Below are 144,179 nucleotides of genomic sequence, written 5' to 3' on the forward strand. Positions count from 1 at the left end.
AAAAATCATAGCCTTGACCAGACGGACCTTTGTTGGCAAAGTAATGTCTCTGCTTTTCAATATGCTATCTAGGTTGGTCATAACGTTCCTTCCAAGTAATGAGTGTCATTTAATTTCATGGCTGCTAGTCACCATCCGCAGTGATTTTGGAGTCCAAAAAATTAAAGTCTGACACTGTTTCCATTGTCTCCCCATCTATTTGCCATGAAGTGATGGGACCAGATGCCATGATCTTAGTTTTCTGAATGTTAAGCTTTAAGCCAACTTTTTCACTCTCCTCTTTCACTTTCATCAAGAGGCTTTTTAGTTCCTCTTCACTTTCTGCCCTAAGGGTGGTGTCATCTGCATATCTGAGGTTATTGATATTTCTCCCCGCAATCTTGATTCCAGCTTGTGCTTCTTCCAGCCCAGTGTTTCTCATGATGTACTCTGCATTTAAGTTAAATAAGCAGGGTGACAATATACAGCCTTGACATACTCCTTTTCCTATTTGGAACCAGTCTGTTGTTCCATGTCCAGTTCTAACTGTTGTTTCCTGACCTGCATACAGGTTTCTCAAGAGGCAGGTCAGGTGGTCTGGTATTCCCATCTCTTTCAGAATTTTCCACAGTTTATTGTGATCCACACAGTTGAAGGCTTTGGCATAGTCAATAAAGCAGAAATAGATGTAGAAGGGAGGAAAAAGAACATAGAGTTTTTTGGTTTTTTTTTTTACTTTCATGTATTACTTGAATTGTTTCAATAGCCCATACTTTTATAATTTTAAAGTTTTACAGGGACACACAAACAAAAAAGTATCCTAATGAAATAATCAGAAAGGCATCTTGAAATTTATATACAAGGAGACACTGTCACACAGTGATTATGGGCTTGGGTTTGAAGTCAGACAGATGCAAGAGTGGCTCCACCTGTGTCACTGACCAGCTGCATGATCCTAAATAGGTCATTTGACTTTTCTGTCTCAGTTTCTTTCTTAATAGAATGGAAATCATAATAATATTCATCCTGAAAGGTGACTGTGAGGATTAAATAATCCGATGTGTGTAAAGCATTTAGCCTAGTGTCTGACATATAGTAAAGGCTTAACAAATGGAACCATAAAAACAATAAGGACATTGTAGGGAAAAACCAAACTCGCCAAGACGGCGTGGTCAGGCTCTCTTGCCCCACAGCCTCTTGCTCTTGCCCAATATTATGTAAATAATGATTATGTAACAGCTGAGATCACTTATAGCAGTGCTCATGTGTGTCACGAGGTAATCACTTAGCCAAGGGCTACTTTTGTTCTGTAAGTATATATAAGCTCCACCTGGAAAGACTACATTACAGATACATTAATGTACAGGCTACATTCATGTAGCCTACATGACGGCAACATTACAGTTATATTATGGCTGCTGTGTCAGCCAGGAGAGAATAAATGTGTCTGCAGTTCCTACGGCTCCTCGCATCTTCTTCCAGCCTCTTAGCTCATGCCTTGCCTACCCTGGGTTCAGCAAACAGTACACACAGTGAGATACAGCAAGACAATTGGTATAGTTGGTGTCATCAGCAAGACAGATGTTTATCCTAGCATTGCTTAAAATTGAGACAATTTAAATGTTCAGCAACTGCCATATAAATAATAGACATTCTTATGATGGAGTATTATGAAGTCATTAAGATCACTTTCAAAGAATTTTTAATGAAATGAGAAAACATAATTTTGTGGTAAGCACAAACTTATATGTTTATTCCAATTTTGATAATACATGTATCTCTGGAAGGAAATGTCTACTGAAACTTTTGTAACTTCCCCTTATCTGTTTTCCAAGTGATGAGCAGTAAAAGCTCTTAAAGGCAAAAGGAGCTATGTGTTCCCCTCTAAGCCCAGAAGATGGGGAATAACAGGTTGTCAATTTCTGTTCTCCTTCATTTGATTGAAAAGGAGACTCTCAAGTGATCACAGGGACTATTATGGTACTGTCAAACTGGGAAGGAAGGTTGACTGAATCTCAGAAGATAAAGACCAGCCTAGCCCAGAAGTGTATGGGTTAAGAGTGACCTCAGAGGACTACAGGAGAAAGTGAAAATTATTATTTAGGAATTTTATAGCTGGAATGGAATCTGGAAATCATCTGTTTCTTGCTTTTCGAAGTGTTGTCTGTGGACTACTCAGGCTCTGGTGAAATGCAAAGTCTCCAGCCTTATTGCAGACCTACTAAATCAAAATCTGCATTTTAACAAGATTCCCAGGTATACATTGTACATTGAGCTTGAGAAACAAATGATATTCCATGATTTTTAAAAAGAAGAACCTGATGTTTTTAAGAGGTGAAATGTTATGTTCAAGGTTACATGGGGATTTTAGTGGCAGAGGCAGAACCAGAAATTGGCCTTTTGACCTCTGTTCGATCATTTCCTCATATCTTGCTGCTCTTCACTATGTTATCCCTGTATTTACTCCAATTTGTATACGTTATCCAATTCCCTGTCTCCCAAGTCTTTTCTAGTAATTTTAAAGGTATGGTGTTTTATTTATTAGGTCTATATTGGACTGAGACAAATTATTATTCTTCTATGGCAGTAGGTGAGTTCAGGGTCAGCTTCAATTGCCAGCATTTTGAGTGTTTAACTCCTTGGAATATTCTTAAATACCCGTGGAGACTGGTCTTTCATCCCTTATAAATTAGCTGTCACCAGACCCAAGTGAAATCATGGGCTGAAGGATGACTGAGAGGCTCAGAATTTTTGACCAGAGACTCAGACAAAACATCTTCCCTACCCTTCCCTTCCCTTTGTCTTCTGTGTCCTACTTTGGCTCTGCTCCCATTCTCTTTAGCTCTCATCAAAGGCTTAATTATGCTCCTAGATTCTGATCACAGATTTATTAAATGTTTAAGTTTATGCCCCTTGAATGATGGTTTCCCAGTAAATAAGTGCATTCAGAAGGAGAGTAGCAGGTCAAGCATGGGTATGATTTGGAAGAGCTTGACACCAGCCATTTCATCTCTGACAGGGTTAATCACTACTCTAGTTTTTCAAGCTCTGGACTTGCTGGACTGTGCCTGCCAAGGTCAGCTGGGGTGCCCCAAATTAATTTTAAAGACATATGACTGCTTGGAGTTCACTAAGTTATCAGTTCATAATATTAAAAAAATTATTCATTTTATTTCCCCTCAAATTACAAACCCAAATATAAATTATCTTGAAATAGCTAGAAAATAGTATGCTATTGTGTTAGAAGAATAACATCCCTAAAGATTGCTGCATTTGCAAGCCAAGGCAAATTCTTAGAGAGAATCAACCCTTTTGAAGAAAATATAAGACATACGGGAAGAATTGCTGAGTATTGAGTTAATCCTATTCAAAAAAGATTCAATAGACACCTCTTCTGCATAAGCCACAGTTTTAGATGTTGTAGGGATTGGAGGGAGTGTCCAAAATTGACTCCTGCATGGAGCTGTAAGGAAAAGGCAAGAGAAGTGATCCAAGCTTTCATTCTAGGGAGAACATCAGAATCGTAGGAGAGGTTATACTATGGGAGTTTGTGGAGGGAGCCCATCCCTGCGTGGGGATCAGGGAAGACAAGAAATGATAGCATTGGAGATAGGCTTTAAAACATAAAATTTAGAAATCTTTCTGCTTTATCTATAGAGTTAAAAATTACAAAAATACGTGGATTTTCTAAGTTAAGTCATTCAGAGGAATATAAAGAAAGCACTGTCTACCCTTTCCCAAAGTGATTTTTGGGCTCCAAAATCACTGCAGATGGTGATTGCAGCCATGAAATTAAAAGATGCTTACTCCTTGGAAGGAAAGCTATGACCAACCTAGACAGCATATTGAAAAGCAGAGACATTACTTTGTCAACAAATGTCCATCTAGTCAAGGCTATGATTTTTCCAGTGGTCATGTATGGATGTGAGAGTTGGACTGTGAAGAAAGCTGAGCACTGAAGAATGGATGCTTTTGAACTGTGGTGTTGGAGAAAACTCTTGAGAGTCCCTTGGACTGCAGGAGATCCAACCAGGCCATCCTAAAGGAGATCAGTCCTGGGTGTTCACTGGAAGGACTGATGTTGAAGCTGAAACTCCAGTACTTTGGCCACCTGATGCGAAGAGCTGACTCATTGGAAAAGACCCTGATGTTGGGAAAGATTGAAGGCGAGAGGAGAAGGGGACAACAGATGATGAGATGGTTAGATGGCATCACCGACTAGATGGACATGAGTTTGGGTCAACTCCGGGAGTTGGTGATGGACAGGGAGGCCTGGCGTGCTGTGGTTCATGGGGTTGCAAAGAGTTGGACACGACTGAGTGACTGAGCTGAACTGAACTAAGCCTTTTTGCCTCCTGAATCCCAAATCCTTTCCTCTTAAAGTGATCAATGTTAATAGTTCAGCATATCCTTCCTTACCCACACATATAGCTGTCTAAAACTTTGCTTTGTTATTATCTTTTACAAAATAAAATAATATATAATTTGTAACTTTTTAATTTATTAAAGTCCTGAATATTTTCTCAGCTAATACATAGTGATCTAATTCATTCCTTTTTAATAGATGAAGATTGGTCTATAGGATGACTGTTGCAGAATTTCACCCACCATTTCCACAGTGATACACATTTAGGTTGTTTACAGGATTTTGTTATTTACATAATGTTGAATTTTGATAGAAAGAGATGGAATCAGAGTCAAAGAGGCAGGAATCAAAAAGTCAGAGGCAAGAAATACAACTTTGGGCCCAATAATTTCTGTCCATAGTCTTTTCATTGTAAGCAGCTTCATTATTAGCACCACTAATTCTCCTCTTGGTCCCCCCTGGTTTCTGGTCTCTTCAGTTATCACTGATGGTATTCACTTGCTGTATTTCATGCTACACAAGAGATCCAATCCTTTTCCTTTTCACTGATGCCTTCCCAGTTCCCACATCCTGTTCATCAGCTGCCCATACGTCTTCCCCAGAAAGCAGAGATCAATGAAGTAAGTCACCTGTCTCAATGGTCACCACTGACTGAATTGTAATGAACATGTGATTCAAGCTTGGCCAATCAGATTCTGTTATCTGGGGATTTAGAACTGGGACCTGGAGAAGTGATGAGATACTCAAACTGAGAAGTGATGTACAGCTGAGTTAGGGGGTCATCTGTGAGCCACGTACTTGCCAAGGCAGAAATGATCACACGCATGGAGGGGGAAAAGATGAAGCAGATATGTCAATAGAGTGAGGGGGAGAGAGAGGGAGAAGCAGAGAGTCCTTCTTTACTTCCCACTGACTTCAGCTCCTGGCGCCCATCCTGTAGGAGGAGGATTGCACTTCTTGCCCTTGGGTTTCATAAGACACCTCTGCCTTCTTCTAATAAGTTCCTTCTGTCTGAGCAAGTTTGAGTGAGGGTGACTTTTTAACTTGCAAACAAGTGATGCCTGAGAATTTGGCCAGGAAGTGTTAAGGGGAAATATTCCTCCACACCAAATTTAAGCTAAAAAAAAAAAAAAATGCTGGTATAGCTATCTTACTGGAAGATGTGATATAACCTGCTTCCTTCCAGTATAGAAAGAGATATAGATTGTGCTATTTATTAATACAGAATGTCATGTAAAGATGAGTGATTATCTGTTTTCAATAAATGACGTACTTGAAAGGTAAAAAAATCTCATTTAGTGAACCTATTTGAAGCAGCATCTCTGGTGGGATTTAGGGTCAGAAGAACCAGGGCTCCAAGCCTGTTTTCATGAAAAGGTATGGACTTACACTCGGGGATGCCTGGCTTGGGCTCTGCCACATCCTAGTTTTGTGATCTTGGAACTGAATCATGCTTTTCCCTTCTGTAAACTGAAGACAATTTATTAAGGTTAATTAAGGAGATTAAATGAAGCAGGGTACGTAATGTCTGACATCATACCTGGCACATGGTAAGCCCTCAACAGTATTAGTTCCATTTGTCTGTCTTTCCTCCCCACGGCCCTAGCTCTTCCCTCCACTACCATTTAGGAATTGGCTTCCTTTGATCCCCATCTTCTCTAGGCTAAAGCTGCCCCACCCTCTTCCTCCTTGCTCCACCATGGAACAAGGTACAAAGAGAAACCCACAAGAGACCACGGCCCCCCAGCCAGAGAGAAAGATACTAGGTGAAAGAGATGGAGCTCTGGACAGGAGGGGCAGGCAGGAAGCGGGGTGGGGGGGGGGGAATGTATAACAAATATCCTTGTGCATATTGCTGAAATTAACAGACAAAACAATATTAGAACAAATCACTGAGCTCTTTTGCTTCTGCAAAGACCAAACCCACCAAATAATTTCAATACAAAGTGTTTGGAGATAAGACAGTCATAGATATTAGTCAGTCATATTAATGTCAGTCATGACATTATCAGTCATAGGTAATGTCATGTGGTTGGTCATTAGCTAACAGCTGTTCCCTAAGCAGTTTTCTAAGCTGACAGCTACAGCCACTTACAATTTAGTGTTGATTTAAAATGGCCATATGGCAGAATTATATAAAAATATTATAAAGACCAGACCAGTCCTTTCTCTAAGCACTTCCGAACTAGAATGAGTATATTAAAAACACACATATAGACACCTGGAGGATAATAAAGGAAAGCAATTTTAAAAATTAGACCTTGAAAAAATTTGCTGATTCATATTAAACAGTCAGGAAGTTCTTGGCACCAATGGTCTCTCAGTAGTACAGGTGATGTACTTTTAAAATTTAATTTTAAGAAATTCTATCCAAAAAAGAACAAAAAGCCTTCGGAAAAGGCAGATACAGGCTAGGCTTGTCTAGGCAGGAGGTAGGAATACATGAGACCTTTACCACACTCACATATCCTGCTGGGTCACTGTTGTTCAGTCGACTGCTCAGTCATGTCCAACTGTTTGCGACCCCTCTGAGACGCCCTATGCTGCAGCACACCAGGCTTACCTGTTCTTCTCATGGAGTTTGTTCTGACTCATGTCCATTGAGTCGGTGATGCCATCCAGCCATCTCATCCTCTGTCGTCCTCTTCTTCTCCTGCCTTCAATCTTTCCCAGCATCATGATCTTTTCCAATAAGTCAGTTCTTCACATCAGGTGGCCAAAGTATTGGAGCTTCAGATTCATCATCAGCCCTTCCAATGAATATTCAGGATTGATTTCTTTTAGGATTGACTGGTTTGATCTCCTTGCAGTCCAAGGGACTCCCAAGAGTCTTCTCCAGCACCATAGTTTGAAGGCATCAGTTCTTCGGCATTCAGCCTTTTTTATTGTCCAGCTCTCACATTCACACAGGACAACTGGAAAAACCATAGCTTTGACTATATGGACCTTTGTTGGCAAAGTAATGTCTCTGCTTTTGAATATGCTGTTTAGGTTTGTCATAGATTTTCTTCCAAGGAGTAAGCATCTTTTAATTTCATGGCTGCAGTCACTGTCCACAGTGATTTTGGAGACCAAGAAAATAAAGTCTGTCACTGCTTCCGTTGCTTCCCATCTATTTGCCATGAAGTAATTGAACCAGATTCCATGATCTTTGTTTTTCGAAAGTTGAGTTTTAAGCCAGCTTTTTCACTCTCCTCTTTCACCTTCATCGAGAGGGTCTTTGATTCCTCTTTACGCTCTGCCTCTAGGGTGATGTCATCTGCATATCTGAGGTTATTGATACTTCTCCTGTGAATCTTGATTCCAGCTTGTGCTTTATCTAGCCTGGCATTTTGCATGATGTACTCTGCATAGAAGTTAAATAAGCAGGGTGACAATATACAGTCTTAATATACTCCTTTCCTAATTTTGAACCAGTCCATTGTTTAACGTCTGGTTCTAACTGTTGCTTCATGACCTGCATGCAAGTTTCTTAGGAGACAGGTAAGGTGATCTGGTATTCCCAGCTCTTCTAAGAATTTTCCAGTTTGTTGTGATCCACATAGTCAAAGGTTTTAGCATAGTCAATGAAGCAGAGGTAGATGTTTTTCTGGAATTCTCTTGCTTTTTCTATGATCCAATGGATGTTGGCAATTTGATCTATGGTTCCTCTGCCTTTTCTAAATCCAGCTTGAATGTCTGGAAGTTCTTGGTTCACATACTGTGGAAGCCTAGATTAAATAATTTTGCTGGGTTGAGCCATCCTTAATAATACAGTTTGATTGATTGACACTGATTCCTTTATTAATGCATATAACAGCTTTGTATACTTACTATATACCAGGCACAGGAAATACAAAGAATAAGATGTCATAAGGCTGCTTGCCTGTAGGAACACTCAGGCTAGTGAGGAAGAAAAAAATAAAGAGACATAAATTGCACTGACATTTTCAGTTATGATAGAAACACAACTGTGCTCTGAAGGAACCTTAAGGTGGAGATATTCAGTCTGCTTGGGTAATTAGAAGACTTCATAAAAATGGCATGAGAGTGAACCATATCATTTTACACGCCTGGAATAACATATGTGGGTATGTCTAAAGGTTTATGCATATGTATACATATACACATAAACATACACTCACAAAATATATTACAATGATGCCATTTTCCCTGTCTCTAGTGCATATACTAATACTTATGAAAAGCAGTATTTAATTTCTTTGGGGAAGAAATGAAAATAAGAATCTCAAGTATATCTACAACTGGGGTTTAGACACAGACTGGAAAACCATGCACAGGCCTGGGTGGATTTTCCCTGAAGCTAGATTTTAGAGCAATAATAGGAGAGAGAGGAGTCACCAGGAGGAAAGGAGCCAGGCACAACCAGCCAGACTGCGTGATACCCTGAGGGTCAAAGGTTCTGAGAGGTGGTTTCTGGAGGCTGCCTGGAAAGGTGTCCCAGCCTGGTGATTTTGGAGACATGTGGGCACACAGATAAAATAGATGTGTGTGGACAGAACAAGCTGCCCTACTAAATTCTCAACACATCAAGACTCAAGTAACCATGCTTTGGAAACCACTTCATTTTTTGTAACAGAGGGAGAAAACTTTCTACTTCTCACTTCACATAACACACACACACACACACACACACACACACACACAACTGAACTGTCATGGAACCATAAGGTGAGAGCATTGATGTCCAGGAGAGGTCAACAAAACCTTTCACTGTAGGGCTTCTTTAAAATACAAGAGTCCCAACTGCATCCAAGTAAAGCTTCATGTATTGAGCGATCTGATAAATATGCCACAAGCCCTGCTATGTGTCGGTGACACTCCGTTTTCAGAAGCACATCTGCCGGCCACTCACTCCTTCCCTTCTGGTTCTAAGCAGAGGGCCTTTCTGAAATGATGGACATAAAGAGGCTAAAGTAGCCCAGTTGGGTTTCGTCCTCATTAAGTGAGATGGGAGCAGGCTTGGAATGAAGGAAACGATTTCTGTGGAGGAAGATGTGAAATTACTGTTAAGGGAGCACAGAATGAGAACCATTCCTTCTCATGCCCTGGGGAAATAAAACAGGCGGGTCAGGCGGGAACAGGGGCCCCTGAGGGCTGAAAGTGCAGTAGTTGAAGCAATGCTGCTGGTGTCAGACAACCAGGCTGTGAATTCCAGCCCTATTACTTACCTGGGGCTGATTACTTGCTTTGCTATTGTTCAGTTGCTAAGCTGTGTCTGACCCTTTGCAACCCCATGGATTGCAGTACACCAGACTTTCCTGTCCATCACCATCTCCCGCCTCCCGGAGTTTGCTCAAACTCATGATTGAGTCAGTGATGTTCTTGGGGCAGCCGAAACGCTGCCCCAATCTCCTCATCTCTAGAATGAAGATGTAAATTGCTTTACTTAAAGTGCTTTATAAGGATCATGTGAGTGTAGACTAATAGTTATCAAATGTTTTCAGGGCCAGGAAACCCCTTTTGGGGGGTTTACCAAAGTGACTCAGTGGTAAAGGACCTGCCTGCCAAGTAGGAGATGCAGGTTCGATCCCTGGGTTAGGAAGATCCTGGAGAAGGAAATGGCAACCCATTGATAGCCCATTCCTACTGACAAGAAAGCACCTTTAAAACAGTGAGGTCTTACTCAAGAATCCCAAAGTGACTTTTGTTTAGAGTTGGACCCTCTGTTCCTAGGAATCCAGCAGAGAAGAGGAGATCTGCAAGGACAACTTCTGCTTCTTAAATTGTAATCTTCCTCCCCACCCACCCCCCCCAGGAAATATATCAATGTCCCACAATCTGAAAATGAGTGTTTCACTATTGTGCTCCAGGGATCAAGAAAGTTTGCTTTCATCTGAAATAGAAAGCATTTATTATCATCAAATTATGAATACCAACCAAAACAGAAGAAAAATTTCAATTAAAAGCTTCTAAATCAGGACAATTCTTCTGAATTTGAAAAAGTCAAATATGTCAACTATTGAATTTTACCTTTGTTTTACTATTGATTTTTTCTTTCTTTTGCCAAGGGAAGTATTTGTGTTTGGATACATTAAAAAAAAAAAAAGAGTTCAATATTGATTTTTAGAAACAATCTTTTTTTCATCAAGATACAAAAGGGAATATATTGTAGCACTGAGGAGAATGCTATTCCTTTCCTGGTAGTTGGGTCTTGGTAAATATGAGAAATTATACTCTATTCTCTTGTGACGAGAAACAGGGCCCCAGGACTTTCATTACTGGTTCACGTAGAGGCATCGAGGTATATGAATAAACTCTTATTAGAGACAATCAAGCTATGCTACTATTATTGAGAAAGAGAAAGACAGGAGAGGAAAGACTATAGAAGTGGCTCCTTTTGAAACATTCAAAGCCTTTGCAGTGGCATTCTAGAAAGTGCCCAGAGTTGTCTGGGGGAAGAGCTCATCACAGTTTTAAAGGCTGCTTGAAATACATGGGGTCGTCTTATCTGGAAGAACAGCAGGACTAGACCCCAGTTGAGACTGCACTTGATGAGAAAGTAGCAGTCACCCTCGTTGGCCAGGATGGGGGGATGCTTGGTCATTTCTGTCACTGGACAAAGTTCACATTTTGTCTGTGTTCAGACATGGTTAGGGAGCAGTGTTTTTTTTGTCTTGATCCATCCTGGTCATGGAATGGCCTTGTCTGATGCTGATATTCTGTGAAATTATTTATGTTCATCGGGAGAACACCAAGGCCCACTTGTGAGTGTCAGGTGTGTCTGGATGTTAGGGGTTTTGTTCCCAGGTCAGACCCATTGTGGCAGGCAGGACCCACTGGTTCATGTCTTGTTCAGCCCATTCGATGGGGAAGGAGGTGAATGCCAGTAACTGTTTCGTACTTCCTCCCTTTCTGCCTCTTTATGCATAGACCAAATAGAATCATTCCTCATCTTTCAAGTGTAAATGTCCTCAGTTCAAGTGAGAGCCAGAAATTAACTGAAGTCCCTGAGCCCTAACTCTAAACTCTCTGGAGAGAGAAAATGCTTCACCTGTTTACATTTTTAAAACATTTATTCATTCATTATTCATTCTTAGTTGTGGCTTCTCTGTAGCTGTGTCCTGCAGCACATGGGAACTTAGTTTCCCAACTAGGGTTTGAATCCATGTCTCCTGCATTGGAAGCTGTATTCCTAATCACTGAATCACTAAGGAAGTTCCAATTCAGCTGTTTTTAGATGAGGTGGCTGCTCTTTTCTAATAACTTCTAGAAGGGAAGGAGTGTGCAAGAGAAATTGTTGTTGCACAGGCCCACTCTGTGAAGGACAGTCCTTAGAGAAGGAAGCCATGTGCTCAAGTGCTGGGCATTGCCTGGCACTGGGACAACTGACTTTCAACAATACGGTAGAATAACAACAAAGCTAGAACCTTGCATGGATTGAGTGCTTTACAGAAGCGAAGCATTTCCATCATCCTTTTTAACCCTTTGAACCATCCTGTGAAATGGGTATTATTTATTTCAACTTAAAAGGGAGGAAGCTGAAGGTTGGCAGAATTTAGAGATTTTCCTAAGCCTATACAGCCTGTTAATATAGAACCCAGACTTCGTGATTCTTAGGACAGCTCTCCCTCCATTATGAGAGTGAAACTGTTTTTTTCCAGACCCTGAAAGCACACTCGGGAGGGATCAGCAGGAATTTGCTCAAGGAGAGACAGCATGTAGAAGGTAGAGCCAGGGTTTAACCTCTGCTGTCTGATTCTGAGCCCAGGGTCAGAGTAGTGCAATATTAGCAGACTGAGAGGCTTGTCGAAGTCATGTAGCAATGGAATTATTTTTGTCTCCAGAAGGGGAGAGAGAAGGTAGAAAAGGAAAGGAGACAAGACTTTACACAGCTTTCCTGTTATGTGGAGGGTTTTGATAAAGCACGTGAACTGTCAAAGAGGACAGAGAAACTCACTAGGAAACCTGGGGACCTGAGGATAGGGATGGTGGGGAAGAGGGGACAGGGCGGCTTTGTATGTGGACGGTGCAACCTCTTCTCCTACTACTTGTCTTTTATACAGAGATTAAGGTGACAGTCTTACTTAGGGGGGTTAGAGAGAATACTGACAGGATGACTGAAATTCTCTCCAGCCCTCTAGCTCTATGATCTATGGTTTTAATAAGCTCCACAATGTCAGGAAACCCTATAAAATTGTCCCTGGAGCAGCAGTCTCTCCCGTTCCCAGTGGTGGCAGCAATTTTGTGTTGAGCTATTTTGCACTTTATAGATTTTGTTCTTCTTACTTAATTAGGCTATTCTTGGGAAAAACACCCTAATAACTCAGCATGTCAGGCAGAGCCTGGCACTGTAGCCACTGGCATATGGATGCCAGGGTGACTCACCATGCCATTGACAAGCCCCTAACCAGATGTGGGCTTTTACTTGGGCATGTGGAGGATTTTTAAACCCTCTAGGTCATCTCCCAGCAGGTGTTCAAACGGATGACAAGCCAGTTAGGCGACCCCTAGTTTTAAAGCAGGTGGAATTCCAAAGGATATAAAGCATTTGAGGACGTTGATATTAGAAGGCAAGGGCCCCCAGTAAGATGAAGGATACATATAGTGTGCTCAGGGGATTTATTGTTTTCTCTTCATGCTTCCATTAAAAATTTAAAAAAAGAAGCAATCTGTTATTTTTTGGTTTCTTACTCTAAGAGCTGGAGCTGATTTTAAAGGATTAGTAAATTAATCAGTTCAGTTCTGGCCTTTGTTGCAGGGCACAGATGTTCCCTCCATGCCGGGGACAGCCTCTGGCTCAGTAGGTGTGAGTATTCCAGTCCTCAGACAGAGCCCCACAGCCCCATCTGTTGCTGGAAAGTGTTGAGGGAGGGTTACTGACCCTAGGGTATCTCAGGGGGCAGGGACAGTCCACGATGGGACAACTCCACCAAATGACCCCCTTCCCACCCATGGTGTTCTCCTGCAAAATATTGAAGCCTGCAAAACCTGTCTCTAGTGCCCCGCCATCTCCTCAGCATCCCCTGGTGGCCCAGCAGCCACTATGCAATCCCCCAAGCCCAGCCCTCCCTGCTCACGTCCACAGCCAGGCATCGTTGCCCTGCCCATGGATTCCTCCCTGTTCCAGGCGTTCTTTGTGAGCCACTCAAACACCGCAGTGGGCTTAGGAAGGCAGGCAGGGAAGCCCTGTCCTGGCTGCTCAGCTTCATTTCAATCTTGCTCCTCTGACCTGGTGTCAGACCCCAGAGTGCTTCATCCATCAAGGCCCACACTGATTTCCCTTTCCTACTGTGACTCCCTGGCTCCAGGCCATTCAGTTGTTCCTCTTTCCTATCACATAATCCCTGGGCTTAGTCCGTCTGTCAGAGGTCAAAGGCCAAGTTTCCATGGTGTGAGCCCACCCTCATACTACTGTGTAAACTTGATTCCCAGGATCTAGTTCACTGCCATCCCAGGCAGCGAGATGAACTTGAATCCTACCAAGATCCCATCTGGACATCAGTCCAACTTCTTCCTGCCCTGTATCCAAGCTAACAAACCTGACAACTTTGCTGCAGATCTTCTGACCTATCCCTCTCCCTGGTTCCTTGTGCCTGATCTGGAACTTAGGGACAAGCCCTGGGGAGGGGCTGGACCTCAGGTGAGCACCTTCGCTCACATCCATTCACTGTGAGGTCGTCATTATTTCTGGAATCCCTTCCCACAGCCCTCAAAAGAGCTGCTTCCTAAATAGAACTGCAATTTTCCTCTCAAAGGAATTTAAAATTAGATGTCTTTGTTCTCCCATCTCATTTCTTGCCTCATGATTGCAGTGAGATAGGGGGAGCTTGTCACTTTCTCCATCCCAAGGTGGCTATAGAAACAATATTTGCCTCATTAATTTTTCTTTTAGTACATGGAATAAAACAAATCTGTTTCCAGCAACATTTCAGGTTTGGGGTTTCTACAGATTTAGTGAGCAGATGTGCTGCAGCCTATGAAAAGAACAGGCTTTTATATATATACACACACACATTAATGTGCATGTGTGTGTCCTATTCCCCTGCCACTGCCATGAAACTTATTCTGAAATCATGAAAAAGAAAGGCTAGGGCTTTCAGGGTACAAATGACCTGTCTGGTTCTGGCTGGTGGCCCTGAAGGTAAATCATACTGGGTGTATCTAGTTGAACTGACCAAAGGAGTTGAAGGGCAAAGACTACAGTGTGGAGACTCCTCTGAAACCATCAAAGGAGAACGCTCAGTGTGGAGGCTCTGGTCACTGCCACTGCCTCCATCATGGACAAGAATTTTAGACGTGAATTTTAGGATCACATCCTGGTGTTCTTTTCCATACCCTCAATTCTTCAAAGATGGTCAGGTATGCCACATACCAGCTGAATGCCAAATTTATAAGTGAGTAGAAGGCAGGAGTTATTTTAATTGTCAGGCTAAGGAAATCTGAAGGTGCAATCTACTCTCAGGTCAGTTTTGGGGGTAACTCTTCCTCACTTCACTCATCTTGTTGGTATTATGCTTTTCTAATTTAAATCTACCTAATGATTTTTTTAATTTGCCACCTGAGATTAAACCTTTTTTGAGGAATATCCTGCCTTTTTTTATATTCTAGGTAACTACACCCTTCTCTTTAGCTAGAGTTCATATTAAGCACTTGTTTGAAAGGATGAAAACCTTGAAATACAAAGCCTGGAGTCTATGTGGGCAAAGATGGTTCATAGGCAGTCCTGGCGAAGAAAAAGTGAGCCTAAATGTCACACATTTCATCGGTTCTGTGGCCCTGGGGCTGAGCTCAGAGCACTTGTACCTCAAAAAACCCACCGTAAATATTTAGTGAGCTGATAATGAGGAAGGGCTGACGGAGAACAGAGGCAGTAAATTCTACTCTAAGGCACAGGAGAAATATTTTTCTTGGTTGAAAGAATTTATGAGTACTGAGTGGGTGGAGAAATGTAGGAGTAGAGGGGATGAAGAGTGAAGGATTGAGCTCATAATTTGTTCTGATACTTATTTTCAGGACTTGAATTGACTCCAAAGTGTTTTCTGCCCACAGAAGCATTTAAATATATATATATATATACATACACACACACACACACACACACACACACACACACACACAATAAAATCATCAGCCCTGCTCTCTTATTGTGAAAACAAAACATGGCTTCACAAACTCCTCAGCCCTGGTTATATTCCAAGGTTTGATTAATTTCTTATTTTTCATTGTTCTCTTTCTGAGTAATTGCTACAAGGATTATCCACGTCAACATTTTCCTTCTGAGGGCAAGATGCAATTTTGCAAAAAAAAAATCTGGGAAGGTGAGTTGGTAGACAAAGGGAAAGCTGAGCGCTGGCCACATCCAGTAGATAGGCTGAGTCCCTTGTGCTAATGTCAAACTGCTAAACCCTGGAGTCGTGCTTACAGACGCTGACTTGAGGTTTAATTTAGTTTAGTTTAATATGGTGTGATTCAGTAGTTAGCCAAGAAACAAGACAAAGTCAGGGCTATCCATCCTTTAGGATTCCCTGAAAAATATCTTTAGGATGTCTGGTAAACATCAACATGGTCAGAACCTGTCTGAGTAGCCCAACGCTTCCTAAGTGTGTTCAAGAGACTCCATGCCCTACAGGTGTCTTGAAACAAATGGTTTATGTTACCATGAGGGTGAGAAATGCTGTACCTGATAACCCTCCTGGGAGATGTCCCCTATGGGAGGACATACCAAAGACTCTGACATGCCCTGCTGCAAAAAGCAGGTCCCATTTTATTTAAACCAAAATTTTCCAAAGCAATTTGGCCACTGACTCTTACTAACCATTTCCTGTAGTTCTGCAGCAAGCCAATGTGTTCCAGCCTCCCCTGACTCTGGACAGTCTCATAAAGAAATTCTCACCTCTCAAACTTCATGCCATTGCTTATGTGGCTTCCCTGCTGGGGCAGGACACCCTCCTCCCTCTCACTCCCCTTGCTAACTCCCACTGTTCCTGTAGGATTCAGTGTGAGGGTTGCCTTCTCTGGGAAGTCTTCCTGTCCCTGATCTGACTGAAATCCTCTCTTTGGGGGCTCCCAGGGCATATCCTGTATTTCTCTCCCAGGCCATGAGGCACTCAATTATAATTATATGCCTGTAACTGTATGCCTTCCACTGAAGTTTCTTGAGGGCAGGGGACATTTCTTATTCCTCTTATTCCTCAGAGTCTAGCATAGCGTTGGGGTGAAAGTATACAGTCATGGAGTGCATACATGAGAATTAGTGAGATAATATGTGTGAAGCTATGGATCACGCCTTTCCAGGGACTCTTCCCTTTGGAAAGGCAAGGATTACACCACTCACCTGGGGTCCACCACCTTTCCTCACAGCTCCCCTAATAGTTCTTCCCTACCTGGGCTGCGGGAGCATTTATGCTCAGCCTATATGAGAGACTCATGTCACCTCTTGTCAACTAAAGCTCCTGGCATCAGAAGCTCTCTTATTCAACCACATCAGAACTCATATTTTTAAATAAATGAGATCTTAAGATGACTTGCTTGTAATTAAAGACTGATAAATACAGCTCTCAGGCAGAGCAGGGCTGGCTGGCAAAGTCATTATGAGATAGGGCCCACCTACAAAGACTTTAAAAGAAGGACCATGCTGGTTGTTAAATCTATATCTCAGAAAGTAGGTTAAGTGAATTGCAAGGTAGTAAAAATCATTTACATGCATCATTCTTATTCTCTCAGGCATTTCTTTAGGTGCTCTTACATGTATCAACTAAGTTAATTCTCCTATCACCTACTCAAATATGAACAATGGAACATGTAGGGAAATAACTACATTCTGAGCCTGACCCATTTTTTAATGTTTTAATTTGAAATAATTATAGATTCACAGAAAGTTGCAAAAGTAGTACCAAGAGGTCCCATGTATGCTCCAGCCAGCTTCTCCCAGTGGTAGCATTTTACATAAATTTAGCGCAATATCAAAACCAAGAAATTGACATTGGTACAATCTATAGATGTTGTTCAGATATCACCAGTTTTTACATGTGTGGGTTAGCCCTATGCAAGTGTTCACATGTGAAGTTTCCAGTAAACACCACACACACATATAAAACTGTTCACCATCACAAAGGAACTCCCTGTGAGATTGTCCCGTTTTAGGGAAGGGTGGCTGGCAGCTGCAGCAGAGCCTCACATCAGCTACTGATAGTTACTGTGTTGTCTAAACATGATCTGCGGTATTGAGCAGCAATCAGCTGGCTCCAGGATACAGCTAGCGCCAAAAGTTAGCACTACCTCCCAAAGTGTGTCTACCAAGCATCATAGTGTGAACAGAAGGGACAAATATCGAAAAGGGTAGCACTTCTTTCTTTTCTTTTGACAGGCTGATGGAACTTTATGTAGCTGTTGTTTACTCACCAAGTCATGCCTGACTCTTTGAGACTCATGAACCCACCAGGCTCCTCTGTCTGTGGGATTCTTCAGGCAAGAATACTGGAGTGGATTGCCATTTCCTTCTCCAGGTAGCACTGCTGATGGTGCTGCAAGTAGCCAGACTTCCTCCCTCTGACCCTTTTACCTGGGTACCCTCATACTTCTGATATCCTTTGATTCCAAGAAAAACATCCCATCTTGATCAATAGTTTTTTTTTTTTAATGTGAATGATATGTGAGATGAATCCACTGTATACAGGAAGTAATCCAACCCTGGAGTCAAAGGAGTCCCTTGTTTCCTCCACTTGTTGCTCAGATAACTGACGTCCTCACTTGTTCAAATCACCAATGAAGAATGAAGATGACAGGCCAGTACTCAAAGCCCTAAACACTTGAGGGAGGTGTGCCTGGCACATGGTAATCATGGTAATAGCTTCGGCTAATTCCTGCCTTTCTATATGTGAGATGTTGGGCCAAGCATCTCATTTTTTATCTCATTTAGTCCTCAGACCCAGGTTGTCTCAATCTAAGTGTCCTTTCAACTCTCTTTTCTCCTACCACACAAGCCACCCACTGATTGGGAATGCTTGCTCATCACAACCATCAAGTATATTGTGTCTGAAATTGATCTTCCCCTTTCAAGCTCACCTTCTGGGCATATCCTATCATCCTCCACAATCATTATCATTTCTGAACCTTGGAGCTTTTGTCCAAGGAACTTTTCTCATGCGGGGCTGTGCAGTCCCTTATACTTGCTCACTTTCTGTTCATAGAGCATTTCCACATAGGTCACTGGATCCTTACAAAAGCCGAGTGAGGTGTGAGCGACAAGAGCCCTACTATCCCAGGAAGTTTGCTGTCAGTCAGAACGTCTTCTGGTTCCAAAGCTCATTTTCTGTTTACTCCATCATGCTGACAAGTGACCAATTGCCAGACTCTCTTGAAAGAGGACGAGGAATAATTATAGCACTGCTACTTAATAATATGAGATATAAACTCTGCAGCCTTGAACTTGAAAATAATTATTTTTAGTTATGTGAACCACAAATTTTGTCTACTGTTCACATTAGCTAGTTACAATTTCTGATACTTGTCATATAAACTGTCTTAAGATAGCATTGGAATATCTCACCTGCTTAGAAACCTTAGGAGAGGAGAGTCAATGAGTAGAGAGGTTGTACAAATAATTTATCATCTAGACTGAGATACTTTTGAGGATGAATGGGGGCCCTGTTGATCATTACCTCAGGGCAGAGGCACAACTCTGGGCTCTTGCTCGGCAACTGGGACACATGAACACCTGCCCATGTGGAAATTAAGACTCAGAGAGTTTAGGTAATGTGTCCTAAGTCACACAGCTGTTAAATGGTGGTGGGTGGATTTAGACTCCAGAACAAGAACTTGGCCTGCTATGTGGGCTTTATGGCCTTTCTGTTATACTTCAGATTTGGAAATCTCCAGCCTCTTCAGTTCAGTTCAGTTCAATTCAGTCGCTCAGTCATGTCCGACTCTTTGCGACCCCATGAATCGCAGCATGCCAGGCCTCCCTGTCCATCACCAACTCCCGGAGTTTACTCAAACCCATGTCCATCGAGTCGGTGATGCCATCCAACCATCTCATCCTCTGTTGTCCCCTTCTCCTCCTGCCCCCAATCCATCCCAGCATCAGGGTCTTTTCCAATGAGTCAGCTCTTTGCATGAAGTGGCTGAAGTACTGGAGTTTCAGCTTCAACATCAGTCCTTCCAATGAACACCCAGGACTGATCTCTTTTAGGATGGACTGGTTGGATCTTCTTGCAGTCCAAGGGACTCTCAAGGGTCTTCTCCAACACCACAGTTCAAAAGCATCAATTCTTCAGTGCTCAGCTTTCTTCATAGTCCGTTCTCACATCCATATATGTCCACTGGAAAAACCATAGCCTTTACCAGACGGACCTTTGTTGGCAAAGTAATGTCTCTGCTTTTTAACCCCTTAGCCACTAGCTATCAATAGATTTGCAGGCCTTTCATGAAAGAAGCCGGATTTCATGGAAAGTGAGCCCCAGTCTGTTGGTTTTGGAGGCACTGAAGTCAGAGCACCCTCTGGCTCATACACTCTCCTCAACTCTCCTTCTACATAGCACTTTTAGTTAGGAAGTGGTTCCTGATTGAATCACGTTGGGTTCCATGGGTGATACTATGTGTAAAGGTTTTTTAAGAACTCCTTTTGTAAACTTCAATAATTTCCCCCATCTTTTAAGTGAAGCAATCTATATAGAAGCACTTTGAGAATGGTTAAATATCATGCAGATTATCCATTCATTCACTGTTCACTCATTCATCCTTCATAGCCATGGGTTCCCTTGACAGTGTAGGGAATCTGTTTCTTGGAAAACACCTACATTTTCTGCCCCATTTTCCTTTAATATCACTTCTCTACCCGTCTGGGACTCCAGCCTTACTGGCATTGCTATAGATTGTATTCTGCCCAGAGTATCTCCTTTCTACAGCTTTCCAATTTGCCTGGAAAACTATTAATATTTATGTTTTGACTCAAATGTCATGTCCTCCCAAAAGCCTTCCCTGACCTCTCTAGACAGAATTTAGCATGCTTTTTTCTCTGTGTGTCCATAGCATCTCACTTACACTTCTAATACAGCCCTAACTAAGTTGTGATCTTTAATTCATTAAATCATTAAGTGTGCTTTATCCACTAGACCATGGGACTTGGAAGGCGGGGATGGAGCTCTGACCACCTTGGCATCCCCACAGGTATCACACAAAGGATGTTTGAAGAGTATGAGTTGAATGAATAACATCATGCCCAGTGGCATTACCTGGACTTGTCATCATGTTCTTTAAATTGCTCAAGACAGTAGGTACCACAGCCCCATCTGAACTCATGCATGAGTCACTCAGTCATGTCCGACTCTTTGTGACTCCTTGGACTGTAGCCTGCCAGGGTCCTCTGTCCATGGGATTCTCCAGGCAATAATACTGGAGTGGATTGTCGTTTCCTTTTCCAGGGGATCTTCCTGGCCCAGGGATCGAACCTGAGTCTCCTGCATTGCAGGAAGATTCTTTACTGTCTGAGCCACTGGAAAAGCCATTCTGAACTCATGGGAGACAAAATTATTTAAACCTGGCCTTCATATCTAAAGGAGGAAGAACCTTTTTTTTTTGAGTGCTGGATGTGCATGTCCCTGACAAGAGCTCAGTAAATGCTCATGTCATGAATGAATAACCTGCACACCAGTTTTGGGAGGTAGAGGGTCATAATACCATTTATGGATGACAGAGGTTCAGAAAAGTTTAGTAACCTCATACAGGCAAAATGGTAATAAGTTGTGGAGCTAGATTTGAACTCAGATCTGCCTGGTTCCAAAATCTGCATGCTTTTTCTAAGCCTGAAGAAAAAGAAGGTAGCAACTATGACAGCCCTTGGGGCTGAGGTGGAAGGCTCTGGCCATCCCTGTCACCAGCCTCTCACTACAGCTTTTTTCTGCAGGAGCCTCTTAGTGGCTCCGGGTACTCCTGAGGACAGGCAGGGTTTCCCGGTGGAAGCTCTCGTCTCTTTCTCCTGCACCCTCGGGCCACGCTGACTTGCTTTTCCTCTGCCTGCTCTCCTGGGTCCTCCTCAAAGCCATCTTATCTCTGACCTAGTTCTTCAAACTCCCCATTCTGAGAAGTAATCTGTGGAGCTAACAAGCCAACAGGCTGGCCTCTGTTGACTGAATAATAGGTGTCCCTGCTTTTCTCAAGATGAAACACTTATATTTAATAAGACTTTCTTCCCTGGAGACTAGGAAGTCATGCAGCACAGACATAACAGTGGGAATTTCAGGCCCTGTGATAGGTTGTGATGGAGGAAGATAAGATAGAGTCTAGGACAGGGAAGTTTAAAAACTCACACAACTGAGTCCCTATCGTAGAAGGGACTCCTCACCTCTTTGTCTCTCCTCTCTCTCCCTCTCAGTCATCTTGGAGCCAGCAACACTTTTCAAGGTCCTTGTTCTGTCACTGGCAACCCAGGGACCAAGGACACAGAGGGATAATAAATGAGGATAAATTAAAAAAAAATAGGAGACAGTTCTGGGAATACCCAAGTCTCCACAGAAATAACTTGGAAATGAACGGGATAATATGTAATCAGGGACAAGTGTGTTTGAAGGAAAGGCAAGATCTGTGAGTGGTAACCTTATAATAGCTATGATCCAGCACTTAGCAAGTACCTACTGTGTGCTGGGAACTTCTCAGCTCACTTAATATTCACAGTGACCCTGAGATGGGTACTTTTTGTGCATCCATGCTCAATGAGAATACCGAGGCCCAGAGAAGTTAAGTAGATTTTCCCAACAAATAAGCGGTTTATGACCTAGGACACATCGCCATCTAAAATTGTCCCTGGCCACCCGCCACCATCCCAATCACAACACATCATTTTTATTTATAACTGCTTCATTTAAAATGATGGTGTTTATCATTTGCTTTATCATTCCTTCCTCACCCTTCCATACTGGCAACTCCCTAGATCGATGCTAGGCACACAGTCAGCCCTCAGGAAAGATTTCAATGAAAGAAATGGTGGCGTTGAGATTTGAGAGTAAGCCTGGTTTGCTTTAATATCCTTCTCTACTGTTTGCTACTCTGCAAGATTGAGATAATGACCCCCGCCTTTCATGGCAGTGATGGTGCCTGTAAATGCCCTAATGCCTTGCTTGCCTGGCACATTGTCATTGCCCACTAAGTGATCGTCATGGTTATTGTCCCCTTGATTTTGGACATATGCTCCAGCTGACAACGCAACCTTATGTAGAGCAAGACTGGTAATGACTGTATCTGTCTTAAGTAGGTCATTGTTAAAGGAATTTTCATTAAGAATGGAAGTGTGGGGTTGCTATCAAGCTCTGGGAATACCCAGAAGTCTACAAATGTATTAGAGTATGGGGTGTGGTCCTGGGCTTTGGAATTAGGGACCTGCCTGTTCTCAGCACACCATGTGCAAGTGGGGCCCTGGGGTAGCTGCAGCCAGGATGCCTCTCTCACTACTCCCAGCTTGTCCGTGATCAGATGGAGTGGCTTTACCTGGAGCCCCCACCCCACCCCCCCAGTCTGCTCCTCCTCAGCCTACAGACACACTTGTCCCCAGTAGTCAGACTCTGTATGCCAGACTCCAAAGTTATCTGGATTCAGAGTCCTATTTGTATCCCTAAGTCACCCACTCAACCCATTTTTTATAGAAGCATTCTTTTGCCAACATTCTTTGCACTTCACTCAGCTGAATGTAACAGAATTTTCTGATTTAGGGGAGAATTATCTTTGCTAACTGTGGCTTTGGAAGAGCTAGTTCTCTGGAAATTGGACCCCCACCCCCCTCAAAGAGGTGTTTTAACTCTTTGAGGCCACGAGAGATCTCTAAGTGTTCAGGAGCTCTATTGCCCATCCAGACAGTGCCAGACCACCCAGGCTGTAGTCAGAGCTCTACTCCCAGGACAGCTCAGAGTCTCTAGAAAGGTAGAGGGGAAGAAGCTCTCATGGTAAGGGAGATGGGAGTGTGCACACACTGTCCGCTTGTGAGTTTAGAGACTTAAGATGTGAAACACTGTCTGAGGATGTAGCTTCTATCCTCAAAGCACACCAGTCTAGCTGATGGATCATTGTGAGAACATCCAAACCAACAAACAAGACAATGTCAGTGTGGGACCCAGGAATCCATAAATATGAGAGAGAGGTCAGAGTTCAGAGGAATGACGGAGAAAGGCTTTGTGGAGGGGTTGGTTCTTCGAAGAATCACTGGAGGCTGAACAGATAAATAAAGAGGAGTGAAGACAATTGACAGGAAGTTTGGCACAAGCAAAGGCTCTAAGATTGAAGGGTAGGAGTGTGTAATTGGGGAAGGCAGGGAGACTTGGCCAAACACAAAGTTTCTTGTGGAATAGTGGTGAGCAATATGGCTGAAGAAGGATACAGCTGTTTGGCATATGACTCAGTAACAGTTACTTAGCTTAGTTTTTAGCTCCTTGAAGGCGAGAGGGAATGTTCTCCTTCCTGAAATCTTATTCAGGTAACAAGAGAGGAATTTTGAAACTATACTTAGTTTCAAATAAGGAAGAACATTCTCCTTTGGTGGACTTTCTTGCACCTGCCCCTTCAATATTGGTTTCTCCCAAGAGTCAATCCTTCCATGTCTTTATCTCTCTCTGAACATCTCAGAGCAATTGCAAACATACTTTCATGCCTTCATCCATCATCCATATGCTGCACCATCTGAGTCTACATCTTTTCCCTTGGTCTTTCTCTTGGGCTCCAGACTGTAAACCCATGTCTGCTAAGCAGCTCAATATCTCTTAAACTGAACTTCAACTTCCTGCGAAGACCTCCCTTTCTTTTGCATTCCTTATCTCTCTTACAGGTTCTTCCCTCCTTCCTTCCTTCCCTTCTGCCTTATTTTCTTCCTGCCTCTGTTCATTCCTTCCTAAAACATTAACTGAACACTTGTGAGTCACTCAGTACCATGTGAAATGTTCTTTTGCCTTTGAGGATCTCATAGTATATTGGAACAGGTAGATGAAGCCAATAATTCATTTTCATTTATTAAAAAACTATACACTGGGCAAAATAGGGTGACGTATAGTTCTTAAGGAACCCATAAAACTTTTACCCAGGATGCTAGGCCCAAGAAAGACATTCTTAATGATGAAATTTGAGCTAAATCTTAAATCTTGAAGAATTAACTAGACAAAGAAGGGAATACAGGAGAAACACTATGATAGGACACAAAGGAGAGACAGTGGGCAAGAAATTTTGAAAAAAAAAAAGGTTTCCACAATAAGAAAATTTATTTAACTCTCACTGCTATAGTTACTCTGCTAAATGTCTTACATGTTAGTCTATTGCTTGTTTTTGATCCTCATAATAATCTCAGAAACAGGTCATCACAGTTAACCCATTTTGCAGTTGATGAAATTGAGCTCTAGATGAATAGAAGTTACCCTTGCACTTTTGTGAACAAACAGTTGAGCTGGGAACCTAAGTTTCTCTGACTCTAGAGCCTGGAAAATGTAGAGGTTCAGGAAGGATGGTTAACAGAAAGAGATCCTAAAAAAGACCTTACATGCCTCAGGAAATGGTTTGGGTTTTATCTCAAAAGAAATGAGAATCCATTCCAGGCTTCTAAGCCAAAAAGTTACCTGAGGCAGAGCTCCATTTGGCAAGGTCATTTCTGGAGAGGAGTTGAGGGTGAATTCCAGAGCAGAGGCAAGACTGTGAGAGAGTTAAAGCTTAGGCAGGCAGTCTAGGGCCTTTTAAGGAGGAGGTGACTTTCTCCTTCATGCTTTCCTTAAGCCTTGTGCAACAACGTATCTTACCCGAGAACTGGCCTTTGTTTAGGTCTGGAACTAATGATGAAACAGCACAATGTCTTACTCATGGAAATGCTTTTGTTAGACTCTATGTTAATATTATAATTGTTAACAAATCTTGCCTGGGAACCAATGTCTCAAGGCTTGTACCCCTGATTACACGGCAACAGTATATCTCACCCAGAGTCATTGCCTGGAACCTGTTCTCCCTGACTAATCTTGTGCCAAAGTTATCTCAGGATATATGACTTGGGAGAGGGTCTGGTAAAACTTTTACAGCCTTTTACAGCCTTGAAGTGTTCTTTTTATCTATTCTTAGCAGCCAGTTGAGAAGTATATAAGGCCTGCTTAAACTAATGAAGTAGGCACTCTCCTTCCCCCTTCTGATGTATATGTCAGAAGCTTTTTCTGTCATTTTCAATATAAATAAAAGTCTACACAAAGCTCTGAGTGACTGAGACTATGTCTTTGGTCCCGGAGTTAAATCTTCTCCTTCAGAGACCACGAATACCAGCTCTGTTCGATGTAAGCTATCAACTGGAAACAGTTGGGTTTGTCAGGGGCTGTTGTCACCATCAAGATGAGCTTTATGACATCCTGGAGAAAGAACTGACAGACCTTGTTACAGTGTGGGGTGTGGGGCGAGAGTGTGGGTGAAGAACAGTGCTCAGGTTTTGAGGAATAATTTGCTTTTAAAATAATAACTATTCATTTGATGATCTAGTCAACAAATGTTGAGTATCTGCCTTGTCCCATGGACCATTCCAGGTCCTGGGGATAAACTGTTAGGCAAGATACAGCCTCCGGCCTCAAGGAGCCTAAACTCTAAAGATGGAGATAAAGAAAACAATCAATATTGTAAAGTAATTAGCCCCCAACTAATAAAAATAAATGAAAAAAAAAATAAAAAAATAAAAAGTATTATTTAAAAGAAAAAAATAAATAAAACACTCTGACTTACCTATTTAACTTGAAAAAAAAAAAAAAATCACAGGTAATCACTGTGAGAGGTGTGCACAGGCATTTCACCCTGAGCTTGGGGAAGGTGAACCACAGGTGGGCTTCTCAGAGGAGGAGATGCCCTGGTGTTTTTCTTGATCTGCAGACTCCTCTTTCCATCTATCAACTAGTCACCTATGTGGGCTGTCCTTCAGACGTTTCTAGCCCACTCTTCAAAATTAAAGCGGAACTCACGCTCTAACCTCCCACATGCATTCTTCATCTGTGTACCATGTTTCATGTCCTGAACAGCCTATTCACTCAATAAATACATTCTTTGAGTACCCATAAAGTACCAGATAGTGTATAGGGCATAAAGTTTAGGGAATTCCCAGAATAAGTTAATATTTCACTTTGGTTTAAGCGAGAAACAGAAACCATGGGCATATGAATGATGTGTTCAGAGACAACAGTACAAGACTTAGTCCAGGGACAGTAAGAGCACCGGCTTTTTTTTTTTTTTAATCACATCTGTGAAAACTGTCATCCTCCTGGTGACCAAATGGATGAACAGGACTCTGTGGGGCAGGTTTTTGCTAGTGGAGAAGCAGAAATACCATGCCCCTGCTGCCTTGGCAAAGGCCTCTGAGAGGACAGAGTGACATTTCTCATGGCCCTCTGAGTCTAATACCAATGGGCAGGGGGTGTCAGACAAGCCCCTGGACAAGCTGCCACCTTTCCCTCTGGTTGGGAGGCACCTGGGGAGAACAGCTTGGAATGCTCTCTTGATAAAGACTGAAAGATTTAATGGAAAGATTTCACTGAGCACAGCCTGGAACATTTCACACAGTCTCACTATCCTCTGGGGTGCTCAATCTTTGTGGAAAGGCTCTATTCTCAGAGGAGTTTTGAGATTAACCAAAGAGAAGAAAATGCAGTGGTAAAGCAGGTTCTAGGGGTGATAGAGAGCCCCAGAGAGAGGTATCTCCTACAGAACCAACCACTGAGCCTTGTATCAAACATGCTTTCCATAAAAGAATAAATGAGCACGTGAATAGGTGGGAGCTGCAGCATCCATCAGCTTTTAATAAAGTGGTTTCAATGACACACCTCTTTATTTGGCTCCTGGGTGTTTTAAAGCCTGAAGATCTTAGGGAATGAAAAAGAACAAAGGCTGACAAATCTGTATTGGCCCCAATAGATTCTGAGTTCAACATTTCGGGGGACTTCTGCCAAATCTGCACTTCACGTGGCACCAAGAGAGGGCTGAGCAGCTGCAGATTTCCACAGAGAATTCTCATCGTGGATCTAAACTTCAGAGCCAGTGCTGTGGTCGAGGAAAGAAGCAACAGACAGACCATTTCCAAACAGAAGATCCCATACAGATGTTTCCAGACAGCTCCCCACAAACCCCAACCCAGCTGCCCACAATGTATAATCAGCCCTGAAAAGACAGGACTAGTGTTCTGAAAGCTCTGGCCCAGTTTAAAAAAAAAAAAAAAAGCGCATTTCCACATCTACTGAGTTATGCGATCTTGATCGGACTCATCTAACCATTGAATTAAGCCCAACTGGAAATGCTTACTGAGCTTCCAACCTTGAAACATTTTAATTTTTTTAAATTTTTCTTTGTTCCCTGGTCAAGTTTGTAGCCAAAAGTCAGAGCACAAGCTTGCCCTTGGAAAGTGAACCCTTGATTCTGAAGCTCATTCTGAAAGAGAAAGAAGTTTTCTCTCCTGAGCGGTCTTGTTCTCACAAGTTAGATAATTTAGATAAATCTCTGGGGTTTGGAAAAGTTTGGAGAACACTGTGCCGTCCAAGGCCATTGAACAAACTGAACTGCTTAACCTTGTCAAGTTTGCACAGTTCTCACCACAAGCCCAGTTGGAAAGTGGGAGTTTAATTTGCAGATGAAAAGGTTCCCAGTCATCGTGGGCCCAGAGCCGGGCCAGACTCGTTGGGGGATTTGGCAGTGGGGTGTGGGTGAGAAGGGGCTCAGGGGAGTGAACAGGCCCAGCAGACATTTCAGCTGGGAAGATTTGAGTGCTGACAGGAAGGTCACCACGAAAGGTCACAACAGAAGCAGACAGGAGGGAACGTCAACACCTAAATCTCATGAACGTGTCTGAGACCACCAGTCATTTCACTGCTTCAGGGGGCCCTGTGTCTAGGGACGGTCTCGGTAGGAGGTCTGGTTGGAATGGGGTGGCCTGTGTGGTGGTTGGGATGAGGGAGACAGCTGGCCGTTTCCTCTTGGCCCGCCTCACTGGACCTCTGCCAAACCAATGCCAACTTTCTCCAAGAGGCTTTCTTTCCCATGCTGTTCAACAGCAGCGCTGGGCAGAGGGCATGAGGGTCCGGCCATCCCCCAGCGTGGCTGGGCCTTAGGAAGGATCCAGGCTCACACACAGGTTCAATTCAGCAGGACCTTTTCCTCCTTGTGTCTCTTGATAAGAGATTTTGGTTCTTCTCTCTTAAACTGGGTTGCTGTTACTCAATTTTTACTACATTTACTCTTATTAAAGTTTGATAGGGCTTTTCATTCCTAAGATAGTGTTTTAGAATACAGAATATAGTCATCATATATTCATAAGGCTGTTGATGTAATTCTTATGAATATATTATTTCCACCTCATTAAAGTCAACAGAATTAGATAGTATCAGCATTGTATTTTGATTGAAAACGAGGTCCACTATTACTTAAACCATCATTAAAGTTTGACCACATGAGACTTCCAAAACAGGGAAGACTATTCCCATATGTTATGAGTTGTTATTAGAAAACTGTCCGAGTAATGTAACATTTACTTCAATAAAGTTTGATTGGTTTTTAAAACAACACACAGACACAGCTCTAAACAGCAGTAACAGTATTCCAAGCTAAACTCGGCAAAATTTTGTTTCAGGGGAGTGACATGTTATAACCATTTTTTTGTTTCATAATCTCCTTTTATCATTTGTTATTTTGTTTAGGACATTCTTTATCATTTAAATGTCTCTAAATTTTATGTGGTTAAGTAGAAATTTTCCCTTTATGAAAAAAAATTGTTAGTTTTCACTCAATGTTTCTAGTTGTTTTGAATTGTGGGTTTTGGGAGAATGCAAAGTGCAACATTTTACCAGAAATAGAAGCTTGCTATTAGATTTTTAAAATTTGTCCATTTAATAGTTTATTAAATTAAAATTAAATCTATAGAAATACTTAAAGGAAGCAGATGAGAGGGCTAACAGAGAGAGAGAGAGCAGGGCAGTCATGAAAGCGTGAACAGCCAAGCACATCACAGGTGGTAACTACAGAGCCCCGGGCACTGTTAGGGCGTGAAGTGTGAGCAGGTGGGAAGGTGAGCACCGCACGCCTCATTGTGGGTCACGCCGATTGAATTTGGGTCTCTGGGTGATTGGGTCTATTTAAGGGGCTGAAGAAGATGTGTGTTTCAGGAAGAGCATTCTGTCTGGAGGAGGGAGACTAACTGGGAAGGGGAAGGCCTGGAGGAAAGGAGAGGCATTCGGAGATGAGAACCCAGATGAGACCCAGATGAGAGAAAACTGTCCTGAGGTCAGTGTGGGGGGAGGGCTGGAATCCAGAAGCATTTCACAGGTTAGAAGAAAGGGCAGAAACATTTAATAGATAAAATCAATGGACTTAGCACAGAGTCAAATGTTCCCTGGCTTCTCCTGCCAGTAATTGGAAGCCTGAGATCTCACAGCAAGGGAGCTCCTGAGCGTGAATGAGCAGCAAGTTTTGAGAGGAGGAGGGATGGGTTATGTTTAGAACATGTTTGAGGTAACATAACTTTGGATACTTTACCTTTACCTTTCAGACCTCAAAAGACTGACTATGGCTCCTGCTGGGACTTGGGGCCTGGCCTCTGAACTCTGAACATTGTCTTATTACAGGGAATTCATTGGTGGCTGCAGTCTCTGGGTATGTCTTGCCCGGATTGGCAATTGGTTGCAAAGATGCCTTCCTTTCTTTGTAGTTCTCTTTGGGCCCCCGTGGAAATACCACCTGCAGAGACTGGGCACACCACTGTCAGGGGGGGTTGCCCAGGTAGTTCTGAGTAGTTACCCAGCACTCTTGAGAGGACATACTTGCCTTTGAAAAGAATTTGAGAAAGAAGAGAATGTCTCTCCTTGGTTGTTCCTGTGGAAACCACGCATTGTCTTTTCCATAAACATGGACTGAGTGCCTGCTCAGCACTAGGAAATGGGAATTCAGCCCTGCTTTCCCGTGGCCTCACAGGTTTGTGAGAAGAGAGACAAACAAGTTTACATAAAGGAATTAACCCTCCTCCCCTTTCCCTGCTCCTTTGGGATTTGCCCAGATAGGGCAGATAAATCCTGTATCAGAAGCCTTCCTCGTGTATGGGATCAATGAGAACTGTGCTGTGCCTTAGAATTTGATCTGACCCAAGATAAACACGAAAAAGCAGAACTTTAGTTTTAAATTTTCTGTTTCTTCTCAGTGTTTCAAGGACTAAAGATGGTTGACTGGGGTGGGGACTCGTTGCTAGGTGGACTTTGGAAGGGCTGGGAAGCCTTGTGGGCGGGTGGTTTATGAAAGCGAGCAGAGCCCTGATACCGCTTCTCAGGCGGCTCTCTCCAGGTGAACTGGGATGAGGGAGGGGTATCTTCCCAGGGATGTCGTGTTTCTCCTTCCTAGAGGTTAGTATGTCTGACTTCCCCAGTGGCTCAGACAGTAAAAAATCTGCCTGCAATGCAGGAGACCTGGGTTTGGAACCCAGGAAGATGCCCTGGAGAAGGGAATGGCAACCCACTCCAGTAGTCTTGCCTGGAGAATCCCATGGACAGAGGAGCCTGGTGGGTTACAATCCATGGGGTCACAAAGAACTGGTTAGTATTCTCAGTACACTCAGATTACTGAGTATGTCAATGTGAATGTATGTGGCTCATGTCAGCCTGTACACACTCTCTAAAGATACCCAAAAAACCCAGAATACTGCAGGGAGAGTGGGCGAGAGTCTCTTCCCTTTGAGGGCAAGATCTCCAAGGGGTCTCTACTGAGGACTTTCCTTTTGGAGATCACATTCCCCAATTCCACATTCCTCACCCCAGTTCTGCAGGTTTTACCAGAAGAATAACCCAGACTGTAAGACACACATTGCTCATGATTATGTTATTCTGCAGATGACCCCGGGAGCAAAGGAAGGGAAAGATTCTCCTTTGCAAGCTGAGCTGAACACTTTCAGGAAAAAGCAGTCATGTCACAGCAAGCTTCTTCCACTCATCTGGCAGCATCCCCTGAGAGCCAGAAATAAAATGGTATCAAAGACAAAATAGAGCCCACTGTCCCTCCCCCTGGAACACAGGGCAAGCCACTTGCTGTTCCTGGGAAAGTCTCCTTTGTGACAATTTTCTGCTTCAAAGTATCCTCTAAGCCCAGAAATAGTCACCAACAAAAATGCATTTTTAGGGGATGTAAAGGAGGAGTAATGAAGGGGAAATTGGTCATAACCAAAGAAGGAGATGGGAGGAGATTACTCAACCAGGAGGACGTGGACTTGAGAGACAGCGTTGACCTAACAGAGATTCCTGGTGGGAAACACTCATCTTGAAATCTGCTGCCTCCCTTGCAAAGCTGGGTGGGGCAGTGCTGAGTTCATGGACCGCCAGGATCTCTGAGACACAGCACTCATTGTAGAAGGTAGCAGGCCAGCTGACTGATCTTGGGCAAGCTATTTAACCTCACTGTTCCTCAATTTCTCATTGGTAAAATGGGAATAATAAAATTACCTACCTCTAAGAGTCCTTAAGAGGACAGATGCAATGAGCTAAGGTTGTTAAGTGCTTATAACAAACAGCACCCAGAGTCTGAAAGAGTGTTCAGTTAAAAGAGGGTAGAAAGTCACTCCCAAGAAAAGCCACCTACTACCGTAGAGAGCAGCTAAGTTGGACGCTTGAAACCCCCAGACCTGACCAAGGCCAGGACTACTTCATGCAATGAGTCATCAAACAGTGTGTGATGATGAGGAAGTGAGTGTCAGATGAAATATTTGTGTGCTCTTGCTACAGAGTGTGGGCTTCCCAGGCGACACTAATGGTGAAGAACTCACCTCCTAATGCAGGAGACTTAAGAGATGCAGGTTCAATCACTGGGTTGAGAAGATGCCCTGGAGGAAAGCATGGCAACCCACTCCAGTGTTCTTTCCTGGAGAATCCCTAGGACAGAGGAGCCTGGTGGGCTATAGTCCATGGGGTCCCATAGAGTTGGATGCAACTGAAGCAACTTAGCTCGCACGCATGCATAGATACAGAGTGTGATGTAGGTAAAGGGTTAGAAAGCCACCCACCTTATTCTCAGTTTGTAGGGCTGGAGAACTGAAAAGATGTGAAAGCCCCAGCCAGATATACCCAGTTTACTTCCTGGTCCTCTTGGAGCAAGTGCCTTCTCTTGGAGGTACTCTTGGAGCAAGCTTGAGCCGCAATTTTTCCCTCCAGAGGAGAGAAGTTCTATTCTGTTTCAGTCCCATAAACATTCCTCTGGTTCTGCAGCCACTTTCTTTGCCACCCAGATGGATGCCAATCAGTACTTGCCAAATAGCTGGTTCCTGCTATAAGAATCCTTGCTTGTTATCTGTTATATCTCTTTGATATAGAAGCTGTTGTTGCAGGGGAAATAATTTTGAGAACCATCTTAGTTCCCCTTTCCACCTATTCTGCAGAGATCCTCATCTCCTGTCTGCAACTTTCTCCCAGTCTCTACTCTGCTAACAGGGATGGCCAACCCAAGGCGTTCTTTGGCAGCTGCCTCCCACTACTGCTCCTGCGTGATCTCAGAGTTGCTTCTGCATTTCTTTACTGGGCTTATGAAGTAGCTTCAGTAATTTTATCCAGCATAGCCGATTATATTCCCGATGTTGTTTTCCTTGAATATTTTTGCCTCCTTCTTCAGCATCACATCCTTTGTGTGTGTGTGTGCTCACTCAATCGTATCCAATGCTTTGAAACCTTATGGGCTGTAGCCCGCTAGGCTCCTCTGTCCATGGGATTCTCCGGGCAAGAATACTGGAGTGGGTAGCCATTCCTTTCTCCAGGGAATCTTCATGATTCAGGGATCAAACCTGAGCCTTGTGTCTCCTGCATTGTCAAGTGGATTCTTTACTGCTGAACCGTGGGGAAAGCCAATCACATGCTATATTTGTACCTACTTATAATCCGTCTGTTTACAATTTAGCAGTGACCATCACTGATATCCACTGAAACCTTGAAATGCTAGTCTCACAGCAATTGCATTTTAACAAAATTAACTTTCATTCCCAGGCTGGGCATGTGGAAAAGAGTTGGCCAAATGACTGATGGGATCATAACCACTCATTTTCAAACACTTATTGAAGAGTGGGATTATTTTGGTACCCAGACTCCATCTGTTCCAGCAGTTAAAAATAAAATGAGAATTCAATTAAAAGTATGCACCCAAGCCACCCAGAGTTGTGCCAGATCTCACGATAATACCCTACATTCCAGCCTATCAGATACTGAAGCATGTGTATGCCAATAAAGAAAACACCTTAGAATGTCAAATTGCTTTAATTAAGTAACAGATACATCAGTGTATATGCAAAATAGCAAAAATTTTAAAATGAGCATATCTTGCCTTTCAGCTGCCTGGCCTTAATTTTTCTGCAGAGAGAAGAACTACAATGAATACAAGGAACTTAATCACTGGATATCTTCTGCTCTGATTTTCTCCTTTGAGGATGGTCAAGGTCAGTGAGTGGGAACTCAGCAGTCCTGTTGCTATCTATCTGTAGTACACACCCTAGAGTTCAGTAAACCAAGGCCCATCATAGAGCTAATTCACTGATTTATTTTTGTCTTGTGTATGTTAAAGCTCAATGTTCCCTTTCTAACCCCAATTTTGCTGAAGATTTAGAGGGAACCTTTTTATTGCTTAGAAAGATTTTATATGCCTCCACTAAATGATTTTTAACATATATTTAGTTTTGTTCAAAACCTGTGACTAAAGAAGTCCATCAAATTAGCTGGTTCATTAATCCTGATACTGTGCCACTTCTCATTTTAGAGACCCAGATGCTAAGAAATGATGATATTAACAAGATGATGATAGCTTCCAATGGTAGGGATCATCTCTTTTTAGTTAACATGCCTCAGACAGAGGAATTGAAAAAAAGCCCATCCCTGCAAGTGGCCTAAGAGTTAGGTAACCCATTGAGAATGCTGGGGGACATGGTTGAGGGACAATTTTGGAGAAGAATTCCAAGTTTCTCCAGAGAAGTTATCACATGACCTCTGAATTGCTTCCAATCCCAAGGTTCTAAGTAATTCTCTATGCTATTCTTTCAAATACTAAATACATCCAATGACTGAGCATCCACTCTATGCCAGAGAGGAAACTAGGCATTTTTGGTATTGAGTAGACTATGACACAATTCTACTCCTAGACTAATGGAAGAATCATATGTGCAGTAATAATGTTCAAAGGTGAATTCACCACCTGGCCCTCCAAATCTTTCTGCCTTCATAGTGTCTTTCTCAATCATCATACTCAATTGCCCATCAAAAAATATGGAAAGCATTAGTGATGCTTTTTCTTCATCCTCCATAGCCAACGGACCCCTAAGTCCTACCGTTTCTTTCTTATTAATGTCCCTCCTTTCTTCTTCACCCCCACTTCCATCACTGTGGTTTAGGCCTTTGTTATTTCCTGCCTGAATTTCTGCAACAGTCCCCCAGTTGGTCTACTGGCTTCTACACCCTCTGCTAATAACACTTCCTGTGTACAGGAGTGATTTCCAACATTCAAATTGGTTCCATCTCTGCTTAAAATCCTTCAGTGAGTTTTCTTAGTCTTCAGCATAAGGCCAAACCCCTAGCTTGGCACAGGGGTCCTTTGGAATCCAGCCACTAAGGACTTCTCATTTCATTCCTCTCCATGACTGCTTCACACCCTTGTATCCTAGCCACATGGACTTTCCTGCAGAGGTTGAGGACACGAGTTCTGCTGCAACCCACTCCAGTATTCTTGCCTGGAGAATTCATGGACAGAAGAGGCTGGTATGTACAGTCCATAGGGTTGTACAGAGTCAGACATGACTGAAGGTTTGAGAATGCACGCATAACATGTTTCACCTCAAACATTATCTCTGCTGGAAGGTTTTCACTGAATTCATCCCTCTCCAGACTAGACTGACTTTGCTCTTTCTTTATGCCCTATCCTCTGCATAGCTCCCCTAGGACATTTAGGACTTTGAAATTATTCTGGAGTTTTTACCTTGAAAATTTGCAAGTGTATAGAAAAATTGAAAGGAGTATGAGGAGCACCACCTAGATTTAATGAGTGGCTAACATTTTGCCAATTTGTTCTTTCTCTCTATACATGTACACATATTTATTTACATCTTTTAATTGAACCACTTGATGGCAAGTTGCAGACATCATGATATCTCACCTCATCTCTATAAAAATAATAAAGACTCCTCAAACATGAAGGTTTTTTGTTGTTTCCATTTTTTTGTAGTAGTAAGTTTAATTATACTTATTCATAGTCAAAAATGAAATAATCAAGAACATATTTCATATTAACCTCTCAGTAAGAACAAGTGTACAGCAACTTTTCAAGTACAAAGAGGTATTTCTCATGTTCAGTCATGACAACATAGCCCTCATTCTTCTTTATCTAAACAGGCACACACAAAGATAAAGTCAAAATGAATTAAAGACTTGAATAAAATACCTGAAACCATAAAATTCCTAGAAAAAAAAATAGGGGTAAGCTCCTTGACATCAGTCTTGGAAATTATTTTTTAGATTTGACACCAAAAGCACAAGACAATCAAAGCAAAAATAAGCAAATGTGACCACATCAAGCTAAAAAGTTTTCTCATAACAAAGATCATGTACAAAATGAAAAAGCAACCTAAAAAGTGGGATAAATATTTACAAATTATATATCTGATAAGGGGTTGATATCTAAAATATATAAACTCATATATCTCAATAGCAAAACCAACCCTATTAAAAATGGACAGGGAAAATGAATTGACATTTTTCCAAAGAATATGTACAAATGGTCAACAGTTACATGCAAAGGTGCTCAGCATCACTAGTTATCAGGAAAATGCAAATCAAAACCACAATGTGATATCATGCATACCTGTCAGCACGATATGATATCATGCATACCTGTCAGAATGGTTACCATAAAAAAAAAAAAAAAGAAATAACAAGTATTGTTGAGGATATGGAGAAAAGGGAATCCTAGTGCACTGTTGGTGTGAATGTAAATTAGTATAGCCATCATGAAAAACGATTCTGAGTTTCCTTAAAAACTTAAAATAGAACTACTACTTATATGATCCACCAACTCCCCTTTCAGGTATCTGTCCAAAGGAAAAATACCACTGATTTGAAGAAACACCTACAGTTCCATGTTCATTTTAGCAGTAAATATTTATGATAGTCAAGATATGGAACTAACCTACATGTCCATCTATGGAGGAATGGATAAAAATTATGTTTTACACTCAGAGACACGTGGGTGTGCACACACACACAGTGAAATTTTGCAGATCTAAGAATGAAGGAAATCTTCCCATCTGTGAAAAATGGATGGACCTTGACAGCATTCTGCTGAATGAAATAAATCACTTCAGTTCAGTTCAATTCAGTCACTCAGTTGTTTACGACTCTTTGTGACCCCATGGACTGCAGCATGCCAGGCTTCCCTGCTCATCATTAACTCCCGGAGCTTACACAAATTCATGTCCATCGAGTCGGTGATGCCATCCAACCATCTCATTCTCTGTTGTCCCCTTCTCCTCCTGCCTTCAATCCCTCCCAGCATCAAGGTCTTTTCCATTGAGTCAGTTCTTCACATCAGGTGGCCAAAGTATTGGAGTTTCAGCTTCAATATCAGTCCTTCCAATGAATATTCAGGACTGGTTTCCTTTAGGATTGACTGGCTTGATCTCCCTGCTGTCCAAGGGACTCTCAAGAGTCTTCTCCGACATCACAGTTCAAAAGCATCAATTCTTCAGTGTTCAGACTATATCTCCCAGTCTTCTTCATAGTGAAGAGTGATGTCAGAGTTAGTTCAGTCAATGGGATGTGAAAGAAAACCATTCCTGCAATTTCTAAGCTGTGCCCTTAAATAGAAGCTTCTAGTTAGCTATGATAGGTATTATTATCTCTACTTCTGGCACTGTGAAGAAAAACTGTTAGCTCTTCCTGACCCCCAAGCTGAGTGCATATTTACATAGTATCATATCACTTGTTTCACTCTGTTCTAAGAACCTTCTTTGTCTTCCAGGCTCACTGAGTTCTTCATCATATCTGCCTTCCCAGAACTGGTAGCAGTCTTTGTTCCTGCCACATTAGAGGCTTCCCATAAATGCTGCTAAATAAATGAAGGAAGTGAGGAATACCCTGTACTACATTAGGTTTCTCACGTCAATTAGGGTGAACTTACAAGATGTTGCAAAGGTCACAGAAGGCATCTCATTTGTTTTTGTTAGGACCTTAAAATGTGCCTGCCTGCTAAGTCACTTCAGTCATGTCCAACTCTTTGTGACCCTATGGACTGTAGACCACCAGACTCCTCTGTCCAGGGGTTCTCCAGGCAAGAACATTGGAGCGGGTTGCCATGCTCTCCTCCAGGGCATCTTCCCGACCCAGGGATTGAACCTGCGTCCCTCATATCTCCTGCATCGGCAGGTGGGTGCTTTACCACTAGGACTACCTGGGAAGCCCAGCAACTTAAAATATTTGATAGTAATTGGTTGTATTTCAATACTTAAGCCCTCCTCTCATCCCACCCGCCCTATGAACCTTGAGAACTCATCTATACCTTCAGGTTTCCATCATCCAGAAAATGTTCAAACTAGCCAACAATGACAAATTTTGTTTTCCTTACATACACTTTAGTGCATTACTACATTATTTGGTCAATGTTAAACATCAATTTCTGAGAATTTGGTATTTTCTAGGATATTCAGATTTTTTAAAAGGCTGATCAAATGTGTTCCTTTAAGCAAAGTTGGTTGGCTTGTGACTGGAGGAGGAACCTCACCTTGCGGAATTGTCATGACACTAAAGTAACATTTTTGAGGGGAAAAAAAAACCACAATAGTTCTGTGGTAAAAATTCACTTGGATGCTCTGAAGGCAAAAGAGATTTCTTGCCTCTCTTCTCTTTTTCCTTCCAATTGGTATATTATTTTCTTAAAAAAAAAAAAAAGAACCCTGTATCTTCCAAATGGAGTACATCTGCTGTTATAAAATGGGCTCCAACATCTGAGGTAAATTAAGTGACTGGCATCCATCTTTCACACCTTAATAAAAAACAGACAAATTCAGTTCACATCTGAGAAAAAAACAGAGCTTCTACTCTCTCTTATTCCATAACACTGAGGTGTACATTCTTTAGAAATAGAACTTTTAATCAATCCTCACATAGAAGCACATTTTATGCTGACAGATGTTAGGCAACTTGAAATGTAGACATGAAACTGGCCATCATTATTCATCAAAAAACAAATCAGACCACTCAACAGTCAGCATAGAATCTTCAAGATAGAAGGTGGTAAATCTGCCTGAGTCAATGAATAGTATTCTGTAAGAGCAATTATTTTAGGACTCTAAGGAAGCATTGTAACTGTCTAGCATATGGAGACAGTGCAGCATAAAAAGATCACAGACCAGCAACCAGAGAGGAGTGTCAGAACTTGAACACAGGCTTCTGAGCCCAGGTTGTTCATACTACCTGATGCTCCTCAGCAGATTCTGGTGACAAGTCCTTGAACCCAGCAGCATCAGAAATAATAGTAAGCACACTAAATGCCTCAGGAAATGGAAATGGTCATGCAAGTCAGTCATCTGACCAGTTTCATTTACAGATATCTTACCCAGGGAGGAGTGAGCATGGCCATCTGGAGGAACACACGTTTTGCATTTACTAGGAATGAATAGTGCGGGCCAACCAGAGGTTTCTGTTTAGGTCAGTTAGGGTTCCTTTGCTTTTTAATAGAATGCCATAAATTCTGGATGTTTGTATATGAGTGAAACACATATAGTGTCTCAAGAAATTTCACTTTCACAATGAAGTCAAATAGCCTAGGGAAAAAGTAGTCATATGGATTGAAAGCTGCCAGAAGAGATGGTGAATTGAGTGTAGGCTGATGCTTCCCAGGATCTGACTCTCAAGATACACATGAAGAGGGAGGAGGCAGTGTGGTCCAGAGCCACATGTGTGGTTCCACCCTGAGAGTCGACATGAACTGGCCCAGGGACAGAGGAAGAGGTGCGTCTGAGGACAGACAGATGCACCTAAAGGCATTAGAAATAGCATTAAAAAAAAATCCTTCTTGCAAAATAGTTTACTTATAAATACCGAAAGAAGGATTTAATAATGCTAATATTAACTATGAAAAGTGTTGGTCGCTCAGTCGTATTGGACTCTTTGGGACACCATGGAGTGTAGCCCACCAGGCTCCTCTGTCCATGGGATTTCCCAGGCAAGAATATTGGCGTGGGTTGCCTTCCCTTCTCCAGCGGATCTTCCTGAAATAGAGATTAAACCTGTTCTCCTGCATTGCAGACAGATTCTTTACCATCTGAGCTACCAGGGACTATAAGTAACACCTTTAATACAGTGTATGGATGCCTACCCATCTCTCTATAATTGGTTCCTATGCTCTTCTCTCAACCTCTCTTTGCTCCAGCCAACTTTCTTTTAATTCTTTGCCCATGTCCTGACTCTGGGCATTAGTCCAGGTTCCCTCCTCTGCAGGGGATGTGGTATCCCATCTCCCTCCCCTTTCACCTGACAACTGCTTATGACTCAGGCGTCAGAGGAAACAACTTTTCTTCTTGGAAACATTCCCTGATTCCCTGAGAATAATTATGATCCCTCTGTTTTATGTTCTCATGGCAACTTACAGGGTTTTTTTTTTTTTTCAAATAACAATTTGGTAATGATTTTTAAAATTATTGGAGGATAATTGCTTGAGACTCTCAGTTCCAAGGCAGGACTTGCCTGTAGCTCAGATAGTAAAGAATCTTCCTGCAATGCAGGAGATCCAGGTTCAACCCCTGGGTTGGGAAGATTCCTGAGAAGGGAACGGCAACCCACTACAGTATTCTTGCCTGGAGAATTCCATGAGCAGAGGAGCCTGGTGGGTTAAGTCCATGGAGTCACAAAGAGCCGGACATGACTAAGCGACTAACACTGACGAAAATCTACATTCCTTTGGCTGATACACAATTTCTCAAGAAAATGTTTCTCTCTCCCAGCTCGCATAGACCATAGCTGCATAGGGACGGGAAGAGTTGTCTGTATTAACCTAATCTGCAGTGTTGGCTTTAGTCATGTCTATGTTTCTACCAATTCGTGCAAATAGGCATCTCTTTGCTTGTGTGCCCTCCATCTGCTGATAAAGATGAACCATGTCTGATGTCTAAGGATGGCTTGGAAACTTTGTGGAGTTTTACCTTTATATGAGATTATCACTTAGCCCATATTATTAAATCTCACAAGGGTTAGTAGGTGAGGTGTAGGGAAAAGTCAGGCAAGGGGAAGGCTGAATAGAGGGGCTTTTGAAGCTTTCTGAGCAAGTTAATGGACACCTTTAGTGTATGAGGAAGACCACTTCCTAGTTGAACAAAATCCATACCCCTCCACTTTCAAACTGAGAGCTCTGTGGGGCTCACACTGTGGAGCTTTACTCCTGTGTCCAGTGTAATGTGCTCCATGAACTTTTTGTCTACAAGCTGCTCTAAAAGAATGCCAAATGAATCACTCTTTGGCATGGACTTTTAATCTTTCTTATGTTTCATGCTTTTGGAAAAACAAAACAAAGCAAGCCACTGGAATATGCATATCTTTTAACAGTGAACTGAAATGTCACTTCTGCATTAATCCAGAAGTAATTTCCTATTCTAGGAAATTGACTAAATAGCACCAAAGCCATCAATGTCACTAATACAGCAAGAAGAATAAGTTCCTATCTTTTTGGGAAAGTGAGAAAGCGAAAGTGTCAGTCACTCGGTCACGTTCGTCTCTTTGAGAACCTATAGACTGTAGCCCACCAGGCTCCTCTGTCCATGGAATTTTCCAGGCAAGAATACTGGAGTGGCTAGCCGTTCCCTTCTCCAGGGGATCTTCCCCACCCAAGGATCAAACCCAGGTCTCCTGCATTGCAAGCAGATTCTTACCATCTGAACCACCAAGGAAGCTAGGCACTTAGTTAAGATTATGTGTAGAAGGAATACAAGTGAGATGGTTTCCACAGTTTGGGTGCTCTGATAGACCCACTGCATCCAGACGTCTATTCTCTGTGTCTACATCTCTGTTCTTGCATGCAAATAGGTTTATCAGTACCATATTTTCCTAGATTACATAGATATGTATTATTACACAATAGTTGTTATTCTCTTTCTGACTTACTTCACTCTGTATAACAGGCTCTAGGTTTATCCACCTCACTAGAACTGACTCAAATTTATTTCTTTTTATGGTGAGTAATATTCTATTGTTTATATGTATCACAAATTCTTTATCTGTTCATCTGTCGATGGACATCTAGTAATAAGTTGCTTCCATATCCTAGCTATTGTAAATAGTGCTACAATGAACATTGAGGTACATGTGTTTTTTTCAACTATGGTTTCCCCAGGGTATATGCCCAGTTGTGGGATTTCTTGGCCATACGGTAGTTTTATTCCTAGTTTCTTAAAGAAATCTCCGTGGTCTTCTCCATAGTGGTTGTAATCAGTTTACATTCCCACCAGCTGCGCAAGAGGGTTCTTTTCTTCACATCTTCTCTAGCATTTTTTGTTTGTAGATTTTATAAATGATGGCCATTTGGACTGGTGTGAGGTGCTCTGTAACAACCTAGAGGGGTGGGATGGGGTGAAGGGTGTGAGGGAGGTTCAAGAAGGAGGGAACACATGTATACTTATGGCTGACTCATGTTGTTGTGTGGCAGAAACCAACCCAACACTGTAAAGCAATTATCCTCCAGTTAAAAATTTTAAAAACAATGAAAGAACATTCAAATGTGCACAAACTTGGACGATACATTAATGATCACCGGAGGATGGTTTATGAAGCCGAGCAGCACACCTGATCTGATGGTCCTGGTTACAGCCTGAAGGTGGAGAGGAAGAGAAGAGTGAGGGCTCAGTGGAAGTCTTCCCCTTATTAGAAACCCACCCCTTTCACACGCATCCTGGAAGGAGCCCGAGATTCAGAAGGCATGTGTTCTGACTCGAGCCTTGTCTTTTATGGAGTTAGTGAACCTGTGCATATCCCTGAAATTCTCTTAGCCTCTCTCCTCATGTTTAATTTTGTTTAGTGTTAGTTGCTCAGTTGCGTCCAACTCTTTGCAACCTCATGGACTTACTATAGCCTGCCAGGCTCCTCTGTCCTTGGGATTTTCCAGGCAAGAATGTTGGAGTGGGTAGCCAATCTTCCCAACTCAAGAATGGAACCCAGATCTCCCAAATTGCAGACAGATTCTTTACCATCTGATCCACCAGGGAAGTCCCCTATTTCCTCATACCAGGATAATAATACCTCCTTCCCAGTGTTTGTATAAGGACTAAATAAAACAGCTGTGGGAAATCAACTAGAACTGCCTGGCACCAGGACTGTAGGAATGAATGTAGGTTATACATCTTACATATCTGAGGATTAGAGAGTTGGCCTGGACATGAAGAGATACTTTTACTGAATGAATTTTGAGGGACGGGGAAGCCATTACCTTTACAAGAGATTTTTTTAGTATAACATAATCAAATTAATCTATTTTTTGAAGATTAACAATTATCATAAATTAATCAACAAAATATGGCTTTCCCCAATATGAAAGAAATGTCAAAACCCATTGATGCTAATGGACTTCAGATATTACTGAGTCATGGACTTTTCTAATGAGAACACCTCTTCTGAGAGATAAGGTTCCTAAATGTATGAGTTATAAGCCCAGTTTGAAAGACTTATGAATGTTATGGCTCTGTCTCTAAACACAAATACATATATACATGCAAGTAGAATATATATGTAGAACACATGTATATAACACATATGTAAAATATATAACACATATGTAGAATACACAATATGTACAACTGTACATACAATTTCATGATGTTTATGAAAAACTCTATAAAGTTTATATCATAGATTTTTTATTAAGAATTCCTAAACTTGAGCAATGACTTGCTTTCTGCTGACCTCATAACACATGTATTATTATATATATTAAACAACTAAAATGACTATTTAATGAAGTGATACTTAGTCTTGTTACACTGTTGTATGCTGATATTTTCTACTCTGTTCCATGCCAGTGTGTTCCATTTCATTCTATTCTATCCTATACTGTACAGGTTTTAAAAATTAAAGTTGGTTTAGCCTACAAAAAAAAAAAAAGTACATATCATAGACTTATCCAATATGCCAAGAAGAAAAGTGAAAGCCAATAGTAACAGTAGGGTGATATAATCAACTAATCATAACCAGGACACGGTTGTTAGTTCCATTCCTCCCATTAAAAAATAATAGAGTCTATTATACCCTTTGTGTGTGACTTACTTTTGGCCAATGGGACATTTAACAATTGTAACATTTGTGCTCGTGCACTGGGACTTTACAGATTATTGCTCTTAGAATCCTTTGACTATCTTTCAAATAAGTCTAGTTTGGGAGACTTATGTACGAGAAGCTCCAGTCATCCTAGTTGTCCCAGAGAAAGCTATCATATACCAGCCAGCCTCAGCTGACTCATTGCTAGCCCATGAGTGTTTTGCTGAAAGTTTTAACTTTCATTTCAGGTTTAAACAATTTGTTAACCAAAGAAATCACTTGTTATACAAAAAACAAACAAACAAGCAAAAAATAATTCCAATATTCAATAGAGTATTATCAACAAAAATTACTAAAAGGAAAGAGATATAGAACAGTAAAGAAGAGTAACAACACATACATGACCAAATTGGGTTTTGACCAATATCCAGACTCACACAGCACTGTGTAACAGCAATTGGAGTCCCAGCTGAGAAAGGTCACTGGCAGTACCACTGCTCCATGGGTGAGATTTCAAAATTGCACGTCGGGGCTTTCCATTTATAATCACAGGTCACAAACTGATATTCTCATCAGTTTGCAAAAAGCAAATGGCAGCTCTTTGTTAATCTTTTTTTGCAGTGCTGTTTGTTTGTTCTTGTAAATCTTGGAATGTGGTTAAGCTCCAAGTATGGTTGGCCAGACCCCCTCCACAGGTTCAACAATTCCAAGATCCATCCCCTATCTTATCTGTGGTGCCACACAGCTTGCATTCACAGCAGGCACACAGTCAGGGCAGTGGCCAGGCAGGTCAGAAGCAAGGTCAGAGGGCATCTCCACTTTCTTTGTCTCTGAAGCCTGACCGAGACAGTAATCCAAGTCTATGCCCTGACCAGAAATGCTGAAGAAGCTGAAGTTGAACAGTTCTATGAAGACCTACAAGACCTTCTAGAACTAACACCCAAAAGAGATGTCCTTTTCATTACAGGGGACTGGAATGCAAAAGTAGGAAGTCAAGAAATACCTGGAATAACAGGCAAACTTGGCCTTGGAGTACAGAATAGGGCAGGGCAAAGGCTAATCGAGTTTTGCCAAGAGAACACAGTGGTCATAGCAAACACTCACTTCCAACAGTACAAGTGGAGTCTCTACATATGGACATCACCAGATACTGAAATCAGATTGATTATATTCTTTGCAGCCAAAGATGGAGAAGCTCTATATAGTCAGCAAAAACAAGAATGGGAGCTGACTGTGGCTCAGATCATGAACTCCTTACTGCCAAATTCAGACTTAAATAGAAGCAAGTAGGGAAAACCACTAGACACCATTCAGGTATGACCTAAATCAAATCCATTGTGATTATACAATGGGAGTAACAAATAGATTCAAGGGATTAGCTCTGATAGACAGAATGCCTGAAGAACTATGGTCAGAAGCTCATGACATTGTACAGGAGGCAATGATCAAGACCCTCCCCAAGAAAAAGAAATGCAAAAAGGCAAATTGATTCTCTGAGGAGGCCTTACAAATAGCTGAGAAAAGAAGAGAAGTGAAAGGCAAAGGAGAAAAGGAAAGATATACCCATTTGAATGCAGAGTTCCAAAGAATAGCAAGGAGAGATAGAAGACTTCCTCAGTGATCAATGCAAAGAAATAGAGGAAAAAAATAGAATGTGAAAGATTAGAGATCTCTTCAAGAAAATTAGAGATACCAAGGGAAAATTTCATGCAAAATGGGCACAATAAAGGACGGAAATGGTATGGACCTAACAGAAGCAGAAGATATTAAGAAGTGGCAAGAATACACAGACGAACAATACAAAAAAGATCTTCATGACCCAGATAATCATGATGGTGTGAACACTCACCTAGAGTCAGACATCCTGGAATGTGAAGTCAAGCGGGCCTTAGCAAACATCACTACAAACAAAGCTAGTGGAGGTGATGGAATTCCAGTTGAGCTATTTCAAATCCTGAAAGATGATGCTGTGAAAGTAGTGTACTCAATATGTCAGCAAATTTGGAGAACTCAGCAGTGGCCACAGGACTGGAAAAGGTCAGTTTTCATCCCAATCTCAAAGAAAGGCCATGCCAAAAAATGCTCAAACTACTGCACAATTGCATTCATCTCACACACTAGCAAAGTAATGCTCAAAATTCTCCAAGCCAGGCTTCAACAGTACGTTAACTGTGAACTTCCAGATGTTCAAGTTGGATTTAGAAAAGGCAGAGGAACCAGAGATCAAATTGCCAATGTCTGTTGGATCATGGAAAAAGCAAGAGAGCTCCAGAAAAGCATCTACCTCTGCTTTATTGACTATGCCAAAGCCTTTGATTGTGTGGAAAGGAGTATGTCAAAACTGTGTTTTGTCACCCTGCTTATTTAACTTATATGCAGAGTACATCATGAGGAAAGCTGGGCTGGATGAAGCACAAGCTGGAATCAAGTTTGCCAGGAAATACCAATAACCTCAGATATGTGGATGACACCACCCTTATGGCAGAAAGTGAAGAAGAACTAAAGAACCTCTTGATAAAAGTGAAAGAGGAGAGTGAAAAAGTTGGCTTAAAACTCAGCATCCGGAAAACTAAGATCATGGCATCCGGTCCCATCACTTCATGGCAAATAGAGTGGGAAATAATGGAAACAGTGACAGACTTTGTTTCTTTTGGGCTCCACAATCACTGAAGATGGTGACTGCAGCCATGAAATTAAAAGACGCTTGCTCCTTTTGTTATGACCAACCTAGTTATGACCAACCTAGACAGCATATTAAAAAGCAGAGACATTACTTTGCCAGCAAAGGTCTATCTAGTCAAAGCTTTGGTTTTTCCAGTGGTCATGTATGGATGTGAGAGTTGGACTATAAAGATAGCTGAGCACCAAAAACTGATGCTTTTGAACTGTGGTGTTGGAGAAGACTCTTGAGAGTCCTTTGGATAGCAAGGAGATCCAACCAGTCCATCCTAAAGGAAATCATTCCTGAATATACATTGGAAGGACTGATGCTGAAGCTGAAGCGCTAATACTTTGGTCACCTGATGGAAAGAACTGACTCATTGGAAAAGACCCTGATGCTGGGAAAGATTGAAGGCAGGAGGAGAAGGGACAAAAGAGGATGAGATGGTTGGATGGCATCACCGACTCAATGGACATGAGTTTGAGTAAACTTTGGGAGTTGGTGATGGACAGAGAGGCCTGGCGTGCTGTAGTCCATGTGGTCGCAAAGAGTCGGACACGACTAAGCGACTGAATTGAACTGAACTGAGAAATGAGCACACCCACTTCCTACCAGTCAAGACTGACCCAAACAAGAAGGCTGTCCAAGTGAGCACAATCTACAGATTGGTGAGCTAAACAAATAATGGTTGTGTCAAGACAATGAATTTTAGGATGGTTTGTTCCCAAAAAAAGCTAACCAATACAGAAGGCATAGCTGCAGCATTATCAGCCCTGTCAGGGACTGATGCTTTAAGATCCAGAGAAGAGAAGAACTTCAATAGTACAGTTCTCACGTAGTACTTTTGGCACTCGAGACTGCTGCATGAGGCTGCTGTTCTCCTAGATTTCCAGCGGTAGGATTTGTTGTACTGCTGTTTTTCACAGTTGGATAAACCCAGCCATGAATATTTAATGCTCTGACTGCATTTCCCTCCTGTGTACTCTGATCAGGTCACAGCGTTGGCTTATCATTCCCTTCCCCCTGCTGGCCCCTGGGAGCCATTTGTGGTTAAACAGATAATTACTTCATCACCTCTACGTGGGTCTGTAGAACACCATGCTCATGTCAAAATCATCATAGACTACATTTCAGATAATTTTTCCAAAAACTGTTCATTCTTCACAATAGTTATCGATGCTCCTGATAGGATGTCATAATTAAAATTACCTATACACAAGTCTATATGTCCCAATCAACAGTAAATTCTTCAAAATCAGAGATTATACTTTATGTATACTTGAAATTTCCATGCTTAGTGAGAAATAAAGACATAAAGTGTTCTTACCTAGTATGCTCTACGAATGAATGAATCATGGAACTATATGCTTTGGACAGGGCTAGGATCATACTGATTCATTGATGGGACCAAATGTGGTAGTGTTGCATTCTTTTTTGAACAGCAGATTTCTGCATTTTGAGGGCCTTTCAGTGCCAAAGGGGATTTCCTTTGGCTTATGTGATTTTGCCTTCTGGTTCACTTTGGTTTGCAGAATCTTAATTTACCTGTCTGGAGGAGGAAATGGCAACCCACTCCAGTATTCTTGCCTGGGAAGTCCCATGAACAGAGGAGCCTGGCGGGCTATAGTCTATGGAGCTGCCGAGAGTTGGTCACAGTTGAGCGACTGAAGAATAACAACAAATTTACCTGTAATATTAATAAAATCCAACACAGAACTTTACTTAGTGCTTCCCCAGTGGCTCAGCGGTAAAGAATCTGCCTGCAGTGCAGGAGCCGCAGGAGATACAGGTCGATCCCTGGGTCAGGAAGATCCCCTGGAGGAGAGCATGGTAACATGGTAACCCACTCTAGTATTCTTCCCTGGAGAATCCCATGAGCAGAGGAGCCTGGTAGATTTACCGTCCATAGGGTCACAAACAGTTGGACATGATTGAAGTGACTTAGCAGCAATAGAACTTTATTCGCTATTTCTACAAAAATGATTAAAAAGAAAGTGAATAATTTGAGAGAATCATCTGTAGATTTCTAGGCATAGATAAAGGAAAAGCTGTGGTTATTATAAGGAGTCTTTATTGAGATGTTACCTTCTCCATGAAGCCAATACTCAACCAGTTCACTTAAAACAGCATCTGTCCATGCCAACTCCAAGCAGTCCAAGTCCTGCATATTCTGCTCTACTTTTCAAAATTGCCTTTAAATATACATAATAATGCTTAGCCAGAAGCAGGAGTTCAGAAAATACTTGTTCAATAAAAAAATATATCCACAGCTATTGTAGCAGAGAGAATTCTAAGATGAACTCCAAGATTCTCACTTTCCAATTACACTTCATTTGAGTGTGGGCAGGACCTGTAACTAGGATGGGACATCATTCCCAACTCTCAGGGTCAGGTTATGCTATCTGGCAAAGGTGAAAGAATTTTACAGACATGATTGTGTGTGTGTGTGTGTGTGTGTGTGTGTGTGTGTGTGCGCACGCACGCCAAATTGCTTTAGTTGTGTCCAACTCTTTGAGACTCTATGGACTGTAGCCCACTAGGCTCCTCTGTCCATGGGATTCTCCAGGCAAGAGTACCTGGAGTGGGTGGCCATACCCTACTCCAGGGGATCTTTCCAACCCAGGGATCAAACCTGCAGCTCCTGCATTGCAGGTTGATTCTTTAACACTGAGCCACCAGGAAAAGCCATGATTAAGGCCCCTAAAATAATCAAAAGAGATTATTGTGGGTGGGCCCGACCTAATCAGGAACTAGATTCTGCTCTACCAGTGAGCTCAGAAGATAAGATGGCAGCCTAAGCTGACAACTTGTGAGGCCCTGAGTAGAAGGCCCAGTTAAATTGTGCCCAGATTTTAAGCCACAGAAGCTGTAAGATGATAAATAGACATTGAGCTTTAAACTAGTGGTGATTTTTTATGCCACAATAGAAATACTCACCCAGCTTTGAATTCACCTGATGTTGAAAAGACAGTAAGGAGGAACCAAGAAACTCATGGGACTTTTCTCCCTGGTAGGAAGCTTTCACTTGGCATCTGATACCTCCTCTAGTAGCCTCACATTTCCTGGGCCCTCTGTAACAATGATCTCTAATCCCCCTCAGTAACCTTCTTAGATACCAGTATAGTCTTCCTCCAAAAATTTTAATTTGTATAGCTCAGATGACAGGTTTTTCCTGCCTTCAGAAATGTATGTGAATTTGGTGGAAATTCCAACATCCCTTCATGACTGAATCTTCCTCCCTCCTCATGGTCCCTGAGAGTTTCTACCTTATTTCTTCTCAGTTCCCTCAGTCTCTTTCCTTCATTACTTACAATAACTGTTTGTAACCCTGACTAAAAATTAAGATCCCTGTGGAACTTTTCAGAGACACTGAGACATGTTTATCTCCAGAGATTCTGACTTCATTGCTCTATGATGGGATCCATGCATAAGCATTTTCTTAAAAGCTCTCTGGGATATCCTAAAGTGCACCCAAGTAGAGCATCCATGATTTAAGGCATTTAGGTTTGGCCCATTCTCTGGTCTTTACAAGAAATCAAGCCTGCTAGGCATGCTTTAATGATGGTAGATTTACTGCAGGTTTGTGGAGGTCACAAGGAGGGAATTATGTTGAGAAGTGTGTGGCTGTTCACTGTCTCATCTCTCCTTTTCCTCTCAAAACTACGCTGTCCCACACAGCTGCTTCCCCAAAGCTCATGCTCCCCTTGAAACCCTCCATGTATGGTCAAGTTATCTAAAAAGTATAACCCAGCCAGCTAGCCCAACCCCATCTCCAGATCCCTGTGTAATGGAGAGCAGTCACATCGGGCTTTCTGAGGTTCCTTGGGCATATCTGTGTCTTGGTACATTTGGCCATCACTCTCTCCATCCACAGTCACTGAGGTTTCTACCTCTCTCCCTTACTCCCTCCACTTAATCAATGTTTTATCCCAATTAAGATCCCTCCCTAGTCACCCAATCCATCTGCTCCCACAAGGAATTGCCACCCTCCTCAGAGTTGTGAACTTCAACAATATTCTAACTGAGACCTTCAATTCCTTCATCCCCCTGTCTTCTAATGACACTACCCAACAAGCTACCAATTTAGTGTTTCTGGTGAAATTCAAACAGAATGAACTGGTGGAACTCCAAAGGTCTGGTTGCTGGCTTCTACTAGACATTTACTAACATTGTACTATTAATAGTATTGAACACACCATATATCAAGAACTTTGCATTGTGGTATTTAACATTCCACAACTGCACATGATACATGCTATTATTGGCCCCATTTTGTGAATGTCAAAAATGAGACTTGCCAAAAGCTGCATAGCTGTTGGTAAGTTTTGAGCCTGGATCTCTCTGACTCTGCAGTCCTAACTCTGAGGTTCTATAGTTTTCTGACCTCACAGTGGGTAAGCTCTTGGTTTTACTGAATTTATTTTCAGACTTACTAGTGATAGCACAGTTCTTCCCCCTTTCCTTCTGTCTCAAAGAATAGGTCTAGACACAGATCCTCCTGAATGCCTTTTAGGCAACCCAAATGTAACCTGTCCAAAATAGACAGGTTTATTCACCAGATTTTGCTCCTCAGTCCACATCTACCTCCTACAAATATGTTCTATTGGTATGCATTCATACACTAACATATGTGTGTGCATGCTCATCACTTAGTTGTGTCTGATTCTTTGTGATCCCATGGACTGTAGCCTGCCAGGCTCCTCTGTCCATGGGATTTCTCAGGCAAGGATATTGGCTGGGTGCAAAACAGACCCAGGCTCAAAACTTATCAAGAGCTATGCAGTCTTTTGTAGTGGGTTGCCATTTTCTCCTCCAGGAGATCTTCCCAACCCAGGGATCAAACCTGCATCTCTTGCATTTCCTGCATTGCAGGAGGATTCTTTCCCACTAGTGCCATCTGGGAAGCCCCTACTAACATATAGACATACTTAATTGAAAAACTTCTCATAAGCACAAGTTAATAAAAATGACTCAATTTTCACTATGATTAATATCAAAATATTTTCCTATTAATGGAACAGTAAGCTCCAGCATTAAGCCAGTGATATTAATAAAAATTTATTATGTAGACAATTGTAAACTCTGCAATTGCACTAATAAATATAAAATTTCTGAGGTGACTAGAAACTTGGAAAGAGTTCAGGCATCAGCTGTCTACACCCTGCAGTTGTTGTTCAGTTGCTCAGTCGTGTCTGACTCTTTGTGACCCCCCTGGACTGCAGCACGCCAGGCTTCCCTGTCTTTCACCTCCTCCCGGAGCTTGCTCAAACTCGTGTCCGTTGAGTTGGTGATGTCATCCAACCATCACGTCCTCTGTCATCCCCTTCTTCTCCTGCCTTCAGCCTTTCCTAGAATTAGAGTCTTTTCTAATGAGCTGACTCTTCTCATTAGGTGGCCAAAGTATTAGAACTTCAACTTCAACATCAGTCCTTCCAATGAACATTCAAGATTGATTTCCTTTTTGGTTATTATGAAAGTTATCTCAAACTGGTAGTAACACTTATTATGTTTCTAAAAGTCAACATGGTATGAATGGAGATTGTTAAAAATGAAAACATACTGTGATGGAATAAAATAGTATATCAAGGCACCCTGAATACAAGCATATAAAATTCATCCATATCTCCTAATCTATAGGCTTTGTGAAAGCAAAATGGGTATATATTCTGCTCTGTACTATGTCCTCGGCACCTAATATAATGACAAAGGCTTAATTAATATTCAATGCATACTTATTGAATTAATAAATCAATGGGAAAACTTTGTGTAATATTTAGGATAGTAACAGACTCCAACTGATGCTTGTTTTTTATTCATATAACAATACTGAGCAGTCAAAAAGCCTCCTCTGCATAGTCACTCAGGGACCCAGAGTAATGCAAGCTCTGTCACCTTCATCTTGTAGCTGTGATTGCTAGCTTTGATTAATTCCCTGGAGGTTGTCTCCATTCCAACCAGCCAGAGGAGGAAACCTCAGGAAGGCTGCCTCATGAAGGAATGCCTCATGAAGTTTACAGGTAAATCTTGAAATCAGTGCATGTCATGCCTACTCACATTCCAGTGACTAGAACTCAACCCCAGGGTCACAACCTACATAAAGGAAACCAGGACATGTAGTCCAGCTCTGTGCCCAGAAAGGAGAGGTGATCATGAATTTTGGAAATAGTCTCTGTCACATGTGACATCCTACACCTATGAGGAGGTTGGAACCAGACTCCATCTTGCCTTCTTCAAGCAAAATCTTATGGCCTACAGTAAAAAATAAAAATAGGTTTTTATTTACCCTTCTGCTGTATAAGCAAAAATAGGTAAAGAAAACTCATGCAAAAAAAAGGATTGAGGCTATTATCCATATCAATTCCTGGTGCTTCCGTTTACTCTCCCTTCAAAACTAAGGCCTTGGTGCCTTCAACAATACTTCCCTCTTTCTCATTCCAACATTCTAACATATGATCTGTCACCCAATGTATCTTACTCCACCTCAGCAATAAAACTTAAATTCAACTTCTTCTCTCTAACTCTATTGTTTATTCCTTCTTGCAGTAACAAGTCACTAACTTTAAGACATGCAATGGTTTGTGAAGTGGTCTTTTGCCACTAGTGACTCTTTCATGCAATTGATTAAACATCTTTATTCCATTAAATTTATATTACTGAAAGCAAAACCACCGGGTCCCATCCCAGGTTAATAAAGAAAAACAAACAAAATATGTTCTATCATGGGGGCCTACTGATATTTTCAAAATAATAAAAATTCAAAATGAGATAACTGTCCAGGTAAAGCTTTCTCTTGGGAGTATAAGACTATGTCAAAATTCAGAGCAAGAATATGGACTTTTTCCCTAGAACCTGAATGCATCTGTCTCCCTGTGATTTTCAAGAAATTATCACCACTATCATCATCATCAGCCAGTCTGTTTTAACCCACCCCCCCCCCCCCCCCCATATATCCCAGTATTCCCTTTGTTTACTTTGTCTCAGGAATTCAGCCACCAGACAACCCAATTTTACAAGATTATCTTATTTCTCAAGTTCATTGAGTGTTCCAAAACTCCCTGCTGGAGCTGTACATGCTTCATCTTTGGGCCTTTTAGCTCATTTAGTCACTACTTAAAACCACAAATGAGTCTTGCTGAAATTTTTCTAAGTCAGACAAGGTCAGGATGCCACAGAGCTCAAGAATTATGTTGCTGCATCATATTGGTATGTGTCCTTGGTGAGCAATAATAATTCTAAATGCTGATATTCATCTCTGACTCAAAGACAAGGGCTCTGATCCTGGGATAGAAGTGAGTGAGACATGGAGGCTTATTTTTCATAAACATTCTCTACTCTTTATACATCTGATGAGCTGTTCATTGTTTTTTCATACTATCTGAATGTCTCATTTCTGCTTTTCCTTCCCACTTGATCTCTTTATCCCTTCGCAGTCCATGAGGCCATCGGAATTTCTGAAACCCAAGACTCTCTTAGTCTATAAATTGTAATTCTAAAATTTTTTAGTGAAACACAGATGATTTTCTTTAAGAAAGTTCCTTTGGGGGTGTTACACCACCTTAAGTTTTACTTCTTTTCTGTACATGGTGAAACATGCATTGATTCTTGACACATTGTGTTTTTAAACTTATCATCTTCAGCATCAATACTGTAACTTACTTTTACAAATGAGGAAACTAAAGCTAGAAAGTCTCATTCTTAAGGCCACACAGCTAAGTGATAAGTAAACAAATGATTACAGAATCCAAACCCAGTTCTGTAGAACTAAAAGCCTTGGCATTCTTGCTGGAGATGGTGAGAAGAAAAGAGAACCTTCCCACACTGTTGTAGGAATGTAAATTGGTGTAGTCACTATGGAGAACAATATGGGTATTCCTTTAAAAATTAAAAATAGAGCTACCATATAATCCAGAAATCCCACTCCTATACATTTATCTAAAAAAGACAAAAACTACTTTGAAAAGATATATGCACCCAAATGTTCATAACAGCAGTTTTTTCTACAAAAGCCAAGACATGGAAACAACTGAAATGCCCATCAACAGGTGATTGGTATAAGAAGATGTGGTACATATGTAGAGCGGAATATAACTCAGACATAAAAAATGAAATATTGTCATTTGTAGCAATAGGCATAGAGAATATTACACTAAGTGAAGTAAGTCAGACATAGAAAGACAAATACTGTATGTATTATTTATGTGTGGAATCTGAAAAATGATAAAAATTGAGACAATATATAAAATAGAAACACACTCACAGATACAGAAATTGAACTTAATGGTTACCAAAGGGGAAAGGTAACCTTTGGAGGGTGGGAAGGGATAAATTAGGAGAATGAGGTTAACAGATACAAGCTACTCTACATAAAATAGATAAACAACAAGGATATGATGTATAATTCAAAGATCACTGAATAATTTGCTGTACACCTGAAATGAACAGTATTGTAAATTAAATATACTTCATTTTTTTTAAAAAAAGCAAAAACAATTCTAAGAGAGAAGTTTATAGCAATTTAATCTTAGGAAACAAGAAAAAGCTCAAACAATTAACTAACTTTACACCTAAAGCAACTAGAGAAAGAATTTTTAAAAATCCGTGGTAAAAGGAAAGAAATCATAAAGATCAGAGCAGAAATAAATAAAGATGAGAAAACAATAGCAAAGCTCAGTAACACTAAAAGCTGATTATTTGAGAAGATAAACAGAATTGATAAATCTAGCCCTTCTAGAAAAAAAGGCAAAGGACTCAAATCAATATAATTAGAAATGAAAAAGGAGTTACAACAGGACATAACAGAGATAACAAAGGATCATGAATGACTACTACAAGTAACTATATGCCAATAAAATGGACAACCTAGAAGAAATGGACAAATTCTTAGAAAGGTACAACCTTCCAAGACTGAACCATGAAGAAATAGAAAATATAAACAGATGAATTACTAGTACTAAAATTGCAACTGTGATTTGAAAATTTCCAACAAACAAGAGTCCAGGGCCAGATGGCTTCACAAGATAATTATATCAGACATTTAGAGAACAGTTAACACCTATCTTTCTGAAACACTCAAAAATTTGCAGTGGAAGGACCACTCCTAACTTCATTCTACAGTGCCACTATCACCTTGATACCAAGACCAGACAAAGATATCGTGAAAAAGAAAACTACAAGTCTACTTTGCTGATGAACATAGATGAAAAAATCTTCAACAAAATACTAGCAGACTGAATCCAACAACACATTAAAAGGATCATATGCCATGATCAAGTAGGATTTATACCAGGGATACAAGGTTTTTACAATATCCACAAATCAATCAGTGTGATACACCACATCAACAAAATGAAGAATAAAAGCCATTTGATCATTTCAGTAGATGCAGAAAAAGCTTTTGACAAAATTTAACACCGATTTGTGATTTAAAAAAAAACCTCTCCACAAAGTGGGCCTAGAGGGAACCTACCTCAATATAATGAAGAATACATACAACAAAACCACAACAAACATTATTCTCAATGGTGAAGAGCTGAAAGCGTTTCCTCTAAGATCAGACAAGACAAGAATGTCTACTCTCACTACTACTATTCAACATAGTTTGGGAACTCCTAGCCACAGTGATCAGAGAAGAAAAAATAAAGAAAAAATAATCCAAATTGAAAAAGAATAAATAAAACTGTCACTGTTTGAAGATGTCATGATACTATTAATATACATAGAAAATCCTAAATATGCTACCAGAAAACTATTAATACTAGAGTTCATCAATGAATTTGGTAAATTTGCAGTATATAAAATTAATACACAGAAATATCTTGAATTCCTACACATAAACAAAAAAGATCAGAAAAAGAAATTAAGGAAACAATCCCATTTATCATCACATCAAAAAATAGCTAGGAATAGGCCTACCTAAGGAGACAAAAAAACATGTACTCAGAACACTATAAGATACTGATGAAATAAATCAAAGATAATGTAAACAGATGGAGAGATACACCATATTCTTGGATTGGAAGAATCAATATTATCAAAATGACTGTATTACCCAATGAAATATACAGATTCAATGCAATCCCTATCAAGTTACCAATGGCAGTTTTTCATAAAATTAGAACCAAAAAATTTACAATTTGTATGGCAACACAAAAAATTACAGATAGCCCAAGCAATTCTGAGAAAGAGAAATGGAGCTTAGGAATGAGGCTCCCCGACTTCAGACTATACTACAAAGCTATATTCCTCAAAAAATTATGATACTGGCACAGAAACAAAAATATACATCAGTGGAACAGGTTAGAAAGCTTAGAGATAAATCCATGCATCTATAGTTACCTAATCTATGACTGGATGCAAGAGTTGGACCATAAAGAAGGCTGAACGTTGAAGAATTGATGCTTTTGAATTATGGTGTTGGAGAAGACTCTTGAGAGTCTTTTGGACTGCAAGGAGATCAAACCAGTCATTCCTAAAGGAAATCAATCCTGAATATTTATTAGAAGGACTGATGCTGAAACTAAAGCTCCAATATTTTGGCCACCTGATATGAAGAGCCGACTCATTAGAAAAGACCCTGATGCTGGGAAAGATTGAGAACAAGAGGAGAAGGGGATGACGGAGGACGAGATGGTTGAATGGCATCACCAACTCAATGGACATGAGTTTGAGCAAGCTCTGGGAGATGGTGAAGGACAGGGAAGCCCAGCAGCCTGCAGTCCATGGGGTTGCCAAGAGTCAGACACTACTGAGAGACTGAACAACAACATATCTATGACTGAGGAGGCAAGAATATACAATAATGAAAAGATCAAGATCATCTCTTCAGTAAGTGGTTCTGGGAAAACTTGACAGCTACATGTAAAAGAATGAAATCAGAACATTCTTTAACATCATATACAATAATAAACTCAAAATGGATTAAAGACCTAAATGTAAGACCAGAAACTATAAAGCTCTTAGAGGAAAATATAGGCAGAATACTTTCTGACATAAATTGCAGCAAAATCTTTTTTGAGCCACCTCTTAGAGTAATGAAAATAAAATGCAAAAATAAACACATAAGACCAAATTAAACTTACAATCTTTTGCTCAGCAAAGGAAACCATAAACAAAACAAAAAAGACAACCCTCAGAATGGGAGAAAGTATTTGCAAATGAAGCAACCACCAAGGGATTAACCCCCAAAATATACAAACAGGTATATTAAAAAATGGTTTAATTTTTAAATTTAAAAAATTTTTTAAACCTGCAGTTCAGTATTAAAAAAATGAACAACCTAATAAAAAAATGGACAGAAGATCTGAATAGACATTTCTACAATGAAGACACAGATCACTAAAAAGTGCATGAACCAAATCCTCAACATCACTAATTATTAGAGAGATGCAAATCAAAACTACAATGAAGTATCAACTCACAGTGGTCAAAATGTCCATTCATCAAAAAGCTATGAACAATAAATTCTGGAGAGGGTGTGGAGAAAAGGCAACCCTTGTAGATTGTTCATGGAAATGTAAATTGGTGCAACTTCTATGGAGGATAGTATAGCGGTTCCTCTAAAAACTAAAAAAAGCGCTACCATACAACCTAGCAATCCCATTCTTGGCTTATATCCAGAGAAAATCATAATATGAAAAGATATATGCATCTCAGTGTTCATTGTAGCACTATTTACAATAGCCAAGGCATAGAAGCAACCTAAGTGCCCATCAATAGAGGAATGCATGAGGAGGATTCGGCGCATGCACACAACGGAATATTGTGTGCATGTGTGCTAAGTTGCTTCAGTTATATCTCACTTTGTGCGATCCCATGGACTGTAGCCCACTAGGTTCCTCTGTCCATGGGATTCTCCAGGCAAGAATAGTGGAGTGGGTTGCCATGTCCTTCTCCAACAATGGACTATTACTCATCTATAAAAAAAGGACACAATAATTGCAGCAACATGGACAAACCTAGGCATTGTCATATTTATACTTAGTGAAGTAAGTCATACAGAGAAAGACAAAACATCATACCAGTTATATGTGGAATCTATAAAGAAGGGGGCAGATGAATTTACCTACAAAATAGGAAGAGAGTTTCAAATGCAGAAAACAAACTAATGATTACCCAGGGTAAGTGTTGTTTAGTCGCTAAGTCGTGTCCGTCTCCTTGTGACCCCATAAACTGTAACCCGCCAGGCTCCCCTGTCCATGGGGATTCCCAGGCAAGAATAATGGAGTGGGCTGTCATTTCCTTCTCCAAGAGGTAACTTGGAGAGGGATAGGTTGGGAGATGAGGGTTGACATGCACACACTGTTACATGTAAAACAGATAAACAATAAGGACCAACTGAACAGTGCAGGGAACCCTGCTCACTGCTCTGTAATAGCCTACATGGGAAAAGAACCCAAGAAAAGAGTGGATATATGTATATGTATAACTGGTCATTTTCTGTACACCTGGAACTAGCACAAAGTTGTAAATTAACTGTACTCTAACAAAAAAGGTTTTAAAAATTAAAAATTTTAAAGCTTTGCATTCTCAAAGGGCTCATACTATTTTGGCATTGCCATTTTGATGCCAGGGACATTTGGATAGAGCTCATAGGCTGAGGAACAGCACTTCACTTAGGCATAGGATAGAGAATACCTTGGGGATTTCTTTTGAGACTATTACTAAGCAATAAAAAGACGTATTTTGAGAATTTGATCTGCCATTTTAACATGAACCCATCTAAATGTTCTGCATTATTCTGTTAATCCAGTGCCATCCAAATCAGAGGGCACACACAATACTAGAACTGCAAGGACCCATTTGGAAATGATTTAGTTCAGCCCCTTCCTGCTACTGCTGAGAAGAGTAGGAAAGGGGCTGGCCAAAGGCCGCTAGTGCAGTTGGTAAAAGAGCAGGGCATGAGCTGGTTCCCTGACATGCAGCCTCAGGACTCAACATCTCACACGCAAAGCTTACCCAGCTTGGCCCATACTGACCTCTGCCTTCTGAACCAGGTCACCATCACCCGAAGCACATTCTAGGGCTCATGTTCCACAAGGCCCTTTTCCTTGTTTATGTAAGCATTGATATTTACTGTCTTACAAAGGCATAAAATTTAGCCACACTTAATTACCTTTATTATTGAATAAATGAATAAAATTAAGTTGGGGACATGGTTGAAAAGAGGGAACATAAAGCAAACAAAAATGGAGAAATGGAAAGTAAAAAATATCCTTAAAAGTTCAATTAAAAATAGTAAATTTAAATGAATAGTAAATGAAAAGTATTGAGGGTAATGACTTTAAAACATTAAAAAGTACTAAGAAGATTGGGTGTTCAGTCATTCAGTCATGTCCAACTCTTTGTAGCCCCATGGACTGTAGTCCTCCAGGCTCCTCTCTCCGTTGTATTTTTCAGGCAAGAATATAGAGCAGGTTGCCATTTCCTCCTCCAGGGGATCTTCCCAACCCAGGGATCCAAACCATGTCTCATGAGTCTCCTGCATTGTGTCACCTGGGAAGCCCAAGAAGATTAAAGAATGTGAAATTATTCTTGTGAAGGGGACAAACTAATAGCAAATACAATAAGAAGCTAAAGGCATTTTAAAAATATAGAAAACAGATAATTCCTGAGCTGAAAATCCTGGACTGCAAACTTGGCCCACATGCTTTAGGCATAACGCTGAAGGGAACAGAAAAGAATCCTCTTGTTTCTATACACCAGGGATTCTGGAAGCTTCTGAAAATCCAGTGCAAATTCTGGCCACACCTGACTCTGAAAGTCAGTTCTATGCAGCTAAATACCCAGTGATCCCTCAGGTTCATACTGTTCTCTAGTCAGTTCAGGAGGGCTTCCCAGGTGGTGCTAGTGGAAAAGAACCTGCCTGCAAAAGCATGAGACATAAGAGATAAGGGTGCACTCCCAGGAAGATCCCCTGGAGGAGGGCATGGCAACCCACTCCAGTATTCTTGCCTGGAGAATCCCATGGACAGAAGAGCCTGGTGGGGCTACAGTCCACGGGGTCGCAAAGAGTTGGGTGCAACTGAAAATCCGTTTAGGAATCTTTGGTCTAACACATGACTGTTATCACAGATTTGAATTAAGCAAGTATTCCGGAGTCAGTCTAGGTTCTAATTACTTATGCCTTAACCTTGCCCTGTCCCGATTGTTTGCTGAATAAAATGGTCATAATAGGAGTGCCTTGCTCATTGGGGTGGGTGATTGTGAACACCAAATGAGATCACTTCAGCAAATGCTTAGTACAGTACATGTTACATAGACAATCCCTGGTGATCTAGCTGTTTAGCTGTTTGGATTGAATGAAAGAGACAGAAAATTCCCTATAGACATGGACACTATGTTTTGTGCACTGATCACAGTTTTAGGTACATTGTGGGAGTTCATATATTTATTTAATAAATTAATACACTGATCTTTCCATTATTTCTCATTTCCTTTTACTTCTTTGTCTCATTAGAAAAATAAGCAATTGTTTAGCAATCACTATAGGACAGACAATGTAGGAGTGAAAAATAAATAATATAAACAAAGATTTTAAGCAGGACTGTGACTTGGTCATGTGTGTCTTAGGTCATTCTGACGGCAACATGGAGAGTAGGTAAGAAGGCAGAAAACTTGGGTTCGTGTGAGTAAATAACAAAGATGATCTTGACCAAAAGAATGATCATGGACTGAAAGAGAGAAGAAAGATACAAACTATGGGCTTCTGAGGTTTCCACTGGGAGCTTAGTGATGGATTAAATATGGGGAATGAGAGAGTAGGATTTCCTTTCTCAATTACCCTACCACTCACTTGCTATATGACTGACATATTTTGTAAAATTGCCTCCATTTTTACTTAGTTTTTGCTTTTACATCAACATCCAATTGATATATTCTTCCTTGGCATCAGCTTTATACTTCATTTTTTAGCAGGTAATAAATTGTTTCATTAAATTAAATGGAGTAGAATGGTAAGCTAACCAGCTCTATATGCACAGAGGTCTTTTTGTTGTGTGATTTTAAAAGGTGAATAGCATCTACTCTCTCAAAAACAATAGAAAAAGAAAGAAGGAAAGACAGAACAGAAGGAAGAATAGCAAAAGGAAGAGAATTAACTTTACCCTCTAAAACGGGCTTTACTCCGTAAGCTGCTGGAGACATGTCTATTTCCCTTTAAGAAGAAGCAACTTGTATTAAAAAACCAAATACATATTTGACTGTTGTATTTGTAATTTAGCAATTACAATCAGTTAACAAAAAGAACATTTGCAAATAGAGAAAGTCAAGGTAAACTCTCCCCCTCAGCCATAATGAAGAAAGTAAATATACATAAAAATGGAAAGTATATTAAGAATGTACGTAATTGTTGTTTTAATTTTAAAATTGTCTTTACTTAAATAATCAATTTTCTGCTGACCTTAAGCACTTGTTGAAAATTTGCCCAAAATATTACCTGTTTATTCATGCACATTTTGTATTAATGAAGTTGCTTCATATTAAGTAGTTTCAAGCATACATTCAACATACTGGGACTGTGTTCTTCCACTGTGCTGCTTCTATTTTTCCAAAGTTGGGAGCACAAAGGGAGAGGTTGTGTTTGATGTAGAAAGAAAGATCTACATTCCACTTAAACATGTGTAAATCTGTATCTCAGGACTAAATTCCTGAAACATGTTCATAAACAGTCTCTCAAATTTGAATAGTCAATTCAAAACCTTTTTTGAAGTGGAGAATTACAAACAATATTTTAATTGACTTTTATAGTAAACATTAATTTGAACTTCATTACAGTGTAAGAAATTGTATATTGATTTTTTAAATCCTTATTTTAAACTGTAGTAAAATAGTGAACATGGGAATCAAATTCAGTACATGTAAATCCATTGTAATAAAGGCAAAGAAATGTTATCTTCTATATGCTGACAGCAAGTAACACTTTGCTAAACTATGAAAAACAAGGGCAGCCATTTTCATTCAAACAAAAAATAGAGTTTGTCACTGAGAGAGATTTTCACTAGAGGAATTCCTAAAATGTGAAGAAGAAATTTGAACCAGAAAACAAAAGTGAAATACTAGGGAGAATATTAAGCAGTAGAATCAGTCAAAACATAAAAATGTCTAGACAGATATTGACTGTATAAAATCATAAATATGACAGTACCTAATTTGGTGGTATGAAAATAATAAGACAGAGAAGAGTTACTGGGATTATAATTTTTAAGTTCTTTGTATTTTTCTGGCAGAAAGGTAAAGAATGTTAGTTAGGGGTAATTTTCAAGGAAATAAAATGTATAAATTCAAAATCTGTGGAAGAAAAAAATTAATTTAAAAAAGCTCATCAATCCAAATGAAATTAGAAGGGAGTAAAAATATACAAAGCAGGATTGGATATAAGCAAAAATAACATGAAAGAGGTGAATTCATATATCTTGGTAATCACAGTCAATGTAAATGAAATAAATCTTTGTTGAAAAAGCAAAGAATGCTAATTTGGAATTAAAAATTCAGCTACATTATGTTAATAAGAAACATGTTTAAAATACGAGGACACAGGTTGAAAGCACAATAGGGTGAGTTACACTGAAGAGTCATGAATCAAAAGGAAGAACCTGACTATATTAGCTTCAGAAAAAAATAGATTCTAAAGGGAAAATAATTACAAGAGATGAAGAAAAGTTATGACCTAATGACAACTAGAATAATTTGCTAGGAAGACATAGTAATTATAGACATATAAACATATTTAACAACATAGCCTCAAAATGTGTAAAAAAAAACAAGTAGGTTATGAAGTTTGATTGCCTAGAATATGAATTGATGTATATATGTCATTTACATGGGTCTTGTCAATCCTTTTTTTCTCATCAGAAACTTTTATTTCAATAGCAGCTGGTATTAAGTCAATAACACCCTGACTAAGTAGATCTTAAATACAGAATAAGTTCAAAAAATAATTCACATATCAATTAAAGCCGTCAGCATCAGGCAGCAAGACAAGAACTGCAACAAAGCAGCTCGTTGACATAGCCTGTTCCCAGCTTCTGTCTCCTGACTTTCTTGCCCACAGATGAAACTCCTGCAGGTTCAGCCCCACCCCACTTTTCCGATCAATTCAGACTTCAGGCAGAAACTGGTGAACCTCTCTGGCTGATCAGAACCTATTATCTCAGTATTGTCATTCTTGCTGTTAGCAAATTCGACTTTTCTATTCCTCTTTAACTCAACCTCTTACCTTTCTTTAACAGTCTTGCTCCCAAGGCCCTAATATTGGTCTGTGAATCACACTTTCACTATCAACTGTTCAGCAACCCCTAACCTCTGCTTGCGTGCTCCACCTGCCAGGTGAGGCTGCTATAACTACTTCAGCTTTACCACTGCTTGATCAATCACTGAACAGTTACAATCACATCCCTTAAGAAAATGCTTTTTGGGACAGACTGAGCTGTGTCTCTCAGCACTGCAGGTGGGTCAGACTCACTGGCCTCTGCCCTGTTCCTGTGGATGAGTGTCTCCTGTTAGGTGTCTGCCGGGCACCTGAGTGTACCTGCTGATTCCTGGGCTGCTGGCTGGAACACTAATCCTTTATCCCAGTTCCAGATCATCACTGATGCTGTGACTTATAACTTTGCCTCCCTTACATCTATTACCTATCTGCCACTTGGTGGAAAGTCATTTATGTCCCTTTAATTCTTAACGCTTAGGGAATGTTTAACCCACATTAATACTGACCTTGATGCCACTGGAGATAATAAGGTGAACAAAATTTCTTCTTTGCCAAAACTCTAGAATAGGAGGGACATAAGTCTAGGACACAGAAAAGAATCGAGTGACCATAAATTTATACACATGCTATAATAAAAGAATTTTTGACACTTAAAGAGCAATAATGTATTAATGAGACCACTTCAGTGGCAAGCAACCCACAAAACTCTACATAATTTAAGCATAGAGGGGAATTTATTAGCAGAGATTGGCCAGCTCAGAGTCAGAGAAAGAAATAAATTTGGAAATAGTATCAACTTGGGACATTACAGCAAGATGACTGGGGTGGGGGGGTGTAGAGGTGATGGGCAGTGCTCACATAATCACTGGCACCTATATCCAGGTCTTTGATCAAAAAGGACTTTCATGATTCAGTCACACACCTACTCCACATAGAGCCCCTATCAGTTCAGTTCAGTTCAGTTCAGTCACTTGGCCTTGTCCGACTCTTTGTGACTGAGTGGACTGCAGCATGTGAGGCTTCCCTGTCCATCACCAGCTCCCAGAGCCTGCTGAAACTCTAGAGCTGGCTTCTGCTCTGTTAGACCTATAGAACCCCTATAGCTGCCACAATATTTTTGATCCATATTTAGATCATTTTGTATTGTTTTTACTCTTAGTTATATGTTGTTTAATTTGTAAGGAATTCTGCTATTGAAAGAAGGCAAATTGAAAGAAAACATAAAAATGAGAATAATTCTGCAAATTTGCCTCAAGACATTCACACTAGAACCACAGGTAGCGTTCAAACTTCTCGTTTCACACATCAGGATGTTTTCTATAGTTTCACAGTGTGTAAAATGTAGGCATGATCACATACAGCTAGACTTTTCTCTATGGAGACTAAAGTCTATCTGGAGCTGCAGTGCACTTTTCATGGATGAGTGCTTGCAAATCAAGGCCATAAAGTTTCTTTCTCATACACACATATAAATATAAATATTTCTCATATATATATATATTTCTCAAACTTATGTGGTCTGACTCCAAAGCCCATGAGATATATTGTCTGTATCAGTGTGCTAGGAAACTTAAGTTTCAGAACAAATAGCAGCATATGATTAGACATCACAAATGAGAACACCCTACATCTACCTCGTTAAGATAACTGATGTCCATCTTTTCTACCCTTCTGGGGCCTAGTCAAACTCAAGCAGGAGCTCCTAGAATTTTCAAAGGTCTCCTGTCTTGTTCTTTCTCTAGTAAATCTAGGCACACTGGGCACTGATCTCCTCCATTCCTGGCAACAGAAGGGAAGACTCACCTGCCATGGCAACTTGTGGACTAGGAAACATGTATTGAGGACATATCAGGTCCTAATTGCTGGGTTTCCAGGGCCCCTGTATTAACTGATGACCAAATCCCTGTGCGTTTCTGAAGCAGTTTGCCTACTTGATCATTTCCTCTGTGAGTTGCGGTCTGCTTCATCTGAATTCTCATCCTTGCCTCCCTCATGCTTTCCCTGTGAAACTCCTCCACTCTCACTCAACATTAACTCAAACAAATGCAAAATTCACAGAATACAGCTTTGCCACTTTCAGAAGAGAAATGGAAGGAGGAGGAAAAAAGAAGAGGAGAAGAAGAAAAAGGAGCAGAAGGAAGGAAGGAAGCAAAAGAAGGATGCACACAATCTCTTTGAGGTTCATTTTGCTGATCTGTTACATGAGGGTATGGAGAAAAGTCAATTCCTTATTTTCTGAATACTAAAAATTGATGAAGAAAACTATGGATCCTTTTTTTTTTTTTTTAAGGGACATGTACACACACAGTATACTTAACCACCACCCTGAAGAGTTCATGGATTTTAGGCTAGATCTCTATGATTCCTTCTAACTCTGCAGGAGCAGTTCCACTATAAACTGAAGTCAAGCCTCTTTTATTGCTATCAAATCCTGGTTCAAGTTCAAGAGGGTGATGGAAAAATAATGATGTTGATAACTGTTTGCCTAGCAACCTGCAGGTGAGAATCTAAATGATGTCAAATGGTACTAAGAATATCATGGTTATTCCAAGTATTTTGTTTTTTTAAAAATTTATTTATTTCATTGGTGGAAAATTGCCCTACAATTTTGTGTTGGTTTCTCCTGTACAACAACATGAATCAATCATAATTATATATATACTGCAGGTAAACCTTAACTCCTCAAACACCAACGCTGCAGTGTAGAAGTCTGGCAACATGTTAAGCTACTGCAGCAGTGTTTGGTCCAAGATTCTTCTTTCCCATCCCACCCCCCTCTCCCCACCCTTACACCAAACTCTCAAAGAAACTGCTGGGAGGTTCTTTGTTCTAAATAAAAAGGCTAAATGGAGAGATGAAATGGGCAATGAAATTTTCCGGGTCTTTTTCCTATTCTATTTTCTATTCTATTCTTTTATAGTCTGAATGATAATCACAGAGGAAGTTCCCTTGGCAGTGCTGTGTTTCCATGGTGATGGGAGAGGTCAGGATTAACAAACCCGGGTGCTGGGAACCTTCTGCTGCAGGGTGGATGTGAGGGAAGGGCTGGCAGTCAGAGTGTCACCAGGGGACCCATTTTCACGGCCTCCTCCTTTGAATGTCCACAGAGCCTGACTTGTGCCTTTCTGAATGGACAAACCAGGGATGTCTTGAAAATAATAATAGCTCCATCACTTCCCCCCTATGCAGAAATGTGCTGTGCCCTTCCTCTCAAAGGCCAGGAACTGATGCTTCTCACTAACAACAATCCACAGATTGTTGGAATATGTATGTGCTCTTTGTATTGGCAAGAGCAGCTCAGAGATCCAAGTTTTAGAATCCAAATGTACTTTAGAAAAGCAATTTGATCTTTGGGAACAAGAGATTCTAAATAAGTTTTGACCATGTCAGGGAAGGTTAAAAGATGAATTCATTAAAAGGAAAGTAGAAAGCATACAGTCTAAATTAAATATCAGAAGATCCAAATAATTCCCTTTAGAACACAACTCCATTAGTTTGCCTGAACCAAATGTCTTGATTTTACTCTTTTTGGGTTCCTCTCAATATCCAAGCTTTAATGTTATAACATTTGTACAGCTTTTTCATATCAGAACTAAAGAAGAATGATGGAATCAAGGTGAGCTATAAGAATATTAAAGCAATCATCTCAAAATCTGTAATGTGAGAGGAGATAAATGATGAAAGGTGTGAATGTTCTTAGAACCCTAGATATGGGATGGAATACCCTTTAGTACATTACAGGGTTGTGGTAGAAACAATTCCTCCCATTTAAGTAGTACTAAAAGACCTTAGAAGTTCTTCTATCAAAAAGACTTAAGCATTTCTTACTTGCCTTGTCTCCCATGACCATCTAAATGCTAATAACTCTCAAATTGGAATCAGACTTCTAGATCCATATATCCAGTTACCAAGGAGATCTCCTGTTTGAATGTCCGTCAGACACACTTAACTCAATGGGAACAGAGCTGACGCTTTGTCTTCACCCCTTCATCTGCTGCTTCTCTCTGTCCCAGTGTGCTCTCTGAAGAAATAACCCAGCTAGAAATCTGGGATTTACCCTTGCCACCTCTTTCTCCCTCACCCTGAACAACTGCAAAGTCTTGTCTGTATTCCTCTCAAATCCATTCCTGTCTTTCTGTCGCCATCCCCACTCTCCTTATTTAGGCTCCAACACTTTTCCTAATGATTATCCCATTCTCCTGCATTGGGTTTCTGCCTCTGATTTGCCCACGTCCACCAATCCAATCTCCACTCTCTGGTCAGAGTAATCTTTCTGAGCTTCAAATATGATTATGATCATTCATCTACATAAAAGCAGTCAGTGGTCTTCTAATGCCTTCAGGATATACCTCATAGTCTGTTCTAAGCCTTACATGACTTGGTAGGATCTGGCCCCTGCCTACTCTCCAGCTTCATCTGTAGATACCCCACCCTCCCAACCTGCTCCTTACCCCCACCCTTCTGTCTGCACACACCATGCATATATAAATTCTAGCTGGAATAATCTATCTGATTTCCTGAATGCCATTATTTCTTTTGACTCTAGGTCTTTGTTCACACTTGCAAAAACTTTCCCTGCTCCCTAGACACTTGTTTTCCTGGGCTAGGTCCTGCTTATGATTTAGATGTGAACTTAGTTGTAATTTCTTCAAGGATGTGTATTCTTGCCCTCAAAATTTATCCTGTATGATCTCTGTACTTCCTCCCTCAAAGAATTTTATGCTCTATGTCATATTAGATTATTATTAATAGAATTGCTAATTTATCTTTTGTATCTTTATTTTAGATGTAAGTTCCATGAGGCCAAGGACTGTGTCTGTTTTCACCAGTAAATCCACAGTACACCACACAGTATTATTCAAAAATATTTGTGTAATTTTGTAAAGAATCTCTGCTTATAAATAAACACCTGAAGGAATATCAAAATCTAAATAATATAAAATCCAAAGTTCATGTGATTTTTTTGACTAGCTGTGAAATCTGAGATACTTCATAATACATTTTTAGTATTTAGCAGGGCTAATGTTCTTCTTTTCTTACATTCTATAACTGTAACTTGCATTCACCTACCACATATTCCCATCAGAATTATATTGGAAGAACACTCTGGTAGTATCTCTTTTCTAAGAAAATTCCTGTGGATTAAAATTTGGCTCACATAGGAACTAAGAAATCAGCCCTTCCAATAAAACGTGGGTGGAGTACATTTTCCCAAACATTTTTGACATTTTTTTTCAAGACAGGGAATAACTTGAATGGAGAGAAAATTAAAGATTATCTCCTTTGGAAACAACATATATAGACAGAGGAGTTTGCCAATTGTCTAAATATTTTTACCATGATGTCTTGGTAATCTCTGTAATTTCTAACAAATGTAAAATGTTTTCATGCAATTAATGTTTAAGAGGATCATAAGCAGCTATCTGATCCTTTCTGTCAATTCCAGTCACAGCGTCCATCTGAATCCAGGCACCTTTCTAAAACTCAGTGTTGATCACAACACCTTTCCTTACAAACACCTTTGCTGGTTATTCCAATGACTACAGAAATAAAGCTCAACCTCACTACATGGCTTGCAAGACCTTTCATTATAGATCTTACCTCTTCTTGAGATTTTATTATTTCCAAGTCCCTCCATGTATCTTACATTTCAGTCACACTGTATAACTTACCACTCTCCAAACACACCTTGCCCTTCTAAACTTCCATGTTTTTGCCTTCTTCTGCCTTGCACCTAGATTCCCTTCCTTCTTAATCATCTTGGCCTCAGGCAATTTTATTCATCCTTCATATGTAATGCTGGACTGGCTAATTGGGACTCAACTGTGCAGGGCTCTAAATTACAGACCAACACAGTTGAACATTATCCCAAAGCAGTGAGACTATGGGATTCTCACTGGAGAATGGAGAATTCTCACTGGAGACATGGAGAATCGCATAGTCTCACTGGATGGATGGTACACACAAAGGTGTGGTTAGGGAACAAATTAAAAGTCCCAAGGACCAAGAAATGTTGATAGTAACACAAATGTATATCCAGTTATAAGGAAAAGTCATTACATCCAGGTTTCCTAGAGATGGATCCCAGATATTCTTATATTCTCCTAGTTGGATATTTACTGCTGTTAATGGGGTGTTCTTCTTGCCATATATCTGGCCAGCTGTAAATTTCTATTGGACACACCAATATGGACAAACAAATTGAGCTGTCCCTTATATCATCAGACTTCCTTGATGGCTCAGATGGTAAAGAATCCACCTGCAGTGCAGGTTTGATCCCTGGGTTGGGAAGATTCCCTGGAGAAGGGAATGGTTACCCACTCCAGTCTTCTTGGCTGGAGAATCCCAAGAACAGAGGAGCCTGGTGGGTTACAGTCCACAGGGTCACAAAGAGCTGGACACTACTACCCACTCCAGGATTCTTGCCTGAAGAATTCCATGGATAGAGGAACCTGGTGGACTACAGATCATGCGGCTGAAAAGAGTCAGACATGACTGAGTGACTAACACTTTCACTTACATCATCAGGTCCTTCTTGGGTCAGTTTTGATTTCTCAGGTTGCTACAATTAGGACATCCACCAAGATTTCCCATTAAACATCTGCAACCTACCTTCCCACTGAAAACAAAAATCAGAGGATGGTAGGTTGACTCAATGCCATGGCAATTTTTAAAAATGAAGCAATCTTTCTAGTTTGTCTATGTCATCTTGACTTAGAGTTTCTATAATTGGCAAAATAGGAGAGTTGAAAGTTAAAAATAACATCAGCTTAAACTAAATGGAAGCTAGTAATTTCCAACTGACAACATAATCAAAAACTGCTTACTGAGAAAGATATGAAATGGCTACATGTATTTTAAATGGATACAAATATCTGATGATTTGTAAAAGAAAAATTAAAACTTTTCAGTTAAGAGAAGTGCTTTCAAGAGATGCAAGTTGCTTTAGAGTTCAAGTAAATGTCTCCCAAAATAAATTCATCCTAAATGGAGGTATTTTGCTCACACCATGTGGTTTGTAATTACTGCAGAATTTCCCATTGCCCTTCCCGGTTTGTCTTCTCTTCTCACAGATCAGAGCAACTTGTCATCAGAGGAAAGATGTTTATCTTCTCATGCAAGTGCCAAGAACTTTCTTCTTATCATTTTGCTTCAATTACCTCCACCTGGGGACAAAATTCTTTTACTTCTTTGTTAGTTTCCTGGGGCTGCTAAATGCAACTTGTAAAAAAAGTTAAGAAAAAAATTAAAACAACATTGAAATTTAGTCAAACAGGTGTACAGTTATTGGCTTCCCCTGCCCACCTAATGCCCCAAAGAATGGGTGCTTCCATTGAATCTAGTTGGATATTTATGATCTGGCTTGTGTATATGTGGACCCTGCATGAGACTTTCTAAGACTGTGGTTTTCTAAGTGGCTTCACTTAAACTGTACTTCACCATCACTCCTCCCTAGCCACCCCAAAGATTAGCAGGTGTTCCTGTATATTTAGTTTTTGATTTTTGAAGAACCTCATTTACATTTTGTTTTTAAATGTTATAATTGCACGTTATTCTGTGATGGAAAGACACCCTGACATTTTCAGTAAGTCACATGTGCACCTGGGAGTAGCATGTCATGCAGTAGCCTCCTAGAAGATTCCCAGTGGAGACCTTGGCTCTGCAGAGAGGTATAGGTGACAGCCCAGTACAGGTCGATGCCACAAGACTTCCTGCTTCTGACCCTGCTAGGGTTTGCTTGAGACTTCCCCTGGTTAAAAACCAACTTCCTGCAGACATTCCAAGGAGATTTCAATGGGTTAACATCCACTGTTTGAAAGGAGAGGGCAAGAAATGAGGTCAAAGCAGAAGGAAGGCTTATCTTTGAGAACATGGTTTGACAGTTGGCAGGCAGCCTCCTGCTGCAAAGGGAGTTACAACCCAGTCTTTGCTTTGTATGAGGGAGTCAGGGCCAAGGTTTGTCAGAACAAAGCTACACAATATCCTAATGCCAAATGGGCAGAATCTCTGGCCTCTTGCAAATGAAATCATTGGAAATTCATTGGAGAAAGCATGACAGCTCTTGAGCTGTCTGTGGCTAAGCCAGCACAGATGTCTGATTGCCACTTTATCTCTGTAAGGCATGGCCAGGAGCCTGCTGCTGCACATTTAAAAATCTTTTCAGATTTCTCTCCTTGAACAAAGTCTAAAATCTTCAATTTCCTTTTTTAAGCTTTCCTCAGTTTTGTTCTAGGTACTTTTCCACTCTCAAGTCACAATATTCCAAATGCGCCAGACACCCTGGCAGCTAATGGGCCTTTTTCAAGCAGCAACCTCTGCCTGGAATGCACTTCCCTCCCTGCAGAGAACCTCCAGGGGAAGAGCTACATCTCCTTCAAGGTCCTGTTCAATGCCAGGTTTTCCTTTCTTGTAATTAGCATCTTCCTCTCCCTCTGAACTCTGTTATAACATTTCTAACATCGTTGACTTCCAGGGACAATTAAATTTCAGATTTTACATTAAATAAACCTGGGTGAGCAAGATACTAACCTTTCCCAAACTTCAATTTTCTCCTTTGATAAATGGGAATTATTCTAAAATAGAGACATTAGGATTAAATTTGAAAATATCAGGAAGAAAATTTTTAGTACCTGGCATGTACAAGCTTGCTATCATATTTTGTTTCTCTCAATAAGGACACATGCTACTTGATGTAGATTCTCAAAAGTAATGTGATTTCCACCTGGTAGGTGCTAAATAGCTTTCTATTGAATTAATACATTTATTGAGCACATTCATAGTGTGAAGCCAGGAAAATCACACCAAACAAGGCAAATATGTTAGGTCTCTGTGCAGAGTCACTTCTTAAATTTGGTTTGGTTCAAGGCCAACATTGTAGGCCTCCAGGCAGAGTTTCTGAGTGAGTGAACCAACTCTGCTTCTCCCCTTGTCTGGAAAGTAGGCAAACACTATCTTGCCTTCTCTCACAAACAAGAAAAAATGATATTAACAAATCCCAAATAGGCCCCCTAAAGATAACTATACTATTTTCCCCAAAATTGAATAGGAAAAATGGTAAAGAGATGATCTGTAGCAATGGTTCTCAAACTTTTAGCACTGGGATTTCTTTATTTATAATTTACTTAAAATTATCAATACTCTCTAAAGAATTTTGTTCATGTAGTTCATATGTAAGTATATCTTATTTTTTTTCCATTTATTTTTATTAGTTGGAGGCTAATTACTTTACAATATTGTAGTGGGTTTTGTCATACATTGACATGAATCAGCCATGGATTTACATGTATTCCCCATCCCGATCCCCTCTCCCACTTCCCTCTCCACCCGATTCCTCTGGGCCTTCCCAGTGCATCAGGCCCGAGCACTTGTCTCATGCATCCAACCTGGGCTGGTGATCTGTTTCACCATAGATAATATACATGTTTCGATGCTGTTCTCTCTAAACATCCCACCCTCGCCTTCTCCCACAAAGTCCAAAAGTCTGTTCTGTACATCTGTGTCTCTTTTTCTGTTTTGCATATAGGGTTATCATTACCATCTTTCTAAATTCCATATATATGTGTTAGTATGCTGTAATGTTCTTTATCTTTCTGGCTTACTTCACTCTGTATAATGGGCTCCAGTTTCATCCATCTCATTAGAACTGATTCAAATGAATTCTTTTTAATGGCTGAGTAATATTCCATGGTGTATATGTACCACAGCTTCCTTATCCATTCGTCTGCTGATGGGCATCTAGGTTGCTTCCATGTCCTGGCTATTATAAACAGTGCTGCGATGAACATTGGGGTGCACGTGTCTCTTTCAGATCTGGTTTCCTCGGTGTGTATGCCCAGAAATGGGATTGCTGCGTCATATGGCAGTTCTATTTCCAGTTTTTTAAGGAATCTCCACACTGTTCTCCATAGCGGCTGTACTAGTTTGCTTTCCCACCAACAGTGTAAGAGGGTTCCCTTTTCTCCACACCCTCTCCAGCATTTATTGCTTGTAGACTTTTGGATAGCAGCCATCCTGACTGGCGTGTAATGTTACCTCATTGTAAGCATATCTTATTATATTAGAAATTAAAACAGAATTTTAAAATATTTATTAACATTTAAAAAATTATAACATGCTACATGTTAACACAAATAAGATGTATTATGAAAATAACTACATTTTCTAAAATAGACCAACAAATTAGTGAGAAAAGTAGTTTTTTGTTGTTGTTCACTTTTACAAATCCTTTTAATGTCTGGTTTCATAGAAAAGAACTGGATTTCTATACCTGGTTCTGCATTCAATTGGTTATGATGAATAAAATTGACCTCACACAGATATGTGATGGGAAAAGGGAGGACTTCACAAAGGGTAAATCTTACAATTTGGTTGCAATGTGGAATGTGAACCATGTCAGTGAAACTCCCATACCTTGTTATGTTAATATCCTTTGGTAGGTCTTGCATTTTAAATGGACTTTTACCACCCATGTTTTTTTTTAACATCACATGTTGATCATTCACAAAATATTGCTTCACTGAGTTATAAGACCTCCAAAACATAAAACATTTCACAATACAATATTTATTTATTGAGAAATATATTTATTGACATCATAGCTAACCTCATCAGAAAAGTCTTTAAATATTGAGAAGATATTGACCTTGTGGTAAAAGAAATCAGCTTCTAATTTTTGCTTGAAGGTTAAAAATTTTATCATTGGTAATGTATGCCATCCATTGTTTCCCTTGAAATGACAGATTCACTTGGCTTATTTTGAGAAAATACCCAAGTTTGAATAATGATAGTTTGTCCATCAGTTGTTCTTCTAAGTGGAAATGGTATTTCATGAAAAAGAGGCCAATTTTGCTCACTATGCAAAGAATTACACAAGTACTTTGTCTTGAGATAATTGATGTACTCTGGTGTGCATCAGAATTCCTTTATATATACTTCCCATTTCACAGCAAAAAGTGCTAGTCACTCAGTCATGTCCTACTCTTTCCGACACCATGGACTGTAGCCTGCCAGGATCCCTCTGTTCATGGAATTCTCCAGGCAAGTATACTGAAGTGGGTTGCCATTCTCTTCTCCAGGGGAATCTTCCCAATGCAGGGATTGAACCTGGGTCTCCTACACTGCAGGAAAACTACCTTCTGAGCCACCAGGGAAGCCCATTTCACAACATAGAATAATAAAAAGATGAGTAATCAAGGGTTAAATTATTTTTATTAATTTATTAAAATTATTTTTAAATGAATTATTATTTTATAAATCACAATTTTATTCTAAAATAATTAGTTGACTTTTTAATGATATATTGGTGTTGGTGGTTTAGTCATTAAGTTGTATCTGGCTCTTGCGACCCCATGGGCTCTGGTCCACCAGGTTCCTCTCTCCATGGGACTTCCAACGCAAGAATACTAGAGCAGGTAGCCATTTCCTTTTCCAGGGAATCTTCCTTACCCAGAGATGGAACCCATATCGCCTGCACTGGCAAGTGGATTTTTTACCTCTGAGCCAGCAAGGAAATGTGCCATCTGATACCTCTGTCTAAATTTGGCCACTCTGAAAGCGACAAGAGCTGAGAATCAGAATGCATACTTCATCCTGAAGCAACGTCATTAAAACTTTTAAATACATTCCAGAAGGTTGAGTCTATCAGCTCCTTTTCAATCCAAATATCAAAAACAATTACATTACAATATTTAGCTTACTAGCTCAATGAATAAAATCTCTTTTTACTTTCTTACTAGTTTGTTATTTGCAATATATACTTTATGAAGAAACTCTGAGCTTGTTTGAGCCAGTGATAAAATCTAATCTTGTGAAAGTGTTGAGAACAACAAGAAACCAAACCCTGCTCTCTGTTCAAAAAGGCAAAGACACTCAGAAGGTGGTTTTCCTGGGCAATATTTTAACCCTTGAAAACTGACCATCAGTGCCTTTGGGACTCAGGTTCATATGACTTATCAGTATCTTGGAGAAGTAGGTTCAGTAATGCAGAAGGCAACTTGCTCCCAATAGGCTAGGATTAAATAGATTCCAAACTCATTTACTTGAAACATTGGGAGGGATCTTGAAGAAATCATACAAGATGAAATTGTGAATGGATGAATAAATAAATTCATCCTGACCCACATTTCATCCTGAACATACTCAATTTACCTATTCAAGAGAAGTCTAGGTCATCAGACCTAATCATTTTGTTTTAAATTAAAAAGAGATATACTGCTGACTAATAGGAAGCAGTACAGTTTCTTCTCTTTATGTAGGCCACATAATATTTGCTGTATCTTTTAGCCTTGAGCAGCCAGAATCTTTCCTTTACAGTGGAAGCATCTGAGTCAGGAGACATGGATTCTTTTCTTGACTTTAAACATTGTTGGATGTGACCTGGGACAAGTTGCTCTGTCCTTTAGAGTGTGAAATGATCACCAGATTTATTTAGCAACTCTAATTCATAGATATAGCTTTACAGTCTCATTGTCATGGACTTTAAAGAATCAGAGTACATCTGAGTAAAATAGAGCGTTCTTAAATCTAGGTAAATAAAAATGCCTCGAACATACCCCCACTCACTTCTGATTCCAAGGTCAATGTGAATTCTTTGGAGACCAGGTTCTCCTGGAACCTCTATCTTTTAGGCTCTTTGCTCACTTACATACTAATACCGTCCCTCACATTACCAACTGATGGGGATCTATGCTTTACATACTAAACACACACACACGCACACATGCTCACAAACACACACACACACACCATGCCTAACATCCTATTATATATTTGAGTACTTATTAAAAGTTAGTAACGATAAAGGCAGTGCCAGGGACAGACATTGCACACATTTTGTTGGTTCCTCTCTTAAAGAGACCTAGGTTATTATTCTGGCCTATCACGTATTAGTTGTATAATCTTGGACAATTTGCTTTATCTCTCTGAGCCTTCATCTCTCACTTAAAAGACATATCTCCTGATAGAGGAGCTAAGATGGAGGAATAGGACGGAGGGACCACTTTCTCCCCCACAAATTCATCGAAAGAACATTTGAACGCTGAGTAAACTCCACAAAACAACTTCTGAACACTGGCAGAGGACATCAGGCACCCAGAAAAGCAGCCCATTGTCTTCAAAAGGAGGTAGGACAAAATATAAAAGACAAAAAGAGAGACAAAAGAGTTAGGGACGGAGATCTGTCCCGGGAAGGGAGTCTTAATAGAGGAAGTTTCCAAACACCAGGAAACCCTCTCACTGGCGGGTCTGGGGGAAGTTTTTGAATCTCAGAGGGCAACCTAACCGGGAGGGAAGATAAATAAAACCCACAGATTAAGATTACATGCCTAAAGGCAACTCCCAGAAGAAAAGTACCCCAGATGCTTGCATCCGCCACCAGCAAGTGGGGGCTGGAACAGAGAGGAGCAGGTGGCATTGCTTAGGGTAAGGACAGGGCCTGAATGCTCTGAGGGCAATCGGAGGGAGCTAACGTGGGATAGCAACTTAAACTGTGGGATAGCAAGAGAGAGAAAAAAAATTAACCTGCAAAAAGCCCTAACCTAAGGCACTGCTGGCCCGTTCACAGAACAAAGGAAGTACTGAGCAATTCCAGAGATGAGCTAGCTGGCTGCAGACCGGTCCATCCCCCACTGGAGGCAGGAGGCAGCGGGGAGGCGGGCCCCAGTCAGAGCCAGAAAGGGGCAAACTTGGCCCCAGGGATGGCATCCCCTACCAAACTGCAAACAGGCTTCCAGTCTCTAACCAAAGACTTCCTGAGATTCTGGATGTTTGACATCCTCCGGGAGGGTCGCAGCCAGAGATCAGCTCCGCAGAGGAGACACAAGGCATACCAGACCGGGCGCGCTCGGAAACTGAGGCTGAGACGGGGAGGGGAGAAGTCGCGCTGCACCTGAAGGGAGTGCGCTCGTCAAGCTCCTGGCTGCCTGAGCTGCTCGGACTGGGGAAGGCACAAAACGCAGGCCCAACCGGGTCTGTACCTTTGTGGAATACCTGAGAACCTGAACCTGAGCGACTTAGGCCTGGGAAGTGCACGTAACTCAGGGCCCGCTCCCTGGAGAGCAGCCTGGAGCCTGAGCAGTGTAGACGGGGGAAGCACACACACCGTGAGCGGGTGCAAACCCAGGTGGCCGGAACACTGCAAGTGCTCCCCACACAGGCCAGTGACATTTGTCTGCAGCGCCCCTCCCTCCCCACAGCACAACTGAACAAGAGAACCTAAACAAGAGACCACCTCCCCCCGCTTGTGTCAGGGTGGAAATTAGACACTGAAGAGACCTGCAAACAGAAGCCAAATAGACAAAGGGAACTGCTTTAGAAGTGACAGGAGAAACAGATTAAAATCCCTATAGTTAACACCAATTACACCGGAAGGGGCCTATAGATATTGAGAAGTATAAGCTGCAACAAGGAACTATCTGAAACTGAATTGAACCCGCACTGCCCACAACAGCTCCAGAGAAATTCCCAGATATATTCTTACTATTATTTTTTTTAATTAAAAATTTTTTCTTCTTTTTTTTAAAAATCCTCTATTACTCCTTTAATTTTCATTTTTATAATCCACTATTATCTTGCAAAAAAAAAAAAAGGACCCTATTTTTAAAGCGAACTTCATATATATTTCTTATACTTTCTGTGTTTTTGTTTTTTTAATATTGTATTTTTAAGAGTCTAACCTCTACTCTAGATTTTTAATCTTTGTTTTTAGTATTTGATATCAATTTTGTACATTTAAGAATCCAATCTTCAGTACCCGTTTTTACTCAGGAGTGTGATTACTGGCTCGATTATTCTCTCCCCCTTTTGATTCTCCTTTTTCTCCCCCAGGTCACCTCTATTTCCTCCCTCCCCCTTCTCTTCTCAATCCAATTCTGTGAATCTCTGTGGGTGTTCTGGGCTGCGGAGAACACTTAGGGAACAGAGTACAACCTAGATCTGTCTCTCTCATCTTCATTCCCCACCCTTTTCTCCTCCTGCTCACCTCTATCTCCCTCCTCCCTCTCCTCTTCTTCATGTAACTCTGTGAACCTCTCTGGGTGTCCCTCACTGTGGAGAATCTTTTCACCATTAACCTAGAAGTTTTATTGTCAGTGCTGTATGGATGGAGAAGTATTGAGGCTACTGGAAGAATAAGACTGAAAACCAGAGGCAGGAGGCCTAAGCCCCAAACCTGAGAACACCAGAGAACTCCTGATTCCAGGGAACATTAATTAATAAGAGATCATCCAAAAGCCTCCATACCTACACTGAAATCAACCACCACCCAAGAGCCAATAATTTCCAGAGCAAGACATACCACGCAAATTCTCCAGCAATGCAGGAACATAGCCCTGAGCATCAATATACAGGCTGCCCAAAGTCACAGCAAACCCAGAGACATCCCAAAACTCACTACTGGACATTCCATTGCACTCCAGAGAGAAGAAATTCAGCTCCAGCCACCAGAACACCAATGCGAGCTTCCCTAACCAGGAAACCTTGACAAGCCAATCATCCAACCCCATCCACTGGGAGGAACCTCCACAATAAAGAGGAACCACAAACTACCAGAATACAGAAAGGTCACCCCAAACACAGCAATCTAAATAAGATGAAAAGGCAGAGAAATACTCAGCAGGTAAAGGAACATGAAAAATGCCCACCAAGCCAAACAAAAGAGGAGGAGATAGGGAATATACCTGAAAAAGAATTTAGAATAATGATAATAAAAATGATCCAAAATCTTGAAAACAAAATGGAGTTACAGATAAATAACCTGGAGACAAGGATTGAAAAGATGCAAGAAATGTTTAACAAGGACCTAGAAGAAATAAAAAAGAGTCAATTACTAATGAATAATGCAATAAATGAGATCAAAAACACTGGAGGGAACCAACAGTAGAGTAATGGAGACAGAAGATAGGATAAGTGAAGTGGAAGATAGAATGGTGGAAATAAATGAAGCAGAGAGGAAAAAAGAAAAAAGAATCCAAATAAATGAGGGCAACCTCAGGGGCCTCTGGGACAATGTGAAACATCCTGACATTCGAATCACAGGAGTCCCAGAAGAGAAGACAAAAAGAAAGGCCATAAGAAAATACTCGAGGAGATAATAGTTAAAAACTTCCCTAAAATGGGGAAGGAAATATTCACACAAGTCCAAGAAACCCAGAGAGTCTCAAACAGGATAAACCCAAGGCTAAACACCCCAAGACACATATTAATCAAATTAACAAAGATCAAACACAAAGAACAAATATTAAAAGCAGCAAGGGAAAAACAACAAATAACACACAAGGGGATTCCCATAAGGATAACAGCTCATCTTTCAATAGAAACTCTTCAGGTCAGAAGGGAATGGCAGGACATATTTAAAGAAATTACAACATATTAAGGCTAAATAACATGCTTCTGAATAACCAAAAAATCGTAGAAGAAATCAAAAAAGAAATCAAAATATGAACAGAAATGAATGAAAATGAAAACACAACAACCCAAAACCTATTGGACAGTGTAAAAGCAGTGATAAGGGGAAGGTTCATAGGAATACATATGTACCTCAAGAAACAAGAAAAAGATCAAATAAATAACCTAACTCCACACCTAAAGCAACTAGAGAAGGAAGAAATGAAGAACCCCAGGGTTAGTAGAAGGAAATAAATCTTAAAAATTAGGGCAGAAATAAATGCAAAAGAAACAAAAGAGACCATAGCAAAAATCAACAAAGCTAAAAGCTGGTTTTTTGAAAAGATAAATAAAACTGACAAACTGTTAGCCAGACTCATCAAGAAACAAAGGGAGAAGAATCAAATCAACAAAATTAGAAATGAAAAGGGAGAGATCACAACAGACAACACTGAAATACAAAGGATCATAAGAGACTACTACCAGTAGCTCTATGCCAATAAAATGGGCAACTTGGAAGAAATGGACAAATTCTTAAAAAAGTATAACTTTCCAAAACTGAACCAGGAAGAAATAGATCTTAACAGACCCATCAAAAGCACAGAAATCAAAACTGTAATCAGAAATCTTCCAGCAAACAAAAGCCCAGGGCCAGATGGCTTCACAGCTGAATTCTACCAAAAATTTAGAGAAGAACTAACACCTATCTTACTTAAACTCTTCCAGAAAATTGCAGAAGAAAGTAAACTTCCAAACTCATTCTATGAGGCCACCATCACCCTAATACCAAAACCAGACAAAGATGCCACACACAAAAAAGAAAACTACAGGCCAATATCACTGATGAGCATAGATGCAAAAATCCTTAACAAAATTCTAGCAAACAGAATCCAACAACATATCAAAAAGATCATACATCATGACCAAGTGGGCTTTATCCCAGGAATGCAAGGATTCTTTAATATCTGCAAATCAATCAATGTAATACACCACATTAACAAATTGAAAGATAAAACCATATGATTATCTCAATAGATGCAGAAAAAGCCTTTGACAAAATTTAACATCCGTTTATAATAAAAACCCTCCAGAAAGCAGGAATAGAAGGAACATACCTCAACATAATAAAAGCTATATATGACAAACCCATAACAAACATTATCCTCAATGGTGAAAAATTGAAAGCATTTCCCCTAAAGTCAGGAACAAGACAAAGGTGCCCACTTGTCTACTATACTATTCAGCATAGTAGTTTTGGAAGTTTTGGCCATAGCAATCAGAGAAGAAAAAGAAATAAAAGGATTCCAGATAGAAAAAGAAGTAAAACTCTCACTGTTTGCAGATGACATGATCCTCTACGTAGAAAACCCTAAAGACTGTACAAGCTAATCAGTGAATATAGTAAAGTTGCAAGATATAAAATTAACACACAGAAATCTGTTGCATTCCTATACACTAACAATGAGAAAACAGAAAGAGAAATTAAGGAAACAATACCATTCACCATTGCAACGAAAAGAATAAAATACTTAGAAATTTATATACCTAAAGAAACAAAAGACCTATATATAGAAAATTATAAAACACTGATGAAGGAAATCAAAGAGGACACAAATAGATGGAGAAATATATCATGTTCATGGATCAGAAGAATCAATATAGTTAAAATGAGTATACTACCCAAAGCAATCTATAGATTCAATGCAATCCCTATCAAGCTACCAATGGTATTTTTCACAGAACTAGAACAAATAATTTCACAATTTGTATGGAAATACAGAAAACAAATAGCCAAAGCAATCTTCAGAAAGCAGAATGGAGCAGAGGAATCAACCTGCCTGACTTCAGTCTACAGAGCCACAGTCATCAAGACAGTATGGTACTGGCACAAAAACAGAAACCTAGATCAATGGAACAAAACAGAAAGCCCAGAGATAAATCCATGCACCTACGGACACCTTATCTCTGACAAAGGAGGCAAGAATACATAATGGAGAAAAGACTATCTCTTTAACAAGTGGTGCTGGGAAAACTGGTCAACCACTTGTAGAAGAATGAAACTAGAACACTTTCTAACACCATACACAAAACTAAACTCAAAATGAATTAAAGATCTAAAAGTAAGACCAGAAACTATAAAACTCCTAGAGGAAAACATAAGCAAAACACTCTCTGACATAAATCACAGCAGGATCCTCTATGACCCACCTCCCAGAATATTGGAAATAAAAGCAAAAATAAACAAATGGTATCTAAATAAACTTAAAAGCTTTTGCACAGCAAAGGAAACTATAAACAAGGGGAAGGCAGCCTTCAGAATGGGAGAAAATAATAGCAAACGAAGCAACTTACGAAGAATTAATCTCAAAAATACATAAGCAACTCCTGAAGCTCAATTCCAGAAAAATAAACGACCCAATCAAAAATGGGCCAAAGAACGAGACAAACATTTCTCCAAAGAAGACATACAGATGGCTAACAAACACATGAAAAGATGCTCAACATCACTCATTATCAGAGAAATGCATATCAAAACCACAATGAGGTACCATTACACGCCAGTCAGGATGGCTGCTATCCAAAAGTCTACAAGCAATAAATGCTGGAGAGGGTGTGGAGAAAAGGGAACCCTCTTACACTGTTGGTGGGAATGCAAACTAGTACAGCTACTATGGAGAACAGTGTGGAGATTCCTTAAAAAACTGGAAATAGAACTGCCATATGACCCAGCAATACCACTTCTGGGCATACACACTGAGGAAACCAGATCTGAAAGAGACACATGCACCCAAGTGTTCATCGCAGCACTGTTTATAATAGCCAGGACATGGAAGCAACCTAGATGACCATCAGCAGACAAATGGATAAGAAAGCTGTGGTACATATACACAATGGAATATTACTCAGCCATTAAAAAGAATACATTTGAATCAGTGCTAATGAGGTGGATGAAACTGGAGCCCATTATACAGAGTGAAGTAAGCCAGAAAGAAAAACACCAATACAGTATATTAACGCATATATGTGGAATTTAGAAAGATGGTAACAATAACCCTATATGCAAGGCAGACAAAAAGACACAGATGTATAGAACAGACTTTTGGACTCTGTGGGAGAAGGCGAGGGTGGGATGATCTGAGAGAACAGCATCGAAACATGTATATTATCAAGTGTGAAACAGATCACCAGTCCAGGTTTGATACATGAGACAAGTGCTCAGGGCTGGTGCACTGGGATGACCGAGAGGGATGAGATGGGGAGGGAGATGGAAGGGGCATACAGAATGGGGAACACATGTAAGTCCATGGTTGATTCATATCAATGTATGGCAAAAACCACTACAATATTGCAAAGCAATTAGCCTCCAACTAATAAAAATAAATGGAAAAAAAAAAAAGACATACCTCCTGGATAGAACTGTTGTAAGAATAAACGAGATAATGCATGTGCAAGTTACGTTTATGAAAGGCTTATAACCTTCCAAATGGGTATGAATAAAAATAAAAACCCTCTAAAAATGGGTATGAATAAAACAGAATATTGGGACTTCCACATTGGGAATATGGTGTCAATTTAATAGTCTTCTCTTTAAATACAACTATAAACCTTGGACATTATAAAATAAGCATAATAAGACTCTGACTGGTAAGGGGAAGAAGGTTGATCAACTAGAAATCTTGTGATATGGAGGAAGGCACAATGGTGAGCTCCCTAGACTTTATTTTGCCTCATTATGTTCCAGAATTAGAGTTGCATAAACTGGAAAATGGGAAATAGCAGTGGGCAAAGACAATAAACCTCAACAATAGCTTGGTTCTTGTAGTCAAATAACCAGGAAAAAGACAGCTGAGTCTCATACTAGTCTTATTACATAGCATGGAATTGTCCAGGTTTTAATCACTTACACCAAGAATATTTCAAACTAATGAGTAAAGACAATAAATGTCAACACTGAGATTCCAGAGAATTCAGATCTATGTGGAAAAGAGCTTAAAGCAGCTACTATAAAAATGATTCTATGAGGAATTTTGAACACTGTTGAAAAAAAATGAGAAAAGTAGGAAGCTTCAGCAAATAAGTTGAAAGTCTCATCAAGGTAATAAAATATATAAAGAATATATAAATAAGAATAAAAATACAAAGAATGGAAAATACAATAACTGTGGTAAATTGTTGAGTGGATGCATTCAATATTAGAAAGGAGGAGACAGAGAAAAGAAATCAGTGACCTAGAAGATAGAAGAGTAAAAATTTTCCAATCAGAACAACAGAAAGAAAGTAGATTGGAAAAAAGTAAACAGAGCTTTAGGGACTTGTGGGGCTATAACAAAAGATATAACATTCATTACTGAAGCCCCTGAAAGGGTGGAGAAAGGAGGTATGGCTGAGAAACTACCCAAAGAAATAGTGACTGAAATATCCACAAATTTGGCAACAGACATACATGTACAAATTCAAGAAGCTGAGCAAACCTCAAATATGATAAACCTAAAAAATCCCATACCAAGATGCATAATTAAACTTTCAAAAATTAAGAAAAAAAGCATTCAGAAAAAAACCAAATCTATACAGGAAAGACAATTTGAATGCCAGTGGATTTTTTCATCAGACACCATGGAGGCCAGAAGGAAGTGACAGAATATTTTTTTCAAGCTCTGAATAAAAAGTCTGTCAACTCAGAATTCAGTGTTCACCAAAAATATTCTTCAAGAATGAAGGGGAAATCTAGATATTCTCAGAAGAAATAAAAGAGAGCATTTTCCCCACAAATACATCCTAAATATATATATATTTGTCTATAAGAAATTCTCTAAACAGAAAGGAAACAATAAAAGAAATAACTTTGGAATACCATGAAGGAAGAAAAACCACAGTGAAATAAAATATAAGTAAATACAATAGGCTCTCCATCACTTCTTGAGTTTTATATTATGTATGGTGATGGAAACAAACATTGTAACAGTATCAGATGTGGCTATAAATATGAAAGACAATTATAAGTTAGGAAGGATAAAGGGTCCTAAAGAAAGGAAAGTTTCCTGCTTTACATTCAAAGTGGTAAAATGACAACACAGTATACTCTCATAAGCTATGTATATTAATGTAATAAATGTACCAACCTCTAAAAAGCTATACACAAATATATAATAAAATATTATATATAAATGAAAATGAAATTCATAAAAAATTCAAGAAATCCATAGGAAGGCAGAAAAAAGAAAACAATTTTTAAAAGATAGAACACAAAACATAAAATAACAATGGCAGATTTAAGCCCAATATACTGATAATTACATTAAATGCAAATAGTCTACCAATCTACCTAGAAGGCACAGCAATCTGAAATGCATGTGTACTAGCCAACAGAGTTGTGAGATATGTGAACCAAAATTAATAGAACTAGAAAAATTGCCAAATCTATGATTGCAGTTGAAAATTTCATCTCTCTTCTGTCAAAGATTGATAGAACAAATGGGATGGAAAATTAAAAAAGATATAGAAGAACTTAACATCATCAATCAATAGAATCTAACTGATGACATAACCAGAATGCTCCATCCAACAATAGCAGAATACAAATTTTTTTCAAGATTTTTGAAACCAGCAGTACATAAACCATGCCTGAAGCATAAAGCAAATATCAACAAATAGAAGAGAATTAAAATCAGAGTATTCTTTCTCCACAAAAGGAACAAACTGGAAATCAATAATAGAAAGGACACATGAAAATATCTAAACATTTGGAAACTAAACAACACATTTCTAAATGATGCATAAATCAAAAGGTGTCAAGAGAACTAAGAAAATAAATAAAAATTAAATTATATTGAAATTTGTAGGAAACATATACATCTATGCTAATGAGAAAATGTATAGCACTAAAAATGCATATAAAGAGAAAAAGGCTCAAATTAATGATTTAAACTCCCACCTCAAAACCTAGAACAAAAAGAAGAGCAAAGTAAATTCAATGTTTATAAACAGAGGAAATAATAAAGAGCAGAAATCAATGGAATTGAAAACATAAACAGTGAAGAAAATCAGTGGAAAAAATAGTGCTAGTCCTTTGAAAGTATCAATTAAGTTGACAAACCTTTAGCAAGACTATCAGTCAAAGAATGAAAGCAAAAAGTACACACATTACTGCTAGGAGGAATGAAACAAAGAGTATCACTACTGACTCTGGAGTCTTCAAAGAGATAATAAAGGAATATTATGAACAACTTAAATTTGACAACTTAGATGAAATGGACTAACACCTTAAAAAGTGCAAACTAACATTATTCACCCAATATGAAACAGATCATTTGAATAGCATTGTTACTCTTAAGGAAATTGAAATTATAACTTTAAAATTTTCAAGGAAGAATTAGCATCAATTTACAAAATCTCTAACAGAAAATAGAAGAGGAAACATTTTTCAATACATTTTATGAAATTAGCTTTATCCTAATACCAAAACCAAGCATAAGTAGTATGTATATGATCTTCACTGGTAGCTCAGATGGGAAAGAATCCTCCTGCAATGCAGGAGACATGGGTTCCATTCTGGGGTCAGGAAGATCTGGGGTCAGGAAGATCCCCTGGAGGAGGAAATGGCAGCCCACTCCAGTATTTTTTCCTGGAGAATTCCATGGGCCAAGGAGCCTGGTGGGCTATATAGTCCATGCGGTCACAAGGAGTCAGACATTACTGAGTCACTAACACACGCTACATAATCTCTAACAGAAAATAGAAGAGGCAACATTTTCCAATTCATTTTAAGAAACCAGCCTTACCCTAATATGAAAACCAAAACATAAACAGTAGATATGAAAAGAAAACTATAGACCAATATACCTCAGAAGCATAGACTAACATATATTTAATAAATTAGAAAAATTATTTTAGCGACATTGATAAAAGAATAACAAAACAAGAAAATGAAATAAAAGACATGTAGTTCAGAAATAAAGAAAGCAAATAAAACTGACCCTATTTGCAAATGACATGATTTTATATATGAAAACCCCAAGGATTCTACAAAAACAATCTAGAAGCAATAAAAAGTTCAGCAAAGTCATGGAAAAATGATGAATATACAAAAATCAAGGTGAAGGAAAAAACTGGAGAAAATCTTCAAGGTTTAGGACTAGGCAATGATTTAACTTAATATCAAAAGGATGACCTATAAAGAAAAAAATTGATAAACTGAAATTTATCAAAATTAAAACTCAGTGAAAGAACCTGCTAAGAAGATAAAAGACAAGCTAGAATGAAAGAAAATGAAGGCTTAAATTGAAGAAAGTAGGAAAAACCACCAGCCCATTCAGGTATGACCTAAATCAAATCCCTTACGATTATACAGTGGAAGTGACAAATAGATTCAAGGGATTAGATCTGATAGACAGAATGCCTGAAGAACTATGGATGGAGGTTCATGACATTATACAGGAGGCAACAATCAAGACCATCCCCAAGAAAAGAACGGCAAAATGGTTCTCTGAGGAGGTCATACAAATAGCTGTGAAAAGAAGAGAAGTGAAAGGCAAAGGAGAAAAGGAAAGATATACCCATTTGAATGCAGAGTTCCAAAGAATAGCAAGGAGAGATAAGAAGGCTTCCTCAGTGATCAATGCAAAGAAATAGAGGAAAATAGTAGAATGGGGAAAACTAGAGATCTCTTCAAGAAAATTAGAGATACCAAGGGAAAATTCCATGCAAAATGGGCACAGTAAAGGACAAAAATGGTATGCACCTAACAGAAGCAGAAGATATTAAGAAGAGGTGGCAAGAATACACAGAAGAACCATACAAAAAAGATCCTCACGACCCAGGTAATCATGATGTTGTGAACACTCCAGACATCCTGGAAAGCAAAGTCAAGTGAGCCTTAGGAAGCACCACTACAAACAAAGCTAGTGGAGGTGATGGAATTCCAGTTGAGCTATCTCAAATCCTAAAAGATGATGGTGTGAAAGTAGTGCACTCAATAAGCCAGCAAATTTGGAAAACTCAGTGGTGGCCACAGGACCGGAAAAGGTCAGTTTTCATCCCAATCCCAAAGAAAGGCAATGCCAAAGAATGCTCAAACTATTGCACAATTGCACTCATCTCACACGCTAGCAAAGTAATGCTCAAAATTATCCAAGCCAGGCTTCAACAGTACATGAACTGTGAACCTCCAGATGTTCAAGTTGGATTTAGAAAAGGCAAAGGAACCAGAGATCAAATTGCCAACATCCACTGGATCATGGGAAAAGCAAGAGAGTTCCAGAAAAGCATCTACTTCTGCTTTATTGATTATGCCAAAGACTTTATGTGGAAAGGAGTATGTCAAGACTGTACACTGTCACCCTGCTTATTTAACTTATATGCAGAGTACATCATGAGAAAAGCTGGGCTGGATGAAGCACGAGCTGGAATCAAGATTGCCAGGAGAAATACCAATAACCACAGATATGCAGATGACACCAACCTTATGGCAGAAATTTAAGAGGAAATGAAGAATCTCTTGATGAAAGTGAAAAGGGAGAGTGACAAGACAGGCTTGAAACTCAACAGTCAAAAAACTAAGATCATAGTATCCAGCCCCATCATTTCATGGCAAATAGATGGGGAAACAATGGAAACAGTGACAGACTGTGTTTTCTTTGGCTCCAAAGTCACTGCAGATGGTGACTGCAACCATGAAATTAAAAGATGCTTGCTCCTTGGAAGAAAAGCTATGAAAAACCTAGACAGCATAGTAAAAAGCAGAGACATTACTTTGCCAACAAAGTTCTGTCTAGTCAAAGCTATAGTTTTTCCAATAGCCATGTATGGATGTGAGAGTTGGACTATAAAGAAAGCTGAGCGCCAAAGAATTGATGCTTTTGAACTGTGATGTTGGAGAAGACTCTTGAGTGTCCCTTGGACAGCAAGGAGATCCAACCAGTCCATCCTAAAGGAAATCTGTCTTGAATATACATTGGAAGGACTGATGCTGAAGCTGAAACTCCAATACTTTGGCCATCTGATGTGAAGAACTGACTCATTGGAAAAGACCCTGATGCTGGGAAAGATTAAAGGCAGGAGAAGGGAACAACAGAGGATGAAAGGATTGGATGGCATCACTTACTCAGTGGACTTGAGTTTGAGCAAGCTCCAGAAGTTGGTGATGGACAGGGAAGCCTGGCATGCTGCAGTCCATGTGGTCACAAAGAGTGGGATGTGACTGAGTGACTTAACTGAACTGAACTGGATGGTTAAAAGACAGTTCACTGAAGAATATACACAAATGACAATTAAGCACATGAACAGATGTTTGACATTATTAGTCATTGGGAAAAGGCCAGACTTTTGGACTCTGTGGGAGAAGGCAAGGGTGGGATGATCTGAGAGAACAGCATCGAAACATGTATATTATTAAGAGTGAAACAGATAGCCAGTCCAGGTTGGATGCATGAGACAAGTGCTTGGGGCTGGTGCACTGGGATGACCCAGAGGGAGGGGGTGGGAAGGGAAGTGGGAGGGGGGTTCAGGATGGGGAACACGTGTAAATCCACGGCTGACTCATGTCAATGTATGGCAAAAACCATTACAATACTGTAAAATGATTAGCCTCCAACTAATAAAAATAAATGGAAAAAAAAAGACATTTCACTGAAGAATATACACAAATGACAATTCAGCACATGAAAAGATGTTCAACATTATTAGCCATTGGGAAAAGGCCAATTAAAACCACAGTGAAATATGACAGCACATCTATCGGAATGTTGTTGTTCAGTCTGTAAGTAGTGTCTGACGCTTTGTGACCCCATGAAGTGCAGCATGCCAGGCTCCTCTGTTCTCCACTTTCTCCCAGTTTGCTCAAATTCATGTACATTGAGTCAGTGATGCCATCCAACCATCTTATTCTCTACCACCCCCTTCTCTTTTTGCCTTCAATCTTTTCCAGCATTAGGGTCTTTTCCAAACAGTCAACTCTTCCCATCAGGTAGCCAAAGTATTCGAGATTCACCTTCAACATCAGTCCTTCCAATGAATATTCGAGGTTTTATTCCTTTAGGATTGACTGGTTTGATCAGCTTTCAGTCCAAGGAATCTTGCGGCTTCTCCTGCACCACAAAATTTGAAAGCATTAATTCTTCAGCCCTAAGCCATCTTTATGGTCCAACTCTCACATCTGTACATGACTACTGGAAAAACCATAGCTTTGACTATACATACCTTTGTTCTCAAAATGATGCCTCTGCTTTTGAATATACTGTCTGGGTTTGTCATAATTTTCCTTCCAAGGAGCAAGTGTCTTTGAATTTCATAGCTGCAGTCACTGTCTGTAGTGACTTTGGAGCCCAAGAAAATAAAACCTGTCACTGCTTCCACTTTTACCCCTTTTATTTGCCATGAAGTGAGGGACCAGATGCCATGAACAGATTCTTAATGTTTAGTTTCAAACCAGCTTTTGCACCTTCCATTTCCACTTTCACCAAGAGACTTTATAGTTCCTGTTCACTTCTTATTATTAGAATGGTATCATCTGCATATCTGAGGTTGCTTGATATTTCTCCTGGCAATCTTGATTCCAGCTTGTGATTCATCCAGCCCAACATTTTGCAAGATATACTCTGCATATAAGTTAAATAAACAGGGTGGCAATATACAGTCTTGAAGCACTCCTTTCCCAATTTTGAACCAGTCCATTGTTCCATGTCTGGTTCTAACTGCTGCTTCTAGACCCAGGTACAGATTTCTCAGGAGATAGGTAAGGTGGTCTGGTATTCCCACCTCTTCAAAATTTTCCACAGTTTGTTGTGATCCATGCTGTCAAAGGCTTTGGCATAGTCGATGAAGCAGAAGTAGATGTTTTTCTGGAATTCCCTTGCTTTCTCCATGAATGTTGGCAATTTGCTCTCTAGTTCCTCTGCCCCTTCGAAACTCAACTTGTATATCTGGAAATTCTTGGTTCACATACTGCTGAAGCCTAACTAGAAAGATTTTGAGCACAATGTTGCTAGCATGTGAAATGAGTGCAATTGGATGGTAGTTCGAATATTCTTTGGCATTGCTCTTCTTTGAGATTGGAATGAAAACTGACCTTTTCCAGTCCTGTGGTCACTGCTGAGTTTTCCAAATTTGCTGGCATATTGAGTGCAGCAATTTAAAAGCATTATCTTTTAGGATTTTAAATAGCTTAGCTGGAATTCCATCACCTCCACTAGCTTTGTTTTTAGTAATGTTTCCTACAGCCCACTTGACTTCACACTCCAGCATGTCCAGCTCTAGGTGAGTTACTACACCTTCATGGTTATCTGGGTCATTAAGACCTTTCTTGTATCGTTCTTCTGTGTTTTCTTGCCACCAACTCTTAATCTCTTCTGCTTATGTTAGGTCCTTACCATTTTTGTCCTTTATCTTGCCCATCTTGCATGAAACGTTCCCTTGATAGCCCCAATTTTCTTGAAGAGATCTCCAGTCTATCCCATTCTATTGTTTTCCTCTATTTCTTTGCATCATTCATTGAAGAGGGTTTTCTTGTCTCCCTTTGGTATTCTCTGGAACTCTGCATTCAGTTGGGTATATTTTTCTCCCTTGCCTTTCTCTTCTCTTCTTTCCTCAGCTATTTGTAAAGCCTCCTCAGATAACCACTTTGCCTTCCTGCATTTCTTTTTCTCTAGGATGGTTTGGGTCACTGCCTCTTGTACAATGTTATAAACCTCCCGCCACATTTCTTCAGGCACTCTGTCTACCAGATCTAATCCTTTGAATCTATTTGTCACTTCCATTGTATAATCATAGGAGATTTGATCTAAGTCATGCTTAAATGCCCTAGTGGTTCCCCCTACTTTCTTCAATTTAATGAATTTTGTAATAAGGAACTTGTAATCTGAGCCACGGTCAGTTCCTGGTCTTGTTTTTACTGATATATAGAGTTTCTCCAACTTTGGCTGCAAGTAAAGTCCAATGCTGTAAAGAATAATATTGTATAGGAACCTGGAATGTTAGGTTCATGAATAGGGGTAAATTGAATGTTGTCAAGAAGGAGATGGCAAGAGTGAACTCACCATCTTAGGAATCAATGAACTAAAGGGATGGGAATAGGAGAATTCAATTCAGGTGACCATTATATCTACTACTGTGGGCAAGAATCCCTTAGAAGAAATGGAGTAGCCCTCATAGTCAACAAAAGAATCCATAATGTAGCACTTGGGTATGATCTCAAAAAGGACAGAATAATATCTGTTTGTTTCCAAGGCAAACCATTCAACATCACAGTAATCCAAGTCTATGCCCCAATCACTGATGCCAAAGAAGCTGAAGTTGATGGATTCTATGAAGACCTACAACACTATCTAGAACTAACAACAAAAATGATGGTATGATGTTATGATGATGTCCATCATAGGGGATTGTAATGCAAAAGTGGGAAGCCAAGAGATACTGAAAATAACAGGCAAGTTTTGCCTTGGAGTACAAAATGAAGCAGGGCAAAGACTAATAGAGTTCTGTCAGGGAACACAAGCTTGTCTGGTCATACAAGCATCATTTTCCAACAAAACAAGAGATGACTCTACACATAGACATCACTAGATGGTCAATATTGAAATCTATCAGAATGGCTGATATAAAAAAATAGTGATAACACCAAATCTGAAGAGATTCCAAAGAAACTGGATCTCTCCTGGATTGTTGTTGGGAATGCAAAATGATGGACCGGCTGGAAAACAGTTTGGCAGTTTCTTTAAAACCTAAACATGCAACTACCATACAACCCAGAAATTACACTCCTGGGAACTTATTCCAGAGAAATGGAGACTTATGTCCACACAAAAACATGTCCATAAGTGTTTGTAGTATCTTTATTTGTAATACCCTCAAATAGAAAAAAATCCAGATGAGTGAACAGTGATTAATTAATGGGAGAGTAGTTGAATAAACAGTGTATATCCATACCATGGAATATTACTTACTCAGCATTAACAATGAATTATTGATACAGTGCAACATCCTTCGTGAATCTCCAGATAATCATGCTGAGCAAAAAATGCCAATTCTGAAAGTTTACATCCTGTATGATTCCATGTATGTAACATCCTTGAAATGGCAAAGTTATAATAATATAGAAAAAAAAATTAGTGTTTTCTAGGGGTAAAGGAGGGAATCAGGGCAGAAGGGAAGTGGATGTGGCTGCAAAGGTGAAACTTAAAGGTTTTTGTATACTGTGGGGTTTCTGGATGTAACTATATTTGCTTTTACTTAAAGTAAATCCATATCTTTTATAGTTCCAGCCTTTGGAGTCTCTCTTAGAAAAACATCTCACACACTATGATTTATGTCAAAGGGTGCTCTTCTAGTGTTCCCTTCTAGGAATATTATGGTTTCAAGTCTAATATTTAGGTTTTTAATCCATTTTAAGTTTATTTTTGTGTATGTCATGAGGCAATGTTCTAGTCTCAATGTTTTGTGTGTGTGTGTGTGTGTGTGTGTGTGTGAGTGCGTGTGCATGCTAAGTCACTTCAATTGTGTCTCTTTGCAGCCCTGTGGTCTGTAGCACACCAGGCTCCTCTGTCCATGAGATTCTCCAGGCAAGATGACTGGAGTGTGTTGTCATTTCCTCCTCAATGGGATCTTCATGGTCCAGGAACTGAACCCATGTCTCTTATGTCTCCTGCATTGGCAACTGGGTTCTATACCACTAGTGCCAGTTGGGAAGCTGTCCAGTTTTCTCAGCACCTTATTGGGAAGACTGTCTTTTCTCCATTGTATATTCTTGCCTCTTTTGTCATAGACTGACCGTAGGCGCATGGGACGTTTGGGAGCTCTCTCTTCTGTTCCATTGACCTATGTATCTGCTTTTGTGCCGGTATCATGCTATTTGGCTACTATAGCTATGTAGTATAATCTGAAATCTAGGAGAGTGATAACTCAAGCTTATTTTTTTCTATAAGATTTATTTGGCAATTATGGATTTTCTGTGGTCCCATACATGTTTTAAGATTATTTGATCTAGTTCTGTGAAAAACGACCTGGGTATTTTGATAAGAGACTGTATTAAATATGTGGATTTCTTTGAAAAATATGTCCGTTTTAACAATATTGATTCTTCCAACCCAACAGCACAAGATATCCTTACATTTCTTTATCATCTTCAGTTTCCTTAATCAATATTTTATGGTTTTCAGAGTATAGGTCTTTCACGTCCTTGCTTAACATTTTTCCTAGGTCTTTTATTCTTTTTCATGTGATTTTAAATGGAATTCTTTTTTACTTTCTTTCTGATAGTTCATTATTATTGTATGGAAAAGCAACAGATATCTGTGTATTATTAGTGTATTCTACAATTTTGCTGAATTCATTTACTAGTTCTAATAGGTTTTGATGGAGAATCTAGGGTTTCAATATAAAGTATCATGTCATCAGAAAATGGTAATTTAACTTCCTTTCTTCCAATTTAGATGCCATTTCATGTTTAATTGCTTTGGTTAGAACTTCCAATACTATGCTAAATTAAAGTGGAAAGAGTGGGCATACTTGTCTTGTTCATAAATTTAAAGCAAAAGTTTTCAACTTTTCACCATTTAGTAGGATGTTAGCTGTGGGTTTGTCATACATGTTCTTTATTATATTGAGATATATCCTCTCTCTACTCACTTGGATGAGTTTTTTTTTTTTTTTTTTATCGTGAATTGTTGTTTAATTTTACCAAATGCTTTGTCTATGTCTATTGAGATGACCATGTACTTTTTATTCTTCCTTTTGTTAATGTGGTTTATCACATTGATTAATATACAAATTTAGGAATCATCCTTCTGAATTTGGAATAAATGCAACTCGATTGTTTAAGATCCTTATTCTGTGTTGTTGAATTCAGTTTATTAATATTTTTTGAATTTTTGTTTGTATATTCATCATCATTGACCTGTAATTTTTTTGTAGTCTCTTAGTATGGTTTTGGTATCAGGATAATTGTGACCTCAGAGAATAAATCTAGAAGTGTTTCATCCTATTAATTTTTTGGAATAGTTTGAAAGAAATAGGAATTAGCTCTTCTTTATATGTTTGGTAGAATTCTTTTGTGCAGCTGTCCGATAAAAAACTTCTGTTTCTGGGAGATTTGTTTGTTTGTTTTTTGCAAATTCTATTTCACTACTAGTGATAGGTCTTTTCAAATTGTCTGTTGTCTCTCCTGATTCAGTCTTGGCAGGTTGTATATTTCAAGAAATTTGTCCATTTCCTCTAGATTGTTCAATTCATTGGCATACAACTGTTCATAGTATTCTCTTCTATTTTAAAATTTTACTGGTTGTTATTTATCTTCTCTCATTTTTACTTTATTTGAGCACTTTGTTTTCTCTTGGCGAGTCTGGTTAAAAGTTTATCAACTTTTTCATCCTTTCATAAAACAGTTCTTGTTTTATTGATAGTCTGTATCTACTGTGAGCAAGAATCCGTTAGAAAAAATGGAGTAGACCTCATAGTAAACAAAAGAGTCCAAAATGCAGTACTGGGTGCAATCTCAAAAATGAAAGAATGATCTCTGTTCGTTTCAAAGAAAAGCCATTCAATATCACAGTCCAAGTCTATGTCCCAACCAGTAAGGCTGCAGAAGCTGAAGTTGAATGGTTCTATGAAGACCTACATGAATTTCTAGAACTAACACCAAAAAAAGATGTCCTTTTCATCATAGGATCTGGAATGCAAAAGTAGGAAGTCAAGAGATACCTGGAGTAGCAAGCAAGTTTGGCCTTGGAGTACAAAATGAAGTAGGGTAAAGGCTAATAGAGTTTTGCCAAGGGCATGCACTGGTCATAGCAAACATTCTCTTTCTACAACACAAGAGAAGATTCTACACATGAACATCACCAGATGGTCAATACTGAAATCATATTGATTATACTCTTTGCAGCTGAAGAAGGAGAAACTCTATAAAGTCAGCAAAAACAAGACCAGAAGCTTACTGTGGCTCAGATCATGAACTCCTTATTGCCAAATTCAGACTTAAATTGAAGAAAGTAGGGAAGACCAGTAGATCACTCAGGCATGACCTAAATCAGATCCGTTACAATTATACAGTGGAAGTGACAAATAGATTCAAGGGATTAGATCTGATAGACAGAGTGTCTGAAGAACTATGGATGGAGGTTCATAACATTGTACAGGAGGCAGCAATCAAGATCATTCCCAAGGCGGGGTGCGGAATGTAAAAAGGCAAAATGGTTTTCTGAGGAGGCCTTACAAATAGCTAAGAAAAGACGAGAAGCTAAAGGCAAAGGAGAAAAGAAAAGATATACCAATCTTAATGTGGAGTTTCAAAGAATATCAGATAAGAAAGCCTTCCTAACTGATCAATGCAAAGAAATAGAGGAGAACAACAGAATGGGAAATACTAGAGATCTTTTCAAGAAAATTAGAGATACCAAGGGGATGTTTCATGCAAAGATGGGCACAATAAAGGACAGAAATTGTATGGACCTAACAGAAGCAGAAGATATTAAGAAGAGGTGGCAAGAATACACAGAAGAACTATACAGAAAAAGATCTTCATGACCTAGATAACCATGATGGTGTGCTCACTCACCTAGAGCCAGACATTCTGGAGTGTGAAGTCAAGTGGACCCTAGGAAGCATCACTATGAACAAAGCTAGTGGAGGTGATGTAATTCCAGGTGAGCTACTTCAAATCCTAAAAGATGATGCTAAGAAAGTGCTGCACTCAATATGCCAGTGAATTTGGAAAATTCAGCAGTGGCCACAGGGCTGGAAAAGGTCAGTTTTTATTCCAATCCCAAAGAAAGGCAATACCAAATAACATTCAAACTACCGCACAATTGCACTCATTTTGCACACTAGCAAAGTAATGTTCAAAATTCTCCAAGCTAGGTTTCAACAGTACATGAACCAAGAAATTTCAGGTGTTCAAGCTGGATTTAGAAAAGGCACAGGAATCAGAGATCAAATCGCCAACATCCGTTGGATCAAAGAAAATGAAGAGAATTCCAGAAAAACATTTACTTCTCCTTTATAGATTACACTAAAGCCTTTGACTGTGTATATCACAGCAAATTGTGGAAATTTTTTAAAGTGATGGGAATACCAGGTCATCTTACCTGCCTCCTGAGAAACTTGTATGCAGGTCAAGAAGCGACAGTTAGAACCAGACATGGAACAATGGAGTGGTTCAAAACTGGGAAAGAAATACATCAAGGCTGTATGTTGTCACCCTGCTTATTTAACTTCTATGCAGAGTATATCATTTGAAATGTCAGACTAGATGAAGCCCAAGCTGGAATCAAGATTTCTGGGAGAAATATCAATATTCTCAGATATGCAAATGACAACACCCTTATGGGTGTTGAAGTGAAGAGGAACTTCACTTCAGTGAAGAGGAGCTAAAGAAACTCTTGATGATAGTGAAAGTGGAGAGTCAAAAAGTTGGCTTAAAACTCATCATTCAAAAATGAAGATCATGGCATCCCATCATTTTATGACAAATAAATGGGGAAACAATGGAAACAGTGACAGACTTTAGTTTCTGACTTTATGTCCACTCTTTGACACCCCATGGACTGTAACCTTCCAGGTTCCTCTGTCCATGGGGATTCTCTGGGCAAGAATACTGAAGTGGGTTGCTGTGCCCTCTTCCAGAGGATCTTCCCAACCCAGGGATCGAACCCAGGTCTCCCACATTGCAGCCAGCTTCCTTACCATCTGAGCCACCAGGGAAGATATATCATATGGAATGTTTCATGTGTACTTGAAAAGAATGTGTATTCTGCTTTTTTTGGATGGGATGTCGTATAGACAACCACTAAGTTAAATTGGTCTATTTTGTCATTTAAGACCATTGTGGCTTTAATAATTTTCTTTTTGAATGGTCTTTTTGTGTGCCATCAACTCATCATTGATGTCAGTGTGGTATTATAGTCCCCTACTATTATTGTATTATTATCAATTTCTCGCTTATGTCTGTTAGTATTTGCTTTATATACTTAGGTGCTCCTGTATTGGGTGTATATGTGCTAATGAGTTTTAAATCTTCTTCTTGTATTTATCCCTTTATCATTATATAATACTCATCTTTGTCTTTTGTTTTAAGGCCTGTTTTTTTTTTTTTTATAAGAGTGTTGCTACCCCTGTTTTCTTGCCATTTTCATTTGCTTGAATTCTCTCTTTCCCTTTCCTCAATTTCATTGTTTATTTCCTTGACTCTGACATGTGTCTCTTGTAGACAGTATAAAGAGGAATCTTGTTTTTTAATCCAAATAGCTACTGTGTCTTTTGATTGGAACATTTAGTTCAGTGACATTTAAAGTAACTATTGATATTATGTACTTACTGCCATTTTATCGTTTTTTTTTATATTTGTCTGTTCGTATCTTTTTCTTTTTTGCTTCTTCCATTGTGACTTGAAGATTTTCTTTAGTAGTATGCTTGTGTTCTTTTCTTTTTAGTTTTTGTATATCTGTTGTTGATTTTTGATTTGGGGTTACTGTGGCATCTATATATCTTTACCTACAACTATATCTGCTTGTTTTAAACTAGTAATCATTTAAGTTCAGACATATTCCAAAATATCTACATTTTTTACTTGCCTCCCTCACATTTTGTGTTTTTGATGTCATATTTTATGTCTTCATGTTTATCCCTTAATTTTTGTTATAGTTACACTTGCTTTTATAGTTTTTTCATTTTTAATCTTTAACTGGCTTAAGTGATTTAGGTTCAGTCCTTACTATATATTTACTTTCCCTAGTGAGATTTTTCCCTTTCCTATAGAGTCTTTTTTTTAACCTTTTAGAAAACATTTTTTTTTTTTTACATTTCTTTCAGTATAGTTTTCATATTGATTAACTCTTTTCATTTTTATTTATCTGAGAAGTCCTTTATTTCTCTTGCTATTCTAAATGATAGTCTTGCTCAGTAGAGCATCTAGATTGTAGGTTTTTCCCTTTCGACACTTCAGGTATATCATGCCACTTCTAGCCTACAAAGTTTCTGCAGAGAAATCATCTGATAGCCGTATGGAGATGCACTTGTATATACGCTTTGTTTTCCTCTCGCTGCCTTTAGAATTCTGTTTCTTTAACTTCTGTCATTTAAACTATGATACACCTTAGTGTGCTTCTCTTTGAATTCATCTTGTTTGCACCCTCTGTGCTTCCTTTACCAAGATATCTGTTTCTGTGTTCAAGCCTGTGAAATTTTAAGCCATAATTTCTTCAAATGCATTTTTGATCCCTTTTTTCCCTCTTCTCCTTCTGGGATCACTATAATATGAATATTGGTACATTTAATGTTATCCCAAAGACCTATACCATTTTTATTATTATTATTTGCTATTCTGATTGGGTGAATTCCATTCTCTATTCCAGATCACTTATGCATTCTTCTGTATCACTTAGTCTGCTATTCATTCTTTCTAATGTGCTTTTCTTTTAGCTATTGAATTCTTCATGTATGATCTTTTTTAACATGCTTTCCAGTTCCTTGTTAAAATTTTCACTGTGTATATCTGTGCTTTCCCTTTATTCAGTTAACATTTTTATTAACAATGTTTTTAATTCTTTGATAAATTAATTTTTCTGTTTCATATTTCTCTTTTAAGGATTTTTCTGTTAGTTTTTCAATTGAAGCTAGGTTCTCTTATTTTGCTTAACCTTTTTTGCCTCTTAAATTTAGGTGAAAAAGTTACCTATGATGCTCTTAAAATGGTATACTTATGTTAGAGCATTCCTATACAAACTCCATGTGCCCAATGCCTTTGGTGGAAGAGCTGGACTTTAAGTAGATGCAAGTTGTGTCTTTCCTCAGGATGTACAGGCAGCTACCACTTTGGTCGAGGGTGGGTCTAGAGACGGAGGGCAAGAGCTGGAGCCAGCTGTGAAGTGGGACGTGCTCTGCTCAGTGGCCATCATTGCCTGATCAGGGGGAAAACTTGATCCCAGTTTGCTGGAGTAGCAGCTCTGAGGGCTGGGCCCCTGCTGACTCCATTCCCTTTAAGTGTGTGCTTTCCATCTCTCTGCACCAGGCCCGTGGCCTCAGCAGGAGGAGAGTGCTAAAGCAAGGGCACCTTATACAGGCTGCCAGCCTGCGTCTGCCAAGGAGAGTGGTCTGTCCAAGCTGCCTCCAATGCACTGCCTGTGCGGGTAACAGCAATTGTTTTCCTCACTCCAACCAGATGCAGACCTGTGTGCAAGCCTCCTTTTTCCCTTGTAGCCAATCACACCACCAAGCCTCTGCCACCCTTGCCCTCTTGTAGAGCCACACTGCAAGGCAGTCAGGGTCAGGGTCGCCTGGGTCTTTGATGTGTGTTGGGAGGTGAGCTGTGATGGAACTGCCTCTGTCAGAGATCTGGGCTGCTTCTGATGTGCTGCTTGAATAAGTGATAATAATGGCACCACTGCCCACTTTGGCTTTACCCAGGAAAGAGGTAATCTCCACATCCCAGGGTCTAGTTTTCCCCTTGATCATGGGCTCCCCAGATCCAGTGATGCACTGCAATGTTAAGTGAGTGGGGCTAGAACGTTTTCTCAGTTAGATCTGGGACCCCTGCTAGGTCTGTGGTCACAGGAAACCTAGCGTCTGCTGGAGCAGACATCTCTCTTCCCCACCTTGCAGGGAGGGCTGGCACCTGCTTGCTCCTCCCAAGTGGTGTCCATGCTTCCCACAGTCGTCATGTTAGTGCCAGCTGTCCTCCAACCAGCAGATGGGCTCATCTTCCCCCACATAAGACCCTGGGGCTGGGTCTCCCAAACTGTGGCTCTCACCACTCTCTCCCCAGGGTAGGTGTCTGTTCGTGTAATCTCTCTTTTTCTCTGAGCCCCCTCCCAGTGTGGTACCGGAGTCCTTCTGCAGTTTCCAGTTTGTTTTCAGTGAGAATTCTTCTGTAGGTACATGTATTTTTATGTATTTTTTAGGGGAAGGTGAGCACCGTGTCCTCTTACTCTGTCACTGATCTCCATAAGATAGTTCTAGATTAAAAAAAGAGGTACAAAGGCAGTGCACAGAGTTCCAATATATCCTTCACTCAGGTGCCTCTTACATTAACATCTTATATAACCAAAGTGCAATTATCAAAATTAAGTTATTAGTCTCAGTAATAAACTAAACTTTATTAAGATTTCACCAGGTTTTCTTCCCCCTTAAGGTCTGCTTCTAGATCCCTGATCTTATCCAGATCTCACATTGCATTAATTGTCCTGTATCCTTAGTGTATTTTCCCATCAATGACTGTACTTCAGCCTTTCTTGTTCTTTGTTGACTGACACTTCTGAAGAGTATTGTTCAGTTATTTTAATAACAATCTTTTTCTCTCAAAATAAAGTTATTTTCTTTTAAATCAGTAGCATGCCCTTGTTTTTCATTTTCTCAGCAGGTGACTGGTTGACACATAGAACTAAAAGCACTGGATACTGATTTTTCTCACTGAAGGAGATTGGATTCCAGAGTCCCCATTCTTATTATTTATGCACTTTGGTTCCTAAATGTCAAAATAAAAGGAAAGCTAAAAGCCTCAAAATGTCTCCTAAAATTTAAAAGAAAAGAAAAGGAAGAAAAATGATGTAACACTTTGCTCCTCTTCCCCGACACAACTAGAAAGGGTTAGCTTAGATTAGGACCATGAAAGTCAGAGTGAAACCTCTACATTTTCTCTAATTTCACACATTATGCATAGTTACTGTTAGCACATATGCTTTCAATCATCCCTTGTCTTAAGAACAGTGCAAATGTGGGTGTTAAGAGAATTGAACCTGCCAAAGATATTTGACATCACAATGCCCTTGAAAGAGCTATCAACTAAACCCAGATATATACAGATGTACATCTCAGCAGTTCTATTTTATTAAACTCACAACATTTCCACCCAATTTAAACTCACTCTGATAGCACACATCGTGATGGATTTGGGTGGTGGTTTCCTTTCCAATTGGCTCTGAAAATGTCATATTAAGCCAGACCACAATCAGATGCCAAGTTCATAATTAGCTTTCTTCTTCCACTTGGGTCTCTTTTGTTTTTTGAGCTGACATGCAGGGATGAGGTGAGAATAAGATCTGCTAGAAGAAATGTGACAATGGCTGTGAAAATTCATTTTAAGAGCAGTGGCTCTTGTTACTTTAAATGTTAGCTGTGGATTTCCAGCTAAAGGCTGTATTTCTACAACAGTGATTGAAAACCGGTGGCCTCTGGGTCAAATATGGCTCACAGATGTGTTTTATTTGGCTAGTCCAATGTTATGAAAGCATCTGAATTTGTGGCCAACATTTACATATTAAGAGAGTCTACAGAAAAATATGGATTTCTGGAATCTTGTGAAATGATGTGGCCACATTGGACCTACTTTTCCACATGGCAACAGTTGGCTGGGGCTGAAGAGCAGCTGGCCTTTGGAGATGAAGTATGTACCATCTGGTTAACATAATTTCTACCCATCTCACTTCTCCTGTTTATGTAACTTGCCTCATCTCTGTGGGTGTTTGGATTTTCAACACTAGCATATAATCGAGGATAAAGAGAACTTTGATTATTTAAGCTTCTGGTTTCACCAAGGTGATAAAAAACTGGGGTGAGGAAAGATGATCTGTGACTTAGTCTAGGACCCTTCAGAAGTAGACCTCAAGATAAGGGCTTTGTTCATTGTTCAGTCGCTAAGTCGTGCCTGACACATTGTGACCCCATCGACTGCAGCACACCAGGCTTCCTTCCTTCACCGTCTCCTGGAGTTTGCTCAAACTCATGTCCATTGAATAGGTGATGTCATCCAACCACCTCATCCTCTGTCGATCCCTACTTCTCCTGCCCTCAATCTTTCCCAGCACCAGGGTCTTTTCCAATGAGTCGGATCTTCATATCAGGTGGCCAAAGTATTGAAGCTTCAGCTTCAGCATCAGTCCAATATTCAGAGCTGATTTCCTTTAAGACTGTCTGGTTTAATCCCATTGCTGTCCAAGGGACACACAAGAGTCTTCTCCAGCACCGCAATTCGAAAGCTTCAATTCTTCGATGCTCAGCTTTTCTTATGGTCCAACTCTTACATCCATAGCTGACTATCAGAAAGCCATAGCTTTGACTCTATGGATCTTTGTTGGCAAAATGGTGTGTCTTCTTCATAGTATGCTAAGTTTCTCATAACTTTTCTCCCAAAGAGCAAGTGTCTTTGAATTTCATGGCTGCAGTGACCGTCAAGGACTTAAGTGTGAGTAATTTATTTGAGAGATGATCCCAAGTGGCAGTATAATAGGGAAGTAATTTAAAGAGAAAGCAACCTATAACAAATGCATTATCAATTAGGTAACTATTGTGGGAAGGAATTTAATTCTTCTTGTGTCTGGAGGACAGTGTGAAGTATGAATGTTGGAGTTACCCCACCCAAGAGGCAAGAGAGCACTTATTTCCAGCAATTATTGATAGATGGTGATAGATGGTTGCTTCCAGACACAGAGAACCCTCAGCATTTCCCAGTTTGCCATTCCTATGAGGAGATCATGCTTGGAGGTCAGAGAAAACCCTTAGGCAAAGAGAGGCAGGTGATAAAAATTGGAAATTAGTGCCACAGACACTGAGATGAAGGTCCAAGAGGGTATGTATAGGGTGGGGGCAGCAGCAGTAACCAGGCCATGCTTCTGAGGCTAACACGAAGTGATGAGGTAGAGTGGTGACTTTTTCTCACGGAACAGACGGGGCACTTGATATTTGCTGACAAATAATGTAGAGTTTCTCTTCCTCTTGAGAATGGCTCATCCTTTAAACCAGCTCCAAAAGTTCCCCAAATTAGCCTTTGCTCCCCACTAGGTAAAAAAATGTGGCTCAGTTGAAGCACCCAAAGCATGAGAGTTGTGAGTATAAAGTGTCCTTTGACGTCTACCTGGGTTTCAGTTCCCTTATTCATATTTATTCCAAAGCAGGACATGTGAGCACTTCCATCGTTAACCCACAGACAGAATTCAGATGTGAGTAGAGGCCACATTTGTGGTTTATTGCTAACAATGATGACTCATATGAGAACTGGATGTGACTCAGACATGAGCCTGGTGCACGTGAGCACTTTAGTCATATCAATGTTTCCTCTGGTGAGAATCCTCCTCAAGCACTGTGATGTGTTTACAGGGACTTTGAACAAGAACAGCACAAAATTACAAATTGTGTAATTATTTACATGGAGTTTCAAATCACTAATTGATCCAGTCCTGCTGGTATGACAGCTGGTGTCACTCAATGAAAACTGACAGAATCTCTTGAAGAAAAAGGACAACATCATTGGCAAAATAGGATCAAAACTAATGAGGAGATGTTATAGGAAAACACAAAGAATCACTCTCTAGCCATCAGAGCACTCAAATATGGTGTTGGGACCCCATAGTCCTTCTGTCACTGAGACTTTCAGATAGAGGCAGGACTCCTCAAGTTGGTATAGAGAGATTTCTTACCATAACTAAGGCATTGGGTAGGGATATTTGAAGTTTCTAATTCAAACAGCTGTGTGTGTGTTTGTGTGAAGTAGTAGTACTAGTAGTCAGAGAAAGAGAGAGGGGACAGAGACACAGCTACCTTTTGGAGGAAGGTAGGGAAGAGATTGGAAGCTTCTGGTGTATGAGTTGCCATCCAAAGGCTGGGTCTGGCTGTGACAGTATAGGAAAAGATTCAGGCTAGGATGGGGAGGAAGAAAGGGTTATGACTTAGCATAATAAGAAAGAGCAAAAGACCAGGAACAGAAGCTGGCCTCTGGGACTAGACAGACCTGGGTTCAGATCCCATCTTGCCATCTTTTAGCAAGATGTGCTAAAGCACATGAGTTGCACTTCAGAATCTCTGTGCTCTCATTTATAAAATGAAATAATATAAAAAAAATAAAATAAAATGAAATAATATTTCCTTCTTCAGATGGCTATTGAGAGAATTAAGTGATATGGATATACACACACACACATGTACATATGGATACACACACACACGTATAGCACCTAAGTATAGTAGCAAGGATATAGGTTGTTTGATAAATGATTATTATTGTCGGATTCTTACCATGGACTGTAATTTCCCCTGGGGCCAGTCCTCTCCTTGACTTATCTTGGCTGGGTTGCTTCTAAATATAAAATATCACTATCAAGGTCTTTTAAACTTGGGGAAATCACTTCCATAAACTCGATTTTTCCCCTTATAAATGAAAATAGTGGATTAGTTGCTTCTAGAACTTTCCCACTCATGGTATTCTATTTCATTATCACTGATAAGCACACCTCACTCTCATTATTGCCCTCACAGGACCCTGGCTCCCTGCTCTCGCTACCCCTGAAGCATAAGCACATGCGTGCACACACGCACACACATGAGCACACACCAGCACTAATTCCTTCTTCCACTCCCTTTCTAGATAAATCTGGCATCTCTGGTTGAGTCATGTTTTTCTATGAAATAAATGAGGCATAAAATTCCACTTGGAAGGAAGCCAGGCTTCTCTAAGTCCTCGAGGGGGAAACAGTGTCTCTTGCTGAGGGGGCACCCGTGCCGGGGAGGCTGCGGCAGACCTGGGCCTTCCCACTGGCCCAAGGGACCCAGCAAGAGAAGGAGTCCTGCCAGGTCATGGGTTCATTGGAAAGGCCACAGCTCCGAAATATCCCAGACTCACAAGAGGAGCAAATCCTATCTCTCCTGTGATCATTCTCTTCTAAAGGATTATTGTCATCTCTAAGAACCAGAGGTTATACTTCTTCACAACTCTTAAAATTCATAGTATGTGGCCTTCAGATGCACAGCTTTTAAGAAGTCTTAACACACTCCTGTAGGCTTCCTGGTGTGTGTGTGAGAGAGAGAGTGTGTGTGTGTTTGAGGGAGAACACAAGACTCCCTGCTGTGATCAGTCAGGAAGCTTAGAGTTAACCTTCACACGTCAGCACTCATTAGCAGACCAGGTCTCAGCCTCAGCATTCCTGGGCTGCCATCGTCTGTCTCAGGGTCTCAGTGTGCCTCAAGTTCTGTTTCCTGTTTAACTCTGCCCAGCATCTGACACCTCGTGAGACCCGGCGCAGCTTTGCTGTTTAGAGGATGGTTACTATCTGAAGAGGGCAGGTGCCCTTACCACCCACCCCCCGGGGCGAGGTGGAGCTGGAGAGGTAAGGATCAGTTTCATGGAGAAAACCCACACAGGCACAAACACCAGAAACTGGTATTTAAACCCCAGATTCATAAGGGACCCCATGTTTTCACTGGCTGGCCTTGTCTATTTCACATCATCAGCAAACATATGTTCACCATGGAAGCAGCCCCGAGCCCGTCTGAATCAGTTGCTATTTCTGTAAGAAGTGGGAGGGGAGAAGAAAGGGAGGAGAGAGTTGCACGGCGGGCCTGTGAGGTGCTATAAATGGTTGCCATAGAAAGCTCTGGGTTCTCATTTGCATGAAGGATACCAGGAAGGCCAACGTGGTTCTCTGAGCAGATGCAACTCTTAATCCACCCTCAGGGCAGTGCCAGGTGCTGGGTGGGTTCTAGGGAGAAGAGAGACTTGGTTTAAATCCCAGATTTGCAACACGTTCTTGTGCACCTTTGCGAACAGAAATTGCTTCCATCATCCAGTTTCAGCTCTCTCCCTCTGACCACCATCTTCCACCTTTCCAATACCCTACCTCCATCAGCACTTCCACTTCATCAACACTTTGACTCCCACCAGGACCTCAGGTTCATCAATCTACTAGTGTCTCACCATCCCTCACCACCTTCAGGACCTCTTCTAACTCATTGCCCATCTTAAAATTCCATGGTCATTCAGTCATTATTCCCTTGCAAATATCCCTCATTTCCTTGTTCCTCTCTTGCTTTGACATACTTGTTTGGATAAAGCAAAAATGTAGTTACATTCTCTTCTTTGCCTTTTTCACACCTGTAGCTACGGGCTTCCCAGAGAGTTCAGTGGTAAAGCCAATGCAGGAGGCCCATGTTTGATCCCTGGGTTGGGAAGATCCTCTGGAAAAGGGAATGGCAGCCCATCCAGTACTCTTGCCTGGGAAATCCCATGGACATAGAAGACTGGCGGACTATAGTCCATGGGAATGCAGAGAGTCGGACACGACTTAGTAACTGACCACACACACCTTCAACTGGACCATCTTCCCTGGCTGATTCATGGTCTACTTTCCTAACTATCTTGTGCTTTTTTTACTCTCTTCAAGTCTCTTCAACCATCTTTTCTCTCAGTTTCTTCCCTTACTTTCTACTTTTCTGAGAAAATTAAGGAATCAGAAGAAAAGTGCCACAAATTCCCACATCCACACCCACCCATCTTCCTATATCTGATTTCTGTTACAATGGACAAAGCCTCTCCAATCGCAGTTAAGGAAATTCCAGCATGCTGCCATACCATCTTATTGTTTTGCCCTCCCACTTTTCTCTGTAGGTATAGCTCCATTTATCTCATAACCTTTACACAAAATTCTTTAAGATACTGGCCTGGGAAATAATCACTATTTCCAAATATTTTTAAAATTCTTTCTTGAACTCACTTTAATCAAGTTTTTGCTCCAATGGAAGCACTCTTATTAAGGCCACTGGCAATTCCCATGCTGCTAAATGCAGTAGTAGGCCCTCAGCAGATATTTACAGAGTGAATGAATGAAACATCCTAAGCCTCATTTTCTTCATGTGTAAAATGAGATAATAACACATACTTTTGTGGTATTGTTATGAGGATTAATCAACATTCTATAAGCAAAGGATTTAGCAAAGTAAGTGCTAAGTTAAATATTGAGCAAAGGAATTTTGCTACATTCAGAGAGAAAATATTTACCTGCAAAGCCTGTGAAGCTTCCCTCAATACTGAACTTATAAGGAAAGGTATTGATCATATAAGGTAGCCACCTCTGGCCCAGATGGTAAGGTTTCTTCCAGTTCTGGTCAAGAGGATAGATTTCATTTTTATAACTTGAATATTAAATGTTTCATTGATACACTGAAAGATGAGAGTTTATATTCTTTGTTAATGAGATGGTAGGACTTCTTTCCAAAGAGGGCACAGTTAAGATCTGGGTAAAAGAGGTATCAGCACAATGAGTTTGTTCAAATAATGCAAATCAGAATATAAAGAATATGTATGAAACCACCAGAGAATAAGTGACCCCTGAGAGAGAGAGAGGAAGAAAGAGAGCGAGGTGGGGAAAAAGGGAGGGGAGGGAGGCAGTAAAAGAGAAGTGGCCAAGAACTGAGCTATAGCTGTTTGGTTGGAAACACTGAAAAAGATGGTCTGGCCAAGCCACAGATAAATAGGTGAGCCATGGAAAGGATTCTGGGGGATGAAGCATTTCTCTTTAAGACTCCCATCATATAGTTTTGGAGGGAATATACATTTCTGAAAACTTTGAGGGCAATTTGGCAATATGTGTTTTAAAAGTTTTAAACAAAACTGTTTTTTGATCTAATCACTCCATTTGTAGAAACTTTTTCTAAAGAATGCCGACAAAAGTCTGTAGAGTCAAAGCTATGGTTTTCCCAGTAGTCATGTATGGATGTGAGAGTTGGGCTATAAAGAAAGTGAGCACTGAAGAACTGATGCTTTTCAACTGTGGTGCTGGAGAAGACTCTTGAGAGTCCCTTGGACTGCAAGAAGATATAACCAGTTAATCCTAAAGGAAATCAGTCCTCACTATTCACTGGAAGGACTGATGCTGGAGCTGAAGCTCCCATATTTTGGCCACCTGATGTGAAGAACTGACTCATTGGAAAAGACCTTGATTCTGGTGAAGACTGAAGGCAGGAGGAGAAGGGGATAACAGAGGATGAGATGGTTGGATGGCATCACTGACTCAATGGACATGAGTTTGAGCAAGCTCTGGCAGTTGGTGACGGACAGGAAAGTCTTGCGTGCTGCAGTCCATGGGGTCACAAAGAGTTGGACATGACTGAGTGATTGAACTAACTGATGCTAAAAAATGTTAATGGATGTGTATAGAGATTTAGTTACAAGACAGTTTCCTATAACACAAGTCCATTGTGTATCAAATAAAAAAGTCTAAATGTCCACCAATAAGAAATTGGTTAAATAAATTGTATAATGTATAATGTATCTATATAATGGCATTCATTCAATGCAACCATTATAGAATATACCAGAAATTATATTCTTATGTTGAAATATGTTCACAATATACTAATATTGTTAAGTTAAAAATCAGGTTATAAAATAATATATAAAAAATAATAAAATAAAATAATACATAAAGAACAATTTAGATTTTTGTAAATTTATAGGGAGCAACGTTTGAAAGAATGTACAGCTAAATATTAATAGTTGTGGAATGGCGATGATTTTCATTTTCTTCTTTTTATTATGTTTTACAATTTTTCTACAAGTATGCATTGTTTACAGAATAAAAGTTAAATGCAGGGATGTCCTTGGTGGTCCAATGGCTAAGACTTCTCACTCCCAGTGCAGGGGGCCCAGGTTAGACCTCTGGACAGGGAACTAGATCTCATATGCTCCAACTAAGACCCAGCACAACCAAATAAATAAATAAAATATTTTTTAAAAAATTAGGCGACTTCCCTGGTGGTCCAATAGTAAAGAATCTTCCTTGTAGTGCAGGGGCTGCAGGTTCCAACCCTAGTCAGGAAACTAAGATCCCACATGCCACGGAGCAACTAAGCCTGCATGCCATGACTACGAAGACTGCACACTCTGGAGTTGACATGCCAAAACCCAAGGCAAATAAATAAATAAATATTTTTAAAAGTTAAATACAGAAAGCAAAGTTATTCCACCATTTAGTTTAGAATCCACCATTTTCCCCCTTCCTCTTGGTCCCTAGTGACCATGTACAAATAAAATCTGAAAATAGAGATATACACATTAATGAATATACAGCAGGAGGTTAAGATATTTGAGAAGAATATCTCTCCATTCATTCATTAAATATTTATAAGTATGACCCATGACCTGGACACTGTACCATTATCCAGCCAAGAATGAGAGTGACGTGTACTCCCCTACTCCATGTAGTTTTTCATCCACTGCAAAAAAACAGATGTTAAGTAACTAATTATGTAAGTACAAGGATTGTTACAGAAGAAAAGTTCAAAATGGAAAGGAAATCCAAAAAAGAGGGGATATATGTAAATGTATAGCTAATTCACTTTGCTGTAGAGCAGAAAATACAACACTTGTAAAGCAACTATACTCTAATAAAAGCTGAAAAAAACAAAAATAACTTCAGGTGTGATGGGAGCACACACAGTCTTGAATCCAGTCTAGGTGCATGTAAAAGGCTTCTCTGGGTGAGTAGTATTGAAGCTAAGACCTGAGGCTTAGTGAACTTGGCCACACATAGAGGAGGAAGAGAATTCAGGGAGAGGGAGGGAAGAAAGTTCTCAGCAGAGAAACGAGCATGCGCAAAAGGCCTCTGAGTCAACAATAAAATAATACGGTTTGAGACAATGAAAGAGCATGAGGGCCCTGAGAACCCTTGGGGAATGGAGAGAGACAGGTGTGCCTCTGGGCAGAGAGTTCCTGGAGCTTTAGCCCTAGAACCAGAGCGCTTGATGGGAATGCTGGCCACACCCATGTGAAAGGAATGAATGAGCCACATCTAAACCAGATGGACACTACAGAGTTTTAGAGGGTGTTGGCTCTAGTGTTCTTTAATACCACACCAGCATGACCTCACTTCACTTTGCCCACCATTCTATGAGGTGAGTCCTCTTATCACCCCAATTTGACATATAAAGAAACTAAGGCTTGGAGAGGTTGAGTGATTGTCCCAAATCAAAAACCAAGTGAACAGCAGAAGGGGAGTTCAAACCCAAGAAAGTCCATGCTGGCCCCTGAACGGGTAGAGTGAGGGAAAGGAAATTCAGGAGTAAACATGCACCATCAGTCTCTGGATGCAGATGTGCAAGGGAAATTCCATTTCTTTCATTCTGTGCACAAGTCTTTGGTTTAATGATCTGGTAGGAAACTTGAACTCAGCCTTCTCAAAGTTTCCTGCTCTTGCTGGGGCTGTGGTCTGGCTGTGGGGTGTCAGGCAGAACCATGGTTCTGGGGCATCCCCTCTCTGGTCACCTGTCCGTGGTGCCTGCTGCTGAGTCCTCTCTCCTGGGCCTCCTCAGCCCCCAGACATGGGGTACAGGAGCCCTTCATGAGGTTGGGGGTCTCAGGCCTGGGACTTGGTTTTCCTGGTGCCACATGCTGAGGTCCTGACCCAACCTATAGGGGTCACAGGGACCCACAGCCCTCCCTTCCCTCCCCACACCTTGCACTTCTAGGCTGAGGGTCTCTCCTCCATGCTGTCCTCAGAGACCCTGGACCCTGGCTCCCGGACTCCGGCCTGCTTAGTGGATTATGCCTTTGGAAAGAAATCCATGAAGAAAAATGCCTCGACAGACAGGTCAGAGGCAGCTTGACTCCCAAGTGATTCGCAGGGAGTCACTTCACATCCTTGGGGTGATTTCCTTCTCAGAAGCCCTTCTGTGGGTTTCCTCTGAGCCCTCTGAGCACATCCTCTCTGAGGACCTGCACCCTGACCTCCAGGTCCCATCATCTTTTCAGGTTTCAGAGCCATTAGAAGGAACACGCCTGTGCTGAGCTTGGCCTGGTTTCTGGCTACCTGATCTCCATCGTGAGTGTCTCTGGAAATTGCCAGTGTGGTTTGGCTCCACACTGTTCTACTCCTGGTCTGTAGAGTAATAATGACCTTGCAGACTCAATTACGAACCAGGAGTTAGGAGTCCCGGTTCTAGCTGTGTGACCTTATACAAGTTACTTCATGTCTGGTTTTACTCTTAGTGTTTACAAAATGATCTGGCTGGATGACTGTTGGTGATTCAACAAAGGCCCTCTGGTACTGCATGAACCTGAGGGGCCAGGAAGATCGAGAGAGGCTAGAAGAGAAGCTGGCATGGGAATTGGTTGAAGTGAGTAGCTGGCCTTGGTTATGGTGAGGTGAGGTGGGGGCAAGTTATAGAAGATTCCCAGAGGAGGAAGACACAGGCTTTTAAAGATGTACAGGAGGTTTTGAGAGATAAGCGAGGTAGGCATTTAGGATGCAGGAATGAACAAAGGCTCAGAGGTGTGACCAGGTGGGTGTGGGCAGGGGCCTGTGAGTGTCCGTGTGGCAGGAGTCAAGGCTAGTGTAATCAAGTAGAAGACATAGAATGTGAGTCTGGAGTGTGAGCAAGACCAGATGGTGAGGGGCTATGTGTGACTAAGGAGCTGGGACTGTGTTCTAAGGACAAGCAGAACTGTGGAAGGCTTTAAGTCAGAGAACTAGTAGATTCAGATGTTTAGAAAGTTCACCCTGATAGCAGTGTTGAGGATATTAGGGATGGCCAGGCAGGAAACAGGGAGACCAGTGAGAAGGTGCCGTTGTAATCCCAAGAAAGAGTGAGGTGTGAGAGGGGGAGGTTAGAGGATAATCCATCGTGGTAAGCGCAGACAGAGTGGTCCAGACTCAGTGACTGACTGACTGAATCCAGGAGGCAGGGATGCCTGGCCTGGCCAGCTGTGTAGACTCACCGAGATCAGGAGGAAGGGCAGGCTTGGATGGGGAAATTATGGATTCCACATTGGTCATGTACAGTTTGAGTTGCTATTCACAGGCTAAAGGGAGTTTTCCAACAGGCAGTTAGAGATAATATTTCTAATGCTCAGGAAGTAGATCTGGGTGAAAGATGTGTTTGAGAGCTATTGCTTATAAGCACTCACTGAAATCATGGGTGTGGATGGGACCACCAATGAGGAAATGTAGGGTGAAAGAGGAAAAGAGGACCAAGCCTGGAAGTTAGGGCACCAGCATTTAAGACACATGTGGAAAAGAAGGAGGCAGCAGCAGAGAAACCAGAAACAACAGCCAGAGAAAGGGGAGACAAAACTGAGCTTTTTTCTGTTTCCTATCTTCCTTTCTTACAGGTGAAGGACCGGGTGGAACATCGCATTTGGTCATTTGGGAAGAAGAATCTCTTTGACTATATCCAGGTAGTAATGCAGTAGGTGGGAGGTGACATGTGAAAGTGGGGGGTGGGGATTAGGGAACAGCTCCCAGTGTGAATTGGGAAGTAAGGGGGAAATACTATGTAATCCCTTACCCTACTGCAAAGAGACATGTGCGACACTTCATACCTAGACCTGGACTGAAATGTCTGTCATTTAGCATGTGACACAGGTGAAATCATCATTAATCCCGGGGACACAGAATCATCTCCTTTTAGCAGACTTTCCTTGAGGCCATTTCAAATATAGGTTCTGCAAGGGAAAAGTTGGAATTATCCAGATATTTTTTTGGCTCAGTAGAGTCAGAAGCAAAGTAGTTTTAGCGATGAGCCAGAGAGCACCACGAACACGCCAGCAGTAGTCAGCCTCCAGGCGGGTTGCACGCTCAGCATCATGCCAGGGGCACTGACGGCATGCCAGCTGCAGAGAGGGGTGGTGTTTACTTGAGCTTTTGTTTCTGTGCTTTATAGTCTAGAGGCTCAAGGAGTGCTAGGCTAAGTCCCCGTGCCCATCTGGCAGAGGCCGTGGGCAGCTGGCAACACTCAGCACACAGTAGGTGTTCTGTACATCTGACAGGGTGAAGGGAAAGATGAGGACATGGTTGGCCCCACTCACTGGGTAATTTCAGCCTCACTGGGATGTTTGATGATATACAGTCTCCAGTCAGAGAGCATAGAGGAAAAGAGAATGGCGGGGGTGCGGAGTATCTCTGTTTTCCACAGCCCAGGAAGGGGCGGGACCAAGCAGGACGGTGTCAGGATGGCAGGACATTAGATGTATTTGGCTTTAGCACTTCCTGAGAAAGCAATGTGTCTGGACAGGCCCAGGAGGAGTAAATGTGTTCTCAATTCTCCCTCAGTGGCTCCAGACCAACTGCATGATGGTGTTTGGCTGGGAGTGATTTTTCAGAAAAGCATAATGGACATCATCTATATACCTGAATCAGGGTAAGCTTACTGAAATGTTGCTTTTTTTTTCCTTCTGCCTGGAATTTGATCATCTTCACTCGGTAACACTGCTTACTCTATCCTTCTCACATCTTGGCTGAAGCTTGGGCTTCAGAATAAGAGAGAGCATGCCATCACCACTAATTGACCGGGTGATCTCAAACAGGGTGCTTAAACCCTCTGAGCCTCTATGTCTTGAGCTGAAAAGTAGAGAGAAGGCCACCACCGGTTGACAGAATCACCGTGGTGATAAATGAGAGCGTGAGAAGTACCTAAGCAGAGCTTTGGTCACAGAGGGAGCTCCCGATGAGGGATGGTTCCTCTGGCTGAACAAATAACAGAGAAATTCATGATGGCTTCTCATGCTTTCAAACTGCTGCAGTATGCACATGCACCTCTGCACAGGGCTTCAGACACAAGAGGGCACACCTTACTCTGTCGGAGGGGGTGGAAGGGCCTCAGGCTGGAGGTGACAAGTGAGCAGAGAACTGATGGGGCGGCAGAGGTGGGGCAAGTGGAAAGAAGCAGAAAGCATTTTTAGGCAAAGGGCGCATCACCCAGAATAGGCAGGCAACTCGAAAGTACTTTGCAGACTCTGGATATAAAGGGGCGTTTCACACAACTGAGATAAAAGTGGGTGGTGAGTGGTGAGGCTGGGAAGGGGGATGAGACATCCTGGGATGTGGGGCTGAATCCTGAGCTGGCCGCTGGCCTGGCCAGGTCTCCGCACCTGTTCAGAGAGGGAACTGCCAGATGCAAAGGATGGAGTGGGGAGAGGCTGGAGACTGGGAGATTTATTATAATTATTTAATTTTGTCACTAGCAGCAACAGTTACTTTTTATGGAGCACCTGTAATCTTTCAGGCAGAGCATTTACACAGCTTTCCTGTTTCATCCCTGACCCCTGGCTCTATGTGACAGACACATTTATTCCCAATTACAGCTGAGAGAACTGAGATGCAAAGAGGTTAAGAAACTTGCCAGGTCACATGATGAGCAATTTCTGCAGCTGGAATTCTACCCTAGGTGTGTGTCTGACTCCCAGGACTGTGCCATCCTGCTGCCCCTGGTCAATGAACAGGTGGAGAAGAGAGTCTTACCCTTGAGACCCAGGTCAGTGGTGGGGCTTCTGCTGCCCTTTGAGAGCTCTGATGACAACCACATTCTTGGTTATGGGGACCTGCCCACCTGGGGTGACCTTGCCACCTCACTCTCTACCCATTCCATAAACATACACACATACCGTATTTTGACCTGTGATGCTGTTTTTGCTTAAACTACATCCTAATTTGGCCCCACTTCTTGGATACTATGCTTTTGCTGAATCTTCCCTCAGTGTCTGCAGTTTGGACTGTCCCCTCTCTGCCTGCTGCAGCCTAGTAAAGACCCAGATTTTTGGTCCTCAGCCCTCTTAGTCTGACTGTCCCGAAATAATGTTCAGGCTATACCCATTCCAGTTCCAAGATGTGAAACAATTGTTGTGTATTTAGTTCACCTCAAGTTTAAAGGAGAGGTCACAAAACTGAGAGTCAGAACGTCTTGGCTCAAAGGCCAGCTCTGCCACTTCCTAGCAGTGTACCTTGAGCAGTTTCCGGAATTCCCATGAACGTACTAAATAGGATACTTGAGAGCAAGCAACAAAACCCTATTCTTGTGTATGCAAACAAAGGAATAGAATTCATGGGAAGGACACAAATCACTCACAGAATCAAGTAGTCAAATCACCTGGCCTTGGGAAGGACAGGAAGCCAGAGCCCTCTGGGGGTCTCAGAAGCAGTGACCTACGGGCTCTCCCAGGCTGGCCAATAGGGCCCGCTTCCCGTGTTGTGATGATCATCTGGATTCTGGCCTCCAGGGGATTGCTTGCCTTGGGTCAGTTGCCCATGTTCCTTGATGTCAGCATGACTGACAAAACGCTAGAATCATAAGGCAGGAAGCAGGAACATTTTCCCTGAGGAACAGCAGAATACTACTGCCAGCACAAGAAAGAAAGAAACCTGAGCATGCATGAACAATCACGGTCCTCTACTCTGAGACTCAGCTGCCAGGTAAAAAGGGCCATGGTGTGATGTGGGAATGTTGTGCCTGTTCAAAAGACTGCTGTTTTCAGGATCACATCAACTGAGAATAATTCTTCCAACTGCAAGACAATATACAATGCAGATTTTTTTCTTATACATTAAAAAACAGAGAGAGATTTCAAGGCACTCTCATCTTAAAATATTAAAGGACATTATACTCCCTTCCCCTCCTTGAAGTTAATTAAAAGCTACAAAAAATAATGAGAAACAGAGAAATTACCATCTTTGAAAAAAATAGAGAAAAAACACCTGTAAGTCCCCAAACAAAAACACTCAAGAAAAATATAATTTTTCAAGCAAAAGCATATCTTTACAGATAGTGGGTAGAATACCGAGTTCTCAAATGGTAGTTGGTACAAAGGTTCATCCAATGATGGCTGGCACACATTTTCAATGCCTGTGGGTGTGAGAGGGCCCCAGGAGCATCCCTGACTCCATTCCCTGTTCCAGGACAGCAGAAGAGACAGGGAAGGATGCACTACAGATGTGTAACCTCTTAAAGACCCCTACTGGAAGGATGGCAGGAAGAGGAGAGAAAGCAGCAACAGCAGGTTTGTTCTTGCTGTGATCAAGACAAATCACCAAACACCTGTTACATAGAAGGCTTCATTGTAAATACATCATTCTTATCCTAATGTTACCCTAAAGGAACAACGCCAAAAGCTGAGTGCATGTATCCTAGGCAGAGGAGGCAGCATATGAAGAAAGAAGGCATTGTGAAACAATGCACCCAAATTGCAGTCACCAACCAGCCCATTCCTCTGCCCTCTGCCCCTTCCAGCACCATTCTGTAGTAAATGGCTCTCCTAGATGGAGTGGTGCCCTTCAATAATGAATAAACATCAGAAACAATCCAGCATGAGAGCTATACTTAGGTAACAACCAAAGAGAGAGAGAGGGAGAACGAAAAAGCTGATCAAATAAAAGTATAGATGAAGAACAAATTTCCAAATATCCCACCAAATGAGAAAAATTCAAGCATGTACTTTTCCATGGGTATCAACTAAGTAGACATAGGCTCTTGAAAAAGAACTGAAGAAAGAGGTAAAAAAGAATAAGTAAGTATGGGAAGTCCCTTCATGGATCACAGTCTTGTCGTGGCAAAGGAGCTTGTGTAACTCAATGTGACTATAAGTCATGCATGCAGGGCCACCCAAGATGGACAGATCATAGTGAAGAGTTCTGATAAAACTTGGTCCACTGGAGGAGGGAATGGCAAAGCACTCCAGTAATCCTGCTGCAAGAACCCACGAAAAGTATGAAAAGGCAAAAAGATATGACACCAGTAAAAGACGCTTCTTCCTTGGAAAGAAAGCTATGACAAACCTAGACAGCATATTAAAAAGCAGAGACATCACTTTGCCAACAAAATTCTGTATAGTCAAAGCTATGGTTTTTCCAGTCATCATGTATGGATGTGAGAGTTGGACCACAAAGAAGGCTGAGCACCAAAAAATTGATGCTTTCAAATTGTGGTGCTGGAGTAGATTCTTGGGAGTCTCTTGGACTGCAAGGAGATCAAACTGTTCAATCCTACAGGAAATCAACCCTGAATACCCATTGTAAGGAATGATGCTGAAGCTTTGGCCACCTGATGCGAAGAGCCAACTCACTGGAAAAGAACCTGATGCTGGGAAAGATTGAGGGCAGTGGGAGAAGAGGGCGGCAGAGGATGAGATAGTTGAATGGCATCACTGACTCAAGGAACACAAATCTAAGCAAACTTCAGTAGACAGTGAGGGAAAGGGCAGCCTGGCATGCTGTAGTCCGTGGGGTCATAGAGGGCCAGACACAACTTAAGAACTAAAGAACATCAACAATTATGGAAAAACAGAATTAGTTAATAGTAAGCAGGAAAAGTTCAGAAGAGAGGTTCAAGAAGGAAATAAAGCCATCACCAAAATGAAATGAAATTTTAATTACAATATACCATTTTCACCTATCAGACCAAAAGAGATTCAATAATCAGATAGTGCACACCATTACCAAAGTTATAAGTGGATAGATAACAGTTCTAAATGGATAGATAATAGATTCCCACAGTACGCAAAGTGGGAATGTCAGAGGCCAAATTTGGCAGTATTAACATTAGAATGCTACAAGCACAAAAGTAGTCTTGCAGCATTCTTTTTAACAGTAAAAATTTGCAAGCAACCTAAGTGTGCACTAAGAGGAGACTGGTTGAAGTTTGATAAACTCAAACAAAATAACTGGTTATAGTTATTAAAAGAGTAAGGTGCTTATGAGCAAATATTTCTTAAATTGTCAATTAGGTTTAAAAGAGGAGCTGCAGAATAGCATATATAAAATAAATTCATTTGTGTAAAATGAAAAAGGATCTATATTATACCCATTTTTATGTTTAAATGCATGCACATGTACAAGTTTCTGGAGGATTACACAAGAAACTGTTACTTATAAAACAGATAACAAATGAAAAACTACTTTATAGCTCAGGGAACTGTACTCAGTACTCTGTGGTGATCTAAACAGGAAGGAAATCCAAAAAGGTTACATATATGGATATATGTAACTGATTCACTTTGTTGTACAGAAGAAACTAACAACATTGTAGAGGAACTGTACTCCAATAAAACTTATTAAAAAAAAATACATACTGCTATATATTGGAGAAGGCAATGGCAACCCACTCCAGTACTCTTGCCTGAAAAATCCCATGGATGGAGGAGCCTGGTAGGCTGCAGTCCATGGGGTCGCAGAGAGTCAGACACGACTGAGCAACTTCACTTTCACTTTCATGCATTGGAGAAGGAAATGACAACCCACTCCAGTGTTCTTGCCTGGAGAATCCCAGGGACTGGAGAGCCTGGTGGGCTACCGTCTATGGGGTCACGCAGAGTCGGACACGACTGAAGTGACTTAGCAGCAGCATATGCAAAATAAATAACCAACAAGGACCTACTATGTAGCACAGGGAATTCCATTCAGTAATTTGCAATAACTTATAAAAGGAAAGACTTTGAAAAAAATCAAATATACGTATAGATAACTGAATCACTGTACTTTACACCTGAAACTTACACAACATAGTAAATCAACTATAGGTCAATTTAAAAAAAGAAACTGTTACTAGTGTTCATCTGTGGTGAGTGGGCTGGGAGACGGGGTTGGAAGGAAACCTCTTTTCAATGAATAAACCTTTGTACTTTTTTAAAAAAGTACTATGAAATTACCAATTTTTAATTGAAGTAACTACTTAAAAAAGAAATAGGAAATAGGGGAGGGGAGGGGTGGTGGCTAAAGGGCTTGTTCTTCCTCTGGCTTCTGTCCAGCTCAAGTGATCTGAGGAACTGTAAACTTCTCTAGGGATGGAGGAGGGGAAAGAAAATCCCATTGGTATATGAAAGTAGAGTAAGCAATTGTAGAAGAGGGTGGGTGGTGAAGGCGAGTGGCTTGAGATAATCAAAAGTTTAAAGATGTAATCAGTATTTGTGAAATGCTTACAGGTAGCAAAGCACTTCATACGCATTATCTCCATGATGTCTCTGAGCATTGCTGTAAGTTATGTGCTTATCAGACCCACCTTATAAACAAAGGCCTAAGTGGATATAAGACCTCTCTAAAGACACTCAACTAGTAAATGGCCGGGCTGGGATCCAAACGAGGCCATGCCCTCCAGAGCGACCGTTCTTTGCCTCATGTTGTGCTGCTCGGCACGTGAGCTGTGGGTCCTGAGAGGCAAGAAGAGAGATTGTGTGGATGAGGAAGTCAGAAATTGGGTGGTGAGGCAGTTTCTCTGTATGTTGTCTCAGGACAGGCTCTGAGGAGTGCTGCCAACTCTATGTGTCTGAAAAGACAAAACCAGCCAAGAGTGAAAATTCATCCCACTGAGGAGTTTAAAAAATTATTTCCAGCTGGAAATTGCATTTCATCATTTCATCCTTTAAAGTTCAGAATTCAACTCCCCATGGTTGTCTTGACTTAAAAAAAAAAATGATTCCAGCATCCCAATTCAATACACAGTGAGTTGGAAGTCCTGTGCATCCATGCTGAGAAAGGCTGACTGACTTGGCACGTCCTGGCAAATAAGACAGGAGACTGCACATCCGTCAGGCATCTGAACCCATTTTCATCATTCATTATTATTAAAGAAGATAGATTTGTGCTCATGTGCAGACAGTGGATAAAACTAATCTGCAGTGAAACATTCAGAGACTAAGAGGTTCTTTATCACTAGTTTCCTGGAAAATGGTTTTTCTAAATCTAAGGGCCCACCAGACAAAGACAAGGAAGTTTAAAAAAAAAAAAGAGAGGATATGTGTATACATATAGCTGATTCACTTTTCTATACAGTAGAACCTAACACAACATTGTAAAGCAACTATACACCAATAAAAATTTTAAAAACCAAAATGAAAAAAAGACAACAACTAAGAGATTTTCTGAGCTCTATTTCTGCCCAAAGAGCCACAAACCTGAACAGAAAGAAGAAGTCAGTTAAAAGGGAGTATTGGGTTGGAGTTAGTCAGATTGCGTTTAAGCCCTACCTCTTCCCATTCACAAGTGACATGACCTTTGGCAAATTCCTTCTTTTCCCTAAGCTTCAATACAGCCCTGAAGTTTGATTTACTCACTTCCTAGGTTTTGTTGTAAGGATCAAACAAAATGGCCTATGTAATCAATAGCAACTTAAACTTAGGCATTCAATCAGTTACGTTTACTTTAATCAAAGTCGTAATTCAGAGGAAACGAAAGACCTTGATTGGGACAAATAGACCCACTTATATCCAGGAGACATTCTGATCAGAAGGAGCCTAAAGCAGAAGGTCAGAAGCACCTGGGATCACTAAGGTAAGCCTTTGATTGCCCCAGAAGGGAAGGTGCGAGGAGGAGCCGGCAGGGCTAGAGCCAGGTCAGGGCGAGAGGCTGACTCACCCCTGGCCACGGGCCAGCTCCAGCAGGGACTGTTGACAGAGGAAACTGGTCAAGGAGACAGGCTGAAGCAGATGCCGTTCTCCCCTGGGGCTGGCCAGAAACACGTCCTAGAGCCTATGATACAGAGTGAAGTAAGTCAGAAAGAGAAAGACAAATATCGTGTATTAATGCATACATATGGAATCTCGAAAGATGGTACCAACAATCCTACGTGCGGGGCAGCAAAGGAGACACAGACATAAAGAACAGACTTTTGGACTCAGTGGGAGAGGGGGAGTGTGGGAGGAGTTGATAGACTAGCACTGAAACATATACCCTACCATATGTAAGACAGATAGCCAGTGGGAGTTTGATGTATGACACAAGACGCCCAAAGCTAGTGCTCTGTGACAACCTGGAGGGGTGGGGTGGAGAGGCGGTTGGGAGGGGTGTTCAGGAGAGGGGACACATGTGTGCCTATGGCTGTTTCATATTGATACATGACAAAAATCCATCACAACATTGCATAGTAACTATCCTTCAATTAAAATAAATAAATAAAATTTTAAAGAGAAAAGAAATAAATCCTAGGCTCTTGGCAGGGCTCACAATGCCTAGTAGGAGACTGTTGCCAAGGATGTGAAAACTGCAAGCAAAACAAAGAGGCAGCCTGGGGAAGGGCTGCTGTGGGGTGGAGAAGAGACTTTTTTAACCTCATGTATGAGCCCTCCAAGGTTACTGAGGATGAGCTGTTTCTATTAGGAAATCACATTTCTTGCTGCTGTGATCAGGCCAACGAAGCTATCACTGATATTACAAAACACCCCTGTAATTAGCCAGGATTGGAAGGGGTGGAAGCAGGTGGAGGGGCCAATTCTCCATGTACACAGCTTAGCTCCTTAGGCAGCCTGGCCCTTACAGAAGTGGTTTCCCTGAGTCATGGTCTAATGTTCATCTCTAGGCTCTTATTGAGAGTCTACGGAATAGCCCCAGGAAGGCTGTTTCCTACACTATTCATTATGTTATTCAAATTCTTTAATTAAAAAAAAAATTTTCCATTTGACAAATTCCTTTTAGAATTTATAGGAACAGTAGAAAGGGCATAGAGTTTTTGATTAAAGAGACTTTTGATTGGAATGGTAGCTCTTCTGTACACTATTGACGTCCTTGACAAATGGTGTAGCTTGCTTCTTAAATGGAGATAGTAACACTACCTGCAGGGGTGTTATAGGAATTGCAGGTGCTATTTATTGGATTTTTACAATGTGCAAAGCACTCTGCAAGAGCCTAATAAGCATCTCAGTGAATTCTCACAGCAAATGTGTGAGTGCGGAATCATCTTCTCCCCAGCTCACAGATAAAGGGATTGCAGCTCTGAGGCAGAAGGTACTTGCCTGGTGTCTCCCAGTCAGCAAGGACAAAAGTGATGCACATGAAAGTTCTTGGCAGGCATTCAGTGGGTGCTGAGCCAATATCAGCTGCCTTGTCCTGTTTCCTCAAAAACCTGAAATATTACCTTTTCAATGATTGAAAGACCGAGTTCTAATCTTCCCTATTTTTCGCTCATGAGCAATTCAAAACCAGTAACTCTGATTCCGGAGCATTTAACCCCCATCCAAGTTGCTAATGGTTTTGAAGTTTCTATTATAAAAGCTCTATTATAGATATGTTTATTGAAAGTCATTTTACACTCTTTTGGAAACAGGTTATAAATCCAGGGTCCTTAGATGAGTAACTAACTGCAAGATGACTGCAGCCGTGAATATAAAGTCATTTTTTAAAAAAATCAAACTAGAATTCCTGAATCCAAACAAGGACTACCCTTTAAAAGGGAAACCTCCAGAGGCTAGAGGCATAATTCAGTGATAAATAATTGAAAATGTTAAAATGGTTCCTCTTAGGGAATTGCCTTTAGTATCTATGGCATAATTTTCACATTCCCCCAAAAATGGCAAATTCATGTTGGAAGTGGGGGGGTTTAATTTTAGAAACATAGCAGTCATTCAGAACTAAAACTCTAGACAGAGAAGTGATTAAACTTGGAAAAGTAGACTTTGGTCCAAAGCCAAATGACTATGTAAAATATGTCACAGCTAAGCTTTCTCATGACCGTTATGAATCAGCTGTAAAGACTTTGTCAAATCCTAATCAGCAGACAGATGCTTCAGAGGAATTTGCCTACAAAGCCACTGAGAAGAAAATGGCCACTTGTGAAGGTGGGGACCACCCTTCTGGCTGCAATGATGACTGGAGGTGGGAGGGTCCCAATGAGGGAGGCCAGGGGGGCTCACGTGATTGCCACAAGAAGATGGGCTCAACGTAGCCAGAACGCATTTGAATTAGGCATCTCAGACACAGGGAAGATGGAGAGGATGATGCTAAAAGTCATCAGACCCCTGCTTCCTCATTTAGTACAGATCAGATTGCTGAGAAGAGAAACATCAGGAACTTTCTTTCAAAGGGCCAAGCTTGAGTGAAAGATGTGAAAGAGGAAGGAAGTCCAACCTTGAGGCCACAAGTGCAGAGACAGGAAGAAGAATCTCAGGCTAATCTCAGGAGTCCCTGCACCACAGCATCTTCACGTATCATGATTCTGAGACACTGCGTTTATCATGCCCAGATCTAGTTGAGCAGTAATCTTCATCGTTCAAAGGACTTTTATGTTCCTGTTTCAGTGAAATGGATGGGGTAGGTAATGTTGTGAAGCCCATTTGATAGTAAAAAGGATGAGACTTAGATAAATTAGTTAGCTAATTTTCAGAGTCACTCAACTTACAACTTAAAACTGTTACCAGGCCCTTGATCGACTGTCCTCAACTTCTGAATTTAACTAATTTTATCTTAAGTTATGACCAACCTAGACAGCATATTAAAAAGCAGAGACACTACTTTGCCAACAAAGGTCCATCTGGTCAAGGCTATGGTTTTTCCAGTGGTCATGTATGGGTGTGAGAGTTGGACTGTGAAGAAAGCTGAGCGCTGAAGAATTGATACTTTTGAACTGTGGTGTTGGAGAAGACTCTTGAGAGTCCCTTGGACTGCAAGGAGACCCAACCAGTCCATCCTAAAGGAGATCAGTCCTGGGTGTTCATTGGAAGAACTGATGCTAAAGCTGAAACTCCAATACTTTGGCCACCTCATGCGAAGAGTTGACTCATTGGAAAAGACCTTGATGCTGGGAGGGATTGGGGACAGGAGGAGAAGGGGACGACAGAGGATGAGATGGCTGGATGGGGTCACCAACTCGATGAACAAGAGCTTGAGTAAACTCCAGAGGTTGGTGATGGAAAGGGAGGCCTGGTGTGCTGAGATTCATGAGGTCTCAAAGAGTCGGACACAACTGAGCGACTGAACTGAACTGACTGATCTTCTCTTTATTTTTAAAGACATATATATTTTGAGTTATTTTCTACAAAGAAATGATCATAGTGACTTTAGCAGTCTTGATTAGCATCTCAGAAATTATATCTAAAGTAACTTCAAAAATTAGGGAAGCCTCTACCTGATACCTTGTGTCTGAAAATCTAAGAAAACATGCACACCAAAATATTGAATTATGTGTCACCCTCTTCCTCTTGAATGAAGCAGAAAGGTCACAAATAACATTCCTCATAATTATAAGCTGTACCTCTTTTTCTAAAATACAATCTTCAATAAGCAGTCAGCTAGTCTTCCTACAATGTACCCTATGGCAGAGATCCCATGAGTCAGATTTGTCAGCCCAATCTAGCTAATTACCCACAAGAAGCAGAGTCCAAGGTCTTGCTCAAGCTCTCCCAGCTCCCTTCCAGCTCACCTCTCAGCCATCCAAAAGAGAGCCCAGTATTTGAGCTCCGGGAACCTTAACACTCAAAGCAAGTCATTTTACTCCTAAATCTGAATTTGAGCCAAATTCCTAAAAAATGCAAGGAAAGTTTCAAGGGTGTACTCCTCAAGAAAGAGATTTCTCACTAATTTCCTCATCTTCACATTCAGTGTGATATCTGCAACAAAGGTGGTATTTAGGAAGAACCTGAAGTAGATGAAGGGAAACAAACGGGGAAAGATGAAAGCAAGGACAGAGGTAGGGAAGGAAAGGCAAAAGGAAGGAGCAGGAGAAGGAGCGTGAGTCAGAAGGGAGACCTGCGTCCTGCGCCAAGTGCAACTGGGTCAGTTCTGCAGTCCATGTTCCTGGGCTTTGTGGCAAGGCTAAGAAGCAGTCGCGTCAGCTCCAGCCTGCTCTCCAGTTTTCAGCCTTCAACGATTTTTAATGAAAAGCAGTTATAAAAACACGTGGTCTGTGTTCACAAAAACAGCTGAGGAACAAAGAAAAATGAAGACAGGGGGTTGATGCTACCCAAGAGGCATTTCACCAGGAATTCTTGGCGTACTTTCTCTCTGTGAGCTATGCCCACCTCTGAGACTTCATCTTGGCAAAACAGAGATCCAGGAAAAAAAAAAAAAGGAAACCCACCAGGCCTTGTGGAGTCTGATTTCCAGTTGCACTCTGTCTTTTTGGGCCATGTTTACTGAGGAGATGGTGGAGGTCCTGATTCTTCCAGGGACAAGCATATCTTCTCTGTAAATTCTGCTGCCAATCTGCCCCCATGACTATGCTGATGCTGTCATCCATAGCCAAATAGATCCCAGGAGATACTTTCTGTGCTATGGCTTATGTAGATTTTTTTGCCTCACACATCCATTTTGCAATTATTTCTTGATTGTTTGCCATGCATCAGGCACTGTGCATTATTAGTCATCCCTTCCTGCGCAGCATCATCACGGGGGAAGGCAGAAGTCTATGGCTGTGAGTAATGCCTCCAAATGGCCTTTTGCTCATTTAGAACCTCCTTGGACTTCTCCCCAGGTACCTGTGGAGGGCACCAGAACCCTTGAACCCATGGAAACAAGTTCTAAAATGGCTCCTAATAACTAACATACAAATTCAAGTCTCCCCTGGCTTTCAAGATTTATGTCATTCAGCTGCAGAAGCCTAGCCCCTCCCTTGCAGCAGAGGAGTGCCAAGTCCCTCTCAGTCTTCTGTACCTTCTTTTCATGTCAAGGTCATTGAGATCCCATATGGTAGCTTTGTAAGAATTTAGAAACAAGTATTCCTTCCTGAAGACTTTTTTTCCATCTGATGCAAAATTGGTCAGAATAGATAATTTTGCTAGAACAAAACATTTAACTCTTATCTTCCAGAAAAGTCTCATAATATTATACACATTATGCCCTCCACCATGTGAGTGTGCCTCTTTAAATTTTGTGTCTTTGTGTATGTGTGACAGTGAACAGTGGTACTGTGTGTTGCCTTTTGGTTGAGTGGCTCCATTTCTCATTCCTTCCAACAATTTCTCTGATTCACATCACAAGTCTTCCACAACTATTTCCCTAATTGCTTATTCATACATTCCACAATTATTACTAGGCCCTGGGAATACAGCTGTAAACATGATGGGTGAGGTCTCTGCTCTCATAGGGAGGGACTATACACAAATATTTGTGAACAAATAATTACAGAAAGGGAAAGGGCAAAAAAGAAGATAAGTGTGATGGGCTTGCATGTAATAAGGAGACTTCACAGCAGGGTTCAGAAAGCTCATTCTGAAGAGCTGATACGTGAATGATGAGAAGTCAGTCATGCAAGGATTTGGGGATGAATATTCCCTGGTGGCTCAGGGAACATAGGAGACACAGATTTGATCCCTGAGTCGGGAAGATCCCCTGGAGGAGGGCATGGCAACACACTCCAGTATTCTTGCCTGGAAAATCCCATGGACAGAGGAGCCTGGCAGGTTTTAGTCCTGGGTGTTGCAGATTGTCAGAGTGACTGAGCAACTGAGCATGAGCATCACAGTTAAAAGAAAGAGCAAGGATAAAGGCCATGGGGCAGGACTGTGTTTGGCAAGTTCAGGAGCCAAAAAGGATGACCACCATGGGGAGAGTGGTAAAAGTGATAGGAAATAAAGTCAGGAGGTAGGCAGGGCCTAGGGCATATGAGGTTTCATAGCTGTATGAAGGAATTTGGATTTTATTCTAGGATTTAAACAGAATTTAAACAAAGTGATTTCATCTGATTTAACTGCTTTAGAAATCCTTCTGTCTGTTCTGTGGAAAATTAACTGCAGGAGCTAGAAACTAGGGAAACTAGTTAGGTGTGGAGCAGTCTGTCTAATGTATATGGATTCTTTCTGACTCTGCCTTACCAGTGCTCCCCACCTTGCATATGGTTCTGTGTTCCTAGTTGCAAATGGCAGACTCCATTTTAAGCTGAAAAGGGATGAATTTTAGATTTTAAGTAATTCCCAGAGTTTAGAAAGAGGCTGAAGAAGCAGTCTTGAGATCAAGCTTCTTGGAGGTCTGTCCCAAACCATACAGGAGGACCAGCTTGGGAAGGACACTGCAGTAACTGCTTTTCTGAACTCTGAAAGCTGGAGCTCAACCAACCTGTAGCCTCTGGCAGTGAGGCCACTCCTGTGTTAAGACAGCCATGAGACATTGCTGTCCTTGCTGTCTCCGTTGCACAGGTAAGGGCCCAGTGGTTAGAGGTGGGAACTGGGCTCCACCAGGAACTAAGTTGGAGCAGGCAGTTTCTTCCCAAGACTTTAGAAGCCCCGGGAGTCAGAGGCTGGAGGTCAGCCAGAGCTTGTATAAGGAAGCATAAGTCCATATACCATGAAGATCAAGGCTGGATGCCAAGATCAAGGAAACCAGTGGTACGAGGCAAGTCTGTGCTCATAACCCTAAGTGGTGGGGCTGAGAATGTGACATCCAATTGACAGGACAAGGCCAAGCTAAAACACTCCCACAGCCACATTCTGGACTGGAATTGCCTCTCCTTTACAGATTTTCTGCCAGTGGCTACACAGTTCATTTTTTTAATATTTATTTATTTGGCTGCATTGGGTCTTAGCTGCAGCATGTGGTATCTTTGATCTTCGTTGCAGTGTATGGGTTCTTCTTCTTTTCTTTTCTTTTTTTCTTTAATTTGCTACATGCAGGATCTTTTTTAGTTGCAGTATGCAAACTCCTAGTTGTGGCATGTAGGATCTAGTTCCTTGACCAGGGATCAAACCCAGGTCGCCTGCATTGAGAGTGCAGAGTTTTAGCCACCGGACCACCAGGGAAATCCTGCCTCACACAATTCTTACTCCCTTAATTCCAATGCAAATATTCTTCAGCCTCACCAGGATCTTTTATGTTGATATGACTCTACTTTCTCCCATTTTTTTTGTCTATTCAACACAGACCCTTAGACCATCAGTCTTCACTCATTTACCCACGTTTTTCTTTGAAACCCTCATCTCTGGATATTTCCTCCAAACATACTTACATTGAAAAAAATCTCAGAAAAAGACATTTGCTTGCCTCGTATCTCAAGTGATGTTCCCCAACTTCCCTCTGGGGAGTTTCCCCTGCCGCCATTTTGTCTGTGAAGCCACAAGAGCTCAAGCCTTTAATGTACTACATTCACTCTGGCCCCGGTGATAGATTCAGGAATAGATACATGACTCAAGCCAATCAGGCCCAATCAGAGTGGATGCCAGGGCTTTTGCTGAAAGGATCAGGAATAGTGAGGACTTTCTGCCCGGAGTTAGAATGGTCTATTTCAGAATGGAGCCAACCCACAGGGAGCAGAGCTGAGAAATAACAGATCCTAGTGACATCATTTGATTCCTGTACCAGATTTATTGATGACAGCCTTGCATTTGTATTTTCAGTTCTTCAGCTAACACAGCCACTATTTAAGCCAGTTTGGGTTAGGTTGTTTGTCACTTGCAATCAGATAAATTCATTCTTAATTAAGTCTCCTGGATCATTCTTGCCATTTTGCTTCTCTGCTTCCAGGATGGCTAATGAATGCACATGTATTCTCAGTCGCTTCAGTCGTGTCTGACTCTGTGTGACCCTGTGGACTGTAGCCCTCCAGGCTCCTCTGTCCATGGGATTCTCCAGGCAAGAATACTGGAGTGGGTTGCTACTTCCTCCTCCAAGGGATATTCCCAACCGAGGGATTGAACCCACATCTCCTGCATCTGCTGTACTGCAGGCCAATTTGTTACTGCTGAGCCACTGGGGAAGCCAGTTAATGAATATCTTGCTCTAAATACGTGATATCTAATTACTATTCTAAACCAACCTCACAATTCCACCTCATATTCTCGGTAACATAGTCACTTTTCTATAAATGATTGCTCCCAACTTTCACTACTCTCCTCAAGCATCCACGTCATTCTCCTCTTTATACTTATCAAGGGACTTGCCTGCTGACCCAGTAACCAAATCAAATCTTGCTTTATTTTCCCTGTCTTGCACCTACAAAGGCCACAAGCAACTAATAACAATTGTTGTTGTACTCTATAAATTTTACTTAAAGAAGACTCTCTTTCTCCCTTGTATCTAAGAAGCTGAATGAACTTTGTTTATTTTATAACCCAAGACTTAGTATAGCATCTGGAAGATCAAGGCATCTGGTCCCATAACTTCATGGTAAATGGGGAAAAAATGGAAACAGTGATAGATTTTACTTTCTTGGGCTCCTAAATCACTGAGGAGTGTGACTGCAGCCATGAAATTAAAAGATGCTTTATCCTTGAGAGAAAAGCTATGACAAACAAGCCTAGGCAGAATATTAAAAAGCAGAGACATCAGTTTGCCAACAAAAGTCTATGGGCTGCAATATATATATATACCTGGAAATGTGAGAAGAAGGTCTGTGATGCGGAATGTGGTGCAGTTGAATCATTTTGGTTTAAAGGGTAACAAGGCACAGAAGTGGAGTCAGTATTACTCCTGCTTTAGGAAGGAGGGAACTGAAACTACCCTGGTTGAGAGTCCCTGTGGGGCCATGGTGAACTCTGGTTACAGCTACCGATTACTAACTACTCTGCATAACTGGACAGCCCCTACCAAACCTTCTCAGGAACTGCTGACATATCACTTCATTTCTAAGGCTTTTACGCCCACATATGCCTTCGATCTTATAACAATTAAAGTAAACATAAAAAGAAGAATTTCATTTATTTTACTTCAATTGGAGGTTATTTTCCAAAATCTTAATGAAAAAAAAAAGCAAACAGAAACAACCCAAACTTTGCATGATTGGGAAATGTAGTTTTTACCGAAGGTGTCATCTTTGGGAATGTAAGAATAGATGTACTTTAGAGGGTTTTTGGGAATTTTCAGCCATAATGATGTCATAGTTTCAAAATTCAGTTCAGTTGCTCAATCATGTCCAACTCTTTGAGGCCCCATGGACTGCAGCATGCCAGGCTTCCCTGTCCATCACCAACTCCCAGAGTTTACTCAAACTCATGTCCATCGAGTTAGCGATGTCATCCAGCCATCTCATCCTCTGTCACCTGCTGCTCTTCCTTCCTTCAATCTTCCCCAGAATCAGGGTCTTTTTCAAAAAGTCAATTCTTTGCATCAGGTGGCCAAAGTATTGGAGCTTCAGCTTCAGCATAAGTCCTTCCAATGAATATTCAGGACTGACTTCCCTTAGGATTGACTGGCTTGATCTCCTTGAAGTCCAAGGGGCTCTTTAGAGTCTTTCCAACACCATAGCTCAAAAGCATCAATTCTTTGGTGCTAAGCTTTTGTTATGGTCCAACTCTCACATCCATACATGATTACTGGAAAAACCATAGCTTTGACTAGATGGACCTTTGTCAGCAAAGTAATGTCTCTGGTTTTTAATATTCTGTCTAGGTTGGTCACAGCTTTCTTTCAAGGAGCAAGTGTCTTTTAATTTCATGGCTGCAGTCATCATCTGCAGAGATTCTGGAGCCCAAGAATATAAAGTCTGTCTTGTTTCCACTATTTCCCCATCTATTCGCCATGAAGTGAGGGGACTGGATGCCAGGATCTTAGTTTTTTGAATGTTGAGTTTTAAGCCAGCTTTTTGACTCTCCTCTTTCACCTTCATCAAGAGGCTCTTTAGTTCTTCTTCACTTTCTGCCACTAGGGTGATGTCATCTGCATATCTGAGGTTATTGATATTTCTCCTGACAATCTTGATTCCAGCTTGTGCTTCATCCAGTCTGGCATTTTGCATGATGTATTCTGCATGGAAGTTAAATAAGCAGGGTGACATATACATCCTTAACGTAATCCTTTCTCAATTTGGAACCATTCGGATGTCAGCACACGGCAGGGCAAACAACAGCCTTTTTTGTAGGGGTCTACAGAGTGGAATCTCACCTCTCCTGGAAAAACAGAAAGCAGGGGAGTATTCATGTTCCTGCAGGCAAACTTTGTGACCATTCACCCTGCCCACATTCTCTTCGCTGGTTATAAAATTAGACCAGCCCTTCCTTGTAGTGCGGACAGTACAGATTGTCACATGATAGAGGACACCCATGTCGGCTGTGAGAAATTCATGCCAGCCTCCCCTGGAACAACTGTAACAGCTAATATTTAAGCCCACTGAACACATGAAAAACAGAACAGACCACTCACTTCTGAAGAGGGAAATATCAATAACCAAACTCAATACTAATTTCACATGAATAAATAATAGTGACTATGCACCACTTTCAGAATGATCTGCCCAGGAGAAAGTTATTCCTCCAAGGTGGCTTGTACTGAATCTTAAAAAGTTTCCTGGTATTTTATCCTTTAGCCACAGTTATTCCTTCTCTTTGCTGACAAAACCTATGACATACTTAAAAATAGAACAAGGTATAGTTTTTTCTGATCAAAGACTAAAATTCACTGCATTTGCATTTATTGCATTACAACAGATGTAAATTTGTTTTGAATATGTCAATAGTGCCTGAAATACTCATATAGATTTAAAGTAAATAATAATACTCAATGAAAAATGCAAAAAACTGAAATTATTTTCCACACTATGAAACTAAATATGCTTGAAAAGAAAAGAGAATGTTGTAAATGGTGCTGCTGTGAACATTGGGGTGCATTTGTCTTTTCAAGTTGGAGTTTTCATTTTTTCTGGATGTATGCCCAGAAATAGGATTTCTGGATCATATGCTAGCTCTATTTTTAGTTTTTTGAGACACCCCCATGCTGTTTCCAATGGAGGCCTTCACCAATTTACACTCCCTCCAACAGTGTATGGGGTTCCGTTTTCTCAACACCTTCTCCAGAACTTATATTAGTGTTCACAGTGAGCGTGTACTCAGTCATGTCCAACTCTTTTGTGATCTCATGGACTGTAGCCTGCCAGACTTCTCCATCCATGGGATTCTCCAGGCAAGAGTACTGGAGCGGGTTGCCATTTCATACTTCAGGGGACCTTCCTGGCCCAGGAATCAAACAGACACTTCCTGTGTCTCCTGCATTGATTGGCAGGAGGATTCTTTGCTGCTGAGCCACCCAGGAAGCCATCAGTGTTCATAGCAGCACTAGTTACAATAATCAAAACATAAAAGTAAACGAAGTATCCATCAACAAATGAATGGATAAATAAATGATAAATGGTAGATGAATTGATGTGGTATGTATTTACAATGGAATATTCTTGGCCATAAGAAGGAATGAATTATTGCCATTTGCAGCAACATAGATGAACCTAGAGATTATCATACTAAGTGAAGTAAGAGAGAAATAAAAATCTAAATGGTATCGCTTTTATGTGGCATCTAAAAAAATAATCCAAATGAATTTATTTACAAAACAGAAATAGATTCACAGATGTAGAAGACACACTTATGGTTACCAAAGGGGAAAGGTTTAGAAGGAGATTTTTTTTAAAAAAAGACAAAAATTACGTTTATCTGTTCATGTTACAAAGGAAAAAAATATCCTTTGGAACTGAAAACAAATTTTTAAAAACTGACTCAGGAAAAGGAGGAAGAACAAGAAATATGCAAACACCATTTGGTGATACTACTTCAAGCATATAACCTTAGAAACAACTTTCAGCTTAGTAATATTTATTACATGCCAACTAAATGCCTGGGATTATGCCAGGCCCCAAGACTAGAGAGATGACTAAGACAGGACCTTTGCTTTCAATAAGCTCCTACAAGACTCCCCCTTTCCTCCTACTCCTGTGTCTCATTAAAGCCAATAACCACTTCTTCCTTTATTCCCTCCTATATCCTGTCATATTTCCATTTTAGCTTCAATAATTTTTTGGGGGTGTGGCAACTGTGGTTAGCTTTTCTTATCAGGCTAAAGAGCTCTTCTCTAGTTTGAAATTTACCAGGATATTCCTTGCCTAGTGACATGTCATTCTATTTATACCCCAAATTTTTCTCTGTTTCTCCATCTGACTTCCTCTAGTCATGACCACTTTTTTCCTAAATCTGAATGCCCTCCCCAATCAGAATTCACCTTCTTCGCCTCCTTTCCACTGTATCTATGAACATAAAGCTAAAGTACTCAGTGGCCTGAGTGGTTTTCTTTTTTCCATTCCCAAAGCCCACTCTTTCCTTCTGTGCCACCAAAGTTTGGAACTGCTGCATGCTCCACATCTCCCAGACTTCTAGTCTCTCGTCAGAGTCTCCTCCCTGCAGTCAGCAGAAGGAAGGAATTGCCCACCACCTGGATCCAAGAGAAATACCCTTTCCTTGCCAAATGAGTTGAAAAACAAATACCTCCAAACAAAATCAAATCATTTTAGGGGCAGGATTTAACCAAGGGGAAGCACCCATTCTTCATTCCTGCTCCTAAAATCAGGCACAGAGCTCAGGAGGCATAGACTTTCCCTTTCTCTGTTGTATCATGAGTTCCCTCAGCCCTCACTTCCCCATGACTACAGTGAGATCACAGCAATGAAACAAAGATACTCTCAATCTTCAAGAAAGTTGAGGCACTTGAGATTCTTCCCGTATAGCTGTGAGAAGACACAAGCTTTGGCTAACACATGCCTGACCTGCCCTACCCCATTTTTCCGTTCTGCTCTGAACCACAATAATGCTGATTTTCATTGCTGTCATTAATAACGGAGCAGTTATGCTGATGGCTTATGGCATCCCTGTCAGGGCCTCTGCCTTGGCCATCGACTGTCCAGGGCAGCTCTCCGTACCCAAGGCCCTGGTGCTCCATTTCTGACAAGCATGACACCGTTGCTGAAGCCAGGAGAGAGAGCTGCTTCTCATCAACATCCGCACTGCATCTGCTTGCTCTCCCCTCCCCATACTCCTTCCACTTCAGGGACACATATGTCAGCAACAAGAAAGCTGTCTCCTGTTTCTGCTGGCACTGTTCTGCTGATATCTTGGGCTCTCAATAGCCCATGGAGATTCTAGCACACCAATCCTTCTGGTTGTTTTTGACTTTCATTGCAGCTCCCTAAACCCAGGACTCCTATGTGAATCAATAGTTGATGGATCATTGACAACTGAGTGATAAACACTTGAATTTAAAACTTCTATTCCATTTCTGCACTTCTCCAGCCCATCTTTTAGCTAAACCCTTTCTGCTAGATTCTCTTTTTCCTTAGAGTGAATTCTGCATCTCACGTAAACAGAACTTTGGCAGACCTGTCCTGCCATTCCTCCTAACCATGTCTAAAGAAAATACTAAAAGTCCATCAAAAAGTGCAGGAGAGAACCTAGCTATGGATGAGTGACCGAGAATCAGTCCAGAAAAAAGACATCCTCTGATAACATCTTTCAGATGCATTTGGCCTAACAGTGATTCTCAACTGATGAGCTGCTTCAGAAGAAAATAAATTAGAGAAGTCACTAATGAGAATCCTGTTTGTCCTTCCAGCTATTTGTTTCTTCTGAATAAGAGCTTTATGCCTTAATTATAGCTCATAGTGACTGCCAGTGACTATTATTGCACAATTTCTTAGAATTCACTCTCCCGTGATTGTAAACAGTCAATATTTCCACAGAACCAAAGTTCTTAATGTTGGTTAGAGGCTTATTTAAAGTTAAGAACTGAGCTTCACAATAGCACGGCAAGCTCAAGATGCAAACTGACTTCCCCGTGCCTATTCTTTCAGGTAGACATTTGCAGGAGAAACAAACCCTTACATGATTTGCAGATCCTTAGGAGTTCTGGGATTCTTCCAAGGTGCTTACCTACTATGTTCATTCAAATACCACATTCTCTCTTTCCTAGGAGAATTGATTTCCCCTGATGATTTTCTCAAAAGATATATTTCTTTCTTACAGGGAGTCCTGTTGCTTATGTAAACCATCTTCACTTTTCTTTGGTCAAGCTGTGTAAAGCAGGCTATGTCTGTTTCTAATTGTTTTCTTACTCTTGGCTTTGAACTTCATACACTTTCAGCTGGTGCACTCTTTAAATCCCTTCTGCCCTAGGAGTGTAGCATTGCTAATGCAAACCATGACCAGCCCTTTGGGCCAGTTTTTATCTGCTCGGGGATATCTTGATCAGAGATTGCAGTTCTTATATCCCACTTGTGTAACTTTGGATATAATTTGATTTGGTTCTATTAGACCAAGTTCACGGTAGACTGTCTTCTTTTCTGTGCTACCCTGATTTTATTACACTTTTTATGTGCCAGTGGCTCCCAACAGCACCACACCTAACCTTTCCTCTGAGGACATCTCTTTGGTAATTTATCATAAAATTGCACATGGACTGTGCTCGGGTATCTTTGTTCCACTTTCTTCTTATCATGATGCTACCCCAATCTGTAGACATCGAAATCAAGAGAACAAATAATAGAAAGTGAAAACCCACAGAAGTAGGAATTAAGAGTCTTGTATAAATATTGTTATTGAGAAAGAGTTAAAGGTAAATGTAATTCTCCCCCCAAAGTTTTACTTGAATGTAATAGGTGTGAGAACTCATGAAGTTTTATATTTCAACCATATAAAGGCTTTTAATTTCTCTGGGGTTTAGCTTCCATCTGTGGAAAATCAGAATGGTACTGTCTGCCCTAAGATTTCTTAGGATTAGAATTATAAGAGATGATTGCACAAAGATAATTTCAAAATATATAGAACACCACTCACATGTAATTTGATAATATTGTCACTAGAAGGACAGAGATAACATTGCTAGGAGAGAAAGTTTATTTTCTCATTACCTGATTTTCACTTAATTTTCAGGATCAGCCTTCTGATAAACAGAATAGACAATTCCTGTGTGGTGAAATTCTGAGAGACTTGGACAGCATTTCAGACTGAAAAGATGCATTTGCCACCTGCTCATCGATATTTGAAATTCAATCAATCACCAAGGACACATTTGTTAGAGATGAGGCTGGCAAAGGGAAACTTTTGAAAGAGAGAAACTGACATGGATTCAAAACTATGATGTTAATTAAAAACTGGTTCTATAACACATCCTAGGAGCAGGTTTTGATGTTAAGGAGTGGGCTGATCCTTGCTTGGTATACCAGTCTTCTAAACGATATGTATCCTGGCTTTCTCTGGACAGTTTCTCACCTCCTGGTTCATTATTAAAATGGCAGGGAAAGATGGTAAAACACAATTATCTCCCATGATCACAGTTGACCATTGGCCCAAATAAGTACCGCCACTCCAATACAGGGGATGTAGGTCCACAAGCTGGGTGGGGATATTCAAAGTGTTCTTGCCAAGATCACTGTGAATCACAGAATGCCAGAAATAGAAAGTCATTTGAGAGACTATAATGAAGGACTCAGCAACACAAATATCTACAGGGGTTATATAGGTAATATAGAGATGTGAATCAGGTGGTATAAAGCAATAGGGAGTGATAGGGTCTGTGGCAAAACAAAAAGAGAATGTCATGTGTCTTATAGCATTTAAATTCCAATTTAATTAAAAGTTGTGTTGTGGATTAGATCCACAACCAACCAATGTCACAGAGTGACGTGTTTGTCCCCAGCTGCCAGTCCTGACCCACCTCCCTTGTGATAAAGGTGACCCAACTACAGTCACATGAGCACATAAGGCATGAGTTACCATGGCTCAGCCTGACAATTAAACTTCAAACTATACCCCTCCCAGGGAACCCTGGTTGCTCCTGGGGTGCTTCACAGCTTTCTATCTTTAGTCAGCCTGTGCTGTCCGCTCTGCTCTTAGCCTCTTTCTCACTTCTCTATCTCCTCATAGACTGCTGACCTTAAACCTGGTGAAGAAACATTACTATGGCTAATGCGGAACCTACCCTTGTGCAAACACCATTGTCTGTTCCAAGGATGTTACCCTAATGCCCTCAATGCCACCATTTCCCCAGGCTACAGAGAGAGGAGGATACTTCTCTGTCCAACTCAATGCTGCACTTTAGCAAATGGACCCCAAAGCCACACTGGGGAGCCCAAAATAGCAGAAGGCCTCCCATGGAAACAGCCCCATTGCTTCCTCCCCATTGCTTCCTTCTTTTCTCTGTGTGTGTCTCTCATGCTCAACTCTAAAACAAATACACAAACACCATCCATCTCTGTCAGAAACAGCCACAGTACAGACTCAGTGCAAACAGTGCCAAGAAACATTTTCCCCACCCTCCCCACTACCAAAGAAGAGCAAATCTGCAAAGACATTGTTTTCACTAAAACATACACAAGAGTTTACATTAACTAAAAGAACCCAGCTTCTTTGTTTAAAGCCTCAGCGTTAAGAAAACTGTCAAGTCAGTGTAGTGAATCAAGATTTGATTTACAACTGTGCAGCTCAAGGACCTATTTAATTGATCCTGCCAGAGCAGAGGAATAGGCTTCTTTAGGAAGTATTGAGTAATCTTCAGTAAGACAGACAAATTTTGGCAGTTTGCAAATGAAATGTCTCAGCTTCTACCCATAATACCTTTAAAAAAATCTTGGGGTTGAGTTTTAATCAGCATATTTGATATATTTCCATGAAGATATTGAGACTCCAGGAGATGCATCTGCAAATGATACCACCAAAAGAGTGAAAAGACAACCCCAAAAATGAGAGAAGATACTTGCAAATGATATATCTGAAAAAGGACTTCTATCCAGAATATGTCAAGAAATCTTGCAACTCAATGATAAAAATATAACTAACTTGGGAGAACAAGATAGTGAAGAAGTAGGTGGATGTGGAGTACATCTCTCTCCATGGATACATCAGGAATACACCTTCAGACACAGAAGTGCATGCAGAACACCAGCAGAGAACGGACAGGAGTACCTGACCAGTGGAAAAGAATACATAGAACCATGCAAAACTAGGTAGGACAAGGAACTAGGGGGGAAAACAGGAGTGTTAGTAGGACTGGACCTGCCCTCGGCCAGTGTGGGAACTGAAGCAGAGGTACAGTCCCCACATCAGGGCAGTTGTCTGAGTCGGAGGAGAAACATTTAAGGCTGAGAGTGAAACAGCTGATCTGTGGCAGCCTAAGTGGAATGAGACTCAGGCAGCCCTTGCTGCAGCCATACATACCCCGGACAGGGACGCAGGTCCCCTGGAAGGTGCAGTGGCTGGGAGCTGGAGTTTAGGGATTGTGGAGCAATCCCAGGGTGAGGGGTGCTGTTGACTGCGGAAAGACAGATCACGGGGATGACAGGGAGGAGATTGTGGTGGGAAATGCCTGTGGAGGAAAGCCAGGCAGCCATGGAAGGAAGGCGATACTGCTGAGTCATGCATAGTGGGGTGGAGCCATCACCATAGCCTCTCTCCCCCCACATGCCAGCATTGGCAGCTGAACAATAGAGAGGTTGGCCCATCAAATGCCTCACACACTGATCTACAGAGTTGGACCCCAGCCAGGGGGACCCCTCAATGTGCCTGATGCACCAAATAACAAAGAAGGGCCCCAGGTGAGGGAGCCCTCTAAGTGTCTGAATGGGGCGCTATGGACAAAGACTGGCCAAAGAAGCCTTCTGATCACCAGCTACAAGAGGCTTGAAAAAAGATTCTGAGAGGGCTATAATTCCTGTGACAGAAACAGTCTATGTCCCTGCACACTTGGTGCTGCCAGGGTCCCTGCAAGCCAAGCAGCTGTGCCATCTTCACGCTCAACTCTCCCTGGGGCAGAGCTGCCACAGGTAAAAAAAAAAAAGTCTTGTGTCTATGTGTGCAGGGTTGCTTTGGTAGTGTCCAACTCTTTGCAACCCTGTAGACTGTGGACTGCCAGGCTTCTCTGTCAGGGAGGAGTTTCTCCAGGCAAGAATACTGGAGCATATTAGCCAATAGTGGTTGCCATACCCTTCTAGAGCACTATATTTCCTGCTGCCCTAGCTGCAAACTCCCCTGAGTACCTGGTGCTGCCAGAACCCCTGAAATTCAAGCAACTGCACCACCTCCACACCTGGCCCTCACAGGGGCAAACCCAAGTCCTCCAGGGCAGCCTCAGGAGCAAACCCCAGTGGATGACCCACAGGCAGAGGTGGAAACAAAACCACAATTGAAACCCAGGGGCAATGTGGCTAAGGAAGAAGACCCAAAACCTTCCCAGTAGCTGTACAAGCTGCAGATTAAATCCACACATTCAACTAGGCAGACACTGTGTATATGGAATATATAAAAGGTCTTTGAGAACTCCCACAAAAGAAAACACACTGGTTCTGATAGCTGTGGACATTGGAGGCAAGAACACACAGGAGTAGGGTCAGATTAGAATCTGAGCTGCCCGCACAGCAGGTCCAGGGATCAGCACAGTGTTGGAGGGCATCCTAGGGAGGTGAGGTGGACTGCGACTCCCAGCAAGGAAAAGGACTCTGACATCAGTGACTCAAGAAAACGCATTTATTATTCTTATGTTTTGACTTGTTCTGTAGATTCTTTTGAATTGTTTTCTTTTTTTTCCCCTTTCCCCCCCTCTGTTGTAGTTGTTGATTTTATTGGCACTATGAAATTTAATGAAGCTTTTGAACCTTTTTTTTTTTTTACTCAGTCACATTTTTTATTGTTAAAAACCTCTGCCTCCACATTGGGCTTTAGCAGTTCTGTGGAGTTCTCCTTTATTTTTTTTCTTTTCTTTTTAAAAAAATTTTAATTTTTAATTTTTTCAAACCTATTACTTTTTGTGCATTTATTCCTTTGTTTGCCTTTCCTACTGTTCTTTTTCCCTTGCAGTTAATCTTTAATGTATATAAATCTTCTTCATCTACCTTTATTTAAATTTGCATATCTATTCTTTCTTTTCTTTCTTTCCTTTCCACTCAATATACTTGTTAGTTTTGTTTTCATTGCTTTATTCCCCACTTGGCACCTTGCTCTAGTTTTGTTTTCCAGTTTGTGCTTTAGTTAGTTTTATTCTTAACTGGTAAATATAATTTTTTATTTCTTTTGTTCACCAGGTCAATCTACTGTACTGTTTTTTTGTTGGACTGTTTTGACTTTGCTCATGGGTGTATATGTATATGTGTATATTCCATTATTTTAATTATTGTTTGCCTGATTGTATAACTGCCATTTGTCTGAAGTTATCTTTGGTTTCTCATTTTTTGATATTTGTTTTAATCTCACTTAATGTCATGACAAACCACTTGTGGAATCTTCATTCCTGAGTGGAGATCAAGCCCTGAGCCTTTGGAGTGGGAGCACTGACTCCAAGACCCTAGACTACCAGACAACTAGCCCTAGAAATTATCAAATAGTGAGAACTCACAGAAAGGAAACCACTTGAACACACAAGACCCAGCATCACCCAACCACCAGTAGCACTCTGTGCAGGACGTCTCATCTAAACAACAAACAAAACAAAAATAAAAACCCAATCATCAGCAGACAGGATTACTCCCTCATTCACTCTTGCCCATCAGAGGAAAAACAAACAAGTAAACAAAATCTCAGCACAAATCTCATCCTGTACAAAGTTTACCGAAACCATTGGACCAAGCTTAGGAGGGCAGAAACCAAAGGGAAAAAAGAATTCAACTTTGAAGCCTAGGAAAAGGAGACCTCAAACAAAATAAGTTAAAAAAAAAATTGAAAAGGCAGAGAAATACTACACAAATGAAGGAACAAACTAGAAACACAGAAGTCCAAGCAAATGAAGAGGAAACAGGCAAGCTAACTATTTCTGAAAAAGAATTCACAATAATGATAGTAGATGATCAAAGACCTCGAAAACAAAATGGAAAAATGTGAGAATCAATTACCAAAGACCTACAAGAATTAAAGAATAAACACACAGAGGCAAAAAGCACAATTCCTGAAACTAAAAATACTCTAAAAGGAATCAGTAGCAGAATATCTGAAGCAGAAGAACGAATCAGTGAGCTGGAAGATAAAATGGTGGAAATAACTTCTGAAGAGCAGAATAAACTAAAAAGAATGAAAAGAATTGAGGATAGTCTCAGAGACCTCTTGGACAATATCAAACTCACCAACATTCAAATGATAGGGGTCCCAAAGAAGAAGAAGAGGAAAAGAAACGGTATGAGAAAATCTTTGAAGAGATTATAGTTGAACATTTCCCCAACATGGAAAGGGAAATAGTCAATCAAGCCCCAAGGCACAGAGTCCCATACAGGATAAACCCAAGGAGAAACACACCAAGACACATACAAATCAAACTGACAAAGACTAAACACAAAGGAAGAATATTGAAGAAGCAAGGGAGAAGCAACAAGTAACATACAAGGGAAACCCCATATGCTTAACAGCTGATCTTTCAGCGGAAACTCTGCAGACCAGAAGGGAATGGCAGGATATATTTAAAGTACTGAAAGGGAAAAATCTACAGCCAAGATTACTATACTCAGCAAGGATTTCATTCAAAATTGATGGAGAAATAAAAAGCTTTTCAGACAAGTAAAAGTTAAGAGAATTCAGTACCACCAAACCAGCTTTACAACAAATGTTAAAAGCATTTATATAGTCAAGAAATACAAGAGAAGAAAAAAGATCTCCAATATCAATCCCCAACAATTAAGAAAATGGCAATAGGAACATATATATCAATAATTACTTTATTTTTTTTTTTAATTTTTTTATTAGTTGGAGGCTAATTACTTCACAACATTTCAGTGGGTTTTGTCATACATTGATATGAATCAGCCATAGATTTACACTTATTCCCCATCCCGATCCCCTCTCCCACCTCCCTCTCCACCCGATTCCTCTGGGTCTTCCCAGTGCACCAGGCCCGAGCACTTGTCTCATGCATCCCACCTGGGCTGGTGATCTGTTTCACCATAGATAGTATACATGCTGTTCTTTTGAAACACCCCACCCTCACCTTCTCCCACAGAGTTCAAAAGTCTGTTCTGTATTTCTGTGTCTCTTTTTCTGTTTTGCATATAGGGTTATTGTTACCATCTTTCTAAATTCCATATATATGTGTTAGTATGCTGTAATGTTCTTTATCTTTCTGGCCTACTTCACTCTGTATAAGGGGCTCCAGTTTCATCCATCTCATTAGGACTGGTTCAAATGAATTCTTTTTGACGGCTGAGTAAAATTCCATGGTGTATATGTACCACAGCTTCCTTATCCATTCATCTGCTGATGGGCATCTAGGTTGCTTCCATGTCCTGGCTATTATAAACAGTGCTGCGATGAACATTGGGGTGCATGTGTCTCTTTCAGATCTGGTTTCCTCAGTGTGTATGCCCAGAAGTGGTATTGCTGGGTCATATGGCAGTTCTATTTCCAGTTTTTTAAGGAATCTCCACACTGTTTTCCATAGTGGCTGTACTAGTTTGCATTCCCACCAACAGTGTAAGAGGGTTCCCTTTTCTCCACAGCCTCTCCAGCATTTATTGCTTGTAGACTTTTGGATAGCAGCCATCCTGACTGGTGTGTAATGGTACCTCATTGTGGTTTTGATTTGCATTTCTCTAATAATGAGTGATGTTGAGCACCTTTTCATGTGTTTGTTAGCCATCTGTATGTCTTCTTTGGAGAAATGTCTGTTTAGTTCTCTGGCCCATTTTTTGATTGGGTCATTTATTTTTCTGGAATTGAGCTGCAGGAAATGGATTAAATGCTCCAACCAAAAGACACAGACTGGCTGAATGGATACAAAAACAAGACCCATTTATATGCTGTCTACAGGAAACCCACTTCAGACCCCAAGACACGTATAGACTGAAAGTGAGAAGATAGAAAAATATATTCCATGCAAATAGGAAGCAAAAGAAAGCTGGAGTAGCAATCCTCATATCAGACAATATAAACCTTAAAATAAAGAATATTACAAGAGATAAGGAAGGACACTACATAATGATCGATGGATCAATCTAAGAGGAAGACATAACAACTGTAAGTATCTATGCACCCAACATAGGAGCACCTCAATACATAAGGCAAACACTAACAGACATAAAAGAGGAAATCGACAGTAACACAATAATAGCAGGAGACTTTAACACTGCACTCACACCAGTGGACAGAGCATTAAAACAGATAATTAATAAGGAAACATAAGTTTTAAATGATTCATTAGATGAGATGAATCTCATTGACATCTTCAGGACATTCCATCCAAATTCAGAAGAATACCCCTTCTTCTCAAGTGCACATGGAATATTCTCCAGGATAGACCACGTCTTGGGTCATAAATCAAACCTCAATAAATTTAAGAAAATTGAAATCATATCAAGCATCTTCCCTGACCACAACACTATAAGACTAGATATAAATTACAAAAAAAAAAAAAAAACTGTAAGAAACACAAACATGTGGAGATTAAACCACACATTTCTAAATAACCAACAGAATACTGAAGAAACCAAAAGGAAACCAAAAATTTCTAGAAATAGTGACAATGAAAACACAACAATTCAAAACCTGTGGGTTTCAGCAAAAGTAGTTCTAAGAGGGAAGTTTATAGCAATACAATCTTACTTCAAGAAACAAGAAAAGCATCGAATAGACAACCTAACTTTACACCTAAAGCAACTGGAAAAAGAATGACAACAATAACAACAAAAAGGAAACACCCAAAATTAGTAGAAGGAAAGAAATCATAAAGTTCCAAACAGAAATAAATGAAAAAGAAATGAAAGAAACAATAGTAAATATTACTAAAACCAAAAGCTGGCTCTTTGAGAAGATAAACAAAATTGACAAACTTTTAGCCAGACTCATCAAGAAAAAGAGAGAGAAGAATCATATCAACAAAATTAGAAATGAAAACGGTGAAGTTACAACAGACAATGCAGAATACAAAGGATTATAAGAGATTGTTATTAACAATTATATGGCAATAAAATAGATAACCTGGAAGAAGTGGACAAATTCTTAGAAAAGTTCAATCATCCAAGACTGAACCAGGAAGAAACAGAAATTATGAACAACCCAATTACAAGCATTTAAATTGAAGCTGTGATCAAAAATCTCCTAAAAGACAAAAGCCCAGGACTAGATGGCTTCACAGGAGAATTCTAGCAAACATTTACAGAAGAGCTAATGCCTATCTTTCTAATACTCTTCCAAAAAATTGCATAGGAAGCAATATTTCCAAACTCATTCTACGAGGTCACCATCATCATCCTGGTAACAAAGCCAGACAACACACAAAGATAAAACTACAGGCCAATATCACTGATGAACATAGATGCAAAAATCCTCAACAAAATTTTACCAAACAGGATTCAGCAACACATCAAAAAGTTCATACACCATGATCAAGTTGGGTTTATTCCAGGAATGCAAGGATTCTTCAATATATGCAAATCAATCAATGTGATATTAACAAATTGAAAGGTAAAAATCATATTAAAATCTCAATAGATGTAGTAAAAGCCTTTGACAAAATTCAGCACCCATTTATAATT

The sequence above is a fragment of the Cervus elaphus genome, chromosome 1, assembly GCF_910594005.1.
Source record: "Cervus elaphus chromosome 1, mCerEla1.1, whole genome shotgun sequence".
NCBI classification, from domain to species: Eukaryota; Metazoa; Chordata; class Mammalia; order Artiodactyla; family Cervidae; genus Cervus; species Cervus elaphus.